The 105,033-nt window shown below is 37.5% G+C and overlaps 7 protein-coding genes across 8 annotated transcripts; 5 read left to right on the top strand and 2 right to left on the bottom strand.

Annotated features, from left to right (window-relative positions):
• Positions 1-929: 929 nt before the first annotated feature.
• Positions 930-4,249, top strand: LOC131301463 (rhamnogalacturonan I rhamnosyltransferase 1-like). Its single transcript, XM_058327780.1, has 8 exons — positions 930-1,367; positions 1,449-1,516; positions 1,716-1,804; positions 1,893-2,058; positions 2,479-2,768; positions 2,887-3,091; positions 3,181-3,338; positions 3,844-4,249. The coding sequence occupies exons 1-8, from the start codon at positions 1,043-1,045 to the stop codon at positions 4,085-4,087; spliced, it is 1,545 nt and encodes a 514-aa protein (XP_058183763.1). The 5' UTR covers positions 930-1,042; the 3' UTR covers positions 4,088-4,249.
• LOC131301464 (transcription factor BIM2-like) lies at positions 3,915-9,186 on the bottom strand. Of its 2 annotated transcripts, none has more exons than XM_058327782.1 (7): positions 8,951-9,186; positions 8,757-8,861; positions 8,544-8,628; positions 7,117-7,186; positions 6,937-7,032; positions 6,261-6,676; positions 3,915-4,920 (listed from the first exon to the last, which is right to left on the bottom strand). In XM_058327782.1, exons 2-7 carry the CDS (start codon positions 8,818-8,820, stop codon positions 4,671-4,673), a joined length of 981 nt encoding a protein of 326 aa, XP_058183765.1. In that variant the 5' UTR covers positions 8,821-8,861; positions 8,951-9,186; the 3' UTR covers positions 3,915-4,670. The 2 variants fall into 2 exon arrangements, with proteins under 2 accessions (XP_058183765.1, XP_058183764.1); XM_058327781.1 differs by having other exon boundaries at positions 8,736-8,861; positions 8,951-9,178.
• Positions 9,187-50,903: 41,717 nt separating this feature from the next.
• On the top strand, positions 50,904-64,670 carry LOC131301345 (GDSL esterase/lipase 7-like). Its single transcript, XM_058327565.1, has 9 exons — positions 50,904-51,178; positions 51,278-51,414; positions 51,524-51,765; positions 51,866-52,121; positions 52,599-53,480; positions 63,321-63,439; positions 63,603-63,851; positions 63,956-64,208; positions 64,312-64,670. The coding sequence occupies exons 5-9, from the start codon at positions 53,249-53,251 to the stop codon at positions 64,668-64,670; spliced, it is 1,212 nt and encodes a 403-aa protein (XP_058183548.1). The 5' UTR covers positions 50,904-51,178; positions 51,278-51,414; positions 51,524-51,765; positions 51,866-52,121; positions 52,599-53,248.
• On the top strand, positions 50,944-52,967 carry LOC131299788 (GDSL esterase/lipase At1g71691-like). The gene is made up of 6 exons (XM_058325365.1): positions 50,944-51,178; positions 51,278-51,414; positions 51,524-51,610; positions 51,866-52,121; positions 52,599-52,782; positions 52,886-52,967. The coding sequence occupies exons 1-6, from the start codon at positions 50,944-50,946 to the stop codon at positions 52,965-52,967; spliced, it is 981 nt and encodes a 326-aa protein (XP_058181348.1).
• Positions 64,671-73,905: 9,235 nt separating the features above from the next.
• LOC131301347 (GDSL esterase/lipase At2g03980-like) lies at positions 73,906-75,697 on the top strand. The gene is made up of 4 exons (XM_058327567.1): positions 73,906-74,269; positions 74,411-74,547; positions 74,630-74,872; positions 74,979-75,697. Exons 1-4 carry the CDS (start codon positions 74,035-74,037, stop codon positions 75,144-75,146), a joined length of 783 nt encoding a protein of 260 aa, XP_058183550.1. The 5' UTR covers positions 73,906-74,034; the 3' UTR covers positions 75,147-75,697.
• Positions 75,698-76,533: 836 nt separating this feature from the next.
• LOC131299787 (GDSL esterase/lipase 7-like) lies at positions 76,534-78,938 on the top strand. The gene is made up of 4 exons (XM_058325364.1): positions 76,534-76,591; positions 78,019-78,134; positions 78,229-78,481; positions 78,595-78,938. Exons 1-4 carry the CDS (start codon positions 76,534-76,536, stop codon positions 78,936-78,938), a joined length of 771 nt encoding a protein of 256 aa, XP_058181347.1.
• Positions 78,939-82,550: 3,612 nt separating this feature from the next.
• On the bottom strand, positions 82,551-85,861 carry LOC131301344 (GDSL esterase/lipase 7-like). The gene is made up of 6 exons (XM_058327563.1): positions 85,745-85,861; positions 84,732-85,001; positions 84,217-84,338; positions 83,446-83,694; positions 83,075-83,327; positions 82,551-82,981 (listed from the first exon to the last, which is right to left on the bottom strand). The coding sequence occupies exons 2-6, from the start codon at positions 84,985-84,987 to the stop codon at positions 82,605-82,607; spliced, it is 1,257 nt and encodes a 418-aa protein (XP_058183546.1). The 5' UTR covers positions 84,988-85,001; positions 85,745-85,861; the 3' UTR covers positions 82,551-82,604.
• Between the last annotated feature and the right edge of the window lie 19,172 nt (positions 85,862-105,033).

Here is a 105,033-nt window from a genome sequence, read left to right as displayed (position 1 = left end):
CAGAGACTTTCCCACGAGGGGTGAGGCCACCCAAGACAGACCTAGCTCGATACCATGTTAGATTTCTTGGAGGGTTCCAATCTAAAACTAATTGGCAATAGGTGGAGTAACCTCTAAAATATATTAACCAAACTTGGATGGCTTAGATGAGCGATGTGGGACAAAGTCTAACACTTTCCCTCCCGCTCAGCTCCTGGTCTGTCCCCTCCACGTGCATCCGGGCTGCACGTAAGAGGGAGTGTTAGCCTTGTCCCACATCGCTCATCTAAACCACCCAAGCTTGATTAATATATTCTAAATGCTACTCAAGTTATAGCCAATTGATTTTAGGTTGAAACCCTTCAAAAATTTAACACTCATAATCGTACGTGCCCTATCCTGCCACACTGTTTCATTGTCCAATTGTGCAATCGAATGTGGATATACAGGTTCCCACATGTAGCTACTCCCAATTTCATACCTTTAATCCTGCAAATTAAACAAACGTGAACTTTAAATTGAAAATTTTTTTTTTCGAAAAATTTCTATCCCAAGTGATTTGGATTTCGGAACACACAAATATCGAAGCACACGACGAGGAAATTATTTAGGTGCATGCATGTCATTGTTACTTCAACATACGTCGAACATATGTGATAATCATAAAAGTAAATGCTGAAAATGGAATGTATGATACCTAGCTAGTCCCTTTTATACCAAAAAAATACATCTCCTCCCAATTAAGTACAAGGAAAGGAATACTTGTGTCATACATTTAGAGCAATGGATGTTGCCAGAATCTACCCATAACAAATTAATAAGAAGAAAAAGGAATAAATAAAATTAATGACATGCATGTAGATTGACAAGCTAGCACCGGTGACTGATTCATGACTGAAGGCTTGTTTAACACCATGCATAGACTCCTCGTTCACTTTAAAATGGGTAGCAGTTTTACACCATTCTGCACCAAAAATACCACGGCCAGTTTTCCGGTTGCATTAGCCGGAAAAAAACCTCTTCTCGAAGAAAGAGGAACCACTTACGTATCATCATTCGGTATATGAATAATCAACTAAGATTAAGAGTTAGTAAATATTTTTTGATCATGTCCGGCTACAAGGTTTCAATGGCTGAAATCATGGAGCTGAACGAGAAAGAATTCGATAAGAAGGGGGTGAAATACTTGGGAAAAATCAACGTAGAAAAGATGAAATATTCCGCGGTTGCTCGGGCGGGATTAATCACTGAGATAAAGATTTGGGTGATCCGGGCGATGACCCTAGTTCTTGTTTGGGCTTGCGTGCTGCAGTTGGCGGCGCTGAGCCAGACATGGGGGCCGAGGGTGGTGCAACACTGGTCTTCTGCTGCTTCCCTTCCCCCTACACGTGAGTGCCATAAAGTTATTTTAAGTACTACTAATATGGTATTTTCATCAGTCTCGTAATGAACATTCCTACTGCGTGCAGGGCTTTATAAGAGCAATGGATATCTGATGGTCTCAAGTAACGGAGGACTGAATCAAATGCGAGCCGGAGTGAGTGAAATTGCTTCTTAATTTCTTGATACATACTCGCAATGAACGTGTGTGACTATCGGCTCTATCTATCGCGATCCCCTATCACAATTCGCACTTAGCCACTTGAAAGTACTTTGTAATAAGTTTTACGGTTATTATCTACCCATTGTACATTTCTGCTGTATTTATCTGCTGATTAATCTCATCTCTGGCACAGATTTGCGACATGGTTGCTATTGCAAGATTCATGAATGTCACACTCATAGTACCTGAACTCGACAAAACCTCCTTTTGGAATGATCACAGGTTGTCTATATACGAAATCTTCTTGGATAATAAATGGGTGATTTTTGATTACTTAGTTTGTTAATCAAGTTCGTCGCATGTAATGCAGCCAGTTCAATGACATATTCGACGTGGATTATTTCATCACTTCGTTGAGAGACGAGGTTCGGATACAGAAAGAACTGCCTCCGACACTGAAGAGAGTGGTGGAGGAGGGCACTTTTTACTCCATGCCTCCCGTTAGCTGGTCTAACATGTCGTATTACCTTAACACGGTTGGTATCCGAGCTCTAATCATAACGGCGTGCTCTTGATAATATGTTATCTGCAAGGATCAAACTTTAGTCCAGTCTGTTGTTTCGGGCACATGGTAATGAAAATAATTCAGAAATTTTCTACTAACGTTCCACAAACATTTCCGAAGTGAAAAAAAAAAAATTAAAGTAAAAGAAATATTTTGACAGCTTGTATTGTCAAATACATTTCAAATCCACGTCGACACAACTGTTGGTTCGCAATGGTTTGTTTATCTTGATGTGTTTCGCTTCGTTCTGCTGTCTTTCATTGGAAATTCCAGAACAACGTAATTTCAGTCACTTTAGGAAACTGTAATGTAGTGGCGGTTTTGATGCAATAAAATGGAAATTTCTTTCCTTGCACTATTGCAAGATAGATAAGTATTTGTTCGCGTGCAGGTTCTTCCTCGGATAGAAGACTATGAGCTCTTGCATCTCACTAAGACTGATGCTCGGCTTGCTAACAACGGGCTTGCTACGGAGGTTCAGAAGCTAAGGTGTCGAGTAAATTACAATGCTTTGAGATTCACTCCTGCCATAGAAAAGTTGGGTAGAAAGATTGTTGAGATTCTAAGACAGAAGGGTCCATTTCTAGTTCTTCACCTTAGATATGAAATGGACATGTTGGCATTCTCTGGCTGTAATGAAGGTTGCAATGCTACCGAGGTCGACGAGTTGACCAAAATGAGGTGTGTTTCTTTCAGGAACCAGAATTTTGTCAAATACGTATTTAGTAGTATATAACTCTATATACATGTATGTACACATAACCGTATCTTGCACATACAATGATTCATATATCAACAGATATGCTTACCCCTGGTGGAAAGAAAAGGTTATAAACTCCACAAACAAGAGAAAGGCAGGTTTGTGTCCTATGACTCCGGAGGAAACAGCTTTGACATTGCGCGCACTGGACATCGATAAAAACATTCAGATTTATATTGCCGCTGGGGATATATACGGAGGAAAGAGGAGATTGGCGAGTCTAGCAGAGGCTTTTCCAAATCTGGTTAGTAAATTGAAGACTCAAGAAAAGCAACTACTTTTGTGAGTAGATTGAGTTTTTTCATTGTTTATTACTGTTGTGTTGTCAAACAGGTGAAGAAGGAGACATTAGTTCAACCCTCAGAGCTTTTGCCATTCCAGAACCATTCTTCTCAAATGGCAGCACTGGATTATATTGTATCAATAGAGAGTGATATCTTTGTACCAACAATTGGAGGCAACATGGCTAAAGTTGTTGAAGGTCATAGAAGGTATCTACAGCGAATTTGGTTATAACCACAATTGAGAGGGGGTGTAGATAAAGAAGCGAGGATACAAATACATGACATGGAAATTGTTAAAAAACGAGAACATGGGTGCGGTGGGGGACACAAGAAAACAATATACGAATTTTGTTGTTGCTATTCACATAAATATTATACCTTAAACAACCAAAATTAACTATTCGAAATTGTTATATTTTGCGATTAAAATATCATAATTCGAGCCCCAAAACAAGTTTCTAACATTATGAATTAACCCACACCGTGTCCCCTGCATGTCACCTGCTTAAAGATCAAGAAAATTAAATGGACATGCCATGTGGTGTGTCCCGTACGTGTCTATATTCCCGGCATGCCTGACTGACATGAATACGGAAACTGTCTATATTCCCGGCATGCCCAACTGACATTCATACGGAAACTACTTAGGTGTGTTGAACATATCAATCTAATTTCTAACATGCTAAGTCTGTCATGCTTCAATATGTTTCAGGTTCTTGGGATTCAAGAAAACATTACTGCTAGACAGAAAGCTTCTAGTGAATCTGATAGACAAGTACAACACAGGAAAACTGAATTGGGAAAAGTTTTCACTTTTGGTGAAGGAAGCTCATGCGAGTCACTGGGGAACCCCGACTAAAAGAATTGTGATTCCGGGTAAACCCAAGTTAGAGGACTATTTCTGGTCCAACCCACAAGAATGTTTGCCTCCAACCAAAGAACAATCACCTGTGTGATTGCTGATTGTTGCTCTGGTCTCAGAGTTCTTATGTCGTATATATTAATTAACTTATGTGTACATCCACTTTCATTTGTACCTTTACTCAACATGTAAAAGTACGATGCTCTTCAATAATATATTTATCAAAAAAACAAGTGAGAAGTTTTCTGTTTCGAAACCAGTTTTGACCCTGATATAGAAGGTTCTTATTAAGCTTCATCCACCTTAATAGACATTTACATGCGGAGAGTAAAATACTCAAAAGAGAACGTCTAGGAAACAAATCCACATTCCAATAGAGAAGGGTTGGAATATAAAGAGCATCAGAGACATTTTATGATTATGATCAACAACTTGGATGATCAAATTTGCAGAGCAGTAGTTCTTCAACTCCAGAAAATTTTTGACAAAAAAGAGAAAAAATAAAAGACATCGCGTTTTGAACAATGTATTACAATCTGCATCAGTTGAAAATATGTTTTCTTTTTGTGCACTATCTTCTCAAAACAAAGAGAAGTGTACAGATAACAGAATAAGAAGAGCATGGAAGACAGGAAAATAAACCTGAACCCTGTTAACGATGATTAGAAATCACATCGTCAAAAACATTTGAGATTAGTTTTTCTTCTTAATAGTTCAATAAAGTATTCTGCAATTTGATGTGCGGTCCGACTAGAGCTGGGATTTCTGGGAATGAAATGAAATGTTTTTACCTTGGTATTGGATACAACAGCACCAGAAGTCAATCTTCTATTTGCTCGCTTTCCTAAATCAATTTGAACAGAGATGGTGGACTGCGACAGATCAACACCCGCACACTGCAGCGCTTGTGTCAGATTATTCAGTAACCTATTTAACATGAAACCTGTTAGTTACCGGTACAATATCATCTATCATATCAACAATTCCTGTGTTATACAAATTTCTATAAAACCAAGAGAAAAGAGGTTTAATATAGAACATTCAAATCATAATTACTTGACTGTTGTATGATCTTGCAGATGAATAGCATACGCAAACCTTCTTCAGTAACAAACTCATTGTCCTATTATGCAAACAACTTCACAAAATGTAAAAAAGCTTGATACTACAAGTGTTTTAGGATCCAGCAATAGTTATCCTTATCTTTCTTGGAAGTTTTTCAATTTTTAACCTAATGCTACACAAGCAAAAACGAGTGATATATATATATATATATATATCGGGGCGGTTCCGGAGACACCCAAAAAAACACCTCATAGTTCCCGATCAAATTTTGATGATCCGAGCCGCTCAATGTGATCAGAACGTGATTTTAAGGGCACTCGTGAGAAATCAGCAAAAAAAATGACCGGGAAGGATATCACATTCTTTTCCGGTCATTTTTTTTGCTAATTACTCGCGGGCACCCTTAAAATCACATTCTGCACACATTGAACGGTTCGGATCATAAAAATTTGATCGGGAACTATGAAATTTAGATTTGAGGTGTTTTTTTGGGTGTCCCTTGAACCGTCCCGTGTATATATATATATATATATATATATATATATATATATATATATATATATATATATATATATATATATTGTGGCACATTGGAAATTGAAAAAAAAACTCCGAGTAATATATGCCACAAAGGTGATTATCATAACAAGCCGTCACCAGTTCGTTGAACAGATAATAACACAAGAACCTTAAATAACTCGAATTGACCAAAAAAAAAGATTACTTTGACAGTTCAGATCGAGGACCACCCTTCTCCAGGGACAGCATGCACCATTTTGTACCTAGGCCGCTGCGGGCCCACCCTCAACTTCTCAACCCTATAAAGGGAAAATTCTTGCGACGTAGCTAAGATCAGGAATAAACTGACTTCCTCTATCGGGCTAGTGGATCTCATAGAACTTCCAATTTCTATAGGCATACAAGATAACAACATGACAGAGATAAACATGTAATACCAAGATTCTTAAGCTATAACAGCTTCCCTGAATTAGCATGTTCCAACATAAAGGGTCTAATAATTTGGAAACTGTATACAACCAAATATTTGAGTTTAGAGCATACGAATTTGAGATCCAATACTAGAAATAAACATTTCATCTAGAGCAGTAATATTTATGTACAAGAACAATGTCACGCAATAGCGAACTCCATTCTGTGATGAACACGCGTAAATGATAGACATAAATTCTGCAATTACTCACCCTTGAGAGTAGACGCTTGTTAAGCTAATACTCCCCCCTTCAACAATCAAATCCTCTTGTTCAGTTAATGCACCACTTGTGATTGGGCATTCAGTCGATTGTGGATCAGAAATTGGTCTGTGAATAGGATGGGGAACGATATCATCACCTGGGCCAGAAGAAGAAACATTTGTGTGCAAAGGAATGGGCAAGGCTATAGCCTTGTTTGCTAATTTAGATTGCTGATCGTCTATTTGTCCGGAGGGATCCCTACTAGAGTCAGATTCAGTCCAATTCCATGAGATTGGATGCATTGCTACGGAACAAGTGATATTATTCTCATCAAACCGCCCAGGAAATGTTGATGTGGGACTAGAATCATTCTTTACAGCTTGAGTAGGTCCAACAAGACTCTGAACGTGCCAGTGACTGTTTCTCTGTTTCAAGCAGAACACAGTGGCAGAGACTTCATATGTTGCCCAAGCAGTCATCCAGCCACGTTGAGAATTGAGATTATATCTAGGGTTTTCAAATTTCTGCATTTGGTAACCATGTTACACTCTGGCTAGTACACCTAAAGTTCAACCGAACGTCCATAAATACATGAAGCAATCTGGCAATGTCAAATGAGCATTCACACGACCATGTAGATTGGCCCTTTAAATAGACAGTGTTTAAAGGGAAGTGCCTAAATTACCCATGGCATCAGCTTAGTAGGCTCCATACGCCACCCTTGATATGATCCCTCATACTTTTGAACCTTTTCCTGTAAATATTGGACATACTCGATGACCTGTGAACATACATTAATGACCAGTTCACGTAAGTATTATCAATAAATAAAAAATATATTGTCTTTCTAAATCGCAGGATGTACCTCCAACAAAAATGATGCCGTATCTCTCTTCTGCTCACTATGGGGTATGAGATCTCTTAGTATCTGAAATCTGAAACCAAAAATTAAGCACCCATCAGTTTTTGTCAGGCATAGTCTTGTTGGAATATGAGTACTGCATTCTAACACTCAAGACCTAAGAACCAAGGATAGTTCTAAGAAGGGGATGGACAGTGGACACGTGTGTTGAACACTTGTTTGAACGTGCCCTATCTTACTTTTATTCTTTAGGCCCGGAGTTCCAGACACGCTTCAGGTCAATTAAGAGCAAGAGTCCATAACGTCTATAAATTTTTTTAAACCATATCATCTTTCCAGAAGTTTAAAAGCTGAGTTTGTCACTCTTCCTCATTCTACAGTTTTTTGTAGGAGTAATATTTTTGTCAGTGAGGAAGAGCAAGACAACTAACGGCAGAAGCTTCCTCAACCTAAAAGCTCTCATTTTTGCTATCTTGATCAACAAATCATTTCTCGAAAATACCAGTGGTGAACCTTTCTCTTGAACTATCCTTCATTAAGTACATTGCAAAGCATTTGGACATTCATGATTCTCTTCTTCCATTGCAGTTCAATTAGGACTTAGCCTTGATGAGAATAAAACGTCATATCTCTTCATAATAAGGACTACATGAAGAAAAAAGGTTTCCAATTTTTTTAGTATGTAATTACATTACAAGAGAATCTAGGGGATGCCAACACCAAACAAAAACCAATGCTAAGCTCACAAAGGGGCTGAAAACTTATGCACCACCCAAGCCACAAGCACCTTCCAAAGAATTAGTTTGTCAACTACATTCAAAAAATTTCAGATAAGGGGTAGCGGCCCTCAGAAACCTATACAATATGCGAGCAGAAGAACCCTTTTCTATCTCTTATTATGCTCTCCCTAGAAAAGAAAAATGTTGCATAAATGGGTCAAAGACTCAAAGGTCATGTCTTCATTCTATGTTTACCCACCTGCGAATAGACAACTAAACGTAGCATGAAATTGGTAAATTCACTTACTTTCCTTCCTAGCTATATTTAAGTTTACTAACTGCTAGTCTGCTACATCTAGTAACGAAATTTCGGTCTGGAATTCTGAGGGAAAGTACCTAATTCATCTAGAGAGCTTGGTATTGTTACATATTTTCAATCTTCATTGTGCTTATTTCGAATGAGCTGCTCGAGCACAATAATTTGATTCCATATGAACGGACTTTTATCGTTGTCATTCCAAATGTTAGTTACCTGTAAACATGTTCAAACCTAGCCTAAAGAAGCTCTAACTCCACCTGGTAAGATGTCTACACAACTTAAAAGACCAGGAGATTTACAAAGATAGAATTTTTTAATGAACACTCTAATCAATTCAGCTCCAACAACAAAAACTTAATTGAATGGAAACAGGAACAAACAAACAAACAAACCTCTCGTTTATCCTGCACCTTCGGCGCTGCTCCGTGACTGAATGCTTGGACCGTGCTGCATTGGCCTTGTTCCTGTTCTTCTCATCTTTTCACACAATCAAAACCACCATGTTATAGCACCCAATTCTGAGATGAATAGCACATACATACATACATACATACATCGAAAAAATATATGAGCATTAGATGTACCTTCACTATTGGAAGAGAGACCTTCTCTCTTGGAAACGATGACTTCATCCTCTTCTTCCGCCTCTTCCTGTTGACCTGATTTCATTATGATATTGTCAAATGGGTATGAGGATTATGTGGTTGCTCCTGTTTTAGAATTTCCGAAATTAATCAATTGATTATAAGAAAGAGAAACAAACCCTGGTGAAATAATTGAGAGATATATTGTCCTTTACCTCAAAGAAGTGCCTTGATCGTTGGAGAAATAGACATGGATTCGACGCCTGTTGCGATGATTGAGAGAATTGGTTGGTGGAAGTTGGAGTCAGGTTTCTAATCGGCGACCACCACCACCGTAACTACTCCGGCCGTCATTTGGCAAACAACAGTGTTACGTCCATACGTGTGCAATTAAAGTTAAAAAAAGAAAAAAAATACTTGTGCAATAAAAATATGGCGTGCACAAAATTAAATGAGATTAAATTCCTGAAACTATGGGTTTTCCACCACCATTATTTTGGATCATTTGTCGCGTTAATTACCGATCTGAAACGTTTATTTTGTAGGGTTCATAGTATAGTATTTTCACGCATAAAATTAACTTGATTGGATATAGATAGATTAATCAAAAGTTTAGTTTATAAAATGGATGGTTTGATCCTATCAAGTTAAATTGTCCATGACCATCTGCTTTATAAGCCAAAATTTTAAATTTTGATATACCTATCGATGTGCGGTGAAGCTAATTTTTTACATGAGAATACTATTCTACGAGCTCTACAAGATAAACGATTTAGATTATAACAATAAACGCATGGTAAAATTCACAATGAGCGGCATTGGAAAATTCACCGTTTCCACCGTGTGCGGAAATAATTTACTCCAAATATGGCGTGTCTCTTTGTTAGGAGCGAGGCTTGCTTTGGGACGCCTTCACGCGTGCTTCTTGTGGACTCCTTGGTTTTTCGATACGTTAATAAAATAATGTCATCATCGCATACAATCACACAAACACTTATATATACACTCACTTATATATACACAAACACTTATATACATATTCACCGTGTGTAGGTTCCACCCCATTTGTAAGTACGTTTGCGTAAATATTTGCGTGATTGTGTGTGATTATATAATTATTGTTAATAAAACAATACGCGAGCATCAAGTACTCCTATGCATTTGGTGAGAGTATAAATTATGGGCAGTAAGGGATGATTTGGCTTTGCTTTTTGGTTTCACTAGTTTAATTGTGGAAATTGATTCCCGCTTTGTTTTCAATGCATTTTGCAAGAAGCAGGTTAAGTGGGACGTGTACAGTTTCACTTTCTCTGGTTTGAAGCCAACTTTTTTGCTACCGCGAAGTCAACCACGACGCAGATGTTTTTGCCAAACACAGAGCGCTAAGGTAGCATGGTTTTGTTTTATATAGTCCGCTCCTTAAATTTTTGGCTAATGTTTTGTTGTTTGGTAGTTGTAGCGCTTGTTATTTTAATGTAATATAGTTTTGGGTTTTCATAAATAATAATAATAATAAATCTCACCCACCTCGACTCCATTTACTTAAGATGAAGTAAATTAAGATTTCTTTCCCCGCACACCAAAACAAATTACAACAATGGTTGTTCGCAATACGCAAGTTATTATTTAACCTAAGGTTAACTGGAAAATCTTAAACTTGAATGTTAGTTTGGGAGGTTGGTGAGTGTACTCGTCACACAATTGCTCATGATTCAACACTTAGAGCCAGGGCAACAAGAAAGTAATTTCTTATTAATTTTTTAGTTTTGAAGTTGATGACTTACCTTCGATCGGATCAGAGATAAGATTAGCCTATAAAATGACCCAGACACTCCAAAGCCCCGAAGGGAAAATCTCGTTACCAATTAGGTAGTAGATATGTCAGATTTACAGATTCTTCAGCCTAGGGGCTTTCTTATTTCTTTTTTGATCGTCAACTTAGAGGTTTGTTGAGGTGCAAATTCTATGATGGTTAGGATGAAAAAAAAAAAAAAAACGTGAAGAGACAGAACAAAAAGTGAAATGTTACGGTTCTGTTGATCCTAAAGTTAAAAAATGGTTCTCCACGTGTAAGCCAAAGTTGCCGTCAAAATTATTGTTTGTTAAAATTGACAGCAACTTTGACCTTGCCAAATATGCCATATACTCTAAAACCAATAAATTTAGTTCAAAAAAATGAGATGATTTCAATAAATGTTATATTGTTCCAATATAACACCAAATTATTTATTTTAACAACTCTTGGGTCCGGGCAAAAACCCCTGTAAATGATCACGAAAATATCACTATTTTTTGATTTTTTAACATTGTTCCAAATCATAAAATGACTGTACCAAAGTTATAAAATGATGATGCACTCGCTCTTAATTGTTCCATCCTAGAGGGAACAATTGGAAGCACTTGCTCCCTCAGTTAAATTATTCCCCGAACCCGCTGTTTGCGCTTCCAATTTTTGTTCTTTGCGCTCGTGTTTTCAAGCTTCTCTTTTGATAACTCTAGTAGTTTTGAACGTTTTTTTGAAGACGCTTTCATTTTCGGGCTACACGCGAAAGCGCATTTTGTGTCTTATAAATTAGCTTGCACCGGGTAAATCAAAAGCCAAGTGTTATTGGTGCAATTACACGAATGCAAAACTGAGGACGGCAACGCACCGTCGCGCCGACTCAGCCTAGATCTACACAAACAACTTGGCATAAACAAAAGGTTATCCGCGATTCCCATTAGTAATCCCCATGCAAAGCCAGATATATGGTACAAGATCCAAGAACTGTCTAATAAAGTATCAAGTTCAACAACTATTTGAGGCCACCTCACTTTCATGCGTAAGCTAGCGAGTCAAATAACTGTGAGAGAATTTATTGAGATTAGTTTGAGGTGCGCACAATCTGACCAGACACTCGGCACTAAGAAAAGATATAGCTTGTAGAAAAATACTAATAGTCCAAAAAGCCCCCAAAATCTCATCCTCAGTCTTCATTCCATAGTGTTTTCTTTAGACTATTGGAAACGCAATTCCCATCTCACCAATGCCTCTTCTTCACAACAATCCCAGTTTGTTGCAATCAGTCAGACTGCCCATCTCTCTCTTTCATGGCTCCCTTTTTCTTCCACCCTTTCTTTTTGCCTTCATTTGCATCTCCTTTACCTTCTTCCTCATCTTGCCAACTCTGGTTGTGTTCGCCTCCGCCTTCCTTTTCTTGAAGGTAGCACTCCAACTCTCCATTGGACTGCTAGAAATGATTTTCGTGAGATTCTGTTCATGGCACCCGAGTGGAAAAGACATGCTGAACGGGCCGGTTTGTGTTAAGATGGTTGAGGGAATCAAGGAGAAACAGGTGAGTGTTGAGTTGGACCCCTCTGAATTACCCTCCTTGTATGAATCAGAAGAGGAAGAGGAAGGGGAGGCTGCTGGGAATCACAGTTTATGCAAACCATTGGACTCCTGGGAAATTCAGGTCCCAAAATATGTTGACAGGAAAGAACATAAACCGGTACGCTTCGCGGCTTCTCTCTCACATGAATCGATCAATTAATGAGTAGTGAATTACTTGAAATTATACTAGAATGGCTTTGTTTAGACTTCACATTAGACCTGGTCTAAATGTCTCGCCTTTTAGTCCAATTGTCTCGTACAAACAATCATAGATAGATAGGTTTTGAGTTCGAGTTGATAGATTAGCATTAACACCTATGTAATAATCTTACTAACCTATAAAGAAATTTGACTTCAAATATTTTTGAGTACTTGTTTGATTTTGGCCCTCCAACCTATCAAGAATTCATCTCAGAGCATCCCCTTTGTAATAAGCAAATGGATGTGGATAAATAAATTTAACAATGCTCAAAAAATACCCTACATTGTAATAAGTAAAGTTACAAGTTTTTAGCAACTAACCAAATTTCACTCATTCCATAACTAAACTTAACAACTTTTACCAATAACTAAAACTTAATAACCAAACATAAAACTCAATAACTCAAAAACATCCCACATTAGAATCGTCTCATCGAGACAAATAATTTGATGTGGTCGGGTGCGTGATTGAAACTCGTTTGCTATTGGATAAATGTGCATTGTGTATTGTGGGTTTTTTTTTTTGGTTAGGGATGCATAAATAATCAATGTGGAGGTAGAGGTTGTTAAGGTTGATTATGGACTAAATGGATAATCAAATGCTGACGTGATACATTTTGGTTATTGGTTTTGATTATTACCATTGCAGATGCTCTCGATCACTGTGCTTTTATCTCACTCCTTTCCCTAAATAAATGTCTAATGCACAAACTTAGGCTTTTAAACATATGCATTTCTTGTTTTTAAAAGATTAAACAAAAAATTCACGACTTAAAATTAAGAACTCGTTGATATTGAAAAAAATTTGATTCTTTTTACAGAAAAAGTACATTTTTGTAAAGGCCTAATTGTTTGCGCGTCAAACATTTATTTAGTGACGGAGGGGTTATAACAATCTATTCACTACTTAATTTGTCAATGAGTGCATGCAGTTCTATGAACTGCTGACATATTGGAGAAGTAAAGAGAGAGAGGAGGGATTCGGAAGAGTTGAAGCAAGGTATGATTCAATATACATCTTCTCTGTTTCATTTATTTAAAGAGAATTATCTGAAGCAAAATATTTTTGCTCTCATATTGCAAACTCAGTAGTTTCTCTGAAGTCTTAACCCTCGTAGTTTGGTCTCACAACACATGACAAAATATTTTATCTTGAGAAACGCTCAATTTACCAATGAAAATGTTCTAAACTGAAGTGAAATATGCGGTACTGATAAATCAAGCAATAATATCTTATTTTGATTCCAGGCTCTTTATTTGTCAATCACTGCAAATGAAGATGAACAATCCCATAAAAACCAGAATACAAACCAGTGTTTTCAATAAGAGTGATTATCAACGTACACACATGCAGATATCGATGATACTGCCATGTATTGGCCAACAAGAATCGGGGATGTTGTAGTGCGGCGTAATTTTGCCACCCTACACGTTGCACTACATCCCCGGGTCCTGGCCGATATAGACTAACACAACTGATATATTAAAAGACGTTTGTTTCAGCAGTCCAAAAGTGATTAGATACGATCAATATGTTACGTGCAATGAATCCTTGATACATGTAGTTCAAGGGTGCACTACTGGGGTGTAGTGTAGCATCTCAATCATCCATCTCAGCAATCAATGATTCGAATTTTAAAAAGGCTCCTCTGGAAGAGTTGTTTCTTCCCGGAAAGAGTATTTTAACGAAATTTAACCATTGAAAATATTTTTGGACGGATGCGATGCTGCACTACACCCCTGCACTACGGGGTCATGGCTCTCTATCCATTCATAATTCTGGCTCCGCTCCAGGGGTAACTAACTGAACTTTATTTTATGGGCACTGGAGAAATGCTTAGCAGCAGCAACCATGACGGCCTCCGGATCAGAAGCTGGCTTCGAGCTGTTGGCCATTTTGCCTTCACCGGAGACGTTGAAGCACGATGTCAGTGGCCTCAAGAGGGCCAAGATCACCGAGTACCCGCTCGCTTTCTTTTTGTTACTCATCAGAATTTCTAGTTGAGTAGATCCTGCAAAGTTGGTGTCTAGCTGCTTGTCTTACAATTGCAAGGCTATAGTTGTGCTAAAATATGTTGGGATAGTTGGAAATGTGCTTGTTTCTGGGATGTGTGAAGAATTCTTCATCCTTATATAACCTGAGTTTTCGTGATGATCAAGAAAATGAAGAAACCTTTTCCCTCCAGTTCTCTATTCCTTTGTTGACCATTGGGACCTTATTTCACATCACTTTATTTGGGTTTCTTGGAAAGTGAATTCAACAGTAATTTGGTGGAAAATTTTGAAAATATTATCTATTACTGTTAATAGATTTTTTTTCAATCCAAATCGTTTAAAATATTTTTGGACAGTTGAAATTGCGGGGAACCATGAATAGCTAATTCACGACAAATATTCATGGCCCTGCCGTGAATAAGTTTTTCTATAAGCTTAAATGTACAAGAAAAAAATTATTTTTCATTTTTATTATATTTAAATTTAAAAATTGAAGATAAGAACTTTTTTTTTAGAAGGGAAAAGTGGAAATAATTGAAGATAAGTACTTTAGAATGAGATAGGAGTATGTACTTTGTGTGGGTAATAATTGGTTTAATGTCCCCATCTCGTGGAAATAGCGAGAAGGTGAGCTCAATTTTCTAAACTTTCTTGTCATTTGTCCTGGGATGTGCATGGCTTCTTTTCCGCCTAGACGTAGAGGTGTTAAATGGGTCGGGCCGGCACGGCACGGTCTTGGCACGGCACGGCACGGTTTTAGTGGCACGGGACACGGCACAAAAGTTGGTCTGACATGGGCACGGACACGGAAAGTGGACGGGAACGGCACGGTTCTAGCCGGGCGCGGGCACGGATACGACACGGACACGAAAGGGCATGGCATGAGGCACGGAAAAACAAAAAAAAAAATTAAATAAGCCAAATGGATTTTTTTTTTTATCCTTATTCAATATTTTTTCGCATTTTTCATTTCTTAGGAAAAAAATGAACAACTAAGACTTTTAATTTAAAAAAAAAATTTCCTAAAAAAATCATGTTTTTAAAAAAACCATTTTTTTACCTTTAAAAAATTATCAATTTTTATTCGGTAAAAAATATTTATTTTTGTTTTTGTTAGTGAATAAGCTTTGGACCTTTGGTTTGTAAATTTGACATTACAAGATAACAAGTAAAATTAAAAACTTGTCAAAATATTATTTACCCGTACATCTAACAAGAAATAAGAAAAAATAAGTTCCAAACAAGAAATAAGAAAACAAATAAGTTTCAAATAAGAAATAAGAAAAAATTGAACAAACTTTTAGAAAGGGGTTCGGCTAGGATTCGAACCCACGTACCCCAAATATTTCAATTCAAATAATATTTTAATACAAATACAACCCATGCAATAATATTCCGGATGAAAATTGGTTGGTGATGTGCCGGCACAGGCACGACATGACACGACTTAAAATGGCACGGCCCGATCCGACACAATTAAGTAAACGGGCCGGCACGACTTGACATGATTGAAAATGGCACGACATGATTTAAGAAAATGGGCCGGCATGACACGACATAATTGGCAAACGGCATGGCACGACACGACATGATTTAAGTAAACAGGCGGGCACGACACGACACGATTGACAAACCACTACAAGAAAAATTCAATTGGGTAACGAATGAAAATCGTCACAAATTGCATGTTTTTCGTCACAAATAATATAGGTGACAAAAAAAAATTTGTCGACTAAAGGTTGTCGAGGATTCTTACCTGGTGACGAAATCTATTTTTCGTCACTTATAGTGCCTTTTGATGACGAAATATTTCGTCACCAAAAAGTGAATAATTGGTGACGAAATTTTTTTCCTCGCTTATTGTGCTTTTTGACGACGAAAAAATTCGTCACCGATGGGTCACATTGATGACGAAATTTTTTGTCACTAATATAAAAAATCAGTGACGAAATTTTTCGTTGCGAAAGATGTTTTCATATGGGAAAAGAAATCCATCTTTCTTGCTCCTGCTGGGTTTCGAACCCGAGTCCCCTGAGTTTTTCACACAAGCTCCAACCAACTGCACTACACACACTTTTCAGTAAATATTTGAAATATCTAATATATAACACATATGTTTAACATGAAAATATATTTCGAATGTAATTTTGGACCTTTAAACATTAAAATTAGCAATTTTGATAAACATGAAAGTTGTAGGCAATTGAGTTATTGTTCAAACCCAATTTGAATTATCTCAATCGGAGATTTTAGTAAAGAGTTATGTCCGAAATACATTTAGTGACAAAGCGCAATTCATAAATTTCGTCACGAAAGGTACCCATTTGATAACGAAATATATTTTTTGTCGCTGAAAGCGTTAAAATGGTGACGAAATTATTTTTCGTCACCAAAGTTAAGCATTTGGTGACGAAAAAAATATTTCGTCACTAAATTGCTCACATTTGGCGATGAAATATATTTTTTGTCACCAAATGATTATCTTTGGTGACAAAAATTAATTTTGTCACATTTTTTAAGTTTTCGGCGACGAAAAATGTATTTTATCACCAAATGGGTACCTTTAGTGACGAAAATATTTTTTTCGTCGCTAAACAGACATAATTGGTGACGAAATTATTTCGTCACAAAAGTTATCAAAATAGTGACGAATTTATTTTTTCGTCGCCAAATATACTCATTTAGTGACAAAATTAAATTTCGTCGCCACTTTTTCGTCACTAATTTTCATTTTTCTTGTAGTGAACGGTAGGGCACGATTTGAGTAAATACTGTAAACAAACCGGCACGATATGGTACGAAGCACGGTTAGCACAGAGTTAAACGGCCGGCACGACCCATTTGACTCCTCTACCTAGACGGTCCCAGTAATGTGGAAGATTTTGAAGCTCTGTTTTTTTTTTTTTCCCTTCCTCCAGTCTTTCACCCACACCTTCGCTTGTTCAGTACGTTTTTTTCTTTTTTTGATGAGGCGTCAATTCGGTATGTTTAAACTCATCTGAATTTGAAAAAGCTTGTCAAGTTAGTTGTATTATGTTGTCAAGTTCAATGTATCAATCCCAAGTGGTTGTCACAGTGGTTAATTAATTTGCCTTGGCGAAGCTTACCATCTCACTACGAATTTTCCTCAATAGTGATTTGTCTTTGGGGCCATCCCGCCTCATGTAAACCCATGAAAAGAGCTGTGAGAGAGGCTAGAGAGATTAGTTCAGTACATCGGGACACTCGTCATCACCAAAAAAAATGCATTAATTGTTGGGGGATTCTCTCAATCTACCGTAACAAGAATGCTTTGACTAGGGAAAAGGCATCATTCACCAACGGAAGGCAATTGTAGTGAAAAAGACTGGGCTTTGAAGTTTGAATGTGCCCACATCTTGCAAACCAAGTAAAATTGGTTGATTTTTCTGGCTTGAGGTTCACGACAAACGTGTCCCACGCGGCACGCGCTTAACTACTAGTAATATTTTGTAGTTCTTTCTACTCCTTTAATTTAACTAGTTTCAATAAGGCTCCGTTCTGTTGAGAAAAATAATTTTTAAGTACATAATTTTTTTTTGAATTAAAGATAATATATTGTGAGAGAATAATGTGTCTTGTAAAGCAGGAAATAAGTACTTAAAAAATAAGATTCCTAGTAGAATCTGTTGGGGTCTAATAGTGACTCTATAATTTGAGCTTCAAAGGTCTGGTTTGGTTCGAAATGGCACGAATGAGATCCGTTAATTATTACGCGACAATTAGCTTTCTGGCAATAACGAATCAAAATATTCTAATCATAAGTTGATTTTAAAAGCATTACGAACAAAATGAAATGCACAAATAAAAATGCATAAAAAAAATCACGGTCCTAATTACACCCCATTGCCCTGTTTTTTTAACAAAATTTATTAGTCGTTTAAGTATATTTATGTACACTATATACTCATACTAAATAAGACAGTAAGACTGTAAGAGTACTTGAAGTAGTGCCTTTCAAATCTTAATCAGAAATTAACCAAAATCAATCAAAAACCCACATCACCCCTCTTCACACTATCCAAAAAAAGTCTAATTTGTTAGCTTCAATTGTTTTTTACTCATTAGATATTCATAAGTATCTATAACTGTAAATTGTTTTTTGGGAAAAAGCATTCCCTGAGTGGGTCATGAATAAGTGAAGCACCAAGTTTTCATTCGTGGTTACTGACGAATTAATTGAAATTAATTAACTTCTTCAAGCTTAATATGGCAATTTTCTATTAGCCCAAGTACTTAATTCTAAAAAATTCAATGGGCAATAATATCATATTGGCTCACCAATGAGGGTTACTCTCATAAATGCCTTTCAAGTATTTGTGCTCTCTGTCTCTTTAGGTTTTTGCTCAACAGCATATATAACGCGCCTAGCACACCAGAGACTGGCCGTCTTGCAGAACGACTCTCAACCTCCAATCTTTCACGGATAAACAAACATTAGAATTGGAAATTGGGATAACATACGATAAATCGATCATGATTCATGTTAGTTCTGTTTTGCTATATTTTCTGTACCTTTGGGGTATGTTTCTTAGGGTGTAACAAGCAAAACAGGGAAAAGTAAAAAACAAAAACGAAACGAGTAAAACAGGGAGTGCCATGTTGCTCGATCTCTATAAAACCCCAATCATCACAGTTTGATCTCTACTCTCTCTTGATTGCTTGACCATCTTCTCTACCTCACTATGGAACCCCATGGGAACAACAACTTGTGCTCTTTTCTTGATAATTTGTGTTATTTTTCAATTGCTTATATCTTGTGACTTATGATATTTTGTCATTTTTGAAAATTTTATTTATAATTAAAATTAATTGAGAATCAAACAAGATTCATATTACATATGAAAATAGTTACTCCATCAAGTAGTACCAATTTTCTATCCGATAAGAAAATAGTTACTCCATCAATGGCCACGAGCTTTATGATGTTGGGGGTGCAGAGTGTCCCGTTGAAGCAGTTATAGCCAAACACACGACTCCCTCTTCTAGTCATGTGAAGATTGTCAAAATATAAGTAGTGGTCCTCATCATTCCAACGCGTGAGTCCCACATTGCATGGTGCCTCGGTGTTTGTTATTTCTGCCACAGCAACAAAACGAAATCACAATTAATTTTTTTGAACCGAAAATGAGATCCCAATCCAGTAGCAATTAATCAATACATTTTTTATCTTACACATACATATGTAGAGAAAAAACAAACAAACAGTGCATATTAGAATAACTTGGCTTACCATATACCGCGGGATTGTGCTTCAAATTTGCCACAAAAGCAAAATCATCCGAATGCGAGAAAGAAGCACCGGAGAAATTTGCTTGCAACTGAGTCAACATGGCCGGGAGGCTGACGGAGTAAGGAAGCGCCATTTCATTGATGGTTTGGTTGCAACAATCAGCTGTAGGGTTCAAAGCCGACTCTGATTTTTCGGAGGCCTAAAGCGATAATAAAAAAAATGAAGCCTTTTATGAATTCCTAGGAAAAGCATGAAATAAACAAATCATTTTTTTCAAAACAAAAGATTACTGATCAATAAGAAAAAACCTTAGCTGCATTTGGAACAAGTGATCTATCACTTAGTTTATTCGCACCTTTCATGCACAGATTTTAATGGCTTTCAAATTCAAAACTCTTGTTCTACGCAAAGGAAAATTAGACATTTTATGTTAAGCACTCCTACTATACATTTGTGCCTAAAAAGGGAAGAGAATTAAATTCCAACGAAGCGAGATTAAAGCGTTTGGTAGGGGCAACCACTGAAACAAATCCTTTCTTTCTCTAAACCCTTCTCTCCGTACCAAACTAATCAATCAAGTCAGTGAAGAAAGTGCGTCGTCAATCACTCTAGGTGGGTATGGTTTGTGTGTTATTTTGGAAAATATGGCATGAGCACAACAACGGCACGGAACAAGCACTGGCACGAAAAAAGCACGGCACGGAACAAGCACGGAAAAAATACGGGCACGACAACGGCATGGAACAAGCACGAGCACGGGCACAAAAAAAGCACGGAACATACGCTACATCGATCATGTCAGTTCCATTTTGCTATATATTCTTGTACCTTTGGGCTGTGTTTCTTAGGGTGTAACAAGCAAAACAGGGAAAGGTCAAAAAAGAAAAAAAAGAAAGGCAAAACTAGGGAGTGCCATGTTGCTCGATCTCTATAGAACCATGTGGCCAAGGACCTCAATCAAGAAACCAAAAGGAGATGTGTGTGAGAACAGAGAAGCATTTGTCTTTTGGGATGAACTTCACCTGATGACCACAGTTGTTAATAGAATCATAATGGACAAGTGCTTTCATCCTACTTCAGGTGGCATTTGCTCTCCCCACTATATCTATCAACTGGCAAACCAGAGATGATAATATAATTTCAAATACCTTAACGGCAAATAATTTAGATTAAAAATCCAATTTCGAATACCTTTAGTTTTTATTTTATTTTAAAAGTTACTTCTTTTTTTGAGTATTTGACACTTGCACAGTTGCACTAGTTGGTTTATGAAATATGTTTCCTTTTTCCTTTGTTTTTTTTTGTGTGTGTGCGCGAGCGCACACGTGTGGTGCTAATACTCTAATTTGGATATTGCACTCTATCTCTTTCATAGCACCTCAAGTGATGGCTTTGCTCCTAGAATGAACAATTTTTCCTTTTATTTATTTTTCCTCTGGTTTCTAAGTTAAGAAGAATTCGAGAAAGTTCAAATAAAGAGAGAGAAAATAATGTCCTCAATTTACTTTTTTGTTTTGCATATTGTTCTGTAAGTCCGTAAACTCTATACAATTAAAACAGAACAAAAGAAGTAGAATTGCGTAACTTTGTGTGTTACTGGCCCAACTTAAGAAAAACTATTGAGCAGGAGGCATGCAGCCCAATCAACATAATGGTTGGTTTCTTTTGAAAATAGATTTGGGCCCAACAGGGGGGCCTATATATGTATACCACAACTGGCTGTTATGAGATGCATATGCCATGTTGCTTGATCTCTATAAAACCCCAACCATCACAGTTTCATCTCTCTCTTTGCTTGATTCCTTGACTATCTTCTTTACCTCACTATGGAGCCCAAGGGAACAACAACCTGTGCTCTTTTCTTGATATTTCTTCTCTCTACTACACCCAGCAGTCAAGGAAACATACGGTTAGCTCCTGCTCTTTATATTTTCGGAGACTCGACCGTTGACAGAGGCAACAATGTCCCAGACAATATGGCCTTTGGCATCGACCTGAATAACACATCAGTACCTCCTAGGTGCACCAATGGCTTGACCGTTGCGGCTTTCTTTGGTAGACGAAATATATTTCTGTCATCTTTTCCCATGCTTTTGTTATCATTCTCTTCATAATCTGTGACTTATGCGTGTATGTGTGTTTTTTACATAAACATGTTAGAAGCTGGGAAATCCAAATCCGGTGTCAACTACGGCTCAGTGGGCTGTCTTCCTACCACAAATTGGTAGCAAAATTGTTAACAGCATGGTAATGTTGATGCACATTTGCTTTGATACAAGACTTTTACCATCTAGAATCTTATACACTAATTTTTTTTTGCTTTGATGTAATAGTTTTGGCATTATCATTTGTCTTGTCTAATTTTATGTTCAATTAAGTTAATGAAGACTATGTCTCCAATTATGTGTTGCTATTCTGTTATTTTTCTTCCGAATTGAGCTTTGACAAACAAAATAGTTATTTCAATTCTACTGTTTGCGGTAATTTGACGTCATCCTTCATGCAAGAAGAGCTTGTCCATCATTTGTACAAATACGTCCTTTTCATTTCACTTGGGATAAACGACTACAACGGAAATTATCTTTCATACAATAACGGCACGCTAAAGATATTATTGACTCCGGATCTCTTTGCTCAACTCCTTGTGAATGAACTAACTGTCTGCTCGCTTTAGGGTAAATTTCTTACAAGCTATTTCAGATATTAGTGAAAAATGAAAATGCTTTAATTTATATACACATGTGTGAACATTGAACAAAGCTGTCATGGTTTTACAGACACTGAATCTTATGGAAGGAATTTCTTGGTGAACAATATATGGCCACTTGGATGCAGCCCTAGCTACTCGTCGACCAGTAGTTGTAATGAAACAATAAACAAGTTGTTGTTTCCATAAACAAGTTGTTGTTTCCATACAACGACACTCTTCCCGCTGTGCTCATAAAATTACAAGCTAAACGTCAAAGATCCTTCTTCTCTTGTAGTGACGACTTCCAATTTGTTTATGATTTGAAGAGTACTGTGGCGCAATACGGTATGTTACTACTTGGAAAAAAATTCATTGATAAAATAAAGGTCCAACATGCATCCAATCAAAGTAAGCACCAAAAATACTCCATGGCATACTTGTAAATTGGAGAACTAGAGGGTCTATTTTTATCAGAAAATCCACCTTACTAATTGGAATCAAATTTTCCACAGTAAAGACCATTGACCAAAGAGGTTTTTGTTTTGCCGAGTTATTGATCATTGAAAGTAATTTACACAAAATAATTGAAAATAAATACAACAACTTGTTCTATTATATTTACTCATGTTGTTCTGTACTCGTGTTTTTTTCATGCCCGTGTTGTTGTTATGTCCGTGCTTTTTTCGTGCTTGTTCCGTGCCATTGCCGTGCTTGTGCTTTTTTCGTGTCTGTGCTTGTTTCGTGCCGTTGTCGTGCCTGTGCCACGTTTTTCAACATAACACACCAACCATACCCACCTAGAGTGATTGGCAACACGCTTTCTTTATTGATTTGATTGATTAATATGGTTTGGAAATAATACATTCACCAACATATGGAGAGAAGAGTTTAGCAAAAGAGAGATGATTTGTTTTTGTGGTTACCTGATGAACACCCAATATTGTAGATATTTGATGTGACTAGTCCCGTTTTATGTTGTTTTATCTTGCGTTTATTTAGCTTTTATAATGATTTTGCTCGTAAGGTTCGTTTGAGGATGTTTTAGGTTTTATGCCCTAACAAGGGTGATTTTGACGCCATGGACATGCCTCGGGCGAGTCCGAGCTTCCAAGACCAAGTGGCAAAGTGCCACCGTTCTCCAATGAGCAAGATACGAAGCATCGGGTGCCAAGTTTTGAAGCTAGAGGCCATTTCTACAGTTAACAAGGCTGTATAGATACAACCGTTTTGGTTGTATCGATACAGTGGCCTTATCTTTTGGACAGGTTACAGCGTATCCATACACTGTTTTGGTTGTATCCATACAACTCTTCTCCGGAGAATTCCCAACTCAAGCATAGCAGCTCCGTATCCATACAACCGTTTTGGTTGTATAGATATAGATTGCTTACTGACAGCTTTTAACAGTTTTTCAACCTTTCAAATTTGGAAACTTGCTACTTGTAGTAACTTTTTGAGATATTTTGAGAGAGTAAGTTGGTTTTTGTATAAATATCCCTCTTCTCTCTCCTAGGTAAGGGGTTAGCTTAGGTTAGTTTTTGCTCTAGGTTCTCCATTGTTGATGCTTTCAAGCTTTCTTAGTTAATTTCCTTAGAACTCAAGTAAGTATTTGTCTTATGCTAATTTCTCGTTTATTAATATTGTAGCTACGCCTTGAATCTTTTCATAAATCAAGTTTATTTACCTTTTCTTCGATTAAATCTTTTGCTCCATTTTCTTACTATATCTAGTCTTTTAGCTATGTATGAGTAGTTTCTTGACTAAGTCTTGGGTTAATCTTTCCCAAAGACTTAGGTTGTTGTTTGGTTCTCGGATCCTCGGGTTTAAAATCATGGTTTTCGGAATTAAGTTAACCTAGCTATTTTGGTCTAAGCGAGGGGTGTTAATTCCTTGGTATGAAGTTTAGTCAAGTGGTCTTGGCAAGCGACATATTGAGGGCTTGTGGCCTCCTACATGTTGGATACATTAACAAAAATAGGTTGGTTTAGTTCCGTTTAATCACATCTTTTGATAAACGTAGTCATTAAAGCCAAATCTTCTGGGCATGAGCACGCGGTCGTATCTCTCGTTTGAGTTATCATTGAGAACCAGTAATGGCCTTTGTCAAGGGAAAGATGATCCATAGACTTGCCTCTTTTAGTTTATAAAGCACAATTCTAGTATTTTCATTAGCATTATTTACCATTAAAGCAAAACCAAGTTGGCCGTCTTAAACACCGAAATCCACCGTTTAAACCTACAACCGATTAAGCTATCTTCGAATTCCCTATGGTACGATCCCGGTCTTACTGGTTTATTATGCTACCGACGATCTAGCCCTACGCTTAATTGGGGTTTTCCAACCTTATATTCGAAGGCGAGGTTTTCGGAACGAAGCATTGCCCCAACCAAACGCTTTAATGTGTTCAACATAAAAAGTCTTATTTTCCTTTTCATGGCACAAGATTTTTGAACTTGGAAGCCATTAAAAATCTATGCATGAACGGTATCAATACACCAAGTGATAGATCACTTGTTTCGAATGTGGTTCGGTTTTTTTTCTTATTGATCAATACTCTTTTGTTTTGGAAAAAGTGATTTGCTTATTTTATGCGTGTCTTAGAACTTTGTAAAAGGCCTCATTTTTTTATTATTGCTTTAGGCCTCTGAAAACTCAGAGCCGACCTTGGACCCTACAGTTGATTGTTGCCACCAGACCATCAATGAAATGGTGCTTCCTTACTTCGTCGGCCTCCTGATAGGCGCGTGATATCATAGATATGAGCGCCTAAGTAGGGTGAATTAGCGCGTTAGAGGCGCGTTTTATCTCATGTTCCACTTGATGCCGTATTTTGTCTTGTTGTTGGGTTTTTGTTAAGTTTTGCAGGAATAAGGTGGATTTTACGCCAAGATTGGATTGCGAGACCTTGAAGCTGGTAGTTGGAGAGTTTGATAAAAAAAAAAAGCACAAAGTTAAGAATAATAAATGGTGTTTGAAGCAGACCGTTGGAAGATCATCCGGTGTCAAGAGTTTACTAATTAGTCCACATGTTGCAATTCCATTGACTGGGCCAATGTTAATTAGTTGGTTTGACTACATGGTGGGCCAAGAAAGGAAAAATAGAAGTCGGCTGGAAGTAAAAAAAAAAAAGAAAAAAGAAAATAGGGTTTTCTTTATGTGGGCAATCAGCAACATATTAAAAGGATATATTTCCCACGGCCCACGAGGGTTAGGAATTTTTTTTTAATGGCTACAGAAGGCTATAAAAAGGAGGGGAGCTGCGCACATCGGGGAGTCCTTCTGAATTTTATTTTCGGCAGCTTTTGGGACGGGAGTTCTGGCAGTGGAAAAAACAGAAGAAAAAAGGGACGCAGGTCATGAACAACTGGGGCTGCCGAGGCTTCTGTCGTGAGAGTTTTCTTTTGAGTTTTTTTTCCTTTCAAGTTTTTATGTTTTGTTCAATTACTCGTAATTCAGTAACTTCGTTTTAATTTCTGCTCTTTATAAAAGTTATTTGCTGGTTCTGATTAGTTGTTATTTTTCTGTTTATTTTTCATCTCGTACAATAGAAGCATGTTTCAATTTAGGGTTTCTTTTGTTTATTGTTTAATGATGAGTGAGTAGTCATATAGGTAGGGTCGCGGGGTAATTAGCACGCCGTGATCAGTTCGGATACTGCTCCTGTTTTCAAACAATGTAAAAATGATTTAAGATTGGAAAATACTTCCCGCGGACGAATCCGGGCATCATCGGAGCCCATGTGAACAGGGGAATGGGGGTCCAAAACTCATTCTTCGCTGCGCATGGGTATACGGCGACCCTAAGGTTTCGCATCTTGCGGGGTATCTTTTCAATCCAAAATTGAATGTTTTTAAGAACACCAAATGGAGCAGATTGATTTGAACTGGTTACGAGTGCTACGAACCCTACGACCATACCTTCTTTTAATTATCTGAAAAGTTCAATCAATTTCTAGGTTTTAATTAATCTCAATCAAACAACAAGGGGTGGCTACCTAAGAGCCCGTTAAATTAGTTAAATCCGAATTTTTAGTTAGCACACATCACCATCTCTGTGGATTCGACTCCGGACTTACCGGATATTATGCTGCGTCGGTCTCCGCCCGACGCTTGGGGCAACCCATTATTTTAGGACTAGAAAATCGTCAAGCACCTCCCGGCCATGTTGACTTAGTTGCAAGCAAATTTCTCCGATGCTTTTTTCTCGCATTCGGATGATTTTTCTTTTGTGGTGGATTTGAAGCACAATCCAGCGGTATATGGTAAGCCATGTTATACTAATACGCACTATTTGTTTGTTTGTCTTTTCTCTACATATGCATGTATGTGTAATATTAAAAAATGTATTGATTAATTGCTATAGGATTGGGATCTCATTTAATTCGGTTAAAAAAAAAATTGTGATTTCGTTTTGTTGTTGTAGCAGAAATAACACTAGGGCACCATGCAATGTGAGACTCATGGGTTGCAATGATGAGGACCACTACTTATACTTTGACAATCTTCACATGACTAGCAGGGTGAGTCGTGTGTTTGGCTACAACTGCTTCAACGGGACGCTCTGTGCCCCCAACATCATAAAGCTCGAGGCTATATAGAGCTCCTTGATTGAGTTTATGACTTTGTTATCTGGGCAACTACTAGTGTTGCAGTATGGCAATAATTAATGTGTTATTGTCATCGTGTAGTACGTTTTCGTTTCATATGATTGTCGAAAGAAGTAATGGAAACGGGATGTTGAGTTGGTTATTAGCTTATGTGAACTATCCCTTTTATGAGAATTTGACAGTGACTGATATTTCTACTGGTTATATGTTTGCTTTCCCACGTTCATTTTTAGCTCTTGGAATTCGGAAAACAAAAGAGGGGGAAATTAATTAGTGTTCATTAGGTTTCTATTGAATTTCTTGATTATGTGGTAATGAATGCTTAAATTTAGTAATGAATGCATGAGATTGTCATTAGAGGTAAATAAAAATTGAGTTCATCCATAATGAAAATTAATATGTACTTTTTTTTTGAAATGCTAATATGTACTTTTCTATCCTCGGAGATAATTTGCTGTAGTAAAATTCAGTTGTGTGCTATTTTTCAAATATTGCAATAGATGGTCAGTGTGAGTAATTTTTCTTTTCGATTTAAATACGAGTACTTTTTAATTTTTCTTGTATCTATTTTGAGTGTGATGTTTGAAATTTGGTGTTACTACCATGTGCTCTTTCCTTTCTATTTTCCCCCCTAAATTATGAAGGCTGATGCTCCCCACATTGGACCGATCATTTAACCTCGTCTGTAATTTCTATAGCGGGTATAATGTTTTTTTTATTTTTTATATAATCGGATGTTTTGGCCAGCTTACACGCATTTCGATTAATTCTAGAACTTTGAAGATAACAACTGAGCATAAACCCCAGTGGCCCTAAGGTTTCTGATGCTTGGCCTCTGTAGAATGATCAAATATGTGATCTCATAGTCAAACACTTGTTGCTCTTTCATGTCCATTTTGACAACCCCTTGAGGTTGATAAGTAGGATGTTACATATATCTGGCCTACTTCTCGTTGGAGTACTTTAAACATTAGATTTAAGGTTTTATGGTGAAACGTACGTGCTTACAATCGAAGAATTGTTGATAAGTCACCAGAGAGGCCAAATATAGAAACCATGTAGTAGCTAGTAATTAAGTCAAGTAGACACTAAAGAAAGAATAATGAAAAAGAAGACTAGCTAGCTAGAAAGGTAAAATAGGCATAAAATTTAAGATGGTAATGAAAACCTCCATTTAATTAGCACATGGACTGCAAGAACTAAACCGGCAATGTAACATTAATATCCTTCCTGAATTCGTATTACAACAACATTTTGCATCGATCCAGACGAGGGAGTCACTCAGTAACACACACACCACTAATGTCCATGAGACCATACCTCTTATTTACTAGCACTTGTATGAAGGAAGTAAATGTCCTTTTTCTCGAGTAAATGTTACTATGAAAAACCATAATGGCAAGCTAGTCGTAGCTAGTTAGTTAACAGGTAATAATTTAATTTCATCCGAGTCCAAGAACATTCCATTTGAGGATTGCTGGGAAAAAACAATTTAGGGTTGATGGTAGAACGCCACATTAATTAATGATGTTGGGATGTAAGACACATTAGAGTTCAAAAAGGATGTTGGGATGTACATATCGTACACTTATGCCGCTATGCTCTGTTCCCATTAGTTCTCCACTATATATGATGTAGTATTATACAATTCACAACGGTGTAGGAACTACAAAAAGACATTTTTAGTTGATAGTCCAGATTTCTTTGATCTAATGGGTTAGAATTCGCGTTGATTCTATTTTGGTATCACTGTAGCATTAAAGGCGAACGTTTATGCTCTAATGTTTTCTAACTAAACCTTTTCTGTGCAAGTGGAAAAAAACTTTTCTTATTCCACTCTTAACCTTTCCTATTCCAAAGTCTCTCTCTCTCTCGGGAAGAATTTGTCACAGTCTAGAGAATTGTACCATTAATTTCGTTGAAAGTGCCGTTGGCACTCGTCATCACTAGTACTCCTAAGAAGTAAGAAAGAAAGACAAAATATTACCCAGAGACCAAATAGCAATTAATAAAAGAAAACAAATTAAGGAAGCTAGCAAAAAAGAAGCTACGTAAGTAACTAAGTATGATAAAACTTTATCCAACAATCAAATGGACTACATTACTAAACTTAGCAATATCTCATAAAAGTAACTCAGCTACCTAAAGTATCGCTTAGCGGGTTAGCAGGAGATTAGAGAAAAATCTACCGACACGAACTAAATCGTTAACGGTCTTTATAACATTCTTATTGTAGAGCTTAAGCCCATATATAGGTGTCTCATCGTTCTCTCGGAGTTTCTATTCTTAATTACCCTAGAGTTTAGATTTAGGTCCTTTTATAGGGTACCCTAGAGTTTAGGTTTAGGCACTTTCATATGGTTTAGGTTTTTAAACACTTTCGTAGGGTACTCTAGAGTTTAGGCACGTTTTAGTGGTTTAGACACTTTTATAGAGGTAATTTTGAAAAAATATTCCAGAAATACTAAACGGTGCATTTCCGTTTTTTCTAGACCTACACGTAAAAACCCCTTTGTCGAATGGTATAACTTTTTCAAAAGTTTTTCTTTATTTAAATTACAAAGCTGAAATACCGTATTAAATCTTTTTACCTTACCAGTAAAAGAAAACTTTTTACCTTATATTACCCACCTATATTAAATCTTTATTGTTAAAAATAATTAGGCCCCATTTTATAATTCGCTTTAGGCTTCTAAAATCTCAGGACCGACCCTGGGGCAGAATGCAAACTTTAAAAAAGGAAAAAATGCAATTCAGTAGGGGCCTAGGTTCCGCCGGCCCTACACTCCCTCCACCGTCGATTATATCCGTGGTAATCCGTCGTCCGTATTCGTGTGACAACCACAAAATATAACAAGTTCAGATATCCTATCCAGGGTAATATCATGTATGCCTTCCATATCAGGTCGTAAAGGGGCCGTTATGTAGTTATGAAGTGGTCCTATCAAATCAGTTCAAAATGAAAAAATAAAAATAAAAATCATATATCTCTTGGAGTTCTTCATTTCCCCGGAGAGGGTGATTGGCTCTGGTTTTTGCACTCTGTATTGTGTAGAATTACATCCAAGTGTTTGGCCACGGCTTGTAAAATGCTTTGTATTAAAATTCATTCTGAAAATTGTACTGGATAATGCATAATTCAAAATGGCCATTGAAAGAAACTTTTTGAATTATGATTATACTTTCGGTCACAAAACCACTCCGCAACGAACATTTGCACATAATATAACCCCAACTAGCACTTCCATATATTCTCATTATAATCCACAAACCAAAATTAGAAAAATATATAATTAACTCTGAAGCACCCCTTTAATAAATAGAAGAGAAAGTAACTTTATAAGACAGTCAACTACATTTTCTACCATGGCTTTTGGGGGGACGAGCAAAATATGAAGTAGAAAACCAATCCAAATTAACGTGCCATGAATTAGTGTGAACATTGAACAAAGCTGTCATTGTTTTACAGACTCTGTATCTTATGGGAGAAAGAAAGTTTCTGGTGAACAACATATGGCCGCTCGGGTGCAGCCCCGGCTACTCGTCGGCCAGTTGTAGTGACGAAAAGATAAACAAGTTGTTGTCTCCATACAACAACACTCTCCCGCTGTGCTCATGAAATTACAAGCTGAACTTCATGGATTCTTCTTCTCTTGTAGCGACTGACTTTCAATTTGTTTATGATATTGAAAGTCAGTCGCTACAAGAGAAGAAGAATCCATGAAGTTCAGCTTGTAATTTCATGAGCACAGCGGGAGAGTGTTGTTGTATGGAGACAACAACTTGTTTATCTTTTCGTCACTACAACTGGCCGACGAGGAGCCGGGGCTGCACCCGAGCGGCCATATATTGTTCACCAAGAACTTTCTTTCTCCCATAAGATACAGAGTCTATAAAACCATGACAGCTTTGTTCAATATTTACACATGTACTTTTATGTATATAAAAGCATTTCCAGTAATTTCCAAAATGACTGGTAAGATATTTACCCCAAGTCGAGCAGCCAGTTTAGTTAAAAGGACCTGAGTAAAAAATACTAGGAGTACTACCCCTCGAGCTTAATGATGTTGGGAGCGGTACTCCTAGTATTTTGTTTCTTAAAATGAAAAGCAGGCCAGGTCTTGCATTGTTGCAGTTTTGTAGACGAGAAGCTCAATTCTGCCTCTATCTAGTATCTTCTCATTGTTAACCATGATAGTGCGTACCTGCAATTAACTGTACCAGTTGTGAGCATAATGACTTTACATAAAGGGGAAAAAAAGACTTGAAAGAAAAAAGAATATAGAAAATGGTTACATATTTACAATCATTCCAGAATCTTAGGTATTTAACCATAAAAGAAGAGTAGCGCTCCACGTCGATGCATTTTTCGGATGACAGTTTCTACGCATGGCATTAACAAACAGAAACCGGGTCAAGAACCTGTTCGGTTCACTATTGAAATAACTGCTTTGAAGAAATTTTAGTTGACATGGGCACATATCCAGAAACATCAAAACTTTGGAGCACTTGTATGGCTGTGATTACTGGTACGGGAAAAACATATGTACATACGCAGAAGAATTACGCAAAGAACTAGTATCGGATACGATACGGTTTCAGACATGCCCATGCATCATAGCATCAGAATGATAATTTCTAATTTCAGGTTTTTCCTAAGCCAAATGCTCTAAAACCACCAGAAAATTTGTCCTCTGTAATGCGCCATTACATCTAAACACATTTCAAAGAACATGTCCAAAATTTTAGCTGAACAGCCAAGTTTTCAAACTGGCAATTGTATCAAATCCAAAAAAAAAGAAAAGAAAAAGTAACAGGGGCATTGGGAATTTCGAATGTGAACAAACAATGGAACAATAGACATGTGGAACAAGAAAACTAAAGAAGCCGTAGCAGCTAAAATCCCTTTTTTTTGGGGGTAAAAGCTAAAATCCCCTTGTTTCATCATTGAGATAAATAAAACCACTAAACCCATGAGGAAACCACCACACGGGTCCAAGAAGTCTCATCCCACCATTCATCATCAGCTAGTGGAGTATGTATCGCCTGGGACCCTAGAATGAACTAATCATTAACAGGACTTAAAAGAAAATAATCAATACTTAGGTTTAGCTACTAGCCTACTACAATTGTCTAATGGCGATAGGACACTTTTTAGTACATGATAGGACACTTCCTCACAATTTATCGGCAGTTAGGACAATGGACTTGACACAAACGTTTCATAGCTCCATCGTATCCATAACCTAAACTTTTATAGTAAAGCCAAATAGAGAGAACTCAGAGAACTTAGAATACGAAAAAAAGAAGCCGTTAACCTTAGAAAAACCGAAATAGCTTGTAGCAATCTTACCAATTTGCGTAGTACTTGCATCTCCTATTTTTGCCTCTTGCCTATTATTTACTTGTGTGCTCAATTTTTAGCCTGTAAAACAACCACCCAAGAAATTTTCTTAGAAAGGATAGCTAGTCCTTTGCCTCAAATAAATACATTATGGTGTTTTTGCAGGCCCTATGGTACCAGTTGGTATAAACAATTGATAACTTGATAAAGAAGAACATATCTATGAACAAATTCATATCCAAATTTTATATCAGAAATAAGTCAATCGTATAGACAAAATATCAAGTTGATTTAATAAACTTAAAGACATCAGCTTTAGTTTTTTTTAGGAAATATACATCAGATTGATGTATGATGTAGGTGAATTTCACGACATCGAATGGCCAGCCCAAAACGAAATCATGTTCCTTTTTAGCTGACCATAGAATTTCTCATCTAGAAGGGATCAAAAGGAGAACTAACCACTAGAATGGTCCCGATGGATATTTTTATCAGACCCCTATTTCAGATAGCAACAAATATTCGTGGTGACTTTGGCCTAACCACTCAAATGCTCAAGGGAAAAGCCAAAGAGAAAAAATAAATGTATCAATTAAGTAAATACTCAATGCGAAGAGGGAGAAAATATGGAGAAGGGAATATACCATCAAAGGGATTTCCATAAAAAAATCCCCATCACAAAGCAACAGCAAAGCCAATTAACGGTGCTTCAACATAAACTACACACACAAATTCACAAACAAGAATCACAAATCAAACTGAGGCCAGGGTTTAATAATAGGAGAAGCTCGCACAAACAAAAGTGAAAGAGCAAGAGACCTTGACAACTGAAAACACATGCACATGAGAGCACATGATTTTTGGCAAGGGTTATTCTCCGGCCTAGGGCAGACGAGGGATTTTCAGCAAGGGTTGTTCTCCGGCGAAGGGGCAGACAAAGGGTTTTCGGCGTGGGCTATTTTTCTTTTACCCAGCGTAGGGGCATGACGGGTTCCGGCGAAGGTTACTTTTCCGTCAAGGGGTAGATGAGGAGTCTCTGATGAGGGGTTTTCCAGTGAAGGTCGCAAATTAATGTTCTTTTTTTCTTTTTTTAAGAACAGTCAAGCAAATTTATTTCAATACGCGAAAACAAAAGATTACATCACACTGGAGACTCCGGTTGCCGCTCAGCAACACTTCAACTGCACCAAGAACAGAGCCGAGAAAATCAAGCGGAGGGGAGAGGGGAAGAGGAGAACTGGAGGAGGAGGGGAGAAGAGGAGGCGGCGGCCCCCTCCCCCCGAGAACAGCCTTCTGGATTTTTGAGGTTCTCTTGCTAGAGAGAGAGAGGGAGCAGCGAACGGGGGATTTTTTTTATTTTAAGTAGTTTCTATGATCACAGTACTGTTCTTTAATGGAGTTAATTTGATGTCATGAATTATCATGGGGTGGTCGTTGGCATTTAGGAACCAAAAGAAAGTACAGGAAACATGAGTTATAATGCTCATCAATTGGGTGTGATGGGTGCCTGAAAATTACTACTAATTTGTGAAGTTCAAGCATTGGGTGTGGAGTTGGTTTCTTGTTAACTATTTTATTGTAAAAAAATAAGAAGATGAAGCATAAGTAAGTGATGTGAGTAGCAACAGTGCAACACTATTACATTCTTCAAAGTTCTCTCAATGTAGAGTATGTTTTTCCTATTGTAAGCTAGGATTTCATTCTTTTATCTTTACTAGTAAAGGGACAGGTGCTTTGCACGTGAGAGCTATTTCTACTAAAGGATTTACATAGAAAATAAAACACGTGCTCCTTCACTTATAAAACAAGTACATTGACTTCGTGGTAGAATGGTACCAACAAATATTTCTAGTAGGAGTAAAAATATATGTCCCTCAATTTTATGACGATAAATTTTAAAGCCTGGTATCATTTATTTGGATGGACGATAGTGACGACACCGAGTCAGTCCTATATAATAGTGGGTACTGATGTCATTCAAAGCCTAACTCCACTTCCACCACCACCTCCGCCTCTAATTCATTCAAAGCCTTGACCTGCTTCTCAACTTCAGAATCTTTCCTCAATGCTTCTTCCGGCCTCCTCTAAACCACTCACTTGTTAGTTCTTCGTTCATCAACAAGGGTTCTTCAGTCTCATTCACTTCTAAGTTTTGCATGAATACTCACTTCATGTTCATTGAGGGTATCAACAGAACTGTGAAGCGCTCTTTCTCTTCCCCAGCGCTCCTAGGTTGTCCAATGGATAATTCACTAATATCTGAGTCACAGATTCACAAACTGCTCACATAAGATAAATAAAGTGAATTCTCGAAAAGTGGCATACAAGATAAAACAAAATAACCTATCAATTAACGAACTCAACAACACAACTCTCAACCATAAAAAGCTGTCTTTAGAATGAACCAAATTTCATAAATTTAGTAGTATTGAATGAAACTTGCACGCCACATTAAGTACCTGAAGCCTTTGTTAAAGTGGCTGATGACCTTGAGGCTTTGACATTGATTTGCTTAATGGCATTTGGTGCAATAGAAGTAACAACCAGAAAGCCTAACCTAATTATCATGTAGATGTATGTATTATAGATGGGAAATACTTGATCCATTTCTATAGACCAAACCCAATTCCCAAACACTCTTTCACCCATAAGCGCCTAACTCACGTCATGGTTCAGACCATCTGGGAATGCAACAAGAACAACACCAAATTACTAAAGTTACTACATTGAACGTATCCAGATTAGGAAATCAATAACTGAGCAAAACCAATAGCCGTTATCATCTTATCAGGTTTTTAGACGATTTATAGGAGAGAATTCCAATAAAATTAACCCATAAATCTTTCCTTAATCAATCAAATACAAGAGATAAAACATAGTCGAGGTGTCTCTTTCTTATCCTCCACTATTACGCTTTCCATTTTTGGATGCAAGGGAATCTCAAGATTCACCTTAACTTATCATAAAATCACACTCTTGCTTAGGAGTTATTGTTACACTGCTTGTTCTTCCCTAGGAAGCACCAATACCTCTATAGGACGACGTATCGCAGTGTCGGACCCGGAGACATAACGGGAACACGTGGCGTGCCCCATAATTTAATTTAAATTTTTTACGGGAACACGGCTGGGGGGGGGGACACTGATAGGGACATAGTAGGGGTCAAACTGTAATTTTTTAAAAATTTGGGGGTCAAACTGTTTTTTTAAAAGGGGCCAAAATATAATTTTTAAAAATTTCTAGGTATCAAACTATAATTATTTATTTATTTATATAAATAAATAAATCAATATATACGTGGAGTGTCCTCTGCCGTGTTTGTGTCCCCATTTTTTTAGAATTCGCGTGTCCCTGTGTTTGTGTTTGTGTTTGTGTTTGTGTTCATGCATCATAGGTTCTCCTAGGATGGTATTCCAATGGTAAGGGATGATAGAGGATACTTACCAAAGCCGTGGAAGAGGAATTTGGTAATGTTATATGGGTCCTGCATTCTCATAATCTAGCATGGAATTGTCAAACATCAAACCATCAATGTAGACAATCTTCCTAGAAAGTTCAACTTGAAGGAGGAATCCGTGCTCCAAGTACAATTATCGACAACTCTACAAACAACGTACACATCCAATTGATGATCATCTAAAATAAGAACAAACCAATGCACAAAGTGTGACTAATCGCAATCGGAACAATATTTCATTCATAAAAGTCCAATCTTTTTTTGGGGCAAGTAGTAAAGGAATCCAATCTTGACAGAGTTAAGAGCAAAAGAGAGAAAACTGACCTCTCCTTCACGGTGAGCAGACTTGAACGAAGGCCTCCGCCTCCATAATGACAAGAACGAAGGCAACCAGAGGCGTACTCGCTATACTATGGTGGGAAATAGCTCCATGATGAGATAAGATTTCATTATTTCTATTGTGATTGAGAGAACTTTTGAACTAAAATATTGGGAAATACCAATTTTTGCTAGCCAGATAGTCTATAAAAAATTGTTGGGAAGTCCACTATAGCATATTTGTAACTCACTAAATCCACTTCTAAATTTCATAACCCCTCTAGTCCACTAATTAGGTTTTGGTGAGGCCTTAAGTCTAATTCAATTAAAAAAAGAATTAGTCTAGGACCAAAATACCCTTACCTTTAAAAACTGTTAATCTGATATATCTCACTCCTATAAAATCTTCCATATCCCACTCCTATAAAATCTCTCATATCCCACTCCTATAAAATCTCCCATATTCACGTTGTTCCCATATCCAGAAGGGAAACAGAGTCCAAACGCGAGAGAGAGAGAGAGAGAGAGAGAGAGAGAGAGAGAGAGAGAGAGAGAGAGAGAGAGAGATTACCCTTTCCATTCAAATCCCATATTTTTAGCCCATTATCAGTTCTACGTTTGAAATCCCAGCAGTTACGTTAGAATAGAGCGACAGAAGATTCTCCTTTTCTGATACACCGTATATAATGTTATATACTCGTTCATCAGTTCACATTTAACGTGAAATACTTACATTTTACGTTATATACTTATTCATCAGCTCGCATTTAACGTTATATACTCATTCACTCATGACAGAAGACCACATATAACGATATAAAGGATGCAAACCTAAAATCATTTTGGTTGTTTAGGTTTAACCTTATATAATGTCAATATAACGTCATTGTACATATATAACGTTATATAAGGTTATATACTTTATTGAATTAGTCCGCGCAGCGGCCTCAATAGAGCGACAGAAGATTCTCCTTTTCTGATACACTGTATATAACGTTATATACTCGTTCATCAGTTCACAATTAACGTGAAATACTTACATTTTACGTTATATACTCATTTATCTGCTCGCATTTAACGTTATATACTCATTCACTCATGACAGAAGACCACGTATAACGATATTAAGGATGCAAACCTAAAATGATTTTGGTTGTTTAGGTTTAACATTATATAATGTCAATATAACGTCATTGTACATATATAACGTTATATACTTTATTGAATTGGTCAGCGCAACGGCCTCATTGACTTGCTTCTGATAACCGTATATGTATGAGCTTCTGAAATCTTTTTTATTACAATGCAAGAACATATAAATAATCTTATATATGTTTACAATGAAAAAACAAACAAAGAACCTTATATGTGTTTCGATTACTTTGCCACATAAATAAATACACACAAAAAAACGTAATACGTGTGACAAAAAATAAACATATAACCTTATAACGTTATACATGAGACTCTGTCCTTTCTAACTCAAAAAAGAAAAAGAAAAAAAAGAGGAGATCTCGTAACTTCTTTCCCTTCGATTGCGATGTAGGATCTGACGAAGGCGATGGAGAAACGAAGGCGAAGAACGGCGACGGCGACGGCTTCCGATTGAAGCAAGGGCGAATCAAAGGCGACGGAGACGAACGTGGGTGAACGGAGACGTACGTGGGAGAAGGCCGACGACGAACGTGGGAGAAGGCCGATGATGAAGAAGGGCTGACGCCGAAGAAGCCCGACGAGGATGAAGATTGCCGACTACCAAGAAGGCGACGACAAAAAAGTTCGTCTGTGGTTTCTAATGGGAAATCGTTCCATGGTTTTTGCCGAGTTTTGTTCGTCTGGGTTTCTGCCGACTTTTGTTCTTCTGGAAAAGGGGGGGGGGGGGGATGGGTTTTATAATGGGATGTCTGTTTGAATGGAGGAATCCGAGAAAAAAACGGGAATGGAGGAAAAAGGGGAGAAAAAAACGAGAATGGAGGAAAAAACGGGATAAAAGATTTTTTGAAAGCAGGGGTATATTAGACTAATCAGGGTTATTATATCTTTATTAATAGGTTAGTGGACTTAGGGGGTTATAGAATTTAGAAGTGGAGTGGGTTTGGAAAGTGGTATAGTGGACCTGGAAAAAATTCTCCTGATAGTCTATTCTCTAATGGAACTAAAATATACTGTCTTAAGGCTACAAACAAACTAAGCTGCTTGCGTGGCTTGGCTCCTTAGGGTTCGATTGACCAGTTTAGTAATCGAAACTCAAGCTCGTTTAGTAAACGAGCCAAGTTTAATACTCCAAAACTCAGCTCGGCTCATTTATAGAGGCAGCTGGTTTTGTGAATGAACAAGGCTCAACTTGTTTACCGTTGATTGATCTCAAGCTTGACTTTTTTACTAAACGAGCCAAAAACTCGAACTCGAGCTCTAACACGATAAGGCTCGGCTCGGCTTGTTTGCAGCCGTAATCCACCATATGGGGATAAAGATTGATGGTGGGATTAAAACCTGACCTCAGAATAACACTTAATGCCAAAGCCAAAAAACCTAGTTTATCAAAATAGTTCACTTCTATATGAACCTTAAATGATACTACCTATCAACGTGACAAGCTGGTTATTTTAGTAACAGGGATACGGATATTCACAATTATCAATTGGATTAGAGTTGTTTCAATCACAGTTTTCAGGCATAAGAAATCATGAATATACCAGAAAGATCTGATGTGCTAGAAAAATAGGTTTCTTATGATTGATTATCTCTTCCTGATCATGAACTACGTACCCCATGTGAGTAGAATTTCGAAGACTCTGCAGGGTAGAAGTCAATGCTGGATACCTTCCAATGCTTTATGCATGTGAGCTGTTTGGTTTCCCATAGGCCATAACTACATTAAACTACCATTCAAGCATATGCAGACAAATATGCATTTGTGACAAGCACATCCAATCTCAGAAGTAAAATTTCATAGGCCCACAATGCCCTCCCATTCCACTTCCCTTCAATTAATGATCTACATGTGGTCCATGCTCTGGTCCTGGGCATTGACCCACAAGACCACCATCTAAGGCCCCCCTTTTTTCCCCCCCAAAAAGGCCCTCAGTTTAAAAACTGTAGTAGTAGTAGTATGGCCTCATTTGGCTTTAAAAGTGGAACATTGACTTTTTTTTTGGTCTTTATTCAATTTTATTTTTTACATTTGTTAGTTTTGCATCAAATTTTTGTGACTTATTGATTCGTCTCAGTGAGAGGAATCGGAAAAGTAAAATTTTTTGATCAAAACTCATAATTTTTTTCAAAAAACAAGAATAAGTAAAAAAAGCTGACTTATTGACTCATTTTTGTTTTTATTCAAAAAATTATGAGTTTCAATCGAAATTTTTTACTTTTCCGATTCCTCTCGTCGAGACGAATCAATAAGTCACAAAAGTTTGATACAAAACAAACAAATGCAAATTTTTTTTGCATAATGACAAAAAAATAAGCCACTCTACTTTTTAATCCAATTAATCCACCTTAAGAGTATTCACAATGGGGTTTGGTATATTTGTGTGTTAAATTGTGTATTAGAATAAAAATGAGTCTCACAAGTGTGTGTGTGTTAGACATTGATAACATAGAAGTGTTTTAGAACATTCAAGATTAGCTAGGTAAATTTGTATGTTAAAATGTTGGGAAAATGATGGCCAAGGGCGTGTTTGATAATTAATACCTGCCAAGGACATTTTCAGCATTAACAAATGTTCTCAGCATGTCCTTGGCGGGTATTAATTATCAAAACACGTCTTGAGCCGTAATTTTTTCTAAAATGTTTGTTATGATAAAAAAAAAAAAAAGGGTCTCACAAGTGTGTATTAGGAGAAGTGTACATTTATATTTTATGGTTGCAGTTGGAATTATAGAGATGAGACCCACTTATTATTTGCTAGTATAGTTGCCAAATTTGGCACATATGCTAGCACACTAAAAGATTTAATAAACTCTAGCACACAAACTAATACAAGCATTGTTACACAAAAAAATACATTTTTATTTGCTAAGTCTTAACACACAATTAGAACACTAGTTAGTATACCCTGGATGCTCTAATTAGTTAGGCATAATTAATTTTATCTGAGTGGTTTTACCGGCCATCCAGGGTTCGAATTTCATTGTTTCTGTTTTTTAGATTATAGTACGGATACACCACTTTTGTTTCGTAGCACATAACTTCCCATAGTTTTGTGGACTATGTGCACAACTAATACCTGCTATATTAAATTTTCGTTTGATCATAATAATAATAATAATAATAATAATAATAATAAAAACCCGCTATACTCACATATCATATACATGAATATACATTGCGCACACGCCCATGCGCATATATGTACGCCCTCGTACTAATATCACAATAAGCGAGGCTCAAATCTTAATTGCGAACTCAGCTCCAACTTACAACTTGCTCTGGTGAACCCCAATTTGAAATTGAACCGTTTTGGCAAACCCCCCAATAAAAACCCAATAGGCATTGTACAAGTGCTGGTGTCAATCAGTAAAACTCTGATCGAAAATCAAGCTCAATTCGAAACCCTTGCAAAAATCGAAATTGCATACAAACAAAAACCGTAAAAGATCGAAAGTCTCATACTGAAAATTCATAATTTGAAAAAACGTACACCTTGCTAGACATTGACGACAGGATGTGTTTACTTTCTATAGCCTGATTAGTAACAATCTTTTCTAATATATATATAAAGGGACTACTCATCTTTGGTGTGATCTTTTGTGAAATTGTGTCACAAAAGTTGTTTCCATAATTACCCCAAAAGAAATGATAGTTTTTCATTTACACAGAAAGTAATTGTCAAGATATAACCACTCTCATCCTTACCACCTCTGAAACTTCCGATCTAGGAAAAACATGCATCTGGCTCTTACAAATGCGCGCCACTTGCACTCACATAGTGAGTGCCACGCTTCTTGTTAATAGTAAACGATGAAGAGCATCTCAATTGGACGCTATAGAATGCTCAATAGTGTGAATGGCTAAAACTTTACCTAGTGAATGTGCAAAAATTTATTTCAATGGACTAAGATAAATTATGTCATTAGCCTATCAATCAATAACTCACCGTATAATTTTGGCCACCAATAAATGCATTTGTTAAATTTTGTGGGCCTTATTTAGATATTAAAAAAATGTTATTTGATTTTTTTATTTTGAGATAAAATGTATACGTTGGGGATAAAATTTCGAGGAGCAAATATTTTTGTACTATTTCCATGAAGTAGAGGAACATAATTTATTCACCAAAAGAAATTGCACAAAATTGGCAATTTGTTAATATATCATGGGTCCTCCGAAGTCATCAATGAAAAAACATGGTCACCCATTCCTTATTGCCTTTAGAAGTAGAACGTGCAAAAAGGTAAATATTTAGTGAAATGCCATTTCTATGGTTCTATTAATGCATTGTGTTGGAAATACCGAAATAACATGCAAAAAGGTAAAATATTTTGTGAAATATTATTTCTACGGTTCTATTAATGCATTGTGTTGGAAATAACATGCAAAAAGGTAAAATTTAGTGAAATGCCATTTCTATGTGGTTCTGTTAATGCACTGTCTTGGCTATCGGCCCGAAATCTTTTTATGAATGTTATAGGATACAATGTGTTGAGATTTACTGAGTGAGAATTTCAAGATGTGATTGGTGAAAACCGTAACGCAAATTCCAATTTGATAGAGACAAAAATATGATGAATTAATCCAACGAAGGAAATAGGAGAAGTTGATGGCACATAATCTCTTTCCTAAATTCTTGCTTCCATTCTTGTGTATATGTGTGTTGAAAACCTTTTTTTTTCAAAGTATCATTAGAGTACAATCCCGTTGGCATCTGAAAACACATCTAAATGCTCAAATATGGCTTCAAATGGAGATTTTTATCATGTTGTGATTTCATAGTGCACGCTTGACAAAAGAATAAAAAAAATTTAGAGACAAGAATCATATGCACATAAATTTGACAGAATCTCCTTCCCAAATTGACATATTGCTGACAAGTCATATGTGATAAGCGGCCAAGATTGTATAATCTTGGCGCTTAAAATCCTTTAATTTGTAGCGTTTGATTCCCTTATTTATTATTTTTATCTCGTTTTGCATGTAAGGTTGTTTTTGGTTAGTTTCAGGTTAAACGTTGCATTAAGGCGGTTTTTATCGCTAAGGGTCACTCTCGGAAGCATCCAAGCATCCGAGGCCATGTGGCATTTCCCCATCAAGACCCGTCGGGTGATTAATTAAGAGGCAAGGGGTTGTCAGGTCATCGTCGGGCTGCTTAGACCAAGACAAGCCCAAAATAAAAGTTCTGGAGACTATGAACCGATACTGGGCAACCCCCAGTACCGGTACGTGCTGATCAGAATTTTGGTTTTGGCAGATTTTTGAAGACCTTGTACCGGTACTGGGGGTTGACCAGTACCGGTTCATGTTGCAGAAAATGTTCATGTTTTGCTACCTTTTTCAACTTTCCACTTTTGAGATATTTTGTGAGAGAGTAGGCCACCTTGTATAAATAGGGTCTCCCTCTCTCATCTTTATCTCTCTGGTCATATATCACTTTAAGTCTTCATAATTTTTAGAACTCCATTAAAAGCTCTCAAGTTTTTGTGTTAATTTCTTCAAGAACTCCTTAAGGTATTTATCGTTTGTTAAATTCTCGTTTATTAAAGTTGCTTGTACGGATTAGATCCTTGTTAATATCAAGTTTGTTTACAATTTCTTCGGTTAAAACTTATGTCTCATTTTTATGCTTTCTTCTATGCTTTAAGTATGTGTGAGTAGTCGTTAAGTCTCGGGATAATCTTGCCCGAGGACTCAGGCGGCTATTTGGTTCTCGAGCCCTCGGGCTTAAAATCATGATTTATGGAATAGGGCTTAATTTGCATTTTTGGTCTAAATAAAGGGTGTTAACTCCTTGGTAAAGTGCTTAGTCAAGCGGTCTTGGCAAGCGGCTCACCGAGGGCTCGTGACCTCCTATGTGTTCGATAAATATTAAAAACAAGTTAGTTCGCCTTCGTTAAATCATATCTTTTGATAAACGAAGTCATTAACGCTAAACCCTCCGGGTGTGAGCACGCGGTCGTGTTTCTTGCCTGAGTTATAATCGAGAACCTGTAATGGCCTTCGTCAAGGGTTAGACGATCCCTAGACTTGCCTCTTTAAGTTTATAAAGCTCATTTCTAGTATCTCGCTTTAGCCTTCCCACCATTTAAAGCAAAACCAAGTTGGTTGTCTTAAACGCCACAAACCACCATATAAAAACCTTCAATCCAATTGAGCTATATTCGATTCTCAGTGGGAACGATCTCGGACTTTCCGGTTATTATGCTACCGGCGACCTAGCTCTACGCTTGGGGTATTTCAACCTTATTTGAAGGCGAGGTTGTGGAGCTAAGCAATTTGCATGCACATTAATATTGAGATATGAAAATCCATCATTTGATTAATTAATACAACTGAAAATTTACTTTTAATTTTTCGGCATTTCGGCTTTTGGCTTTGTTGAGCCACAATTTCTGATAAGCGTCCAAGATTGTATAATTTTGGTACTTAAATCCTCTAGTTTGTAGCGTTAGGACATATAAGTTGTCGTTTTTATTTGCTATTGCACGTAAGGTTGTGTTTTGTTAGTTTCAGGTAAAACGTGGAATTAAAGCGGTAGTTTGCACCACAGATGACTCTCGGAAGCATTTAAGTATCCGAGGCCGCATGGCGACTCCCCGCTAAGTCCCGAGGGGTGTTTGAACAAGCGTCGAGGAGTGCTCGAATCATTGGAGGGCGGTTGGGGCCAAAACCAGAATAAGATGGGGTCCGTCCACCTGATACCGGTACTGAGGAATTGCCAGTACCGGTACCCACTGATCAGAGAGCAGCAAAACTAGCCATTGAAGCTTGGTATTGGTATTGAGGAATTTCCAGGACCGGTACTGTCTGGGAAAAAATTGTAGATTTATGTAACTTTTTCAACCTTCCATTTATAGAAAGTTTCCACTTATGAAATATTTTTGGAATATTTTGAGGGACTTTTTGGTCATTTGTATCTTAACTTTAGAGCCATATAAACAGGCTTGTACACCTTTTATGAGAGAGTGGGTCACATAGTTAGCTTTAGGCCTAAGTCTTTTTTTGCTTTCTTGGATTTCCATTGTTAATGTTCTTCCAAACTTTTCAAGTTATTTCCTTCAAGAACTCAAGTAAGTTTAATTAGTTTGTTATTTTATCAAGTATTAATGTTGTAGCTACGTGTTGGATCTTTCTTAATATTAAGTTTATTTTTCGTTTTTATCAGTCAAATCTTATGTCTCTCTTTAGCTTTGTTGTTTGTCCTTTAAGCATGTGTGAGCAGTCTTTTAGGCATGGTTATAAGGTGATATCTTCCCCATGGCTTAGTTGTTTTAATGGTTTTTCTATGATTTGATCATGGATTAGTATGGAAAGGATTAATATCTTATTTTCGGCCAAACCAAAGAGCTGTTACTCTTTTTGATCATGTGTCGGCCGGAGTTTTAACCTTCGTCTTGCACAATCGGTGCTTGGAGCTTTTAACGCTCCCAGTATTTGAATTTAATATTTGCTAATGAGATTACGTCATTTCCGAGCTTAAACCAGGATTATGCTTGACTTTTAACGTTGAGTGCTTTGGTTTCAAGATTGTCTACTCTTGAACTTGAGCTGTTAGAAAGAAACGGTTAAATCGGCTAAGTCAACGGGCTGTTTGATCCCCTAGACCTCGCCGCTTGTTTTATCTAAGTTCAAACCCCATTTCTAGTCTTTTTATAATAGTTTTCCACTTTTCAAAGCAATACCAACAGTTGGCCCTCTAAATTCCAAAAACCTTATATAAAGCCTACAATCTGAACTAGCTATATTTGAGCTCCCTGTGGATCGATCTCAGTCTTACCAAGTTATTCTGCAAACGACTAGAAGCCCTACGCTTCGGGTTATTACATTTGAGAGTGCATCTTTCCATTGTAAGCAATTTCTTACTTCCAAAGTACAGAATTGTTTTTATCAATTAGGGAAGTTGAAAAATATTTGAGACCATACGCCTCAGATCAGTTGCATAGAAAACAAAAGAAGGCTGCTGCAAATTTTACTTCATTACTTTTGACGACAATTGTTATTTAGATTACTTTAATTATAAAACATACTACCCAAGGACAGACCCAGGATTTTGCCCTAGTAATGGCGAAATATATATTAAAAAAATTTAGTGATGACGAGACTATATAAGTTGGGCATAATTTTTTTTATATATAATAATTGCATTTTCTAAAATTCTTGTTGTGACGATCGCTACCACTAGACCCTCCTGGTCCCATCCTTGATACTACCATATTAGACCACACTGAGAGGCTCTATATCGAACCCGTAGTGCATTGATGCAGGAACCCTTGTCCGTGTTAATAAGCATGCACATTTTGGCTAGACGAGGATTGGATCAAAACCAATTGTTTCTAAATTTTACCCTTGCTATGAAAACACCATTTCTATTGTTTTTGATCTTGAGAGACCAAACGAACAAAAAAGTCCATTCCACGTTGAAACGGGGTGCCCGTGATGGAGAGTGACGGCCATTGTGGTTGCTCTGTTCAATCCGTTGAAAAAACTCTCCTTTACCATTTTTTATATCGACATTTACAAGTTCATCATTAATATTACACCAGCCCAAAAAAAAAAAAAAAAAGAATTCCTTGATATAAAGATAATGACACCAAATAATTATGGGCCCTTGGATGCCTTGGGGCACTATTATTACTAATATTATCATCTTTTTTGAAAGTGTTTGGGCCTCATTTATACGGCGGCAAACTTGAGCACAATTTATTGTGGGCCTCCAAACACCAAATTGTTTTTTTGTTGTGGGCCTCTGACTGAAAAAGGACTTTACCATCAGGGGGTGTGGGCCTCCAAACATCATATCTTTTCGGCTCAAAGCAGAGGCAATTTCGGACCAGTGTACCAAAGAAATTGTTAGAGTTTGGCATAACACTAAATTGGATTGAGTAATTTGATGAGAAATGAAGAGAAAAATACAAAATGATATATTTTGATTGGCTCCTTCGCATTTCTTACAAAATCTCACTATTTGAAATGGTGAGATTTTGTGAGAAACTACTCTCCTTTTTTATCAAGCCATTTCTCTCTCAGTCCAAAGGGACTATGAGTCTCCTTGAGATTACAATTCTAGCCTTGAAATACAATTTTATACGTGTATCTATCCTTTGATGCCGCTGATACACTCCAATTACAACTTTTGGGTTTTTATCATGGATAAAAACCGCGATCTTTTTTCCTTTTTATAATTCCAAGATGAGATTTCAATCCACCAACAATTTAGGGTGGGTTTCCCCTAAAAAGTTTGTTTATAGCCTAAGGGCTTCAGACAAGTTATTTTTTGCTAAATACTTTAGTTGACGTATGTGAGAAAAATGACCTATCTCGAAATCCGTATTTTGTGAAATTTAGACAGTTTAGTCTGTTTAGACAACAGGGGAAACCCAATATTGAAGGCAGATATTTTAATTCAATATAAATGAGATTAGGCTATCTAATCGCTGAAAAAAATTGATAACAATTCCGAGGTTACACCTCTTACACTTCGTTGTGCAATAATAGGAATTCTGAACCCAAGATTCTATTGCCCTTTGCCTTATTGTGTAGAGAAGAAGAAAAAAATTGAGTAAAAGTTAAAATTTCAAGATTCTAAAGAGACAAAAACGCTAGATTATTTTTAATAAATATTTGCACAATATATGTGGAGAAAATGAGATTACACATACTCAAAAGTTTGAGTGACGTGACCCTGCCTTCAATCCTAGGTCTGACATTGGTTAGACTTGAATTAAGGAGGTCCAAGTCCGAGTATCACGAGATGAACACCATTTTTTTTCCTAGGCTTAGGCTCGATATTTACCTGAAAAATGTGAGACATGGACCCGAGATATTAGTTGCGACGCAAACGCCTCAGACACCCTTGGAAACCTATTACTATCAGGTTTTGTGATGATAATGCATACCATTCACTTTATTGCATGTAGTTCCAAACATTTTTAGTTTTTAATTAATAGACTAAAGGTGCCGGTTTTTTTTGTTGGACTTCTCATAACATAGTGTATTACACGATTCATCATGACAATAAGATGTAACCTTTCTATGAGTAAAATGAACACATACTCTATCACCATTCATGGGAAAGTTCGACGTTGGTCGGGGTTTAGTACCATGGCCTAAATAAATATTTTAGTCTTTTTTAGCCTCTCTCTTTTTTCTTTTTTCTTTTCAGTAAATCCTCCTTCATGCATAAAATGCATGTATAATAACCAGCCCAACCTGTTGTGTTGGAACATAAATGAACAACCCAATATCAGTTTAGTTCTACATTGAAGATGTAATTTGGGTTTGGACCTACTAAGGGGGTGCACATAGCATAGGATAGAAACATGTTGCATTGGAGTATATATGCAGTGCATGTGCACTATATATATGGGTGTTACTAGCGAAACAGGGGGTGCCGTGGCACTCCAACCTCACAACTTAGGTCTGTCCCTGTTGACATCAGTTTTTTGTGCATTAAGGCCTACAAAGTACAAAGTGAACCATTTACATCACATTTCTGAGACGATGCCCGTGTAGAAGGCACAACAGTCACTTGTGCCTCGGGATACAGCAGGCCCATGTCCGTGTAAAAGTGAAAGTAGCTCCAAGGATGGACAACTATTTCCATTGCGAAAAGAAAGGAACTACATGCACTTGGGATTAATTACTCTGTAGTTAATGCAATGAGGATTGAAAGAGTAAAGCAAAATAAACAAAATTAAGGACATTATTTTCTCTCTCTTTATCTGAACTTTCTCGAATTCTTTTGAACTTAGAAACCGGAGAAAAAAAGAAAAAAAAAAGGAAAAATTGTTCTTCCTAGGAGTGAAGCCATCACATGGCATATACAGGGCTGGTATGTACAGAGAAAATCAAAATTAAAGCAGTCACATGAGGGGGTTCTTGTTCTTTGAGATCGATGTCTCCAATTGATAGGTAGAACAAATTCAAATGGAGGAGCTTACCTACAAATAAGCCCCTGTAATTTCACATGCATATAGGAGTATTTATTAGGATCCCACCTTTTTACGGGTTTCCCTACTTAAAAGTTGGTGGTCTAGTACTTCCAAGTTCTATTGAAGTACTCAAGTGGTTGCTTTAAATTAGCTAGCTGCTGCTTCTGCATGTAATGATTTGGATGAACAACACTACTGCCTCAAGAAGGGCAAGGATTCACTATATATGTTTCACTACAAGGATTCATAGGATTTCTACGGAGGCCAATTATCTCAAATCTTGAGGTCATTGGAAATTATATTTGGTCGTTAGCTTCCGGGCCGTGAAATTGGATAGACGATCGGTCCAATGAGGAAACCATTAGCCATCATTATTTACGTAAAAAAATAGAAAGGAAAGAGCACATGCTAGTAACACCAAATTTCAAACAGCGATCACACTCAAAATACCTACAATATCGATCCGTTTGTATATTATTTATGGTGGCCTTAATACAAAGTCTATTCTTTGGAAGGAGCTAAAGTAAATGTTGGAATATCTCTGTTGATCCAAAAATTTTAGAGTTCCTTTTTAAATGATAAATTGATAGTATCTCAATCGAAATATATTTTATCCGTACTTCTTTTACACAAAGTTTCTCTCATATCCATAATTCTAGTTTTTCCTGGAGTATAATCAGGGATATATAACCTCTTTTAGTAAATCATAGAAAATCGAGTTAATATTAAAAATATACCATGCATATATAAATATATAAAAAACCCCTTCCACTAAAATTAAAAGGAGGTGCATATATATATAAAAAATGTAGATGAAAGCATTTTTTTATAAATTACTTAACAACAATATTCAATTCTGTTATGAGATCCGGGTTCTTATTTTTATTGGGACGATAGCTCTGAAAAAGACTCCCAATCTTTTCATTCATCTTGGGGGACATACGATCAAAAGGAGCTAATTCAAAATCGTCAAGTAAGAACAACCCCACATTCATGCTCCTTTTTTACCATTAAAAAAGAACTTGTTTCAATTCGAACAAGTGCTTTAAATATAGTATGAAGAATTATCGCTTGTGGAACCTCATATCCACATACTAGCTAGCTAAATGACAATTGGCACAAATAAGACGCATAGTCACTTCTCATGGATTTTCATAATGACATATACTTATTTACGGAGGTGCTGTAACAGCATGTTTGTAGCACCAACCAATCATAGCCATCCAAAAGTGTTTTGGAAGGTCCGAATTTTAATAAAACTTTTCCAAAGAAAAGTTTAACTCTTGGAAAAATTTCATTAACATCCTGACCGTCCAAAATACTTTTGGACGGTCACGATTGAGTGTTGTAAACAAAGTCTATAAACACTTTGTTTACAACACCTATGTAAATAAAATTTTCTCTTTCATAATTGTACATGCAAAAGCGGGATATGCACTTGAAAAACTCAAACTCTATATATAATGAGCTTTTAATTGCGTATGATTTTGTAAACCTAATTAATAACAACTAAACAAATAAACATACATCAGCGGGGCTAGCGAAATGTTAGTATATTAATTAGTCCACAAGAGGTTAAGAGTCTGTCTATAGTCCTAAACCCTAACAACGCTCCTGTTGGTCTTGAACCTCCGCCACCACTATTGGGGAGGCTGAAAAAGCCAACTGCTTCTCAACTACATAAAAATTGGGGGTTGCACTGTAGGGGTGTGCAAAAAATCCGCAACCCAACCAACCCGACCCGAAGGGTCTCGGGCGTCTCCGAACAGGTGCTTCGGTCAGGTACGGGTTGGAATCTATTAAAAAAACGAGTTTCAGTTCGGACTTCGGGTTTGTGCGTTCCTTACGTGTGGGGGGCCAGACCCGACCCGACCCGGCCAACTTAAAGACTAAACTGGACAACCCGACCTGAAGTAAAAAATCGGGCTTGCGGACGGGTCTATACCATCGGTCGGATCGGTTGCGGGCCTGAATTTTCCTTACCCAACATGGCCGGGCCGGGTTGCGGGCCATACTCGACCCGTGCACACCCCTGGTTGCAGTTTTAGAAAATAATAGGGAGCCGAAGGCATTGTTTACGATAATCACAATCATATTAGTGTAGGGACGAATATTAGAATACAATAAGTTGGGGTGGCAATTTCTGACATGACACGTAGTTAGCGGGTTAGAGTCAATTATTTTTGACATGGAATGCGAATACATGACACGATAACAAGAAGAGCAAAACAGGCCAGGTTAAGATTGAGAAATTTTTTAAAACGAACACGACACGGCACGATGCCTATCCCTGACCATAAGAGGGAAAAAGAGGAAATAAGGACTGTTTTACAAATGAGTTTTTTGGGTCTGGGTGTTAATTCCAGAGGGGAAGTAATTGATCTTTCGACAAGAATCATGTAACAATCATGATTATGGTGAGGGTAAAATCAGGAATTTTTTGTTTTTGTTTTATCATAGTTAAAGCAGAACTTTAAGCACCCCAAGAACATGATGGTGTGGATTGAAACTAGGAAATTGATTTTCGCGCTCAACTTTCGCACGCAAATGCTCTATTTTGTAATTTTTGCGCTCAACTTTCGTACACAAACGCTCTATTTTGTACATAAAATTAATTTTACGTTAAAAGTGGAGTGCCAAAATCAACATCCTTCACACTACTAGCACATTTTGTGAAGGTTTCAAAAGGGTGGTGGATACTCGTTGAAATTGAATTCTCCCTAGCCCTTCTCTCTCAGCTCTCCCCAATTTAATCTCCCCTGTCCCAAGACATCCCTTCTACGGCTCTATATATTCAAGAGAAGCCATCCCCTCACTGGTCTCACATCAATTCCCCTCCCCCCCACCCCCCCCCCCCCCCCCCCCCCGAATTCGAACTTAAACATGGCCGTATCCACACAGCAAAAGCTTTCTCTTCTCTTGCTACACATTTTCCTGATCAATGCTTCTGCAAAGGCTCAATCTATCAACGTGAAACTTGCACCTGCGCTCTATGTGTTCGGAGACTCCACTGTCGATGGTGGAAATCGGCTCCCTCCAAACCCTACATACGGAATGGACCTCAACCCGTTGGTTACCCCTCGCTGGAGCAACGGCCTCAACATTGCTGACTTTCTTGGTAGTTAATAAAACTTAATACATTTCTTTCTTCTTCTTCTAATTCTGACTACTCTATTTTGCTTAATTTGTTCTCTGTTTTTCCTTTTGTTTTTTGTAGCAAATTTTTTGGGGTTGCCCCTTGTTCCCCCCTACTCTAACATGTCCGTTGCGGGGGGTTCAACCACGGGAGTCAACTACGGCTCGGCTGGCTGCGGAATCCTACCGCCAACCGGCCAACCGATTAATGAGAACCGGGTAATACTAAATTACTTGTCTAATACATGTTCCATGTTATGTTTCTTTTATCCAGGACATTTATCCAGTACCTTGAACTTGCTTTTGTTTCTTTTTTTGATCTTCGTAGAGCTGTTGGTCCTTCGACGACCAGATTTTGTTTTTCAACCGAACTGTGTCGGATAACCTGACGACACTTTTCAGAAATGAATATTTGGTACAACACCTTAAGAATTCTGTTTTCCTCTTATCCTTCGGGATAAATGATTATGTGTTCAATTATCTGAAACCACGTACAACGGATCCCTAGCGGCCCTTGAGCCCGACGTTTTCGCGAAGTACCTTTTGAACGAATTGTCGTTCCGTTTAACGGTGAGTGTTTCGCAACTTCATTTTGTGAAATTTAATTTCCGTTTGTAGAAAACGAGAGTACTGTAGTAACAGATCGAAATGGTGGTTGCATTTGAGGCAGATTTTGCACGGGTTGGGAGGCAGAAAATTCGTGGTGAACAACATTTGGCCACTGGGTTGCACCCCGGGCTTTTCGACACGTCAACCAGATGGGGAAAACTGCTGCGACGAAAAAATCAACCAGCTGTTGATTCCTTACAACAACTCGTTGCCCCAGATGCTGATGAAACTGGAGGGGACGCTCCCGGGGTTCTTGTTCAGTAGCTGGGATGATTTCCAGTTCATCGCAGACTTGAAGATGAATGAGGCGCAATATGGTAAGCAGCTGACTTAAACCCTTCCTAGCTATTATTCTGACAAAAGAAAGTTTCAAGACCTTGATTCGTTCAATCATCTGTAATACTAGTACGATGGAATGATTTCTTATGGCTCACGTATTTAATTACTCGTATAATGATTCACCGTAGTTAAGCTGAGTTTTGAATAATGGACATCGATCTTAATTTCCTCTTTATATCTTATCTTTTATAACTAGGAGTCCGGGACGTCTTTCCCTTTTATTAAGCATGTTGGTCATTGTTTACGAAGTTTACTGCTAGAGTTTTGAAATGGGCTGGAGTTCGTGGGAATTTGCCTCAATTTTTTGGACCGGCCCGTACTTAATTTGCTCATAATTTTACTCCGGTTTTGATCTGCTTAATTAATTCTTCGAGATAGAGAAAGTTCAACTAATGGGAATGCTAATTACACCATGTTATTTGTTATGACACCATGTTATTTATTATGTCTTGCAGGTATAACCCATGTTATGGGACGTTGTCTTTCAAACCCGTACTGGGGAACACCGTGCAGGGATCGGGACCAGTATGTGTACTTCGACGACACCCACACAACCCAGGCTGCGGATTTCATCTTCGCCTTGAATTGCTTTAACGGGACTCTGTGTAGTCCCAGAAATGTCTTCAAACTTGTTGGAATGTGATTCCATTTTGGAGTACGTACCAGAGATTGCGAACACTACTACTTTTAAGTTTAAGTTGGTATTTAGGTGTTTAATTTTCCTACTTAATCCATGTATCAGAGATCAGATGTGCATGTCATTAGCACTGCTAGCTAGCTGTAAAATTGATGCTTTGGTGAACTGTTATTTCGGTGGTAATTAACGCTTGTCAAATTTTCCTTTTTGTTACAGCGTAGCACCATGAATTGGCTATTAATTTCTTCAAGTTTAATACGGGGGTTTTCTACATTACAATATTCCGTTAGCTAGCTAGCTCCTTTCTTTAATCTATGGGAAGTGATAAAGAAATTAATTGCAGAAATTTACCCAAACAATAAGATCATCTTCAATGCCTTTTCATGTGCTATATAATTAAGCACCTCGATCGTATTCGGAAACTCTCGCGTATTGTGTTTCAAAAGTACTAAATATACGCTACACACCATGTTAGTTCTCTTGTTCTATGTTTTCTTGTATTCTTGTGGAATGTTTTGGACGACCTGCCAATCGCAAAGCGTCCCACAAATGTACGTATTTGGAGATTCAATTGTATATATTGGCCCCAGCGGTTCTCATGCAACTGGCATGAAAACAGGATACATGCCTTATGGCCTGGAGTGCCTTTTTATGGACAAATTCAGATTCAGCAACGGAAAGACAATCCCAGGGTACATAGGTGATGTAACGACCCTGATTTTTAATAAATAAAAATTTCGTTAAATATTTAAATTTTATTTTAATTACTTGGATTTGCTACTAAATTATTTTTTTAATTTTTATAATCCGTCATAATTAGATTTGAAACTTATAAAATTATATCTTTCACGCCGAGCAATCTAGTCATTTTCTAAAAACAAGTATGCTTATAAAAGCACTTGTATATTTTTCCTAACGAGTTAGATAAAATCTTTAAATTATATTTCTTGGCTAGAAATCCTACTTGGCGAGTAAGGTTAGTTTCCAACCGACTAGTTGGACAAACCAAACTACCGATTCACCTAGTTACATTACCCTAACCCTAATTGGATCTTTTAGACCATCTTTGAGCCTTATGAACCCCTCCAAACCCTATCGGACCATTAGACCATAGGAGTAATCATTTTACTCCCATGACAAGTCATTTCAAACCCTAATTATTACCAATATTCCTTTACCCATTGGTCCATAATTGTTAGGGGAATTTTTGTCCCTTGGTTATTAGACCTTTGACTTGCCTAAATGCATGACAAGACAAGTCATACAAGAATCCCATCATTTTGCTTCCAAAAGAAGCAACCTTAGACTTGCCATAATGAGAACCTAGATTTGACTAGTCATTCAAGCCCATACTTACCTTCTTTAACCAATGGTTAATAAATGCTAGGAGAATTTTTGACCATTGGTTAATAGCAATTAAGTTGCCAATGAAGCCTTGATTTGACAATACAAAATCATGGGCTAAGGAATCTCATCATTTTGCTTCCAAGGGAAGCAAAGCTAGCTTTGCCATGCATGCACACCTATGTTCTAGTCTTAAAATCCTAGACTTACTTTCCTAGATTTTCTTGGATGTATATAGATACAAGAGAGAGAGAGAGAGAGAGAGAGAGAGAGAGAGAGGCCGAAAGTGAGAGAGTGAGATGGAGTGTGTGCTTGTGTTTGATTACTTACACAAGCAACATTTATAGCCTTAAGCCTATTTTTGACCACTTGCCAACCCATTTCTAGTCTTTCAAAGTACAAAGCTAGGCCATGATTATATTCCTTCTTGCAAGCAACCTCCCCATAGACTTGACAAGTCAAAAACCCTTCATGATGGCCTAAGATTTGGCCTAAAATGGAAGTGACAAGTCATGGAAGGCTATGACTTGATTGAAAGACTTGAAATGACCACTTAATGGAGCAAATCCATGGGAGAGAGAGAGAGAGATATGGCTGGCCATAGAGGAGGGAGGAGGAGCTCAAGTGTTGGCTATAAATAGCACCCCATGTCTTCCATTCAACTCACACCCTCACTCAATTGCCATTTCCATTTTCCAGACAGCTTACTGCCCTTCACGAATCCTCATTTTTCTCCTGCTTAAAATAGTTTTTGGAACCAACTCCCTTCGGAAAAGTTGTAGAGCACTTCGAAACCTTCAAGTTAGAGCCAAGAACCACCCCAATCGGTGAAGAAATGACAAAGATATTGGCATCCGAAGTTCAGTAAAAATCTCGGATTTCCATTTCCAGACAGCATACTGTCTCTTCCTTTATCACCATTTTTCTCCTACCTAAAGTAGTTTCTAGGATCAACTTCCTTCACGAAAGTCGTAGAGCACTTCAAGAGCTTCAACTTCGACCCAAGAACGATCATATTCGGCCAAATACTGACCGAGTTACTGCCATCCAAAGTTCGGTCCAGATTTGCGAGTTTCACCACCCGTAAAATCTTCCAACTAGCTTATTCGGCCCCGACTAGTTTCGGATCAAGGTAAATTATTCTTACCCCTAACTCTAAGTTTATCCTTACTCACTTACTTACTTATTCCAAGTAAAACGTATGTTGTTTGATCTTTAAGAAAAAAACGGTTTTCGAAAGTTAAAACGTTACCATGTGAATCGAAGTATTCGTATTTTGATATTCCAAGGAGTATGAGCTTACATACATAAATCGAATGTGTTACTTGTAGTATATTATAGAATTGGATGATCTTGTTAGAATGTTTCATGCTTACTTTTGTCCTACCGCGGAGTCTTTGCATGTAAACGAGACACGAGAACCGAGAAAGTAGAAACATGGCACCTAGGGTGTGATAAATGAAAGGAAATGTTTTCCGAAGAAGGAAATATTTTTGAAACTACATTATGACCGGTTTTGGTGGCATAATGTGAGTTGGGTGTGTGTTCCAATGGAGATCCGGAATAGCGGAACCATTGTGAGGTTGTGTGCGTTCCCATGGGAACCCGGACCGGCGGAACCATGGTGAGGTATGGCTTGGTTATCCGCGGAGAGGAGCCAATGCAAGATTTTGTGTGCCAATGGGAACCCGGTGCGGCGGAACCATTGTGAGGATACTCGGGAGACCGGAACGGCGGAACCGAGGTTGGGTGTGTTAAACAAATGATTTTTGAAAGATTGAGTTGTAAATGAAAATGTTGACACGGTCTACGACGAGTCGCGTAGGAGAAACACGGAAATCTTGGACACCAACGATAGATGATTAACGAATATGGGTGTGTCATTGTTAGCTATATATACATGTATCATGTGGAAATCGATGATTGTATAACCTGTTGTTTGTAAGTTATGGGTTAGCGGGTATGGGTTTGTTCTACTGAGCTTTTGTAGCTCACGGTGTTACCTTTGGTGACCCTGACATATTATATCGGTGGCGACGCTGGTATAATGTGTCAGACTTTGTAGATGATCAAGGTGAGCAGTACACCTTGGAGGCCTTTGGAGCTGAAGAGTTGGCTCAGATGAAGGAGCAGGCGGAGCTGTAGTTAGGGACCTTAGTTTCCCTTCCCTTGTGTAATAAAAGTACTCTCATGAGAGTTATGTTGTAATAATGAGCTAGACTCACTTTGTTTTTGCAATAAAATGTTTTCTTTAACGTACCCAAAAATTCGGGGCGTTACAACTTGGTATCAGAGCTTTAGGTTCAAAACCTCGGCCATGGGTAGAATGGGTAGAACCATGAGATAGTTTGACCGTTGCACAAACGTGAATTGAGTTTAAGTTTACCGTCCCAAATTGGGTGGAATTCTGTCAAAACAATCTTCGGATTGAAGCAAGGCACGGAAATTGGCAGTACAGCCGAGCTGGGAATTCCCGAACAATTGGATGATAACTTAAATCAAGAATCGAATGTGGGACTTAGAAACTTGAAAATATTTTTGGTATTAGTAAACCTTGCGGCCTGTTGTTGGGATAAATATTTTTCCACGTCTTTTAAACGACGAGAGCGGAACCTAGCACCGAGTGCCACCCCATTAGGCGTGGCAAACCGCACCCCCCTAACCGTCCAATTTCAAAAAAAAAAAAAAAAAAAAAAAATTTCAACCTCCAAAATTCAAATTTCAAACTTCAAATTTAAATTTCCAATCTTTCCCTCCACAACACCCCTTTTCCGTCCCCTATATATACCCCACCACCACTTCCATCTCATCATCTTCCTCACCATCATAACTCCTCCAAATCTCCATCATATCCTATCAAGCCGAACCGAACCGAGCCGAGCCATGGCAACCCGACGACGAGGATTTCCGGAAGACGCCATATTCCGAGAAATCGAGCGAGCCGAAATAACCATAACAATCCAAACCTTATGGTTGCAACTCTTCGCCCTCATTATATTTTGTGCGGTAGTCACAATAGGCATGCCACGGTGGTTCGCCGTGAATAACCGTCTCAACACCTTCTGGTACGGGACTCTCGTCGTGGCCGTCGCACTCGCCGCAGTCATAAAGGAGTACGAACGTCAGTTGCGCCAAGCTTACAACGAAAGATGGTAGAGAATCTCGAGGATGGGCGAGACCCGAACCCAACGACGCCATTTAGACATATATTAGGCCGATTGTAATCCTTCGGGATGTAGGATGTCGAAAATTAGGATCCCTTCTATCTGTTTAAATATGTACTCTTCCTATGTTATTAATGAAGGGCTTATTTCAGTTACTATTTATTCTATTATGTTCTTGATCTCTATTCACGTATGTGACCCTACTTGCCATTATAGTGGAACTCTATGCTTATTTGTGAAAAGCTTGCTTTTGTTGATTGCATACTACTCGATAAACTACTTCGACTTTTGAAAAGAAACACCATGTGCAAAAAAAAAAAAAAAATTGTTTAAGTAGACTAAAAGTTTCCCCTTTCAATTTTTACTCGTAGATGGCGAACCGACGCAATGGACTAGGACACGATAATGGAGGACCCTCTAACGCGAACCCCGACCTAGCCCAGATCATGCAAGCGTTCATAGCTGCTTTGAACGCTAACCGCCAAAACCAAAACCACGACGACGGACCTATGACCCGAACCCGAGCAATGAACGAGTTCTGCAAACGCAGACCTCCGACCTTTCATGGGGACACCAACCCTGTCATGGCCGAGACGTGGCTAAATGAGGTCAAGATGATCCTCAAAACCTTAGGGATTACCCAAGACGGAGATCGTGTGGCCCTAACCACCTACCAACTGAAGGGAGAAGCCCGCTATTGGTGGGATCTGATGGAGGCGACCCATGACATTGCCACCATGACCTTTGCTGAGTTCGAGACTTTGTTTCTCGACAAGTACTTTCCCACGCCCCTTCGCTTATCCAAGGAACAAGAGTTCTTGAACCTGAAACAAGGAACAATGACCGTCACCCAGTACGCGGCCAAATTCGAAGAACTGTCCCGCTATGCCTTAACCTCCATACCTACTGAAGACAAGAAGGCAAGACGGTTCGAGTGGGGACTGACAACCGCTCGAAAGGCTGTGGTAGCTCAAGCTTTTGCCACCTACGCCGAAGTAGTGAAGTGTGCACTCCGGCTAGAGAGTGAGGAGACTGACTTCAAAACCCGATGGAAGAAGGTGACAAGCAGCACCGGCGGACCGATCCGAACCCAACCACCCAACAACAACCGTGGACCCTACCATAACAGACCCTTCACCCCGTCACAGAACAACCAACCCTGGAGGACTACTACCCCCGAACCTAGCGGGCCACAGAGAGATGGTCAAGACATAGCAACAATTCGGTGTTTCAATTGTCAGGCTATGGGCCACATTAGGCGCAACTGCCCGCAGCCTCAAAGGAGGAGGGATGGGAACTTTTGGGATCAGAAAGCTCAACAACCTGGACAGGTCGGGTTTGTGATGCAAAACCCCGAGGGTCCATCACAGCAACAGAATGGGCAGAACAAGGGAAAGCAGCTCATGGGGAACCAGCAAAGCACGGGAGGGCGTATCTTTGCGCTACAGATGGAGGCACAGGAGCAGGATCCCTCTGTGATCCAAGGTACGCTATTATTGTATAGTACCTATGAGCAAGCCTTGTTTGACTCTAGGGCATCACATTCATTCATATCTACTGCCTGTGTAACTACTCTAGCCCTAGAAACAGAACCCCTAAGTACGAGTATGAAAGTAACATCACCGTTTGGGGGGAGTATAACTGTTAGTCTAGTGCAAAGAGGTGTGAACTAGAAGTAGCCAACTTGCACCTAAACTGCGATCTTGGAGTGAATGACATGGCGAATTTTGACGTAATCCTGAGGATGAACTGACTATCAGTACATCAAGCGGTCAAAGACTGCCATCTGAAGATGGTGACCGCGTATACCCCCGTAGGAACTTGTTCTCAATTTAAGGGGGATAGACAAACGGTGAACCCGACGACGAGAACATCCGAGTGGCAGAATCAACTATTTGGATGGCTCGCTAGTCTCCAATTAGAAGAAGCCAATAGGATGGAAGTGAGATTGCCACGCATCGTATGCGAGTACGCTGATGTTTTCCCTGAAAAACTTCCTAGCTTACCGCCCCAAAGAGAAATAGACTTCTCTATAGAACTCCAACCGGGAATGGCACCAATCTCTATGGCGCCGTACCGAATGACTCCTGCTGAGCTAAAGGAGCTCAAGACCCAACATAGCGACCAAGTCTAATCTATAGTCACGTGCCAATTTCGGGGACGAAATTGTTTTAAGGGGGATAGTTTGTAACGACCCTGATTTTTAATAAATAAAAATTTCGTTAAATATTTAAATTTTATTTTAATTACTTGGATTTGCTACTAAATTATTTTTTTAATTTTTATAATCCGTCATAATTAGATTTGAAACTTATAAAATTATATCTTTCACGCCGAGCAATCTAGTCATTTTCTAAAAACAAGTATGCTTATAAAAGCACTTGTATATTTTTCCTAACGAGTTAGATAAAATCTTTAAATTATATTTCTTGGCTAGAAATCCTACTTGGCGAGTAAGGTTAGTTTCCAACCGACTAGTTGGACAAACCAAACTACCGATTCACCTAGTTACATTACCCTAACCCTAATTGGATCTTTTAGACCATCTTTGAGCCTTATGAACCCCTCCAAACCCTATCGGACCATTAGACCATAGGAGTAATCATTTTACTCCCATGACAAGTCATTTCAAACCCTAATTATTACCAATATTCCTTTACCCATTGGTCCATAATTGTTAGGGGAATTTTTGTCCCTTGGTTATTAGACCTTTGACTTGCCTAAATGCATGACAAGACAAGTCATACAAGAATCCCATCATTTTGCTTCCAAAAGAAGCAACCTTAGACTTGCCATAATGAGAACCTAGATTTGACTAGTCATTCAAGCCCATACTTACCTTCTTTAACCAATGGTTAATAAATGCTAGGAGAATTTTTGACCATTGGTTAATAGCAATTAAGTTGCCAATGAAGCCTTGATTTGACAATACAAAATCATGGGCTAAGGAATCTCATCATTTTGCTTCCAAGGGAAGCAAAGCTAGCTTTGCCATGCATGCACACCTATGTTCTAGTCTTAAAATCCTAGACTTACTTTCCTAGATTTTCTTGGATGTATATAGATACAAGAGAGAGAGAGAGAGAGAGAGAGAGAGAGAGAGAGGCCGAAAGTGAGAGAGTGAGATGGAGTGTGTGCTTGTGTTTGATTACTTACACAAGCAACATTTATAGCCTTAAGCCTATTTTTGACCACTTGCCAACCCATTTCTAGTCTTTCAAAGTACAAAGCTAGGCCATGATTATATTCCTTCTTGCAAGCAACCTCCCCATAGACTTGACAAGTCAAAAACCCTTCATGATGGCCTAAGATTTGGCCTAAAATGGAAGTGACAAGTCATGGAAGGCTATGACTTGATTGAAAGACTTGAAATGACCACTTAATGGAGCAAATCCATGGGAGAGAGAGAGAGAGATATGGCTGGCCATAGAGGAGGGAGGAGGAGCTCAAGTGTTGGCTATAAATAGCACCCCATGTCTTCCATTCAACTCACACCCTCACTCAATTGCCATTTCCATTTTCCAGACAGCTTACTGCCCTTCACGAATCCTCATTTTTCTCCTGCTTAAAATAGTTTTTGGAACCAACTCCCTTCGGAAAAGTTGTAGAGCACTTCGAAACCTTCAAGTTAGAGCCAAGAACCACCCCAATCGGTGAAGAAATGACAAAGATATTGGCATCCGAAGTTCAGTAAAAATCTCGGATTTCCATTTCCAGACAGCATACTGTCTCTTCCTTTATCACCATTTTTCTCCTACCTAAAGTAGTTTCTAGGATCAACTTCCTTCACGAAAGTCGTAGAGCACTTCAAGAGCTTCAACTTCGACCCAAGAACGATCATATTCGGCCAAATACTGACCGAGTTACTGCCATCCAAAGTTCGGTCCAGATTTGCGAGTTTCACCACCCGTAAAATCTTCCAACTAGCTTATTCGGCCCCGACTAGTTTCGGATCAAGGTAAATTATTCTTACCCCTAACTCTAAGTTTATCCTTACTCACTTACTTACTTATTCCAAGTAAAACGTATGTTGTTTGATCTTTAAGAAAAAAACGGTTTTCGAAAGTTAAAACGTTACCATGTGAATCGAAGTATTCGTATTTTGATATTCCAAGGAGTATGAGCTTACATACATAAATCGAATGTGTTACTTGTAGTATATTATAGAATTGGATGATCTTGTTAGAATGTTTCATGCTTACTTTTGTCCTACCGCGGAGTCTTTGCATGTAAACGAGACACGAGAACCGAGAAAGTAGAAACATGGCACCTAGGGTGTGATAAATGAAAGGAAATGTTTTCCGAAGAAGGAAATATTTTTGAAACTACATTATGACCGGTTTTGGTGGCATAATGTGAGTTGGGTGTGTGTTCCAATGGAGATCCGGAATAGCGGAACCATTGTGAGGTTGTGTGCGTTCCCATGGGAACCCGGACCGGCGGAACCATGGTGAGGTATGGCTTGGTTATCCGCGGAGAGGAGCCAATGCAAGATTTTGTGTGCCAATGGGAACCCGGTGCGGCGGAACCATTGTGAGGATACTCGGGAGACCGGAACGGCGGAACCGAGGTTGGGTGTGTTAAACAAATGATTTTTGAAAGATTGAGTTGTAAATGAAAATGTTGACACGGTCTACGACGAGTCGCGTAGGAGAAACACGGAAATCTTGGACACCAACGATAGATGATTAACGAATATGGGTGTGTCATTGTTAGCTATATATACATGTATCATGTGGAAATCGATGATTGTATAACCTGTTGTTTGTAAGTTATGGGTTAGCGGGTATGGGTTTGTTCTACTGAGCTTTTGTAGCTCACGGTGTTACCTTTGGTGACCCTGACATATTATATCGGTGGCGACGCTGGTATAATGTGTCAGACTTTGTAGATGATCAAGGTGAGCAGTACACCTTGGAGGCCTTTGGAGCTGAAGAGTTGGCTCAGATGAAGGAGCAGGCGGAGCTGTAGTTAGGGACCTTAGTTTCCCTTCCCTTGTGTAATAAAAGTACTCTCATGAGAGTTATGTTGTAATAATGAGCTAGACTCACTTTGTTTTTGCAATAAAATGTTTTCTTTAACGTACCCAAAAATTCGGGGCGTTACAGGTGAGCACCAATAACTTTTATATTTTTTTCGCTTTCGATTATCTTCCGTTCCTCTCAAAATCAATATATTCCATAAAGATATGAACATTTTTGACTATCATTGTGGATCCGCAATGTGCCCTACACGTGAAAAAAACTGAACCAAATTAGAAAGATAGGTGACTGGAGAATAGTTTTAGTTTGAAAATGAGGGATGGGCATACATACATGTAGAATGTATAGGACCCTCTGTCTTAATTTTAAACATCTATTGGTTTATATTGCAACGTGGAGAGTACTGAAAGAAGAAATTAAAATGCTCTCATGCGATGATTGATATATGTCATGTGACAAAAAATGAAACTCGCCGTAATTCTTTCAACAATCTGAGTCGTTCATCTTATAATTCTCAACATATTTATGCTCTATACAAAAGAGGTCAATTAGATGCCAGTATCCATCTCAACGTAAGTTTTCGGAAAAGAAATATGGAGTAAAAGCCAAACTCCTTACTTTTAATTCTCTTTATACAAATATGATCGATTCAACTAAATTTTTTTTTTCTTTCTGATATCTTATGGACCTACTTTTATCACGGGTGATTAACAATAAAGTTCTAGAAAATGAATGGCACATATCGTTGGACAAAACCCCCAATGGATTTACCATTTTGTATGACACGAAGAAACACAGAGGAATCATCACATGGAGAGAATTTTGATATTTCTTAAAAATTAACTTACATCATGTGTTTATTTACCCAAAAGGAAATTACATCATGTGTTCGTTTGAGCACGACATAAAGCTAATTTGTAGTAATTGATTAGTTGAACCATACAATGGGTAATTTCATTCTCTAAAACACAAAGGAAGAATGAAGAAAAAAGGCCACTTTCATCTAGCTTTTTTTGTTATTCATAAAATCTTCTGTGAGTGTGTGTGCAGCTGCAGCGCTCAATGTATCCACTCCACTGTCAATGGACGATCTTTTCAACATAAAGCAACTCGGAATTAATTATGCATCTCCATCATCTGGCATTCTTTCGGAGACAGGAACAGCATTGGTAAGTTAACATTATTACCTGCATCCCAACATTAATAAAGTGCTCTTTTTTACTAAGAGAAATTCAACTATTTCCTTCTTCTTTGTCCAAAAAAAGTTAGATAAGTTTATTTGGTAAATGATAGTAAATTTTTTTTTAACTGATTGGCTTGCTATATATGCAGGGAGTTAACTATTGCATGGAGAAGCAAGTTGACTTTTTCAATGAAACTGTGGAGACAAAGTTGCGGGCCAAATTTTCACCCAAGGACAAACTCTCAAAATACTTATCGGCTTTGGTTTATCTGATTAATATAGGCACAAGCGACTATATTCACAACTATCTCCAGCCTGATCATTATAACAGTAGCCGCCAATACAACGGCGAAGATTTTGCTGAACTCCTTACAAAGAAACTCGAAAACAATTTAAAGGTATCTTTGCAAAATCACAACGAGCTTGTTTTCCCAAAAAGATCAAAGTACATATAACGAAGTTTAATATCCCGAGCTCTTTGCCTGTTTCGATGTGATTTTAGGATCTGTACAACATTGGCGCGAGAAAGATGATAGTTTTTCAAATTGGCCCGCTTGGTTGCTATCCATACATAATAAACAAGTTCAAGCCAAGAAGTAGATGTGCTGACGACATAAACAAGTTGGTGTCTATTTTCAATGACAAGCTTAACGGCATGCTCAAAGAATTGAGCGAGAAACTTGACGGATCATCATTCGTGACTGTAAAAACTTTCGATCTCATAAAGAGGTTGATTCTAAGTCCTGCTGATTATGGTGAGGCAATCTGTTTGGTATCTCATTTATATCTTTACTCCTTTTTCTTGTCAACCTCTTTACCTATATGAAGAGACTGATCAAACTTGGTTTTCCTCTTCAGGATTGGCAGAAACGAGGTGGCCATGTTGTGTAACTCAGGCGAATGGAACCGGGCTATGTGACAGAGGACCTAAGTACTTTGGATCGGATGTGCCTCGCGATGTGGCTCGAATTTCTAATGCATTGTCAATGGAAAAAGAGTATATGTGTAGGGATATCACGTCCCCTAGATTGAATTTGAGTTACTCGCAAATCGGAAAACCGGTGAAGTATATATGCCAGGAGAGGGATTATTATCTTTTCTTTGACGAGCTTCACCTGACTCAAGCCGCTTACAAACTTATAGTGAACAAATGCCTAAATAGTACCTCAGAAGGCATTTGCTCTCCATACGGCATCTATCATCTGGCAGAGATTTAATAGCACAACTCTAATAGCAATTGTTGTAAATAAGCTTCTCATCCTTGGCGTGATGCATGATAAATTGGTCCAAAATTCCATTTTTGTAATTTGGTGTTTCAGTTTCAGAGTAGTTCTTAATCTTTTAGTCATGTTTGAACGTTGGTTCCTTATATTGTCATTCTCAGTTACCAGTACTAAAAGTAATCACCTAAGAAAATTGAGGTTAAAGACATAAGATCCTAAAAAGATTGTGAATTAAGAACAACGCCATATATGAAAGAAGAGTCTATAGAAACTAACTTTCTTTGAGATGATGTTAAAAGTTAGTAATTTCTATATATACAGTATCACCCATTATTCTAAAATCGGTCATTAAATTGCTGTACAGAAATAGAGGCGCACTACGACTTTTCGCTAAGTTTGTGATTTTAATGGGGAGGATTTACAAAATAAATTGCCTCGGCTCTCCAATCCTGTCTCAATCCTTGGTGTTTCCAATCCTTTCTGAGTGGTTAAGAAAAATAAATTAAATAAGTTAAATTAAATTAAAAGAAAAATACGTAAATATGATTATCTTAATAGCATTAACTGCGTTAGGGGACTTCATGAATATATATACTATCACATTTACGTGGATCAGAAATTTAGCATTACAAATATCTGCTTCTCTCATATCCTTGATAGCATAAACACATACCTACTTTTGTAATAGCAAAGTTAAAGTTTACACGTCGCACAAGAGACATATTCTTCATCCCATAAATTTTTACCCTATTTTCTCTCAAAAAAAATTTCTGTGGTTACGTTATTTTCAGAAAGATTTACCTTTCACAATGGATGGCTTTCTTTACAATGGGAGTTGCAAAAGAATTAAATTGCATGTGCTTAGTCTGCAAATTCTCCATGTGCTTAGTCTGCGAATTCTCCATACTCCGGGAGTGTTTATACAGTGTTCTAAAGCACCGATACGTAGTGCTCCATGGTCATCCATCATCACCGAACATACATTCACATAGTACTCAAACACTTAGTATGGGCGCCACCTAGTATTTATATAAAATGTTTTCGGGAAATGCTAGGTACAAAGAAAATTTACCCCGAAAGTATCCCGAAAACAGCAATCAATGGTTGAGAATCACTTTGATAATTGTGTCACACTCACCAAAGTGAATCTCAACCACTAGTTGATCTTTTCGGGATAGTTTCGGGATAATTTTTCTTTATCCCTAGCATTTCTGAGTGTTTTCACTGCTTCTAATGGCATTCCTACAGGCAGATCATCAATTAAACAAGAAATTAACACGTTATTTAAGGGTAGTGAGTGCATAGGATTTGATTTTCCACTATTCTTTCTTATGGTTTCCTTTGAGAAAATGACAGGCTTAGAAACATTGTTAAAATGGATAATATGCTACATTATCAAGGTTATTGGTCCAAATTATCGCTGGATCTATTTCCTAAGTAATTTAAATTTTATTATGTATCTGCTTGTAATACGTACTACTATTAGAGTCTGTGTTTGTCTAGCTTGATGTAAAACTCACGTTTAGGCGAATGTGGTTATAGTTAGGGGTGCATATTGGCCAGATTAGTCCCGTTCTCAAGAAAATCAGCAATCAAACCATAATTCTAACTGGTTCTAAAAAGTAAGGGACCAAACCTAACCAATATATAATATATGTGTAGACCCTGATCAAAACCAAATCGGAATATTAGTTCAGTTTTGGTTCTATTCAATTAACATCCACACACTTTTTAAACACATGGACCCATAATTGTTTAATGAGCTCGGATTCCCATATATAACTTCATTTGGTGTGATGTACAGTATGTAATTTCAAAAGGAAATTGATTTTCGTACCCCACTTTTGCGCGCAGGCGCTCCACTTTGTACTGAATATTGTACAAAGTGGAGCACTTACATACATTTTTGAGTGCCAAAATTAGTGTCCTTTCAAAATTCTGATGTTCGGACAATGAAAGTACCCTCTTTGCATTAAGAATTGCATGCCTCTTTGGGTATGACGATCGAAATAAAACAAAACTTAAATGTTAATTAGTAGTAAGTAGTACTCTATAATTGTTGAAATGGGGCATTTTGAATGTTAGAACTACTTGCAAGTTGCAACATACTTGCTTGTCAATCGACATGCCGCTGATTATACTTCGGCTGATTTGTACGTGATGGAGAGACTGAATAATCTCTCCCTCTCCACCACGTGGTGCCTAATTCCTATCTTTAATTCTGCGGTCTCCACCACGTGGTACCTAATTCCTATTTTCCACCATATATCTTTGTATGGGATCCACATAGATTGTGGTTAGCACCATACAAACGTGTGATGAAAATAAGGGTTGGGGAACCACGTATCTTTGCCCATGGGGCACTAATAATTTTGTCACAGCCAGAAAGCTAATTGTTGAAATTGTATTTAGTTAGGGTAAATCAGTAAATTTCATCATGAGAATGTCTTTAGAGATAAATAAAAATTGAGTTCATCCCTAATGAGAATTAATATAGGGCTATGTACGTACTTTTCTATCCTTGAAGATCGGTAATTTGCTGTAGTAAAATTCAGTTGTGTGCTATTTTTCTAATATTGCAATAGATGGTCGGTGTACGTGAGTAATTTTTCTTTGTTTTTTTTTTTTGCTCTGCAAAACGAACAATTTTAAAAATTTCAATAGGGTACATCGAGGAGGAAACATCTTAGCTCAAGGAGCCAATGAAACAACGACAAAACAAACAAAGCAAAGCATCCAACCTAAGGTTGAATGATGCCCCAAAGGATCGAATTACAACTTTACTTTCCGAATACCATCTAGATACACCTTAAAATCCTCCACTGAATACACTTTGATGTCGAATTTGGCCTTCATCCACATCGCAACCCTTGTTTGATTAAGTTCCCCACCTCCCAAGGCTCGGTTGATGCGTTGTTGAACACGTAGTCGTTCCTAACCAGCCATAAAGACCATAGAGTAGCAAAAAGGCACTTTTCCCATATGTGTCTCTCTAGATTGTGGAATCCATGATCAAACCACCAATTCGCGAGGTCTAGAACCGAGTAAGGACACACCCATTTAACGTTCCACCATTTCATTATTACCGACCACACCGCCCATGAAAACTTGCAGTGAAGGAACAAGTGTTGGTTCGATTCAATGTGCTCGGAACAAAGAGGGCACAAGGCTTGATGAACGTCAACTATCAGATTCCTGCTGAGAAGTAAATTTCGAGTGGCCACTTTCTCCTTTATAGCTATCCACACAAATATTTCCACCTTTGGGGGACTGAGGTTCTTCCACAGAGAGCTCAAGAGAGCATTATTTGAGTGAGAAAACACTTCCCAATGATCGTACGCTGATTTCACAGAAAAATTCCAGTCCACGGCCCATCTCCACTGTAAAAGGTCAGGTTTGGTTGGGTTTAAGATCACACCCCGAAGTCTCCGTTTCAAGTTCTCCATCTCCCTTTTTTCCCTTCCAAACAGCCTCCTCCTGAACAACAACTCCCAACAGCCACCATTCGAGTTTCCCCACAGTGAACAGACCTTCATCTCCTGTTGAGTGGATAAAGAGAATAATCTAGGGTACTCATCTTTCAAGCAAGTTTCTCCCAACCAATTGTGTTCCCAAAAGATAGTGGCGTTACCTGAGTTGACTTGAACTCTAAAGCTGTCTCGGATAGAGTAGCCCAAAGGAGAGGACGAATTCTCCAAGGAACATATATCTGCCCATATTTTCGATGTTGGTCCTGAACCGCGTACATAGGGAAGCCAACAATTCGAATCCAGCCCATATTTACCAACGATGACTTTCACCCATAGTGCGTCTTTATTCTTACCAAATCTCCACCACCATTTGGCCAAAAGAGCTTGATTCTGTTGTAATAGTCTTTTCACCCCTAGACCTCCACCATCTTTCTTCCTCCCTATCTCATCCCAACTAACCAAATGCATTTTCCTTTTGTCAGTAGAGTCTCCCCAAAAAAATTGGCGCTGCATTTTCTCCAACCTATTCGCTACTGCAACCGGCATTTTAAATAAAGACATGAAATACACAGGGACATTCCCAGTATTGGAGTTGATTAAAGTAAGCTTACCCCCTTTTGATATGTGACGAGATCTCCAAACGGTCATTAACTTATCAAACCTATCGATAACAGGCTCCCACGTCTTGATCCTTCCTGGATTTGCACCCAAAGGTAGCCCAAGGTATTTGATAGGTAGTTGTTCCATTTTGCAACCCATAATTTGAGCTAAAGGGATCGCCTCCTCATACGGAACATTTACACCACAAAGAGAACTCTTGGAAAAGTTGATTTTCAGACCTGACATTAATTGGAAACATCTAAGGATTCTTTTAATATTAGCCATCTCCTCCAGGTAGGGCTGCAAACGAGCCGAGCCGAGCCGAGTTTTAGAGTGTTCGAGCTCGGCTCGGCAAAAATTTAGTTGGCTCGAGCTCGTGACGAGCTGCAGAACTCGAGCTCGAGCTCGGCTCGATAGGTATTTACGGAGCTCGAGCTCGGCTCGTTCGGCTCGTTTATGAAACAAATATATATAAATATATATAAATATGTAAAAAAATATATATAGATATAAAAATATATATAAATATATTATATAATCGAGTTCGCGAGCCAATTCGAGCCGAGTTTCGACTAGCTCGAGCTCGGCTTGTTTATGAAACGAGCCCAGGACTCGAGCTCGAGCTCGGCTCGTTTTTGTCTTGAACCGAGCCGAGCCGAGCCGTTATCGAGCCGAGCTCCGAGCCGCTCGCGAACGGCTCGGATCGTTTGCAGCCCTACCTCCAGGTCACTGTTCAGAAAAGGATAGTGTCGTCTGCAAATTGTAAATGGGAAATACACACCCCTCAGCTCCAAAGAGAATTTTGGAAAATGGGATCTTTTATGCGGGTTTACAAGAAAAATTTAAAAAAAATAAAGTATTAGAATCGAAAAGAAAAATTACTCACGTAATCCAAGAAAGTTAATTAGGACCGGTACGGTCTACTTAATTTCTTAAATCTTTTGCTTAATGTTCCAATTTATTTGGTTGTTAACTAACTTGGATAACCGTGACTAGTTAAAGCCAATTAACTCCAGCTCACCCCTTATTCATTTGAACCATCAAGTTCACAAGTCTATTCCAACATTTAATTACTTTTGGCTCCTGCAAAACAATAGACTTTGCTCTTTCCTTTCCATTTTGTCTCCCGTAAATGATGAACGCTGATGTATGGACCCCCACATCGGGCCGATTGAATTAATGGAACCGGGCTATGTGATTTGTTAGGAGTAGGATGTAACATGCATTTGGCCGCGCCCACTTCTCATTTACTTGTCTTTTGTCTTATTACTGACAAAAAAAAAAGAACATACTGTAAAAAACTTGAGAGAACTCTAGTGATACATACTCCCCCATAATCTCACTAAATAGCGTGTTAAAAATTTCACGAAGTATAGATGGCATTGCTAAATCTTGTCTCGATCAAATTTTCACGAAGAATGTACATGCAGTTTTCACGAAGAATGTACATGCAGTTTTGATTGAGTTTGTGTTTTTAGGACGGTTTTTTAAAGTAATCAGTGAAGAGACATAGATATAAAATAGGAGAAAAAACTGAAATAGTCCCTGTAGTTAAGTGTTTGTGTCAATTTGGTCCTTGTAGTTGTAATTGGCTCGATTTACACTATGTACTTTCCATTTTGTTCCAATTTGGTCCAATTACTAACTTCCGTTAGTCCGCCGTTAGTCATTTAAACAGCAAAATCATATGGTCCACTTTTTTTGGGGTTAAAACAGACCCGTTCGGCTAATAAGCCAACTGACTTATTTTTTTATCCTTATTCAAATTTTTTTCGTATTTGTTAGTTTTTCGTTAATTTTTTGGGGGTTATTGCATCATCATACGAGAGAAATCTAAAAAGTAAAAAATTATGATCGAAATTTAGTTTTTTTTAAATAAAGATGAAAAAATTGGCTTAGGTTTATTTTTCAACATTCCTAGTCAAGAATAAGTGCATGGGCCAAATATAGGAAAATGAATGGAATGACATGGCCCTATTTTTTGTAACCACTTGGGCGGTTAAGTTAGGTTTATTGTAACCTAGTTGAGTGGTTTGTTATGTCTATGTATTAGGTTATGACTTGCTAAATTTGGAACTGAGTTTATATAATATTCTGACTTTTGGACATGGTTCTTTATCATATTCTGACTTTTGGATCTATATCATGTTGTGACTTTTAGATATGGTTTTATATGCATTTTTAGTACTATGCAGAAAAATAAGGCATCTTAGTATTTGTCCACAAGTTGAACAGGTAGACAATACCAGTGGTTATGATACCTCATGGCTGATCATGAAAATGATGAATTTGAGGGCAATTTTTTGCAGAAAACTATAACCAAATTTCTTCTCAGGTGCCTCTTTATCAATGGAGAATGGAAGAATGAGCTGTGTTTTGGTTTAGAGGTATGTTAGGGCAAGAGGGGAATGAGTAACCCTGTTCAAATAAATAAGTTAACTGGCTTATTTTTTTGTCCTTATTCAAATGTTTTTCGCATTTGTTAGTTTTTCGTCATTTTTTTGGGGATTATTGTATCATCATGACAAGAGGAATCTAAAAAGTAAAAAAATTACGATCGAAACCTAATTTTTTTGAATAAAGACAAAAATAAGCCAATAAGTCAATTTTTTCGTCTTTATTCAAAAAAAATTGAATTTCGATCATAATTTTTTACTTTTTAGATTTCTCTTGTCATGACGATGCAATAACCCCCAAAAAACTAACAAATACGAAAAATGGGTCTGTTTTAACCCAAAAAATGGGGCCATATGATTTTGCTGTTTAAAAGATTAACGGCGGACTAACGGAAGTTAGTAATTGGACCAAATTGGAACAAAATGGAAAGTACAGAGTGTAAATCGAGCCAATTATAACTACAAGGACCAAATTGACACAAACATTTAACTACAAGGATTATTTAAGTTTTTTCCCCTATAAAATATTAATTTATTGGAGGCTATGCAAAGGGATTTTGAGACCCCAAAACGAACTTGGCCTAGAACAAATCCAACCATGCACGAGACGTAAAACTGATAAGTACTCCGGTCCTTTTTAGCCTAAAATCATAATTAATGCCCATGGGACCATACCTCTAATTTTTACTAGCTAGCACTTGTATATATAAAAAGGAAGTAAATTAATGTCCTTTTCTTGAGTAAACCATAATGTATAACAGGTAATTTAATTTCATCCAACCTAAACATCCAAGAACATTCGATTTAAGGATCACTGGCAATTCAAAGAACAATTTAGGGTTGATGGTAGAAACTAGAACGTCACATTAATAATGAGTAAATATGCATGCTGACAATTAGTAGTACAATTTATTAAGACACGTTAGAGTTCAGAAAGGAAGTTGGAATGTACATATCGTACTTAATGATGCAGCTATGCTCTGTTCCCATAATTAATTCCCCACTATAAAATTAAGAAGAAGAACCATTAAATTGTAAGAAGACAAAATATTACCCACAGAGACCGAATGGCCGGCAATTAGTAATAAAAGAAAATAAAGGAAGCTACTATGATAAAACTATATCCAAAATTCAAATGGACTACATTACTAAACTAATTAGCAATATCAGAGTAAAACTAACTCAGCTAGTATCAGTTGGTGGGTTAGCGGGAGATTAGGGAAAATCTACCAACATGAACTAAATCGTTAACGGTCTTTATAACATTCTTTTTATAGCCTTAAGCCCATATATCGGTGTCTCATTGTTTTCTCAGAGTTTTATTTTTTACTCCTATAACTTTGTGATTAACCTGTCTTCTGGAAGAAGGTTGTTATTTTATCCGGCCACAGGCAGATAAACGATCTGGGGTTATATTATTTAGTGGCAGATCCAAGAATAAACTTTAGCGGAGGCACGCTTTATACACATTGCCCAAAAAAAAAAATCGTAATAAGCAAAAAAAGTTGAAAAATGAGATATACACAAATTATATTAGACTAATTAAAAGAAAATGGTTTGTGAAACAATTTATGAGGCGGAATGCAAACCTTAAAAAATTAAAGGGAAATTCAATAGGGGGCCAGGTCTCACTGCCCTATACTCATTCTGTCGTTGATTCTATCCATGTTCATATTCGAGTGAACCACAAAATATAAGAAGTTCGGATATGTTGTCCAGGGTAATACCATATATGTCTATATAAGGTCGTAGTTCAAATCGCGGGGAAAAATAAAATAAAATTCATGCATGTCCAATGCAGTTCTTATTTCACCAGAGTTAAGAGGGTGTATGGCCCCGGGTTTTGCATGATGAATTATGTAGAATTACATCATAAGCGTGTGGCCACGGATTTTAAAATGCTTTATATTAAATTTCATTCTGAAAATTGAACTGGAGAATGCATAATTCAAAATCACCCTTGAAAGGAACTTTTTGAATTGTGATTATACTTTCGGTCACAAAACCACTTTGCAATGAACATTTGCACATATTGACCCAACTGGCACTTCCACATATTCTCAAATTATAATCCATAATCCACAAGCCAGAATTATGAAAATAATTAATTGAGAAATAACTTTATAAAATAGAAAATCATTATATTTTCTATTAATAATGACCATTAGTCAATGAACGAATATAAGGTACGTACTATCTTACTGGAACTCTCTTTTCGTTTCTTTTTGTGTCAATCGATATGAGGTGGGGTGATAGAGAAAGAGTGCTGTAATTCCCAGTGATAGGATTCAATCCAAGCATTATACTTGGTAAAGGAGTGCCATAACCACTAGGCTAATCCCTTGATTTTTTTTACCGGAACTTACAAAAACAAGATCCTAATGCTAGGTTTTTTTTTTTAAAATTTTTAAATTTGGTTTGTTGGCTAATTAAGGAGGGGGGAAGTAATTGATCTTTAGACAAGAATCTTGTAACAATGATTATTGTAAGGGTTAAACAGAATTTTTATCTCCTTGATGAATATACACTATCAAGGGTGATTTTGAATTATGCATTCAACTAAAAAGCACATTTTGGGAAGGTTTCGTTGAGCAGTTGATACTTGGTACTGAATTTTCTCTCTCTCTCTCTCTCTCTCTCTCTCTCTCCAATCCTCCCCTGTCTCAAGACATCTCTCTCTCTCTCCAATCCTCCCCTGTCTCAAGACATCCCCTAGCCTCTATATATTCAACAGAAGTAAAATAGTCCCCTCACACCATCTCTCTCTCCCCAATCCTCCCCTGTCTCAAGACATCCCCTAGCCTCTATATATTCAACAGAAAATAGTCCCCCTCACACCATCTCTCTCTCTCTCTCTCTCTCTCTCTCTCTCTCTCTCTCTCTCTTCGAAACATGGCTGTATCCAAACAGCAACAGCTTGCTCTTCTAGTCTTGATCTACGTTTTCCTCACTGATGCTTCCGCAAATGCTCAGTACAACATCAAGCTTGCACCGGCCTTGTACATATTCGGGGACTCCACGGTTGACGGTGGAAATCGGCTCCCTCCCAACGGTGCATATGGCATGGATCTGAACTCGAATGTTCGCCCTCGCTGGAGCAATGGCCTCAACATTGCTGATTTTCTCGGTAAGTAGTTAAACTTGAAACATTTCTTTTTCTTCTTCGTCTTCTTCTACTCTTTTTTTGTTTCGCTTTCTCTTTACAATAAATTCTGACTAATCTATATATTTTTCTTTGGTCTCTGTTTTTCCTTTTGTTTTTTTGTAGCAAATTTTTTGGGGTTGCCCCTTGTTCCCCCCTACTCTAACATGTCCATTGCGGGGGGTTCTACCACGGGAGTCAACTATGGCTCAGCCGGCTGCGGAATCCTTCCGCAAACCGGCCAGCTCATTCGCGAGAATGGGGTAATACAAATAAATGTTTCGCTTTAAGTTTCTTCTCCATTTATCCAGCACATTGAACTTTCTTTTGTTTTGATCTTCCTAGAACTGTTGGAGCTTTGACCGGCAAATCGTGTATTTCAACCGAACCGTGTTTGATAACTTGACAACGTTGTTTAACAACGAAGATTTGATTAAACACTTAAGGGATTCCGTTTTCTTGATCTCCTTCGGCATAAAGGACTACGAGTTCAATTACTTGAGGCCAACGTACAATGGATCACTTGCAAAGCTGGAGCCGGAAGTGTTTGCCAAGTATGTCTTGAATGAGTTGTCGTTCCGTTTGACGGTAAGGGGTTTCACCACTTCTTTTTGTGATAGTTTTTGTCAGGAAAAAGTTGCAGAAAACGAATGTGTACTAACAGAGAGAAATGATGGTTGCATTTTTTGGGCAGATTTTGCACGGGTTGGGAGGTGGAAAATTCTTGGTGAACAACATTTGGCCCATGGGTTGCACCCACGGGGACAGCTGCTGCAACGAAAAGATCAACCAGCTGGTCATTCCCTACAACAAAAAAAGAGTAGAAGAAGACGAAGAAGAAAAAGAAATGTTTCAAGTTTAACTACTTACCGAGAAAATCAGCAATGTTGAGGCCATTGCTCCAGCGAGGGCGAACAGTCGAGTTCAGATCCATGCCATATGCACCGTTGGGAGGGAGCTGATTTCCACCGTCAACCGTGGAGTCCCCGAATATGTACAAGGCCGGCGCAAGCTTGATGTTGTACTGAGCATTTGCGGAAGCATCAGTGAGGAAAACGTAGATCAAGACTAGAAGAGCAAGCTGTTGCTGTTTGGATACAGCCATGTTTCAAAAAGAGAGAGAGAGAGAGAGAGAGAGAGAGAGAGAGATGGTGTGAGGGGGACTATTTTCTGTTGAATATATAGAGGCTAGGGGATGTCTTGAGACAGGGGAGGATTGGGGAGAGAGAGATGGTGTGAGGGGACTATTTTACTTCTGCTGATGAACACTGTATTAACATCTATTGGGTTATAGGACTATATAGCAACGTGGAGAGTATACTTAAAGAAATCAAAATGCTCTTACGTGATGATCTCATGTAGTCTCACTGATCATGTGATAAAAAATGAAGGGCGAAATGCAAATTACCTCTCTATGATTTGGTCATTTGGTAGATAACCTCTCTGTGTTTTACTCGTGACCAATTCACCTCCTTATGGTTTTGGAGTAAATGATTGTAGTACCCCTGTACTTATCTTGGACTTACATCTAGAAATGGCAATTCAACCCACCCGGCCCGATTGGGGTGGGGTTTTGTAGTATTTTTCGCGGATCGGGTCATGGTCAAGGGAGAATTCATGAAACCCGGTTGAGATCGGGTTGACGTTACCCCGTTCGGGTACCTGCCCCGCCCGCCCGAAAATTATTTTATGCATAAAAAACTTTTTATTCTTGTATTTTTACTCTTGCAACTAAAATACCACATAAAATAGTAGTAACTATTTCTTTCATTTTGCTTTTAGATAGTAATAGATTTTGGTTAAATTATAATAGTTATTTCGTAAACTTTTATTATTTGTACTCACTTATTTTTGAATCTAAAACATATTTTCTCAATGAAAAAAAATATGAGCAGGGGCGGGTAAACCCGAACCGTGATAGGGATGGGACGGCGGTACCCATAAATTACCCGGTCCGGGGTCAGGGGCGGGGCTAAATTTTCCGAGCGGGGTCGGGGTGTGGCAAAATCCGCCCCGCCCCGTTGTCATTCCTAATTACATCTATATCTATGTCTTCTCTCCTCTCTCTTTCTCTCCCTCTCCCTATTATTTTATCATGGGTGGTTAACATTTAAAGTGCTAAAAAATAAATGGCACATATATATCGTTGAACAAAACCACAGTGAATTCACCATTTTGTATGATACGATGAACTACAGGATCGAAAACATCACATGAGAAGATCTTGATATTTCTATAAACCACTGTCAATGGACGAACGTTTCAACATAGAGCAACTCGGAATTAATTATGCATCTCCATCATTTGGTATTCTTCCGGAGACAGGAACAGCATTGGTAATCAAGTTAATATCGATCATTAATTATATCCTAACATGAATAAAGTGCTCTTTTTTAACATATAGAGTTGAAGTTAACGATTGTTGTAACGACCCGCTCCATCTTTGTACAATATTGTCCACTTTAGACGCCCATAGCCCATAGACTTCCCAGTAGGTCACCCATCCCTGGACTACTCCAGGATGAACACGCTTAACTGTGAAGTTCCTATGCGCTTTGGTCCGCCCTCACGGCTTTAATAGGCCTTGTACAAGTAGGAGGGATCTTTCCTTGTAAACCATGACTTGCCCCCTCCCGTCCGGACGGAGTCTGCTTCCTGCAGTACCGCCGGCCACCGGAAAGCAAGGTGTCACAATTGTTCTTGCAGAAGTCAAATAAAAATGAATTTGGTACATATATATACTCTCTTTTTTTGAAGAGGATATATATATATATATATATATATATATATATATATATATATATACACACACTTACTTGTTGAGTCGTGCAATATATACTTGTGCAAAATTTCAAAAAAAAAAAACTCTACATGAGTATACACACACGTCAAATTTTCACCGTAGCCGTACGAAATTCCTTCTTCTTTGTCCAAAAAAAAATTAAATAAGTTTATTCGGTAAATGATAGTAGTTTTTTTAAGGCTTAATTGCAAGAACACCCCCTAAACTATCACTTTTTGACAACTTCACCCCCTAACTACCAAATTCGAGCAACTTCACCCCCTCCCCCATTTTCTGTCCAATTCTTGGACGGACTGAAATAAAAAGACCAACGTACTCCTAAGGTTTAAAAAAAACACTTGGTTTATACTTGGAAGAAAACACGATTGATCACTCCCACCACCTTTTCATCTCTGTCTCTTTGTCTCTCTGTCTCTTGCTCTTTTCATCATGGGTCGAGGTCAACCGAGACCCTGGAACCGATCTCCCCATCTCTCACCTCCCATCTGCAATAGAGGAAAGGTGTAGAGAGAGAGAGAGATCATGTACTGTAGAGGGAGGATAGAGAGAGAGAAAGGGGGTCTATAATAGGTGTATAAAGGGCGTTTTGGTATGTTAAATTACTTTTCCATCCAAATCCCTAACAGAATTGGACGGAAAATGGTGAAGGGGGTGAAGTTGCTCGAATTTGGTAGTTAGGGGGGTGAAGTTGCACAAATTTAAACTTAATGGGGTGAAGTTGCAAAAAAGTGATAGTTTAGAGGGTGTTCTTGCAATTAAGCCTTTTTTTTTAACTCATTGGCTTGCTATATATGCAGGGAGTTAACTATTGCATGGAGAAGCAAGTTAACTTTTTCAATGAAACTGTGGAGACAAAGTTGCGGGCCAAATTTTCGCCCATGGACGAACTCTCAAAATACTTGTCAAACTTTGGTTTATCTGATTAATATAGGCACAAGCGACTATATTTACAACTATCTCCAGCCTGATCATTATAAAAGTAGCCGCCAATACAACGGTGAAGATTTTGCTGAACTCCTTACAAAGAAACTCAAAAACAATTTAAAGGTATCCTTACAAAAACACAACGAACATATTTTCACAAAAAGATCAAAGTACATGAGTTTAATATTTCTCTTTGCCTGTTTCTATGAAATTTTAGGATCTGTACAACATTGGCGCGAGAAAGATGATAGTTTTTCAAATTGGCCCACTTGGCTGCTATCCATACATAATAAACAAGTTTAAGCCAACAAGTAGGTGTGCCGAAGACATAAACAAGTTGGTGTCCAATTTCAATGACAAGCTTAATGTCATGCTCAAAGAATTAAGTGAGAAACTTGACGGATCATCATTCGTGACTGTAAAAACTTTCGATCTCATAAAAAGCTTGATTTTAAATCCTGCTGATTATGGTGAGTCAATCTGTTCGGGTTCTCGTTTATATCTTCAGTCCTTTTCCTTGTGAAGCTCTTTATGTATATGAAAAAGACTGATCAAACTTGGTTTTCCTCCTCAAAATTTGCAGAAATGAGGTGGCCATATTGTGTGACTCAAGTGAATGGAACCGGGCTATGTGATAGAGGACCTAAGTACTTTGGATCGGATGTGCCTATGCCTCGACTTTCTAATCAGATGTTATTTGAAAAGGAGTATATGTGTAGGGATGTCCCATCCCCTAGATTGAATTTGAGTCAATCGCAAATTGGAATGCCGGTGAAGTATATATGCCAGGAGAGGAATTATTATCTTTTCTTCGACAAACTTCACCTAACGTCAACCGCTTACAAACTTCTAGTGAACAAATGCCTTAATAGTACCTCAGAAGGCATTTGCTCTCCGTATGGTATCTATCATCTGGCAGAGATTTAATAGTAACTCTGATAGCAATGGTTGTAAATAAACTTCTCATCCTTGGCTGGATAATAGAAACCGGTCCAAAATTCCACCTTCGGTTTTTCTACATCAAATGCAGTTCTTAATGTTTAATTTAGTTATTCTTAAGTGTTGGTTCTTGATAGTTGTCATTCTCAGTCATCTATAAAGTAGTACTAGAAGTAGTATTACCTAAGAAAAATGAGGTAAAAGACATAACATCCTGAAAAAATTGTGATTTTAGTCGGTACAATTGCAGGTATATCGTGCAAGCTTAATTAGTACACTTGTAGCTAAAATTGTGAGAAAAGTAACGCTTAAATGATAGTAATTTTTGGGGTTATTGATTAGGGGTATTACTGATCTCAAATTGTTGGGTTGCTAATGGTTGCAAAAAGATTGAAATTTTAGGGTCCATTCAAAAAGTTCACCATAGGTCATGTAATTCTCAAAGTCAGCCCACCTTAAGAGTGGTACCCTATAACTATTTTGCAACCAAAAAATTCTCCCTTTTTTGGCCAAAAACTTGGGGAACTAAAGGCTTTGAGGAATTAATAAACCTTTTCTCGCACAAATATTGTCCACATCCAAAAACCCTCGGCTATTTAAATGGAAATATTATTTTGTGATTCAAGAGTAATGTTCATCCCTCTCACAAAAGTGTTTTGGTCTCACTTCCAAGTGTGTAGATCCCACGCACTTGCGTGAGAGAGAGGAACATTAATGCTCATGGAGCACGGAATAATCTCTCATTGAAAAAGGGTACGCCTATTATAAAAGTGAATTGGCCGAGTTTCATGAAAGTCCTTCCAGTATGTTAATTTGATATTTAAGCAATGTGACAATTGATTACAAAGTAGAGAAAATTAAGTCAATGAGCAATCACACAACACAAACATAAGAACTTACGTGTTTCCATTTGAGCATAAGTTTAAGGGGGAGGGGGGGGGGATGGTATTTCTTGATTTCGTGGATCCTAACAGAAGAAAAAGAAGAAGAGGGCCTGAGAGAGAAATATTTGGTGGGTATGTTGGAAGATTGTTATTTTCAATGGATGATACATGGCAGGCTAAAGGGGTGTTCCAAGTAACCTTCCTTTTTTAAAACTTCTTTTTTTTGAATTTTCAAACTCAAATATAATGAAAATGAAAAATAATTTTTTGATTTTTTTTGCACCGTGTAAAAGATCTCAATGAAATCTATCAAACAAAATCTATATTGGTAGAAAAATTATTTGCGTTACATGATGATTTTTGGGCTTGAAATTACCTTCCTTTTTCCAAAACCTTCCTTTTGTTTAGTTGGAACACCACCTAAGAACGATTGGACAACAAATGGGCTGTATAAACCTCCACATCTAAAGCCCAATTACCTCTCTGTCGGTTGGGTCCTTTGTATCATGGGCTGTTCAAATGTTCGTTCGGGTTGGGTCCATAGATTGTGTTTCTTACCATGGGCTGGTCACGAGGGAGTTGAGTTTTGTTCACTCTCCATTTAAGACGGTGAACATTACATTTTTTTTATTGGTTGAAATTTATCATAAAGTAATGTCATGCTTACCAAAAAGTGTATTGTATGACATCACTTTGTAGTAGGGCCACATCATTTCAACTAATAAGAGAGAGGGTAATGTTCACCCTCTTTTAAGGAGGGTGAACAAAATTACACTCGTCACGAGGTCGTTAACATAAACCTACTGTACGCGTCAAGATTGTACTAGTAAAAATAAGTACTAATTTTTGAATTAAAAGTGATGTATTATGAGAGAATGACCTGTCTCGTAAAGAAAAAAAATAAGTATTTAAAAAATAAGAACCTTAGCGAAATGAAGCCTTGCAAACTGGGTCTTCACAATCTTCACCGTAGATTTTTTAAATTGAGTGAGTGCTTGGAGTAATTTATGACTTATAATGAGTATTAGGACCAAAGTTAAACATTTTAACAGGCCAAAATTGCAAAGTAAATTTTAGACCCATGACGGTGGCGAGAATTACTTGAAATAGATGAAATGATCTTGAATAAAAATTGGTCAAAGGCTCAAAGCTTTCAAACAAATCTTGGGCCCAACGAAGAATTGGGCTTAACCCATTTGAAATTACAGTTCAGACATAAAAGAAAATGGGAAAATGACGGTTCAGGACGTGTTTTGATAATTAATATTCGCCAAGGACATGTTGAGAACATTTGTTAATACTGAAAAATATCCTTGGCGGGTACTCGTATTAATTATCAATACACGTCCTTAGCCCGTCATTTTTCCAAAGAAAATTGAAACTAGCCCAAACATGTGGTCCTTCTAAATCTTGATTGGACCAGCCCGTCAATTGCTCAAACTAAAAATAGAGACCCACATCGAAGGGATAAAAATAACTTGAGGTCAAGGGAAAAATTTTCAGTACCGAGTGGGTACCACGTGTTGCCCGATCGGCGCATCCGAGCCGTCCAATGTGTTTTTGTATTTGGAGAGAGAAAGTGTTGGGGTTAAAGGAGAAAGATGGTTTCAATCTGAGCCGTCCAAGAGTGTATTGGACGATCTAAATGTGCTAAGCGGGTACCACGTGAGATATACCCATCCGGCACCGAAAAATTTCTCGCGGTCAAGATTCGGGACATGATCTCAAGTTTTGTATGAGAGTAAAACTATATTGTTTAATTGATTGAGAACAGATTGAGGTAAGGAACATGCCACCCCAGATCCAAAAATAATAGAGAGAGAAAAATGTATCTCTATTTTTTTTGATCAATGGGAAATTCAAAATGCATGCCTATGCAAAAACACTCTATCACTATATAGAAAAGTTGTTCCCTCTCAGTCCTATTCAACAGAAAATTCATTCTTTATGAGAAATTTCTTCAAAATTTGGTTTTAAATAACATCTAGTTCCATTTTGCTCGATCGCTATACTAATTCCGTTCTATACGAGGATGATTAATATATGATGAAAATGTGTAAGTTCTTTGGTATTAATTAATATGATATGAAATGGTTAATTTAGGACACTGCACTCCTAAGTGCTTACTGGCCCAATGTGAAGGACTGGAGCACCAGCATGTGGGAGCATCACAACGACGGAGAAGACGAACCCGGCATATTGTTCCAGCAAAAGATCTACGCCTTGTTCATCTTAAGAGCTTTTTGGCTTCTTTTTTTATTTTGTCCTTACTCAAAAATTTCGCGTGTTCATTTTGCGATATACTATATACTTTTGTGGATTATAAATTCTTCTCGATGAGAGGAATCGGAAAAGTAAAAAATTATGATTTTTACCCAAATATTTTTGAAAATATTCAAGATAAAGCCCAAAAAGTCGGTTTGTCGCAAAACGAACAAACGCGATTTTTTTTTTAAAATAAGGATAAAACAAAAAAAAAAAAAAAGCCAGAAAGCTTCTTAGTTTAACAAGGCTAAATGCTACGAAAGAGATCGATAGCGCGTGCAATATCAATACAAATTAGTGTATTAGCACCACACACAAACAAAACAAGAACAAAGAAAAAGGATAAAGAAAACACATTTCATAAACCAAGTGCAAGTGTCAAACACTCGAAAATAGAAGTAAATTAAAAAAACTAAAGGTATTCAAAATTAGACTTATAGCTAGTCTAAATTATTTGCCGTTAAGTAAATTGAGACCATGGAAAGTTCAACTATTGCTTATATCATCATCTCTGGTTTGCCAGTTGATAGATATCGTAGGGAGAGCAAATGCCACCCGAAGCCGGATGAAAGCATTTGTCCATTATGATTCTATTAACAGCTGTGGTCAGGTGAAGTTCATCCCAAAAGACAAATGCTTCTCTGTCCTCACACACATCTCCTTCTGGTTTTCCGATTGAGGTCCTTGGCCGCGTCACTTTGGGAGGAGGAGGGCTCCTCGTACAAAAATAGTCCTTTCGAAATTGCTTCTCATAATATGAAGGATCCGCCGGCCGGAGTTTCGCCATCATCTCTGGTGACACGTAGTGTATTTTAGGTTCTTTGCATAGTCCCGTCCCATTTTCTTGAGTTGCACAGCATGGCCATCTTGTTTCTTGCAATCCTAATTAGAAGAAAACATATATATAGAACGTTAATGCATTGATGATATATATCGAATAACCGTAACCAATTATACCTTCGGAGAATGACTCACCGTAATCAAATGGATTTTCAACAATATCCTTAATGAGATGGAAAGTTTTTGCCGTCACAAAAGTTGATCCTTTAAGCTTGCCGCTCAACTCTTTGAGCTTCGTCTCAAGTTTTTCGTTGAAAATGGAAGCTAACTTGTTTGCGTCTTCGAAGCATCTGTCTCTAGGATTGAATTTGTTTATAATGTATGGCAAACAACCAAGAGGGCCAATTTCGAAAATTAACATCTTCCTTGCGCCAAGGTTGTAGAGATCCTACATTATATTGAAAGTAGATCGACGAAGTTTTAACAGCGCGCTAGATATCGTGGAAAGAAAAACTACATGAGAACCACGCGCGCGCGACAAGTTTTGAGAGGTTTATAACTAGTACCTCGAGATGGTTTCCCAGTTTCCTTATCAAGAGTTCAGCAAATGCATCACCGTTATATTGGCGACTACTATTATAATCACTAGGTTGAAGATAGTTGAAAATGTAGTCACTGCTCCCGATGTTAATAACGAAAATAGAATCTGACAAGCGTTTTGAGAGTTCCACCGGGGACGGAAACTTAGGCCTTAAGAATTTTTCCAAAGTTTCCTTGAAAAATCCAACTTGTTCCTCCATGCAATAGTTCGTTCCCTGCACAAGAAAGAAGTCAACAAAGAAGCATCAAGTTTGTCATATTTTCAGCTGATTTGTTTCTTGTAGTCCTCTCGCACTCTAACTAAAGACTAAAAGCTATATGAAAAATGCTTTCTCGATCCTGTCCTCAACATTACTAGCATGCATTGGAAACAGGCCAACATGCCACAAAAGCCATGAGAGATGGTTATTGCTGCAATTTTTGGACTATGGAATTCAACTTACAAACCAAGTTCGACACAAACACAAAGGAAAACAATAAAGGCCTCACGCGGTAAAGCTCAAAAGCAACTGCAAGTGAGGGATGAGATGCAAGGAAATACAAGTTCCACATTGGCAGGGTACTATAAAATGAGTAATCCTATGATGTTGGTATCTCTGTACCTAATAATTTAAGCTCTGGATCTAGAACTTCTATGCACCCAAGTAAAAAAAAATGCAAATATGGAATAATTCACTTAAAAAACTAGTGTATGTGTAACGAATTGAAGTAATCCTTCACATTTTAAAGTCACTCACTAGAGCACTCCCTGTCTCTGGGAGGATGCCTGCAGATGCAGAGGCATAGTTAACTCCATTATATCTAGGAAACAACTCCACTTCAACAGATGATACAGGTACTGTTAAGTTCAGTTTGAGAGCTGCACAAAATACAAAAGAAGTTGCGTTAGTAGTGGTACCAACATTGGAAAGTAAGAAATAATTGAATTGCTCAGAAAATTTGAGGGCAAATAGTTTTTTCAAGATCACAGATGTGTCTTTTTGGTAAATGAGGTGTCCATGCAAGCTTACTCGCATTTCAACTACTGCTTTTTAGGAACCATTCTTGGCGTCCGCAATTGAACTCATGGCAAAAATCTGTCTGAACCGGCCTCAAAAGTGGTTAATAGAACGTGGGAGGTCTAAAAAATGAGACCTTAGGATGGGCTAACCATTTAAGTCCCAAGTGTTGACTGCTGGGGCAACCCCGGATATGTTTCCTTATGGTGCAAAAATAGAGGAAAAACAAACTGTGTTTTTTTTGGTTCCCTCACCTATCATGTCTGGAACTGTCCACCCGTTTGTGAATCTGAATTTACCATACCATTGGCACTCAATGCCATAAGGCGAGTGACCTGCTCTCATTCCTGTTTCATGTTCCTTCTTTGGACCACTATCCACTATTGAATCTCCAAATACAAATAAGTATCTACTAGGCTTTTCTTCTTCCTCTGCACGACATGTTTTGGACAAACAGATATGGTAGACACAGAGCAGGACATTAACCAACAAGAAGAATGTTCTTGCCATCTTAATTTGCGAACCTGTACGGAAAAAAAAAAACGAAAACAAAACTGGTTAAATTAGGAACATACGAACCAATTTTGCACAGGATATGCAGGCGTTAGAAAATTTTGAATTGAAACCTATTAAGTAATCTCATAAGGTCCATATCATGTACAATATTTATTGGGATTTCAAAAAATAAAAAATACTCTCATTGCCCTCATTCGTTGTCCCTCGTTATATTCTTATCGGATAGAGAATTGGTACTACTTGATGGAGTAACTATTTTCATATGATATGTGTTTTGCTCTAAATTAATTTTAATTAAACAAAAAATTCAAAAATGATATAAAATCTCATAAATCACGGCACAGCATTCCAAAAAAAATGACTAACGAATTGAGACGGTAGGAGTCTTGACTTAGAGCATCTCCAGACTCCAATGGGTTCTAAAAAAATTGAAAATATGGATAAAATGTTTCTGCATGTGTACGATTGATGCTCTAGGTGTCCTTAATAATTTTTCGTGAATAAAGGTTGGGTCTCCTCATGAAGAACAATATATATCCATCAATCTATAGGTGCCCAAAATATAGATGCATATAGATATAATGGGAAGTGATTTTTGCACACCCATTTGGATGACAACAAAAGGGAAGTATTGAAAAGTGAAAGGGTGTTTCGGTAACTTCACAAATTAAAAACACTCCTCAAGAATAAATGTTTTAAAGAATTGTGTGCACAAAAATCTAAGCAAGAAATGAGAAATAAAAAGTACTACCTGGAAATGAACGTATGATTCCAATTGTTCATTTGCATTATCAATGTTATCGAGTTATTTATAGGGTAAATTAAGAAAGATACCATTACTGACCCTCATAAATATATTGGATCAAATTCATGGTGAGTTTAATACGGAGGTAGGGAACTGAAACTTGATCCATTCCGTTTGACCCAAAAAAGGGAACTGAAACTTGATACAACCACAATATATTGCTGCAGTTTTTTTTTTTTGGGTAAATGATGCATTTTATAACCAACCAACCAAAAACCACGGGAATAACCCACTACACAGGAAAAAAACTGTACAAAGAAAAACCTATTACAAACTACAAAAGAATCAAACCACTCTTAACAAGTGGTAAAACCCAGAATTCGAGGAGAGATATTCCAAAGATGACAAAATCTTTGGTTTTCCATTGAATTAGGAATATGTTTCCAAGAGCTGACTCGAAGTCTCAAATTGTCTTCTATGCGAGCAAAAATCACATCGGAATTCATTGGCCTTCCCCCAAACACCCTAGAGTTTCTCTCAAGCCAAATATAATATACCCCTGCAGCTAAAGACAGCTTGAAGAGGAGTGCTCGAAAGGAATTATCTTTACAATAACCCATAGCCCATATAAGTTCGTCATCCCAATTTCCTGGGCTTCTGTGAACTTCAAATCGGCTTAGAACTGAACGCCAAACCTGTCTTGAGAAATTACATTGAAAGAATAGATGATTGGCTGATTCATTATGCTGAGAACAAAGACTACAGAGGGGGTCAATAGGCAGTCCCCACCTTCTAAGTCTATCTTTAGTGGCAAGCTTCCTTAAGCAAGCAATCCACAAAATAAATGCCCACTTGCTGCAGTTACATTCACAGTATCAATGGAGCTTTTGTAATTTTACCCCATATTATTAATATAATTCATTAGGCACTTTTTTCATCGGCTACACATCTGAATTACTCAGATAAAATGAAGAACGAAAAGGACAAACAACAAACTCACCTTTTTTGTTGGTGAAATATTGGAACAATTTTTGCTTTAAATGTTCGGTTTTTAGGAGTCAAAACTGCCTAGGGTATGAACCTACACCGGTGAGATACTGGGTATCATTTCGGATTTATCGCTATTAGTGTTATTTTCTCTGATAAAAAAATTATTAGTATAATATACACATTCATTAGGAAGAAAAATAAAAAGTAGTCCGGTAACAAACTATTAATCAAATTGATTTTTTATTTATTTATAGCTTTTTGGATGTATTAATTGGCTCAAGTCGACGTTATTCTTTAGTTCTTCCTCTTTTATAGCGACAAATTAGTTTCTCACTAATTGAGCAACATCACATTTGTAATGACAATAAATAATGGAGTAAGAAACTACTAATATTAGGAATACATTAAATTTAAGTGCGGAGCAGATCGAGATCTCCACTCTGAAGCGACTGAAGTGGAAGAGAGAAATAAACTATATTTTGTGTTACCGTATACTATTAATTACTCAAGTAAAGTGATACACCATTTGTTTGATAGTTAGCTAGAGCATCCATGTATTTATGCTTATTACTTGTTGCACGATAAATGTCCTAAGATTTGCCTCTTCATCGCCATCGTCTCACCGTTCGATCAAAGATCCCACCTCACGAGTTCTTTAGAGCATTTCCAACGGTAGGCTCTGTTCTTTCTAAACTTTTTTTTTAGATATTTTTTGTCGCCTTTTTTGAATTTTTGTTAAATTTATGTTATTTTTGTGAATTACTCATTCATCTCGATGAGAGGAACCTAAAAATAAAACAATTACAACCAAAAGACGGGGAAAAAAAAAAGTTAATAACCAAAAAAAAAAAACACAAAAAAGTTTATTAAAGAAAAAAAATTGCTGAAACAACTGTTTTTTTCGTCTTCAATGTTGACTTATATGTACTTTTGCACATTTGCTCCATATTTTTATGTTTTTCTCAGTAATTCCTCTCGTCGAGATAATAATAAATAATAAAAGTTATGATGAAAATTTTTAAAAAAAAAAAGGAGATAAGCAAAAAGTAAATGATCTAGTACAAAATATCACAACAATAATTAAAGAAAACAGGGCCTTAAACTACATTATCGTAAACTAAACGGCTTGTAACCCAGTAGTTATCTCCTAATCCTTCGACAATAGAGGTCAGGATTCAATCTTCCTATGAGGCGATTGTGGTCCAAAATGGCGAAACCTTAGAGGTGAGTGAAAAGGGCCAGAAAAATCCTTATAAGATGTACTTGTACCCACCAACCTGAGTAGACCAGACTCCAGACACAACTCAGAAATAAAAATCGTACTCCAAACAAAGACACAAAACAGAAAGTCTACTGGCACAGCAAAGCTGTGCATAGACTGTGCACAGATTTTTATGTGGGGCCCACTAAGGGTCCCACACAAGTAATCCGAGCCGTTCATTATGTTTAAAACATTTTTTCAAAGGCTCCCGCGAAAAATTAGTTCAATCCGATATTTATAAGTACTTGATTTGAGCTGATTTTTCGCGGAGATCCTTGAAAAAATGTTTTAAACATAATGAACGGCTCGAATCACTTCTGTGGGATCCGTGGTGAGCTCTACATAGAAATCTGTGCACAATCTGTGCATAGATTTGCTGTGCCAGTAGACTGGTTCCAACACAAAAACCCAAAGAAGATCGAACACAAAAACCCAGAAATAAAGTCCTGCTCCAAAAACACCACCAAGGCCCAAAGAAGACATAGGCCAAGCCCAGAGATACATCCCACAAGGATTCAGGGCAGAGAAACCGAAAAATCTATGAGTACCGACCATTGGGGGAGAGAAAACGTACTGACGGCCGCCGGCGGGCCGTCTCCGGCCACCGGACGGCCGATCCGAGCCGTTCAAAAATTCTAAAAAATAAAACCGAGGGGGTCAACGCGGGAATCAAGGGCATCCTAGGTGTTTAGGGTGCTTGATCAAAGCACCCTTTTTTCGTGTATATATGTACACACACATATATACACGAAAAAAGGGTGCTTTGATCAAGCACCCTAAACACCTCGGATGCCCTTGATTCCCGCGTTGACCCCCTCGGTTTTATTTTTTAGAATTTTTGAACGGCTCGGATCGGCCGTCCGGTGGCCGGAGACGGCCCGCCGGCGGCCGTCGGTACGTTTTCCCTCCCCGTGGTCGGTACATATAGCAACACTCGAAAGAAACAGACCCAAACCCACAGACAAGCCCAGAAAAAGAAAAAAAAAAAAGCCCAAACCAAAGAAACAGGACAATACAGAAACCAAGCCCCCACAGACCCCAAAGAGCAGTCCAAACACTAATGGAGCTTTGGGCAATACCATTGAGCTAGAAGCGAGTTGGTGAAACAGATTACAAATACATAAGCACACAGGACTAGAAAATTAAGGAAATTACCAACGGCAAAGAGTCCCTTTCAATGGTAAACGAGATCATTTATAAAAGATTTTGTTTGTATTTCAAAAAACGAAAGCGTAGTTTTCGCCGAACGTTGAAGTAGTTCTGATAAAAATGGTCTAGTTAAAAAGGAAAGATAATGTCTAATACTACTGGGCTAATTAGTTATTTTATCTACGATTTGCGCATGTTTTTTTTTTTTTTTTATCATGTGATATTCTATTTCTATTATGATAATATATAGATCATAGATAATTTCCCTTAAAAAAAATGCACTATTTTGACTAATATTCTTAATTAGAATAGGCTTATTTTAATTGAATAATCGAACGATATTTGTTTGACATAAATATGATGATAGCATTAGTTTTGACTTACCAAAAAGGCTCCTAACAATCACCTTTTCTGTTGAAAATAATGAAAGATACTCAAAAAAAGACATTATATCGCAAAAGAGTTATGGACTCATTTATAATAGTACACTGCTAAAGTTGTCTTTTCCAAAATACATGATCAAACAAGATTTCATCTATTAGATTAGTTATCCCTTCAATTACAAATAACTGGGTCTTCAAATGTTCACAGTCCGTAGAATTTTTAATTGAGCGAGTACTTGGAGTATTTATGATTTATGATCAGTTTTTAGAGGAAAGTAAAAATTTTAATGGCTCAAATTCAAAAAAAGAAAATCATAAAATCTAGACCAATGAAAATTTCGTGATTTGCAACTTGTATACACACTGTTGGTACTAAAATTACAGAGTTGTTTAAACCCAATCCCATTAATTTTGATAAATAAAAAAGATCTTTCATTAATTCAAGTCAAAACTGGTCAAACCTTCAAAACAAATCTTGGGCCCATCCAAGAATGGAAAATTTTCAAAATATCCCTTAACTTTGACATAAAAGGTCTCTCAAACTTTCTTTACAACTTCAAGTAAACACCTAAAATATTGAGAAGTTATTCAATTGGGCTCCTGCTATTTAAATCCATCAAAAAAATTTTTTTGTCAAAGCAATAACAGGCTTCTATTGATAACAAAGAAACAAACAGCTAAAACAGATGATTATCACGCTCTAACGAACCTAATAACCAAGCTCTAACGAACATAATAACCAAGCGGATCACGCTCAATGGTGATCATACTCATGCCCAGTACCAATGCAAACCCCAATGCCTTATGTCTCTCTCCGCACCCCAGCCTCTGCACAAAGTACTGACTCCGTTGTCGAACCCAGGTTAACTGAGCGCGCCGCCACAAATCTGTCCAGTGAATACCGAACCACCATTCCCGCACCTGAGATACCTCCACCCGCCGAACTCTGAACCCACGCACCATCCACATTGATCTTCAATTCCCCATGGGCAGGTGGTGTCCACCGTAGCTGGGATTTCAAATCCATCAAATTTACTAACATAATTTGTTGACTAGGTTTAATTAATTTTTTTTCCGTTAGATGCTGACTTGGATGTTCATTCTCTATATATACCTCTCAACCCATTTGAAGAAAATTAGTTTCGGCTAGGTTTCGGTTTTTAAGTGAAATGGACCATAATGTTCCAAACCGAACCGACACTTTAAGTCTTCCATTTGATTTTAATCCCAACCGTTTATATGTTTAGTAAGTGACTATTTGCTCTCCACGAACCAATGAGTAAAGTTAGAAAACCCTATATCAAAAAAAGCTTAGTCACCTACATACAATTGGTGTTGGTTTTTGATTTTCGAAAACCGATTGGTTCGGATAGGTTTAAATATTGGTGAAAAACCGATCGAATTGATCCGATTTCATCATAAATTTTAGATACAAAGATAAGCAAATCTGGGTTCAGGAATTTAAGAGGACTTTTAGAGAAAAGAAATTGTATGGGACCCACAAATTCAAATCAATATACTTTTTGATAATAATAAATATACACTTTTTATTAAATAAAAAAATTCTAAAATCAACCCAATTAGCTGACAATAATAAGTTTGTGAATATGTATTAAAAAGTGTGAAAAATACATAAAAATACATGTTTTTCTTACTTTAGAGTGTTTATCGTCAACCTAGTGGGCTGACAGTAGCAAGATCGATATATAATGAATAGTTTACGTTGAATTCAAATTGTTAAGTTAATCAGTAGCCTTTTTGCCATCTTAATTTCCTATACAAAATTGTGAATTCATACGGTATTTCTACCATAAAAACCTCTAATCAATCAACTCATAACTAGCATACTTCCGGCTTTAAAACACTTGACTAGACCATGTACATAACCGTTCAAAATACATCATGCTCTCGCTTTCAGTCTTCGTATTGTTTATATATTCTCAATTCTTGCTTGTGCGGAGTCTAATAGTTTGAGATGTATGTCAAATACGTCTTTAAAGTGTTTATCGTCAATCCAGTGGGCTGACAGTAACAAGATCGATATACTATGAATAGTTTAAGTTGAATTCAAATTGTTAATTAGTTAATCAGTAGCCTTTTTGCCATCTTAATTATATTTCCTATACAAAATTGTGAATTCATACGGTATTTCTACCATAAAAACCTCTAATCAATCAACTCATAACTAGCACACTTCCGGCTTTAAAACACTTGACTAGACCATTTACATAACCGTTCAAAATGCACCATGGTCTCGCTTTCAGTCCTTGTATTGTTTACGCATTTTCAATCCTTACTCGTGCGGAGTCTAATAGTTTGAGATGAGTGTCAAATACTGCTCACATAAGTGCACGCAAATCATGTAACTTATTAGCACATGACTGATGACTCATAGTATACCAATCCATCCATCACATGCACCGTTGCACACACAAACTTCGCATCCCATACAGCCATACTCAGCCGAATCTCTCTCTCTCTCTCTCTCTCTCTCTCTCTCTCTCTCTCTCTCACACACACACACACATATGCACTACTACTATTTCGTTTTCCCCTCCATAAATACCGGCCCTGAATTAACTCATGATCAAGACTTGAAAAAATCATAATCACCACACATATACCCATCAACCAAACATGCAATGTTGCTTGCACCCTACGTACACTCTCTCACATGCAATGTTGCTTGCACCTCGCACCCTACGTACACTCTCTCTCTCTCTCTCTCTCTCTCTCTCTCTCTCTCTCTCTCTCTCTCTCTCTCTCTCTCTCTCATTCATCAACCCATACCATCACATGCACTGTTCTTTTCTCACTCCAAGTTCGTTTACATGTCATTTTTGCATTTATATATGCAATCATGACCAATATATAACTCTTAATCAAGAATTCAACTTCAGCCCTGTATCTTAGAGTTCCCATTTGCTTGATGTTGAAAAAACAAAAACAAAAAAAGCACATATCATGTGATGGCTTTGCCCATAAAAAGAAAAAAAAATTCTTCTCTTTTCTCTGGTTTCTAATTTAAAAAGAAGGGTGTTTGCAGGGATAGAGCCAGGGGGGGTCAGTAGGGGTGATCACCCCTGCAAGAAGAAAAAAAAACACTATTATTATATGTAAAAAAAAATTCCTATGAAAGTATATAGGCTCTGTCACACCCCAAAAATGAGAAGTGACCGGCCGTGTATCACAAGGCCAACTCATGGAACACGTAACTTAGAATAAAATAAACTGTCAAACAATAATGATTTTTTTTATTAAATAAATTCAAAACCAAATAAATCCCGATCATAAACATGGGGCAAAACCATCCTATGAACCAGCCAATAAAAATTTACCATCAACAATATAGTAATCCCATTTTACTCAAAAGCTATACAAAGTGCGGAAGCGATGATTAAAATCTTTATACTAAATGCAACATCCTATGGAGGTAAAAAAAAAAAAACCCCCTTACCTTGGGAGGACCCATATGTATTTTGAAAACTTGACTACTATGGAGTTGGATGGGAAAGAAAAATTTGCTAGCTACAAATAAAATATTCAACCTTGACATATCACTTTAGTAAAAAAAAAAAAAAAGAGAAAAGAATGGGATGGATTCTTTTTTGTTGTGTTAGCACTGAGGGAGCCTTACAGCTATACATTTAGAATCGATGGATGTAAGCAATTTTATGGATTTGATTTCTGTTTTGGTTAATAATTTTTTTTTGTGAGCCATAAATATTCGGTGCAACGTATATTCATTGATTGGTGGTTCTAGAAGCGTATGCGGTACGTTGCATTGCAGGAGTGTGGTTAATGTTTAGGTGGAACACTAAGAGTTGGCAGCATATATATTAAGTGCCAAAATTTGGATTGGGGATGCACTATGGATTAAGATAATGAATTTGGAGTTTTGCGAATATGGTCGCATTATAATGGTCTAATGGAACTGTTCCATTAAGGTTATGTGATATGCTTGATTGCCTACTCAAAACCATGAATATGCATTGGAAGATGAGTCCTGGGTTGAAATTACGGTATTTTGGATTTTTAGAAGACATGATGTTGTTGCTTACAATAATCCTTTTGTTTGAATTGTTATATTAATGCCGGATTTTTATGCATTGGTGGTCCCTGAAGTGTATGTCATAGTGGAGTATGGATAATGCCGTGTTTTCTTTTTACGGTGGAGCAGTTTGTTGAGATCTTTGAGAATTAGATTTGGTTAAGTGATTTGGTAAGGTTTAATAGGTGGTTAGTTATATATTTAATTTAATAGAAGAATGAGCAAACCGATTCAAGTTATGGAGATTCGATTTTTGTTAGAGGGCTTGATATTATTAGATATGGTATGAGTAAATTTATTGATGCCAGATTTTGATCTACTAGCTAGAAGCTACATTAGATACATTTAGATGCAATGCTACGAAATACAATAAGAAAGTAATTGGTTTAAGTTATAATTATTGAATGGGCCGGTATAGTTTGGGAGTTTACTCAAAATTGACTAGTTTAATCTTATGGAGATTCGGGAATTCTTATGGTGATTGCAAATTTGGGTTTCATATTCCTGGTGATGGGAATTGTATTTTGTTTGATGACTAACTACAAAAAAAAAAAAAAAAAAGAAGAGAAGGGGTTATTGGAGTTTGCATTGAAAGATGTATACTTTAACTTTCAAAGTATTTCTTTTTATCGGCATTAACGTTGAAAAATGTTTGTTGTGTGCCATACAAATTTTAGGGAGTAAGGAAATTTTTTTTTACTGGACAATTTCAATTCCAAGTACGGTTGTGCTAAACTTTATTTTTTTCAAAATGTGTGACGAATGAGATATACCGGTTCTCTTATGTTAAGAATGTACTATAATGGTAAACCAATTCTTAGGTCCAAACTTTTAACTGGGATAAGAAATTGATGCCCCGACTATTTTATTTGAAGTGGTACTTTTGATTTCTTTTCACGATGCTATACTTTTCGTTGTGATTAAATGTTTACGGAAAAAAAAAATGCTTTTATTTGATATAGAATTTTATTTGGAAAAATTGGGTGGTGGCTATTACTTTGACATTCTTTTACAATTCTGGTAATCTTAATTTGATTGACGAGGTTGGTTGATTAACTTCTTCGATAGATTTGGGAAAGTTCAATTTCTGGTCATATTACAAGAGATATTTTTTTTCGAATAGTAATTGGAAGGATTTGGAGTTTACAATAGGAGATATGATGTTTCTTAAGGTATCCCCATGGAGATCGAGGTGTTCATCGGTTTGGCAAAAAGAGGAAGTTGAGTCCTAGCTAGATTGGGCTTTTTGAGGTGGTTGGTGAGGTGCCATATCGTTTAGCTCTGCCGTCTAGTTTGGTTCCGGTTCATAATATTTTTCATATATTGATGAAGAGGAAGCATGTGCACAGTCTGTCCGATGTGTTTCATTACGATCCACTTCATGTTCAGGATGATTTAGCCTACGATGAGCAACCCAACGAGATACTTGATACAAAGGGAAAGGTACTTCACAAGAAAAGAAAAAAAAAACATTTGGTTGAAGTGTTGCGGTGCACACACGGTTTATAAAGCTACTTTGGAGCATAAGAGTATATCATGTTTGTATGGATGAGGTTAGTATGCAATTTTGAGGACGAAATTTATTTTAAGGAGGGAAGGATGTTACGGCCTAGCATTTTCATTTATTTAATTAGTCATATTGCCGTTATTAATTGGAGTTATAATTGGGTCCCAATTAATTACTTGCAAGCGCTATGGATATTGTTGACACGATTGTAATATTTGAGGTATAAGATCGATTTTGGGTAAAATAGTGGAACTGAATGGTAATTTTATAAATTTTGTTACGTTCTATCTAATACTAATTAGCTATAGTTTAAGGTACCACGTTATTAGGGGTAGTTATAAGAGTTGTACTTGGTCAGATATTCAAAAGGTTATTAGGGTTTTTGTTTAAGAGAACGTCTGATGAGATACTAAGCTTAAGAGAACTTCTGACTTTTGAGAGAGCAACAGCCGAACTTTGAAGGAGGGTTTTCTTGGAGTTCTCCTAAGGTAATAGTATACTCCATCTCTCTCGTTTCTGTTCATCTACCTTTTCACATAGCAATAGGGTGCATGGATTGGATATTGATATATCTTGATTTTGGAGAGAGAGCACGGAAGATGGGTTTGCTTGTGCTATCGTGATTGTGTAAAGTGAGTCACCACGTTGCATTGATCTGTTTTTGTTGGGAATTGGTAGTGTTGAAGATTAGGGGAATCATGATACTAGTTCTACATGTGGCAAAGGAGTTAAATATTTAAATTGGTAAGGCTGTGTGCGTGTGCTATTGATGAGTAGATTATGTAGTTATTCTTATGTGAACAAAGCCTTTTTGGTAAGAGTTTGGGATTGGAGAACAGGTGGTTTCGTAGGAGATCATAAATTGTTGGGAATTGAAATCCAAAGTTCGGGTTAAAGCTTTGGTTTGGTACTCTGATCGAACTAGTAACTTAGATTGAGGTTGGGTAGTTTATTGACACAATATTGTTCCCTAGCTAGTACATGGCCAGCGTAAGTGTAGATTAGTTAATTATTTTGTATTATTCTTTTGTTCAGGTTAACTTCATTTCGCGTCGTTCGGTTACATTATCTTTGGATCCAGTTGAGTAGTTATGTATGTTAAGTATTTTCGAAAGATCCATGTGTCCCTTAAAAGTATTTTCTTCAGAAATTTATATAAATGTTATTCAGAAACTCAAAATTGTTTATAAGTTGTTCTATAAATTAGCATGCGATGAATTTTCTGAGATCAATTGTTAATATTCATTTTGGTGAGAACTTGGTGGATATCAATGAGAACATTTATTTCAAAAGTCCAGGGAAATTATTCTTTCTCATGTTGGTGACCCTGGCCATTAGAGAAAAGACCGTGTTAGGCCGGTGACCCTAATGCTCAACGGTTTTCTTTTGCCGGATCGTCTTAGAGAAAAGTACCACGGGCTGCCAACCCTGGTGACTCTAAGTTTGATATTGGATCCAATTTTGATGAGATTTATTTTGGTCATGGTACTGTTTGATTGTGGTTCCCCATTGTTGATGGAGTTATTGTTGTGATCACCACCAAGAATATTTATTTGGTTAAATGCTTCATTGATTAATTTATTATTCTATTGGACACCTCGTATGCCAAACTATGATTTAATGGTAAATTAATTTAATCCTCACTTTCAACTTTATTTATTATACCTACTTGTTATTCACTGAGCTCGTCAGTTGACGGATTTATTCCAACTTCTCTTTCAGGCAAGTTGGGGATTTAGGCAAGGACTCTGGCGGTATCTCGGGAATTTCTTTTGTTCGACCTCCTTAGGGTGTCTCATCTTAGTTTTATTTTAATAACTCGCTTCCGCATTCGAGACAATTGTCAGATAACGACTCCTCTTTATTATTATTGGATCTCTGGCTATTGATTGGTTCATGGAATGGTTGTGCCCCATAATTTTTGTTGAAATTAATTGGTTGGAGTTGTTCTTAATAAAAAAAATGTTGACCATTTATTAGTTCATTGCCTTGGTTTTTAATCAAATTTCTTTTTAGGCTGCATGTTCTATGAGTTTCAGTCTTGTGATTCACGGCCGATCACTTCCCATTTTGGGGTGTGACAGGCTCACCCCTATGTAGAATTTTGAAAAAAAAAATATAATTGTAACCTTTGAACTACGAGGATACTAACATTAATTACTAAAGGCTAAGGGCTAAAATATAACAAAAAATAAAACTATAGGGTTAATATTGTGAATATTCAAGTAATAAACTTCTACCTTTCATTAAATAGGTTTAGTGTTTTACAGTTTTATTTCTTTTTGCCCTAAAATCTCAATGGCACACCAAATCCTCTCTCTCTCTCTCTCTCTCTCTCTCTCTCTCTCTTTCTCTCTCTCTCTCCCTCGGCACAAAATGACAAAAATCCCCAATAATCCCCAATTGTTAAGACTTCAAAGGCAATTTCGAGAAATAGAGACAGAGAAGAAGATATTTTGGAAACCCTGGGTAATTTTGGTAAAATTTAAGTTGTAGGTATGTTTCCCAATTGTTATTTTAGACTTCTCTTAATTCTTTATTTTTTGACTGGTAAAATCAAGTAAAATGAAAGTCTATGTACCAAATTCGTCCAGTTGTAATTAATGAAAAAGAAAAAGATGAACAATAAAGAAAAACAAGAAACATACATCAAGATCTATCTCATTAGTTAAACCAATTTATGTATTTATATTATTTTAAGTTTTAATGTATTTACGTGATTATGCATGTGTATTTATATTTTTTTCTTGCACGCACGGTCGCCCCTACGTGGTGAAATTCTTGGCTCCGTCCCTGGGTGATTGGCTACGGTTTTTGCACTCTCTATTGTGTAAAATTACATCCTAAGTGTTTGGCCACGGCTTTTAAATTGCTTTGTATTAAAACTCATTCTGAAAATTGAACCGGAGATTGCATAATTCAAAATGGCCCTTGAATTAAAGGAAATTTTTGAATTATACTTTTGGTCACAAAACCACTCCGCAACGAACATTTGCACATATATATATATATATATACAGTCAGGTTCCGGTGAGGGATCCCTTATTTTTTTAAAATGCGGGACTTTCCTTCCCGATTGAATTTCGATGATCCGAGCCGCTCAAAGTGATCAGAACGTGATTTTAAGGGTCCCCGTGAGAAATCAGCAAAAACAATGACCGGGAAGGGCTTCATCCGAGCAGTTTTCATTGAACGGTTCAAAAAAAAACTGCTCGGATGAAGCCCTTCCCGGTCATTTTTTTTGCTGATTTCTCGCAGGGACCCATAAAATCACATTCTGCACACATTGAACGGTTCGGATTTTCAAAATTTGATCGGAAAATGAAAGTCCCGCATTTTAACAAAGTGAGGGATCCCTCACTTGATAATTTGTGTATATATATATATATATATATATATATATATATATATATATTCTCATTATAATCCATAACCCACAATCCACAAGCCAAAATTAGGAAATTAAATAATTAACTTTGAAGCACCCCTTTAATAAATAGAAGAGAAAAGTAACTATTAAGAAAATCAACTACATTTTCCACCACGGCTTTGGATAGGCGAGCAAAATATAAAAGTCAAAACCAATCAAAATTAATGAATATCGTGCCATGAATTAGTGTGAAGCAGACAAATGATCAAATGCGTATTCATTTACTATTTGCATTGAGCCACACCAAGCAGAAGTTTGAACTATTTATTATTTTCCTTTATGATATGAAAGCTACATAAATTTGAGAAATTAAATAAATTGTGGAAATTACTGTAGGTACTAGTAGAGTGATACAACGCACATGTGGAGTTGTACTTGTAGTAGTGAAACATATATAGTGAATCCTTGCACTTCGTGAGCCAGTAGTGCATGTTCTTCATCCAAATCAATTAATTAAAGCAACCATTTGCCTTTTAATAGAATTTGGAAAACCCGTTAAAGGTGGGATAATAAATTTGGTCAATGGGAAATTCAAAATGCATGTTTATGCAAAAACACTCTATCACTATATAGAAAAGTTGTTCCCTCTCAGTCCTATTCAACAGAAAATTCATTCTTTATGAGAAATTTCTTCAAAATTTGGTTTTAAATAACATCTAATTCCATTTTGCTCGATTGCTAAACTAATTCCGTCCTATACGAGGATGATTAATATATGAAAATGGGTAAGTTCTTTGGTATTAATATGATATGAAATGGTTAATTTAGGACATTGCACTCCTAAGTGCTAACTGGCCCCAAAGTGAAGGACTGGAGCACCAGCATGAGGGAGCATCACAACGACGGAGAAGACGAACCCGACATATTGTTCCAGCAAAAGATCCACGCCTAGCTTGTTCATCTCAATAGCTTTTTGGCTTCTTTTTTTATTTTGTTCTTGCTCAAAAATTTCTCGTGTTCATTTTGCTATATACTTCGTATATGCTTTTGTCGATTATAAATTCTTCTCGATGAGAGGAATCGGAAAAGTAAAAAATTATGATTTTTACCCAAATATTATTGAAAATATTCGAGATAAAGCCCAAAAAACCGGTTTGTCGCAAAATGAACAAACGTGATTTTTTTTAATAAGAATAAAACAAAAAAAAGAAGCCAAAAAGCTCTTTAATTAGTTTAACAAGGCCTAAATGCTACGAAAGAGAGAGCGTGCAATATCAATACCAATTAGCATATTAGCACCACACACGCAAACAAAACAAAAACAAAAACAAAAAAAGGAAAAAGGAAACACATTTCATAAACCAATTGCAAGTGTCAAACACTCGAAAATAGAATACTTGGTCTCTTATTCTTGCATTGTCAGTTTTCATGGAATACTTGGTCTCTTATTCTAGGGTGGTGGCAAATGCTCTGGGTCTGTCCCCCTTCTTTGGTGGACCTAACGAATTGGTGGTTTGACAACAGGTTTAAGAGTTTGGAAAGGCACATTTGGGAGGTGACCTTTTTTGCTACCTTATGGTCTTTGTGGCTTGTAAGGAACGATCTTGTTTTCAACAATGTGTTACGGTCAGCTTGCGAGGTGGGGGACCAGATTAAGACAAGGGTGGCTATGTGGATGAAAGCCAATTAAGTTCGTAATCAAGGTGTAATTGTTGGGATTTGTCCCACATCGGTTAAATATCTCCTCCAAAACTAGTATATGAGCTTGGGCAGCCTCTCCACTCTTTGCCAATTGGTTTGGAGTTGGATGCTTTAACATGGTATCAAAGCTAGAGTTTTCGGAGGCTTTTCCCCTTTGTCTGTGCCATAGTTGCACTTTCTTTCATTGTGATTCGTGTGTTCCGGATCCTTTGTTTATCTCTCCACGTGCGAGTTAGGGGTTGCACGTGTGGGGGAGTGTTGGGATTTGTCCCACATCGGTTAAATATCTCCTCCAAAACTAGTATATGAGCTTGGGCAGCCTCTCCACTCTTTGCCAATTGGTTTGGAGTTGGATACTTTAACAGTAATTAGTCGAGGATTTTAAATGTTTTCTAGGAGGTATCCGTAAGCTGAAGCTTTAGCTTGGAGGAGTTGCGCATCCAACCTCCGGCTGGATGTTTGAGTTTTCATTTCTTCTTATGTTTTTCCTGTTTTCGGTTTGAGCTAGTTTGCTCATCCCTTTCTATCCTCGATGTACCCCTTTCGAGATTTAATAAATTTGTTTCGTTTGCTGAGAAATAAAAACACTCGAAAATAGAAGTAAATTAAAAAAACTAAAGGTAATCGAAATTGGACTTATAGTCTAAATTATTTGCCGTTAAGTAAATTAAGACCATGGGAAGTTCAACTATTGCTTATATAATTATCTCTGGTTTGCCAGTTGATAGATATTGTAGGAAGAGCAACTGCCACCTGAAGCCGAAAAATTCTTTAAAATCTGGACCATTAATTGCTGAGATGGATGGATGAGATTATGCGGCTCTGTAAATAACCTATTTATAGCAGCTCCGTGAGTATCACTCAACAAACAAAGGTGTACCCGCACTAAACCTCCCCTTCGAAGCTAGTACTAATTGATATGTCTTAACTCTAGATGCTAGAAAGAGGCGTTGCGCACCGAATAAAAAAAAGTAAAGTATATATTGTTAAATATATTCACAAAAAACCAAGTTAACTAAAACTTTTTTTTTTTTTCCGTATCAAATTAAGTAGTATTGGATAAAATTTAAAGGCGTAACGAGCCTTTCCCCCTTCATAGACTAAGACTTTGATCGAGTTATACGCCATAAAATCTATTACTTTGGCATCTATCACAAAAAAGAGAAAAGGCGGAAGATGAGTAAAAGCGAGAGTGAGTGTATTTCTTATATTTGCAATATTAGTGCATGTGAATAATATTGTAGATGATCAGTGCTACAATATATTCAAGTTTGTCTAGTTTTTCAAGCGAGTCAATCTCAAACGGACTTTTACTGAGTCAATGTCAAGCAACTTGATTAGTAATTTTTTATCCATCATATAAGCGACCGATTAATATGCAAATGAAGGGTTGGCAATATGCCAACTTGGGAGCATATTAATGTCAAAGATGCACTAGTAGTACCTGTTGAACTTGACTAATGCAATCAGGACTGAAAGAGTAAAGCGAAATAAACAAAATTAAGAAGGACTATATTTTCTCTCTTTATTTGAACAATTTGGTTACTATTTACCCTCGTTTTTTGCACCAAACCTTGGGCCTGCGCTAAAGGGTCATTTAATTAAAAAGGGCCGATATTTATGAGTTTCTCGGACTTAAAATTAATGGGTCACATTAATTTTATAATTTGGAGCAAGGCCCAATTAATTTTAGTCTAGAAGCTTGGCCTATGTTTTATTTTGTGAGAATTGGCCCATGATTTGTGGATTGACTCCAACTGTTGAGAACAAAGAAGATTGTGGGCCGTGATGCATGGAATAATTGTCCCAAAGCCACGTGATCAAATGGCCCACACGTCCTTTGATTTCTCCGAGAAATTATTCACTGCCCTTGGGGCAACACGTCAGCTCTTGCCCTTGAGCTTTCCTGGCTGTCCTTTCCACACTTTTTCCCCCAGACTCTCCCTACAGTCCCTAAAACGTTACCGTTTTATTTAAAAAAAAAAAATTCAAAACCATCGATTTGCAATCCTATGAAACAGAAACGTAATTATGAGAGCCTTAGAGTCAAAATTTAACTATGTCTCTTTAGAATAATATGATCAGAATAAAAATATCTGCACACCCGTTCAAACGGATTAAAAATTGAAGCATTTAATTTTTTAACTATATTTTTTAATATATAAACGGTTTCAAATAAGTCTAAGTCATAAAAAAATTTGAATAAGGACAAAAAAATAAAATCACTTGACTTATTTAGCAGAACAACCTACTCAAGTTCTCTGAATCAAAAGAAAAAGGCTTTCCGCTAAAATAATAAAATCTTCACACCCGTTCAAATGGATTAAAAATTGAAGCACTTAATTTTTTAACCATATTTTTAAATACATAAACAGTCTCAAAAAATTAAGTGTTCAAATTTTTACTCTATTTGAATCAGTGCAAAGATCTTGTCAATATAATCAGAATAACAAGATCTCCACACCGATAAACGGAGTGAAAATTTAAGCAATTACCATTTATATATTAAAAAATATGATTAAAAAATTAAGTGCTTTAATTTTTAATCCGGTTGAACGGGTGTGCATATATTTTTATTTTGATCATATTATTCTAAAGAGACATAGTTAAATTTTGACTCTAAGGCTCTCATAATTACGTTTTTGTTTCATAGGATTGTAAATCGATGGTTTTGAATTTTTTTTTTAAAAATAAAACGGTAACGTTTTAGGGACTGGGGGAGAGCTGGGGGGGAAAAAGTGTGGAAAGGACAGCCAGAAAAGCTCAAGGGCAAGAGCTGACGTGTTGCCCCAAGGGCAGTGAATAATTTCTCGATTTCTCCATGCATAAAAGAAGCAGTTGAGTCTTTATCCAAAAATTGGAGGCAAAGGGACACATGGCAAGCTGTGGACATTTGGAAAGTTGGAGAATAACGCATGATCTCCATATTCGTATGTTTGGGTAGTGGGCACTCGAGTATTTGCATTTTGGCTCTAACACGGTGATAGAAACTGCTGATAACCGCTGCATTTGGAGGAAAAAATGGCAACATGGGACACTTGGCATCACCAAGAGAAGGCAAGAGATTATTCTTGCATGCAAAGCAGAAGACCCTTGCTTATAAATATTAGTTTTCAAGAAGAAAAAATGGTTCACACATCAATCAAGCTTAACGCTTAAAAACCAAAGCCTTTCTAGTGAAGCAATTATCTCACTTCTCTCACATTCACTCAATTATTTCTTCAAGTAATTCGGGTTTCTATCTCTCTTGTACCCCAAACTTTATTATTACAACATAATAAAGTTATTTCATCTCTCTTGTACTCCTAACTTTATTATTACGACATAATAAAGTTATTCTACGTTGTTACTTCTTTTCCTATACGGTTAGGAAATTATTAAGTCATAGCTCGTAAAAACAAAACCACGAACCAATACTGCAATCCAACCCTTAGGTTTGTAGCATTTTCGCTTTCACGGTTACGAAGTCAGATAAAGGCATCCAGTCCTTTACATTTGACGTGACAAGTCCTGACACATCCGCTTAGTCCTTGGGCCATTTCAGAGACGAACAGTTACATTTCATCACCATGTAACAGAGATTGTGCACAACAGAAGACTCGTGTCCCTGGGTTCTCACTAACTAGCTTTATCGAATTCTTTTGAACTTGGAAACCAGAGAAAAAAAGAAGAAAAAAAAGGAAAAATTGTTCTTCCTAGCTAGGAGTGAAGCATATACAGGGCTGGTATGCATAAAGAAAATTAAAGCAGTCACATGAGGGCCGGGGTTCTTGTTCTTTGAGATCGATGTCTCCAATTGATAGGTAGAAGAAATTCAAATGGAGGAGCTTACCTATAAATTGTTGGGTGGAGGAGTATTGATCACACACTTATAATGTATGAAACTCACAAGAGAATTGCACAAACACACTCACATATATTGAACTCATTCAATCTGAAAATAACATACAAAGAGGAGGAATTTCTCTCTCTGTAACTCTCTTATTCTCTTACTCCACTCACCCTTTCTCTCTCAATACAACCTGTATTTTATAGAGGAACTCATACAATTGTTCATAGCCATGCGAGGCTTCCAAGTCTTCAAGCGTGGGCTGCCAATTCCACGAATTCGGCTGAGCCTCATCCATTCCACAAAGTCCACAAAGGCTGCCAATAATTAAGATTAAATCCACAAACCCAATCAAGCTTACTGTTTATTTCAACATCCCCTCTTAAGCTTGATTCTCAGAGATTCTTCATTCCAAGCATTGTCTTCATTTTGACGAAAGCTTCATGTTTGAGGGGCTTCGTAAAGATATCTGCTGTTTGATCATATGTCCTGCAAGAAACTAACTCCACTTCCTTTGCTTTTACATGCTCTCTGATGAAGTGGTAGCGAGTATCGATGTGCTTGCTTCTTTCATGATGAGTCGGGTTCTTTGCAAGCGCAACTGCAGAGCGGTTGTCGACATAGATCTCTGTGGGCAATTTTTGCAGAAAGCCCAAGTGCTTCAGCACATTCCTTAACCATATAGCATGACAGACAGCTGAGTTAGCGGCAACATACTCAGCTTCACAAGATGACAATGTCACAATCGCTTGCTTCTTGGATGTCCAAGTGAAGGCAGTATCTCCAATGAAGAAAACGAACCCTGTTGTGCTCTTCCTTTCATCCAAGTCTCTTCCCCAATCGCTATCTGAATAGTCGGAAAGATTCAGGTCACCGCCTGACTGATAGAATAGTCCGTCATTATGAGTTCCTTTGATGTAGCGGAGAATCCGCTTTGCTGCGAACAAGTGTAACTGATCTGGCGTCTCCATGTATCGACTGACTAGCCCAACACCATAGAGTATGTCTGGCCTAGTACAGGTTAGATATCGCAGACTTCCAACCAAGCTTTTGA

Source organism: Rhododendron vialii, chromosome 9a, assembly GCF_030253575.1.
Source record: "Rhododendron vialii isolate Sample 1 chromosome 9a, ASM3025357v1".
NCBI classification, from domain to species: Eukaryota; Viridiplantae; Streptophyta; class Magnoliopsida; order Ericales; family Ericaceae; genus Rhododendron; species Rhododendron vialii.
Note: the sequence above shows the minus strand (reverse complement) of the source record. Positions and strands in the feature narration are given on the sequence as shown.

Coding starts and splice junctions, on each gene's coding strand:
- LOC131301463 (XM_058327780.1), top strand. CDS start 1,043: ATGAATAATCAACTAAGATTAAGAGTTAGTAAATATTTTTTGATCATG. Junction 2,059..2,478: donor TGTCGTATTACCTTAACACG/GTTGGTATCCGA, acceptor GTTCGCGTGCAG/GTTCTTCCTCGGATAGAAGA. Junction 2,769..2,886: donor GACGAGTTGACCAAAATGAG/GTGTGTTTCTTT, acceptor ATATATCAACAG/ATATGCTTACCCCTGGTGGA.
- LOC131301464 (XM_058327781.1), bottom strand. CDS start 8,820: ATGAAATCAGGTCAACAGGAAGAGGCGGAAGAAGAGGATGAAGTCATC. Junction 8,629..8,735: donor TCTCTCTTCCAATAGTGAAG/GTACATCTAATG, acceptor TTGTGTGAAAAG/ATGAGAAGAACAGGAACAAG. Junction 4,921..6,260: donor ACAAGCGTCTACTCTCAAGG/GTGAGTAATTGC, acceptor CATGTTAAATAG/GTTACTGAATAATCTGACAC.
- LOC131299788 (XM_058325365.1), top strand. CDS start 50,944: ATGGCCGTATCCACACAGCAAAAGCTTTCTCTTCTCTTGCTACACATT. Junction 51,415..51,523: donor AACCGATTAATGAGAACCGG/GTAATACTAAAT, acceptor TGATCTTCGTAG/AGCTGTTGGTCCTTCGACGA. Junction 52,783..52,885: donor GTCTTCAAACTTGTTGGAAT/GTGATTCCATTT, acceptor TCCATGTATCAG/AGATCAGATGTGCATGTCAT.
- LOC131301345 (XM_058327565.1), top strand. CDS start 53,249: ATGTTAGTTCTCTTGTTCTATGTTTTCTTGTATTCTTGTGGAATGTTT. Junction 53,481..63,320: donor GACAATCCCAGGGTACATAG/GTGATGTAACGA, acceptor GTGTGTGTGCAG/CTGCAGCGCTCAATGTATCC. Junction 64,209..64,311: donor TCTAAGTCCTGCTGATTATG/GTGAGGCAATCT, acceptor TTTCCTCTTCAG/GATTGGCAGAAACGAGGTGG.
- LOC131301347 (XM_058327567.1), top strand. CDS start 74,035: ATGGCTGTATCCAAACAGCAACAGCTTGCTCTTCTAGTCTTGATCTAC. Junction 74,270..74,410: donor CAACATTGCTGATTTTCTCG/GTAAGTAGTTAA, acceptor GTTTTTTTGTAG/CAAATTTTTTGGGGTTGCCC. Junction 74,873..74,978: donor AGTTGTCGTTCCGTTTGACG/GTAAGGGGTTTC, acceptor TTTTTTGGGCAG/ATTTTGCACGGGTTGGGAGG.
- LOC131299787 (XM_058325364.1), top strand. CDS start 76,534: ATGGACGAACGTTTCAACATAGAGCAACTCGGAATTAATTATGCATCT. Junction 76,592..78,018: donor TTATGCATCTCCATCATTTG/GTATTCTTCCGG, acceptor TGATTAATATAG/GCACAAGCGACTATATTTAC. Junction 78,482..78,594: donor TTTAAATCCTGCTGATTATG/GTGAGTCAATCT, acceptor CAAAATTTGCAG/AAATGAGGTGGCCATATTGT.
- LOC131301344 (XM_058327563.1), bottom strand. CDS start 84,987: ATGGCAAGAACATTCTTCTTGTTGGTTAATGTCCTGCTCTGTGTCTAC. Junction 83,695..84,216: donor CAGAGACAGGGAGTGCTCTA/GTGAGTGACTTT, acceptor TTTCTTGTGCAG/GGAACGAACTATTGCATGGA. Junction 83,328..83,445: donor AACTGGGAAACCATCTCGAG/GTACTAGTTATA, acceptor AATATAATGTAG/GATCTCTACAACCTTGGCGC.